Source organism: Physella acuta, unplaced genomic scaffold (genome assembly GCF_028476545.2).
Source record: "Physella acuta isolate Inbredline_101_S28 unplaced genomic scaffold, ASM2847654v3 ptg000225l, whole genome shotgun sequence".
NCBI lineage: Eukaryota > Metazoa > Mollusca > Gastropoda > Physidae > Physella > Physella acuta.
Window position 1 is genome coordinate 1757501 of NW_026731744.1, and position 136677 is coordinate 1894177.

Genomic DNA, 136677 nt, shown 5'->3' on the forward strand with positions numbered 1-136677 from the left:
TAGGTTTTTGTTTTCGTTTGCTTTTTTGTTTGTTTTTTTCTTTGTGTTTGTATTGGTGTTTGTGGTTGTGATTGGGTTTGTTGTTAGGTTTTTGTTTTCGTTTGTATTTGTAATTGTGTTAGCGTTATGTTTGCGTTTTGTTGTTTTGGTTTTGGTTGGTTGTGGTTTGGGTGGGCAATGCCGGGTTTATGATGATTACTAAACACACAGGTAATGGTCTTTAACAGGAAGGTTTTTCACAGAAGCCAGAGCAGGGCCTGGCAGGGACGGCTAGTATATATATATATGGTGCCTTTTTCTCGATTCGCCGCTCCCCCTAACCCGAAAACCTGTACACTCCTCTGAGTTAAAGAAATCTACTAGACAACAGGTTCTCAATGTACAGGTCAGGTCCGCCAGTGGAGGGGGGGTGGGGGGTCGCATGTTTTATGTGGGAGGGGGGGGGGGGTCGTCAACTTGTAGACTAAACCAACAAATGTATGTTTAGCTGTATGGGGGTAGCGGGTCATTGGCTTTGACTTTTTTTTTACTTTCTCGTATATACGAAGTATAGAGAAAGTATTGCAATCGTGCAAAAAAATCTCTTGAAATTTTAACACTTTTCACCGTATTACACCTCAGTCCTTCATCACATCCGAAGTACAGAGGACTTATTTTAATCGGGCAAAAATTATCAATCCAGATTTATCAAAATTAAGAGGTTTTATGCGTAATCCATTCTGAAAAACTGGGCTTTGCAATTATCCTGTCCGTATGTCTTTGTGTCTGTCTGTGTGTCTCTGTGTGTGTGTGTGTAATCACGATAACTTAAGTACCGTTACAGCCAGGTTGATGAAATTTCATATATAAGTATTTTATCAAAATCGTAGATCCGTATCAACTTTTGAGCGATTTCCGATAACCGGAAGTGGTACTTTTTCTACTTTGAATTTTTCAAAGCCTATAATTTGAGTACTATTTCAGATAGATACATGAAATTTCACATGTGAGTAAAAGATCTAATTTTCTACCTTCTGTTAAATTTTGAGTAATTTCCGTTCACCGGAAGTAGTAATTTACGCTACTTCCGATTTCTCAAAAAACTAATGTAAATTTTTAAAATACGAATAATATTGCGCACTATTATGCACTTTTTATTTGGCGTTCACTTGGTGTGCAATTCTTTTGTCTACGAGATTTTATTCTATTTTTAAAACTTTAAGTATTTAAAATGCATTAAAAATCATGTCTATAGCCCGAGTTCCCATCCCCTGTTGTTTTATATAAGAATATTCGAGAAAGTTTAGGGGAGATCACTCCCGGTTTATTTAAAAGGGGGGGGGGGGGCGCCACTGGAAAAAATTTGGGAACCTGTGTAGGCTACTGTGATTATTTAAATTAATGAAACGTTTTGCTTAGTTTTCTATTCTAAAAGTAAAGCAAGCGGCATGAACTAGCATCACATTTAACAAATTCCTCTCTGCTACAGAGGTCACTCTAGTGACAAAAGTGGCAGGCCGGGCTGCCTTGACACGCCTGATAGAATGGTATGAAGCAGACGACACACCTACCCTGTTGGTCAGCGGCTGCCTCCACCTTCATGGCCTCGATCAGATGCTTCCATTCGTTCGTGATGCGCGCGTTGCTGTGGGTGAAGAAGACGACATACACGGCCACAGCCGAGGTGCCCAGCAGAACCAGGTACAGCATCTTCTTCAAACATTTGCGCGCCATCTTTAAGTCAGGAAGGCGACGAGATCCTTCAACCAAAACTGGATCTGCTGACAACATATGCTACCTGCTCACGTGCGGACTTCACTTTGATGATCTGTAGATCATGTTGTCACGTTGATGCCTGTAGAATGTTGTCACGTTGATGCCTGTACAATGTTGTCACGTTGATGCCTGTAGAATGTTGTCACGTTGATGCCTGTAGAATGTTGTCACGTTGATGCCTGTAGAATGTTGTCACGTAGATGCCTGTAGAATGTTGTCACGTTGATGCCTGTAGAATTTTGTCACGTTGATGCCTGTAGAATGTTGTCACGTTGATGCCTGTAGAATGTTGTCACGTTGATGCCTGTAGAATGTTGTCACGTTGATGCCTGTAGAATGTTGTCACGTTGATGCCTGTAGAATGTTGTCACGTTGATGCCTGTAGAATGTTGTCACGTAGATGCCTGTAGAATGTTGTCACGTTGATGCCTGTAGAATGTTGTCACGTTGATGCCTGTAGAATGTTGTCACGTAGATGCCTGTAGAATGTTGTCACGTTGATGCCTGTAGTGGTGTGTAGACTAGAGTGTCTGGTTATCCTAGAGGTCCGCGTCTAGCTACCATGAACACGTCAAGTAACACATATGAAGCGAATCAAAATGTCGCACATGTTGCTGCTGGTCAATACATTTAACGATTTGATAATCCTATGGGATTAGCCCCCACCTAACCGCCTACATGGCTTAGATATAGCTTAAGAATTCAAAGATTAAAATAACTTTTGATTTCTAATTTGGTTCAGTTTGGAGGTCGTCGTCAATAAATGACGTCACACTTGTTGGCAATTTTTATCTCCCATATTAACCCTGTATATTGTCACAACCCCCCCCCCCCCACTATTGTAACACTTTAGTCTTCCGACGTTATTGTTGCAGCCTGTACACAATACAAACACAATCAGCCTGTACACAATACAAACACAATCAGCCTGTACACAATACAAACACAATCAGCCTGTACACAATACAAACACACACTAGAAAAGTTTCAGTTGTGACCTATTCCTGCCCTCATCAACGTCAGCTGATTCACGAGTCTCTTCACGTGAGATGAGTTGAAAGTTTTGATGTACTGTCACAGATGAGTTGAAAGTTTTGATGTACTGTCACAGATGAGTTGAAAGTTTTGATGTACTGTCACAGATGAGTTGAAAGTTTTGATGTACTGTCACAGATGAGTTGAAAGTTTTGATGTACTGTCAAGATCAGGCTACCAGTGTAAGAAACTAGTACACACTATGTAAAGCATGAACCAACCAGCATTCGACTAAACCTATCACATACGAGTGTAGAGAGTTAACCAAGCACCCAGTCTTTTAACTTTTAACACAACGTGACACCCCTCTCCATATGACCCCCCCCCCCCCCCCAAATAAAAAGAGAGTAGGTGAATTAAAGTGACAGAAAGAATTTAGCAGTGTAGAGGGTAGGTGAATTAAAGTGACAGAAAGAATTCAGCAGTGTAGAGGGTAGGTGAATTAAAGTGACAGAAAGAATTTAGCAGTGTTGAGAGTAAGTGAATTAAAGTGACAGAAAGAATTTAGCAGTGTAGAGGGTAAGTGAATTAAAGTGACAGAAAGAATTTAGCAGTGTAGAGGGTAGGTGAATTAAAGTGACAGAAAGAATTTAGCAGTGTAGAGAGTAAGTGAATTAAAGTGACAGAAAGAATTTAGCAGTGTAGAGGGTAAGTGAATTAAAGTGACAGAAAGAATTTAGCAGTGTAGAGGGTAGGTGAATTAAAGTGACAGAAAGAATTTAGCAGTGTAGAGGGTAGGTGAATTAAAGTGACAGAAAGAATTTAGCAGTGTAGAGGGTAGGTGAATTAAAGTGACAGAAAGAATTTAGCAGTGTAGAGGGTAGGTGAATTAAAGTGACAGAAAGAATTTAGCAGTGTAGAGGGTAGGTGAATTAAAGTGACAGAAAGAATTTAGCAGTGTAGAGGGTAGGTGAATTAAAGTGACAGAAAGAATTTAGAAGTGTATGTGAATTAAGTAAAGCTGCTTCTTTATCCTGCATCTCCAGTAAGCTCAACTTGGGTGATTGCCAAAGACTGTACACTTTATGAAACCAGTTTCTTTATACACATTCTATTTAATTTATACAATTTAAAAAAAAAAAAACTATACACGCATTTTTCTTTTTAAAAATAGGTAACTAAAACAGGTGGGGTAGTCATTTGGGAACAGCCTGGAACCATTTGATGGCATTCCAATGAATTCCATGTCACTTCAGTGGAATATACTGCTCGGACTCAACGTTTGAGGGGGGGGGGGGGTCGGACAATGTTAAAAGTATATATTTTTCTAAATAAATTTAATTTCGTTCGGGGAGGGAGGCAGTAACCTTTCCTCGGGGGGGGGGGGGGGGTGGGTGGCTCCCCCCCCCCCCTAGAAGAGATGCCTGGAAGAAACTCTGGAGGTGACCCACAGCCGAATATAATTTTTTTTTTTAAGCTTACAATGTTTTCGTGCATTTTTTGCCTTGATGTTTGTTTTATATTTTAAATTACATATATATATATAATATAAAGTTTAATTCTGTATATATGTTTCTTTGTAAAATGTTTGTCGTGGATTACAAAGGAATATAAGAAAAAACGAAAAAAAAATCGATACTTCTATGGATTCAAGTGTTAGGTTACTAAAGTGCTCATGGTCTAAATTTATGATTTCAAAAATTAATATTAAAAGTCTTTAAAAACAATTTTTATTTTATATACTCAGAACAATAATTTTCAATTATGAATATTACATAAAATTAAAAAAAAAGTGTATCAACGTTTATAAAATTTCTAAAATTGTGTCTGGAATGTATGTGCATTTTGTCCTTTAGCTCTCATTACGTCCCTTGATTTGGAAACCAATTACTTCCCTTTAAAAAAAAAACCCATTAAATTGGGGGGAGAAAGAATTTACTTTTTATTTGTTTTGGTGATAGGAAAAAAAAAATTAGCGGGGATTGATCAAGTGCAATGTTATTGGTATTTTAAATACTGCCTTTTATTTATTCCATGCACTGAACGTACTGTTTTCTTCTGATTATTTTTAATCAATAACAGTTAATAAGCCAGGTCCTTCATGTCCTAAATGTTTATCTAAGAATAATACTTGAAATGTCGCCCATCTAACAAACTGATTAGGCATTCATTGTCTTTACAGACAAGACTTAAAACGGCTTTTTTGTGTGCAATATTACAACTTTCTCCATACATGAACATCCACAACACAAACTGTAGCGTGAGCAGCAGACATCCAAGTTTGAATGACTTCCTGTTGCTCTCCTCTGACAGGACCTCGAAAGTGTCAAGTGAAGAGGATCGTTCTCTTTCTCCTCTAAACACCCGCTGTCGCCGGCAAATTTCTTTTGGAAAAACAAATCAAGTCCATTGCGCTAGAGGCCGCTAGATGTGCAAACGACTTTCTTCGTAGCAGTGGTTAAGTTTACTTGTTTTTGCTTTTAGAAGAAATGCTATAGTCAGCATTATCTCCATTGCGTAAGTTTTATAAAAGACTTTTGGAAAAGGTACTTGCGACCATCCCAAATACGACACTATTGATGTTGACGTACAAAGGCGCTTTGTTTTACTTTTCAAGTTCCTTTCCCAGCGCCCCCCCCCCCCCCCCCCCCCCCCAATGAGTACAGGATACAAATGCATTGTTTGTGAACTACCAAACCGTCCATTCACCATTTCTGCACACGGTGTCCACCTAAAAAATGTCAGGCAGAAATGTCCACTTTCTGTTACCTGGGCCATGTGAGAGAGCTACGAATAAGATCTCGTTTTAACATTTCGTCCAGCTAACTCTAGTTATCGGTTAAAAAGAAAATAGAGGAAGTACAACCCTAACCACTTCCGGTTACCGGAAATCAGTAAAATGTTGTCAGCTATCTACGAATGGGATCTAAGAATAATACTTGTAATGTCGCCCATCTAACAAACTGATTAGGCACTCATTGTCTTTACAGACAAGACTTAAAACGGCTTTTTTGTGTGCAATATTACAACTTTCTCCATACTCTGTATAAGAGAAAGTAAAAATGGAGAAAAAATGAAAGACATTTTAAAATATTCAGTTGTAATCTATTTACAAAAATGCTGAACACATCTCACATACTAAATACCAACAACTTTATAAAGCATTCACTGAATGTGTCTAAATCCAAACTAGTCTGGTTGCTCCTAATGTCCCACTGATAGGCAAACGCACAGTATGAAGTGGACCACTTGCAGTAGACCACACCATCCTCCCCTACAGACACCACACCATCCTCCCCTACAGACACCACACCACCCTCCCCTACAGACACCACACCATCTTACCCTACAGACAACACACCATCCTACCCTACAGACACCACACCATCTTACCCTACAGACAACACACCATCCTACCCTACAGACACCACACCATCCTACCCTACAGACACCATTAACAGACACCACACCACCCTCCCCTACAGACACCACACCACCCTCCCCTACAGACACCACACCATCTTACCCTACAGACAACACACCATCCTACCCTACAGACACCACACCATCCTACCCTACAGACACCACACCATCCTCCCCTACAGACACCACACCATCCTCCCCTACAGACACCACCATCCTCCCCTACAGACACCATTAACAGACACCACACCATCCTACCCTACAGACACCACACCATCCTCCCCTACAGACACCACACCATCCTCCCCTACAGACACCACACCATCCTCCCCTACAGACACCACACCATCCTCCCCTACAGACACCACACCATCCTCCCCTACAGACACCACCATCCTCCCCTACAGACACCACACCATCCTCCCCTACAGACACCACACCATCCTCCCCTACAGACACCACACCATCCTCCCCTACAGACACCACACCATCCTCCCCTACAGACACCACACCATCCTCCCCTACAGACACCACACCATCCTACCCTACAGACACCACACCATCTTACCCTACAGACACCACACCATCCTCCCCTACAGACACCACACCATCCTCCCCTACAGCACACCATCCTCCCCTACAGACACCACACCATCCTCCCCTACAGACACCACACCATCCTCCCCTACAGACACCACACCATCCTCCCCTACAGACACCACACCATCCTCCCCTACAGACACCACACCATCCTACCCTACAGACACCACCATCCTCCCCTACAGACACCACACCATCCTCCCCTACAGACACCACACCATCCTCCCCTACAGACACCACACCATCCTCCCCTACAGACACCACACCATCCTACCCTACAGACACCACCATCCTCCCCTACAGACACCACACCATCCTCCCCTACAGACACCACACCATCCTCCCCTACAGACACCACACCATCCTCCCCTACAGACACCACACCATCCTACCCTACAGACACCACCATCCTCCCCTACAGACACCACACCATCCTCCCCTACAGACACCATTAACAGACACCACACCATCCTCCCCTACAGACACCACACCATCCTCCCCTACAGACACCACCATCCTCCCCTACAGACACCACACCATCCTCCCCTACAGAAACCACACCATCCTCCCCTACAGACACCACACCATCCTACCCTACAGACACCACACCATCCTACCCTACAGACACCACACCATCCTCCCCTACAGACACCACACCATCCTACCCTACAGACACCACACCATCCTCCCCTACAGACACCATTAACAGACACCAACCATCCTTAGTATGGACAACACCAGATCATTTCTTGATTACATTTTTATACAGGGCAATCAGATTTAATGACCTAGCCCCCCCCCCCTCCCCTAGGTAGCTACACATGATCCCCCACACAGCACACTACACACACACCCACACAAAAATAAAAGGTTCTCACAGCAGTCAGATGACGCAGATTTTTTTCTGCTAACATACACAAAGTCATACACAGTCACACACAAAGTCATACACAAAGTCATACACAAAGTTATGACATAAACAAAGTCAAACACATGATATAGACAAGGTCATAACATACACAATTTCATGACACACACAAAGACATGACAAAAACTTATAACAATAAAACAAATTAATAGTATAAGCCAGGGGTCGGCAACCTTTCAAGCAGGAGAGCCAAAAGTTGCAATTTTCAAAATTTCCCAATTTCAATATTTTGGTATTTGATCAGGATTAGATATATACATTTGTTTTTTTTATTTGAAATAAATAGCTTTAAATATGAAAGAATATTTATACTTTAAAAAATATACTAATATTTCTCACAAAACATATTAAAGTATTTTAGTTAGCTCTACTATGATAAAATCAGTAAACAAATAATTTAACTATACGGCTATCCCAATCCACTTTAGACGCCAGTAACTTTTTTTCTTTCTTTACGGATATCACCAGCTCAGAAGGTGTCTGCCATTAGCCAGGCAGGCCTCAACACGGCTTGGGTGTCGGTCGCTTCTGTCTTTGGTTCTCACCGGGCTTATCTTCCTACCCACTGAACGCAGGGTAGACTCGTACCCCACCGGCTCAACTGTAGGAAGCTAATAACTTTAAAAATAACACGTCACTCATGTCAAATTAATGTATGCTGACTGATAGAGAAATGCATTCTGAAAAAAAAAATAATATTCCCCATTTAACGATATTCGAAAAAGTCGGCAGTGGCAAGAATGGAACCGGCTACAGCACGGCTTTGGGTCAGGTGCCCCAGCGGCTGTCAGCTGTCTGTATACTTTCTACCTCACCTTCTCTCATTGTTCTCTGATGAGTATTTTTATCCTGTTTAACGTTGTTTTTCTTTACATTTTAATGAGTTTTGAAAATAATATAAAATAATAATTAATATTTGTGCATGGAACTGGAGAGCCGCTTCTTGACATCAAAAGAGCCTCATGCGACGCAGGTTGCCAACCCCTGGTATAAACTTATGACATACACATAATCATGACATAAACTTATAATGGCCAGAAAAAGTACCAAATAAAGACCTCTGGCAGAACAAAACAACAGCCCAGAGATACGGACATCATACCCTGAGACGGGTAGCAGATAATATCACATAAACTTATGACATTTACACATTTGTTACATACACAAATTCATGACATAAACTTATGAAACACAAAGTAATGGCATACATTAATTAGGCAGTTATAGATGGGGGTGGGTTTAAAAAATCCTTATATAACATTTAAATACACATATAAAAAATATATATATGTATCCTATTAATCTAGTTATAATTATGTATGTTTTGTATTTATTTTATCAAGTTTGTAGCTTTAGTATTAGGACTAACAGCAGTCATATGTACTTTTATCCCACCCCCATTGTTTATAATAATACAAACTAATGCATGCGTTTATATATATATATATATATATATATATATATATATATATATATATATATATATATATATATAAATATATATATATATATATGAAAAATTACCCCAAAAAAGCCACTGATATATTGATGTATAAATGTTGTGGGTTCAAACCTATCCACCCCCCCCCCCCCCCTCACCACTGGTGGAGAAAATGTTGCCAGACTGTGTAATATCTATCAAGCTGAGAAAATCTCTGGTTAGATAAAGTGACCAATGGGTGGCTGGGTGGTGTCAGTGAGCCTCCCCACCCCCCCAATGGTCCACTCCCACTCAGCTTTTATTTCAAACTGAGCAGAAAAGTGGTGGGGTCCTCCAGGTAGGACTTCCATAGGTTGGAGAACCTGGCTATAGTGGCGCCATCTATCACACGATGGTCTGCGCTCCAGCTGACATTCAGCACGTGAACTTTCTTCAACTGGCCCTCTTCATCAAAACGTGGCAGCACCTGGCCAATGGATGACAGGCTGTATGACAGGTGTCAGGTGTGATGTAGGTGTGATGGTAGTTGTCAGGTGTGATGGTAGGTGTCAGGTGTGATGGTAGGTGTCAGGTGTGATGGTAGGTGTCAGGTGAGATGGTAGTTGTCAGATGTGATGGTAGGTGTCAGGTGTAATGGTAGGTGTCAGGTGTGATGGTAGGTGTCAGGTGTAATGGTAGGTGTCAGGTGTGATGGTAGGTGTGATGGTAGGTGTGATGATAGGTGTCAGGTGTGATGGTAGGTGTGATGGTAGTTGTCAGGTGAGATGGTAGTTGTCAGGTGAGATGGTAGGTGTGATGGTAGGTGTGATGGTAGGTGTGATGATAGGTGTCAGGTGAGATGGTAGGTGTGATGGTAGTTGTCAGGTGTGATGGTAGGTGTGATGGTAGGTGTGATGGTAGGTGTGATGATAGGTGTCAGGTGTGATGGTAGGTGTGATGGTAGGTGTGATGATAGGTGTCAGGTGAGATGGTAGGTGTGATGGTAGTTGTCAGGTGTGATGGTAGGTGTGATGGTAGGTGTGATGGTAGGTGTGATGATAGGTGTCAGGTGTGATGGTAGGTGTGATGGTAGGTGTGATGATAGGTGTCAGGTGTGATGGTAGGTGTGATGGTAGGTGTGATGATAGGTGTCAGGTGAGATGGTAGGTGTGATGGTAGTTGTCAGGTGTGATGGTAGTTGTCAGGTGTGATGGTAGGTGTGATGGTAGTTGTCAGGTGTGATGGTAGGTGTCAGGTGTGATGGTAGTTGTGATGGTAGTTGTCAGGTGTGATGGTAGGTGTCAGGTGTGATGGTAGTTGTGATGGTAGTTGTCAGGTGTGATGGTAGGTGTGATGGTAGTTGTCAGATGTGATGGTAGTTGTCAGGTGTGATGGTAGGTGTGATGGTAGTTGTCAGGTGTGATGGTAGGTGTGATGGTAGTTGTCAGGTGTGATGGTAGGTGTGATGGTAGTTGTCAGGTGTGATGGTAGGTGTGATGGTAGGTGTCAGGTGTGATGGTAGGTGTGATGGTAGTTGTCAGGTGAGATGGTAGGTGTGATGGTAGTTGTCAGGTGTGATGGTAGGTGTGATGGTAGGTGTCAGGTGTGATGGTAGGTGTGATGGTAGGTGTCAGGTGTGATGGTAGTTGTGATGGTAGTTGTCAGGTGTGATGGTAGGTGTGATGGTAGTTGTCAGATGTGATGGTAGTTGTCAGGTGTGATGGTAGGTGTGATGGTAGTTGTCAGGTGTGATGGTAGGTGTGATGGTAGGTGTCAGGTGTGATGGTAGTTGTCAGGTGTGATGGTAGTTGTGATGGTAGTTGTCAGGTGAGATGGTAGTTGTCAGGTGTGATGGTAGTTGTGATGGTAGGTGTCAGGTGTGATGGTAGGTGTGATGGTAGTTGTCAGGTGTGATGGTAGGTGTGATGGTAGTTGTCAGGTGTGATGGTAGGTGTGATGGTAGGTGTGATGGTAGTTGTCAGGTGTGATGGTAGTTGTGATGGTAGTTGTCAGATGTGATGGTAGGTGTGATGGTAGTTGTCAGGTGAGATGGTAGGTGTGATGGTAGTTGTCAGGTGTGATGGTAGTTGTCAGGTGAGATGGTAGGTGTGATGGTAGTTGTCAGGTGTGATGGTAGTTGTCAGGTGTGATGGTAGATGTCAGGTGTGATGGTAGTTGTGATGGTAGTTGTCAGGTGTGATGGTAGTTGTCAGGTGAGATGGTAGGTGTGATGGTAGGTGTCAGGTGTGATGGTAGGTGTCAGGTGTGATGGTAGGTGTCAGGTGTGATGGTAGTTGTCAGGTGAGATGGTAGGTGTGATGGTAGGTGTCAGGTGTGATGGTAGGTGTCAGGTGTGATGGTAGGTGTCAGGTGTGATGGTAGGTGTGAGATGTGATGGTAGGTGTGATGGTAGTTGTCAGATGTGATGGTAGTTGTCAGGTGAGATGGTAGGTGTGATGGTAGGTGTCAGGTGTGATGGTAGGTGTCAGGTTGTGATGGTAGGTGTCAGGTGTGATGGTAGGTGTGAGATGTGATGGTAGGTGTGATGGTAGTTGTCAGGTGAGATGGTAGGAATGATGGTAGGTGTCAGGTGTGATGGTAGTTGTCAGGTGAGATGGTAGGTGTCAGGTGTGATGGTAGGTGTCAGGTGTGATGGTAGGTGTCAGGTGTGATGGTAGGTGTGAGATGTGATGGTAGGTGTGATGGTAGTTGTCAGATGTGATGGTAGTTGTCAGGTGAGATGGTAGGTGTGATGGTAGGTGTCAGGTGTGATGGTAGGTGTCAGGTGTGATGGTAGGTGTGAGATGTGATGGTAGGTGTGATGGTAGTTGTCAGATGTGATGGTAGATGTGATGGTAGTTGTCAGGTGAGATGGTAGGTGTGATGGTAGTTGTCAGGTGTGATGGTAGTTGTCAGGTGTGATGGTAGGTGTGATGGTAGTTGTGATGGTAATTGTCAGATGTGATGGTAGGTGTGATGGTAGTTGTCAGGTGAGATGGTAGTTGTCAGGTGTGATGGTAGGTGTCAGGTGTGATGGTAGGTGTGATGGTAGTTGTGATGGTAATTGTCAGATGTGATGGTAGGTGTGATGGTAGGTGTGATGGTAGTTGTGATGGTAATTGTCAGATGTGATGGTAGGTGTGATGGTAGGTGTGATGGTAGTTGTGATGGTAATTGTCAGATGTGATGGTAGGTGTCAGGTGTGATGGTAGGTGTGATGGTAGTTGTCAGGTGTGATGGTAGTTGTCAGGTGTGATGGTAGGTGTGATGGTAGGTGTGATGGTAGTTGTGATGGTAATTGTCAGATGTGATGGTAGGTGTGATGGTAGGTGTGATGGTAGTTGTGATGGTAATTGTCAGATGTGATGGTAGGTGTGATGGTAGGTGTGATGGTAGTTGTGATGGTAATTGTCAGATGTGATGGTAGGTGTGATGGTAGTTGTCAGGTGTGATGGTAGTTGTCAGGTGTGATGATAGGTGTCAGGTGAGATGGTAGGTGTGATGGTAGTTGTCAGGTGTGATGGTAGTTGTCAGGTGTGATGGTAGGTGTGATGGTAGTTGTCAGGTGTGATGGTAGGTGTCAGGTGTGATGGTAGTTGTGATGGTAGTTGTCAGGTGTGATGGTAGGTGTGATGGTAGTTGTCAGGTGTGATGGTAGGTGTCAGGTGTGATGGTAGGTGTGATGGTAGTTGTCAGGTGTGATGGTAGTTGTGATGGTAGTTGTCAGGTGTGATGGTAGGTGTGATGGTAGTTGTCAGGTGAGATGGTAGTTGTCAGGTGAGATGGTAGGTGTGATGGTAGGTGTGATGGTAGGTGTGATGATAGGTGTCAGGTGAGATGGTAGGTGTGATGGTAGTTGTCAGGTGTGATGGTAGGTGTGATGGTAGGTGTGATGGTAGGTGTGATGATAGGTGTCAGGTGTGATGGTAGGTGTGATGGTAGGTGTGATGATAGGTGTCAGGTGTGATGGTAGGTGTGATGGTAGGTGTGATGATAGGTGTCAGGTGAGATGGTAGGTGTGATGGTAGTTGTCAGGTGTGATGGTAGTTGTCAGGTGTGATGGTAGGTGTGATGGTAGTTGTCAGGTGTGATGGTAGGTGTCAGGTGTGATGGTAGTTGTGATGGTAGTTGTCAGGTGTGATGGTAGGTGTGATGGTAGTTGTCAGGTGTGATGGTAGGTGTCAGGTGTGATGGTAGGTGTGATGGTAGTTGTCAGGTGTGATGGTAGTTGTGATGGTAGTTGTCAGGTGTGATGGTAGGTGTGATGGTAGTTGTCAGGTGTGATGGTAGGTGTGATGGTAGGTGTCAGGTGTGATGGTAGGTGTGATGGTAGTTGTCAGGTGAGATGGTAGGTGTGATGGTAGTTGTCAGGTGTGATGGTAGGTGTGATGGTAGGTGTCAGGTGTGATGGTAGGTGTGATGGTAGGTGTCAGGTGTGATGGTAGTTGTGATGGTAGTTGTCAGGTGTGATGGTAGGTGTGATGGTAGTTGTCAGATGTGATGGTAGTTGTCAGGTGTGATGGTAGGTGTGATGGTAGTTGTCAGGTGTGATGGTAGGTGTGATGGTAGGTGTCAGGTGTGATGGTAGTTGTCAGGTGTGATGGTAGTTGTGATGGTAGTTGTCAGGTGAGATGGTAGTTGTCAGGTGTGATGGTAGTTGTGATGGTAGGTGTCAGGTGTGATGGTAGGTGTGATGGTAGTTGTCAGGTGTGATGGTAGGTGTGATGGTAGTTGTCAGGTGTGATGGTAGGTGTGATGGTAGTTGTCAGGTGTGATGGTAGTTGTGATGGTAGTTGTCAGATGTGATGGTAGGTGTGATGGTAGTTGTCAGGTGAGATGGTAGGTGTGATGGTAGTTGTCAGGTGTGATGGTAGTTGTCAGGTGAGATGGTAGGTGTGATGGTAGTTGTCAGGTGTGATGGTAGTTGTCAGGTGTGATGGTAGGTGTCAGGTGTGATGGTAGGTGTGAGATGTGATGGTAGGTGTGATGGTAGTTGTCAGATGTGATGGTAGTTGTCAGGTGAGATGGTAGGTGTGATGGTAGGTGTCAGGTGTGATGGTAGGTGTCAGGTTGTGATGGTAGGTGTCAGGTGTGATGGTAGGTGTGAGATGTGATGGTAGGTGTGATGGTAGTTGTCAGGTGAGATGGTAGGAATGATGGTAGGTGTCAGGTGTGATGGTAGTTGTCAGGTGAGATGGTAGGTGTCAGGTGTGATGGTAGTTGTCAGGTGAGATGGTAGGTGTCAGGTGTGATGGTAGGTGTCAGGTGTGATGGTAGGTGTCAGGTGTGATGGTAGGTGTGAGATGTGATGGTAGGTGTGATGGTAGTTGTCAGATGTGATGGTAGTTGTCAGGTGAGATGGTAGGTGTGATGGTAGGTGTCAGGTGTGATGGTAGGTGTCAGGTGTGATGGTAGGTGTGAGATGTGATGGTAGGTGTGATGGTAGTTGTCAGATGTGATGGTAGATGTGATGGTAGTTGTCAGGTGAGATGGTAGGTGTGATGGTAGTTGTCAGGTGTGATGGTAGTTGTCAGGTGTGATGGTAGGTGTGATGGTAGTTGTGATGGTAATTGTCAGATGTGATGGTAGGTGTGATGGTAGTTGTCAGGTGAGATGGTAGTTGTCAGGTGTGATGGTAGGTGTCAGGTGTGATGGTAGGTGTGATGGTAGTTGTGATGGTAATTGTCAGATGTGATGGTAGGTGTGATGGTAGGTGTGATGGTAGTTGTGATGGTAATTGTCAGATGTGATGGTAGGTGTGATGGTAGGTGTGATGGTAGTTGTGATGGTAATTGTCAGATGTGATGGTAGGTGTCAGGTGTGATGGTAGGTGTGATGGTAGTTGTCAGGTGTGATGGTAGTTGTCAGGTGTGATGGTAGGTGTGATGGTAGGTGTGATGGTAGTTGTGATGGTAATTGTCAGATGTGATGGTAGGTGTGATGGTAGGTGTGATGGTAGTTGTGATGGTAATTGTCAGATGTGATGGTAGGTGTGATGGTAGGTGTGATGGTAGTTGTGATGGTAATTGTCAGATGTGATGGTAGGTGTGATGGTAGTTGTCAGGTGTGATGGTAGTTGTCAGGTGTGATGGTAGGTGTGATGGTAGTTGTCAGATGTGATGGTAGGTGTGATGGTAGGTGTGATGGTAGGTGTCAGGTGTGATGGTAGGTGTGATGGTAGTTGTCAGGTGTGATGGTAGGTGTGATGGTAGTTGTCAGGTGAGATGGTAGTTGTCAGGTGTGATGGTAGTTGTCAGGTGTGATGGTAGGTGTGATGGTAGTTGTCAGGTGTGATGGTAGGTGTGATGGTAGGTGCGATGGTAGGTGTGATGGTAGGTGTCAGGTGTGATGGTAGGTGTCAGGTGAGATGGTAGGTGTCAGGTGAGATGGTGGGAATGATGGTAGTTGTCAGGTGTGATGGTAGGTGTCAGGTGTGATGGTAGGTGTGAGATGTGATGGTAGGTGTGATGGTAGTTGTCAGATGTGATGGTAGTTGTCAGGTGTGATGGTAGTTGTGATGGTAGTTGTGATGGTAGTTGTCAGGTGTGATGGTAGGTGTGATGGTAGGTGTGATGGTAGTTGTCAGGTGTGATGGTAGGTGTGATGGTAGTTGTGATGGTAGTTGTCAGGTGTGATGGTAGGTGTCAGGTGTGATGGTAGGTGTGATGGTAGTTGTCAGGTGTGATGGTAGGTGTGATGGTAGGTGTCAGGTGTGATGGTAGGTGTGAGATGTGATGGTAGGTGTGATGGTAGTTGTCAGATGTGATGGTAGGTGTGATGGTAGGTGTCAGGTGTGATGGTAGGTGTCAGGTGTGATGGTAGGTGTGAGATGTGATGGTAGGTGTGATGGTAGTTGTCAGATGTGATGGTAGGTGTGATGGTAGTTGTCAGGTGTGATGGTAGTTGTCAGGTGTGATGGTAGTTGTGATGGTAGTTGTCAGGTGTGATGGTAGGTGTGATGGTAGGTGTGATGGTAGTTGTCAGGTGTGATGGTAGGTGTGATGGTAGTTGTGATGGTAGTTGTCAGGTGTGATGGTAGGTGTGAGATGTGATGGTAGGTGTGATGGTAGTTGTCAGGTGTGATGGTAGGTGTGATGGTAGGTGTCAGGTGTGATGGTAGGTGTGAGATGTGATGGTAGGTGTGATGGTAGTTGTCAGATGTGATGGTAGGTGTGATGGTAGGTGTCAGGTGTGATGGTAGGTGTCAGGTGTGATGGTAGGTGTGAGATGTGATGGTAGGTGTGATGATAGGTGTCAGGTGTGATGGTAGGTGTGATGGTAGGTGTGATGGTAGTTGTCAGGTGTGATGGTAGTTGTCAGGTGTGATGGTAGGTGTGATGGTAGTTGCCAGGTGTGATGGTAGGTGTCAGGTGTGATGGTAGGTGTCAGGTGTGATGGTAGTTGTCAGGTGAGATGGTAGTTGTCAGGTGTGATGGTAGTTGTCAGGTGAGATGGTAGGTGTCAGGTGTGATGGTAGGTGTCAGGTGTGATGGTAGGTGTGAGATGTGATGGTAGGTGTGATGGTAGGTGTCAGGTGTGATGGTAGTTGTCAGGTGAGATGGTAGGTGTCAGGTGTGATGGTAGTTGTCAGGTGAGATGGTAGGAATGATGGTAGGTGTCAGGTGTGATGGTAGTTGTCAGGTGAGATGGTAGGTGTCAGGTGTGATGGTAGTTGTCAGGTGAGATGGTAGGTGTCAGGTGTGATGGTAGGTGTCAGGTGTGATGGTAGGTGTCAGGTGTGATGGTAGGTGTGAGATGTGATGGTAGGTGTGATGGTAGTTGCCAGATGTGATGGTAGTTGTCAGGTGAGATGGTAGGTGTGATGGTAGTTGTCAGATGTGATGGTAGTTGTCAGGTGTGATGGTAGGTGTCAGGTGTGATGGTAGTTGTCAGGTGTGATGGTAGTTGTCAGGTGTGATGGTAGGTGTGATGGTAGGTGTCAGGTGGGATGGTAGGTGTGATGGTAGTTGTCAGGTGTGATGGTAGGTGTCAGGTGTGATGGTAGTTGTCAGGTGTGATGGTAGGTGTGATGGTAGGTGTCAGGTAGGATGGTAGGTGTGATGGTAGTTGTCAGGTGTGATGGTAGTTGTCAGGTGTGATGGTAGTTGTCAGGTGTGATGGTTGGTGTGATGGTAGTTGTGATGGTAATTGTCAGATGTGATGGTAGGTGTGATGGTAGTTGTCAGATGTGATGGTAGGTGTGATGGTAGGTGTGATGGTAGGTGCGATGGTAGGTGTGATGGTAGGTGTCAGGTGTGATGGTAGGTGTCAGGTGTGATGGTAGGTGTGATGGTAGTTGTCAGATGAGATGGTAGGAATGATGGTAGGTGTCAGGTGTGATGGTAGGTGTCAGGTGAGATGGTAGGTGTCAGGTGAGATGGTAGGTGTGATGGTAGGTGTGATGGTAGTTGTCAGGTGTGATGGTAGGTGTGATGGTAGGTGCGATGGTAGGTGTGATGGTAGGTGTCAGGTGTGATGGTAGGTGTCAGGTGTGATGGTAGGTGTGATGGTAGTTGTCAGGTGAGATGGTAGTTGTCAGGTGAGATGGTAGGTGTGATGGTAGGTGTCAGGTGTGATGGTAGGTGTCAGGTGAGATGGTAGGTGTCAGGTGTGATGGTAGGTGTCAGGTGTGATGGTAGGTGTCAGGTGAGATGGTAGGTGTCAGGTGAGATGGTAGGTGTGATGGTAGGTGTGATGGTAGTTGTCAGGTGTGATGGTAGGTGTGATGGTAGTTGTCAGGTGTGATGGTAGTTGTCAGGTGAGATGGTAGGAATGATGGTAGGTGTCAGGTGTGATGGTAGGTGTCAGGTGAGATGGTAGGAATGATGGTAGTTGTCAGGTGTGATGGTAGGTGTCAGGTGTGATGGTAGTTGTCAGATGTGATGGTAGGTGTCAGGTGAGATGGTAGGTGTCAGGTGTGATGGTAGGTGTCAGGTGAGATGGTAGGTGTCAGGTGTGATGGTAGGTGTGATGGTAGGTGTCAGGTGTGATGGTAGGAATGATGGTAGGTGTCAGGTGTGATGGTAGTTGTCAGTTGAGATGGTAGGTGTGATGGTAGGTGTCAGGTGAGATGGTAGGTGTCAGGTGTGATGGTAGGTGTCAGGTGTGATGGTAGGTGTCAGGTGTGATGGTAGTTGTCAGGTGAGATGGTAGGAATGATGGTAGGTGTCAGGTGTGATGGTAGGTGTCAGGTGAGATGGTAGGTGTCAGGTGTGATGGTAGGTGTCAGGTGTGATGGTAGGTGTCAGGTGTGATGGTAGTTGTGATGGTAGTTGTCAGGTGTGATGGTAGTTGTCAGGTGAGATGGTAGGTGTGATGGTAGGTGTCAGGTGTGATGGTAGGTGTCAGGTGTGATGGTAGTTGTCAGGTGAGATGGTAGGTGTGATGGTAGGTGTCAGGTGTGATGGTAGGTGTCAGGTGTGATGGTAGGTGTCAGGTGTGATGGTAGGTGTCAGGTGTGATGGTAGGTGTCAGGTGTGATGGTAGGTGTCAGGTGGGATGGTAGGTGTCAGGTGTGATGTTAAGTGTCAGGGATGTTACAACCCTTATGACACGAAGCATTAGGTATGAGAACTGACCTGAATTTTGCCAATGGCGCCAATAGCAACATTAGGTGGGAGAATCACAGGCCTGGCGTAGGTACCACCAATCTGTGGAAAACATTTACAAACCTAGGTTCAAAGTGCTAATGTAGAGCAGTGCTAATGTAGGCCAGTGCTAAAGTAGGCCAGTGCTAATGTAGGTCAGTGCTAAAGTAGGCCAGTGCTAAAGTAGGGCAGTGCTAAAGTAGGCCAGTGCTAATGTAGGGCAGTGCTAATGTAGGGCAGTGCTAATGTAGGCCAGTGCTAAAGTAGGGCAATGCTAAAGTAGGCCAGTGCTAATGTAGGGCAGTGCTAATGTAGGGCAGCGCTAATGTAGGGCAATGCTAAAGTAGGCCAGTGCTAATGTAGGGCAGTGCTAATGTAGGGCAGTGCTAAAGTAGGGCACTGCTAAAGTAGGCCAGTGCTAATGTAGGGCAGTGCTAATGTAGGGCAGTGCTAATGTAGGGCAGCGCTAATGTAGGCCAGCGCTAATGTAGGTCAGTGCTAAAGTAGGGCAGTGCTAAAGTAGGCTAGTGCTAATGTAGGAAAGTGCTAAAGTAGGCCAGTGCTAATGTAGGCCAGTGCTAATGTGGGCCAGTGCTAATGTAGGCCAGTGCTAATGTAGGCCAGTGCTAATGTAGGGCAATGCTAAAGTAGGGCAATGCTAAAGTAGGCCAGTGCTAATGTAGGCCAGTGCTAATGTAGGGCAGTGCTAATGTAGGGCAGTGCTAAAGTAGGCCAGTGCCAAAGTAGGCCAGTGCTAAAGTAGGCCAGTGCTAATGTAGGCCAGTGCTAATGTAGGGCAGTGCTAAAGTAGGCCAGTGCTAATGTAGGCCAGTGTTAAAGTAGGCCAGTGCTAATGTAGGCCAGTGCTAATGTAGGCCAGTGCTAATGTAGGCCAGTGCTAAATTAGGCCAGTGCTAAAGTAGGCCAGTGCTAATGTAGGCCAGTGCTAATGTAGGGCAGTGCTAAAGTAGGCCAGTGCTAAAGTAGGCCAGTGCTAATGTAGGCCAGTGCTAATGTAGGCCAGTGCTAATGTAGGCCAGTGCTAATGTAGGCCAGTGCTAATGTAGGCCAGTGCTAATGTAGGCCAGTGCTAAAGTAGGCCAGTGCTAATGTAGGCCAGTGCTAATGTAGGCCAGTGCTAATGTAGGGCAGTGCTAAAGTAGGCCAGTGCTAAAGTAGGCCAGTGCTAAAGTAGGCCAGTGCTAAGTAGGCCAGTGCTAATGTAGGGCAGTGCTAATGTAGGGCAGTGCTAAAGTAGGCCAGTGCTAAAGCAGGCCAGTGCTAATGTAGAGCAGTGCTAAAGTAGGCCAGCGCTAATGTAGGGCAATGCTAAAGTAGGCCAGTGCTAATGTAGGGCAGTGCTAATGTAGGGCAGTGTTAATGTAGGCCAGTGCTAATGTGGGCCAGTGCTAATGTAGGCCAGTGCTAATGTAGGCCAGTGCTAAAGTAGGGCAATGCTAAAGTAGGCCAGTGCTAATGTAGGCCAGTGCTAATGTAGGCCAGTGCTAATGTAGGGCAGTGCTAACGTAGGCCAGTGCTAATGTAGGCCAGTGCTAATGTAGGGCAGTGCTAAAGTAGGAAAGTGCTAATGTAGGCCAGTGCTAATGTAGGCCAGTGCTAATGTAGGCCAGTGCTACATCTCTATACTTACACTTCCAATGTTAGATAAACTGAATGTTGTTCCTGACAGCTCTGCTGTGCCAAGTTTACCAGCCAAGCCCAAGTTTTGCAGGCGGTTCAGTTCAACAGCTATGTCAAAGATGGAGAGAGCCTGAACGTTTTTAATGCTGGGTACAAGCAGGCCTTCAGGTGTATCCATGGCAACTCCAATGTTGTGGGAGCCCTGAGGATGGGAACACATCAGACATGACTGGGACACATCAGACATGACTGGGACACATCAGACATGACTGGGACACATCAGACATGACTGGGACACAGACATGACTGGGACACATCAGACATGACTGGGACACATCAGACATGACTGGGACACATCAGACATGACTGGGACACAGACATGACTGGGACACAGACATGACTGGGACACAGACATGACTGGGACACATCAGACATGACTGGGACACATCAAACATGACTGGGACACAGACATGACTGGGAACACATCAGACATGACTGGGACACAGACATGACTGGGACACAGACATGACTGGGACACATCAGACATGACTGGGACACATCAGACATGACTGGGACACAGACATGACTGGGAACACATCAGACATGACTGGGACACATCAGACATGACTGGGACACATCAGACATGACTGGGACACAGACATGACTGGGAACACATCAGACATGACTGGGACACAGACATGACTGGGACACATCAGACATGACTGGGACACAGACATGACTGGGACACAGACATGACTGGGACACATCAGACATGACTGGGACACATCAGACATGACTGGGACACATCAGACATGACTGGGACACATCAGACATGACTGGGACACATCAGACATGACTGGGACACATCAGACATGACTGGGACACATCAGACATGACTGGGACACATCAGACATGACTGGGACACAGACATGACTGGGACACAGACATGACTGGGACACAGACATGACTGGGACACATCAGACATGACTGGGACACATCAGACATGACTGGGACACATCAGACATGACTGGGACACATCAGACATGACTGGGACACAGACATGACTGGGACACAGACATGACTGGAACACAGACATGACTGGGACACATCAGACATGACTGGGACACAGACATGACTGGGACACATCAGACATGACTGGGACACATCAGACATGACTGGGACACAGACATGACTGGGACACATCAGACATGACTGGGACACATCAGACATGACTGGGACACATCAGACATGACTGGGACACATCAGACATGACTGGGACACATCAGACATGACTGGGACACATCAGACATGACTGGGACACATCAGACATGACTGGGACACATCAGACATGACTGGGACACATCAGACATGACTGGGACACATCAGACATGACTGGGAAACATCAGACATGACCGGGACACATCCTAAGCAGAGATATCAGTAGGCTTATCCTAAGCAGAGATATCAGTAGGCTTATCCTAATTTGAGATATCAGTAGGCTTATCCTAATTTGAGATATCATTAGGTTTATCCTAAGCAGATATCTCATTAGGTTTATCCTAAGCAGAGATCTCAGTAGGCTTATCTTAACCAAAGATATCAGTAGTCTAAGCAGAGTTATCAGGATCTGTAACAAATCAGGTATGTGACCAGACCATGAAACAAAAAGGAGCTAAATATGTTTTATCCGTGTTTTATTGCAGTCTCACACCATTATTGTACTAATGACTGTTTAATATAAAGAAAAAGCAATGTATGTCTGTTTGTCTTGTATGCATTACTACACCTTTCATTCCATCGCATGAAACTTTGGGGAGTTGATGAGAATACTCAACGGGAGGTTTCTGCAAAAAAAATTTGCTAACGCGCCGCCCCAGGAGGGAGCAATTTTTGTCTATATATGTTATTTAAAAAAGTAAAAGTTGAATGCGGTTTGACTCCGTTCATCCAAGTGCGATGAAACCCCAGGGAGTTGACCCGAAGTTCCCCTGTGAGCACTATGGCATCTACTTTCATTTTAAAAAAAGGCTATACACTAAAAACATGATGGGAAGCAATAATCATTGACTATATAGAATCAGGTGCGTCATTTGACGCCCTGGCATAGTGCCATTTGGCCCCCATTTGGGCTATACTGAGAGCGCCATAGTGCATACGTTTGTTTTAAAGAGTGCGATAGAATATGAATATGATGTAGTCGTAAAGTCGTTCATCAAATCGAATCAGGGCGCCCTCGTAGGGTGCAAATTGACGCCCCGGACTATCCTGTGAGCACTATGTGCCTACGTTAGTTTTAAGAAGCACCCTACAATATTGACATGGCGGCACAGGACATTTGATGATTGAACCAAGCCAGGGGTCGTACACCGTGCCCCTGTGGCTGTGTAACCTGGGGCTCCCGAGAGCACCCATCTATGTCCCTGACACCTGGGTGGTTGCCAAAATTGTGTTCTACCAGACTATTACGGTGAGTGATCAATGTACACTCAAGGCTTTCACACACCTGACCTGGGGCGTGCTGGGCGATAGTGTAGGTAAACCTGTGCAACAACAAATAGGATCCAAGATATATGGGGCAGGCATTGTTTACATTTAAATATCTCAATTTTAGAAAACAAGATCACATATCTAAGAATATGAGATTGGTAACGCATTGATGAAACGCTCTTAAAATATTTCAACAGACTATTCTATCCCCGCGGCAACACTAGTTTTAAATAAAAGAAGTTTATGTTACTCTAAAATAACAATGAAAATCTGCCTAATTGCAATTTAATGTTTACATTATAAACAACTTTTTAAAACATACAATTTTACAAAATACAAAAATGGAAATTAAATTTTATTCTAACTTTAAGCTAATTTAAACTGTAATGATCTAGTTGTACTCTTGTTTTAAATTATGCCTTATATTTTTTTAAAGATGGGTATGGTAAAATGTAAGTACAGTTTCTAGATCTAGATTAATTGTAATTTGTAAGTTTGAGTTCATGTGATGGGAACATGAAATTGATCAGAATAGCTGAAAGTCTTGTGGAATTATTACATGTAAAATGATAATTACACTAGAGAAATTGGAGTTCCACTAAAATTTGAAGTCATGCCCACAAACTAATAAACATTTCCAGTCACCCCCAAGCTAATCAAATGGTCTGACCTTGTAGAAACTAATCAAATGATCTGACCTTGTAGAAACTAATCAAATGATCTGACCTTGTAGAAACTAATCAAATGATCTGACCTTGTAGACACTAATCAAATGATCTGACCTTGTAGAAACTAATCAAATGATCTGACCTTGTAGAAACTAATCAAATGATCTGACCTTGTAGAAACTAATCAAATGATCTGACCTTGTAGAAACTAATCAAATGATCTGACCTTGTAGAAACTAATCAAATGATCTGACCTTGTAGAAACTAATCAAATGATCTGACCTTGTAGAATCTAATCAAATGATCTGACCTTGTAGAAACTAATCAAATGATCTGACCTTGTAGAAACTAATCAAATGATCTAACCTTGTAGAAACTAATCAAATGATCTGACCTTGTAGAAACTAATCAAATGGTCTGACCTTGTAGAAACTAATCAAATGATCTGACCTTGTAGAAACTAATCAAATGATCTGACCTTGTAGACACTAATCAAATGATCTGACCTTGTAGAAACTAATCAAATGATCTGACCTTGTAGAAACTAATCAAATGATCTGACCTTGTAGAAACTAATCAAATGATCTGACCTTGTAGAAACTAATCAAATGATCTGACCTTGTAGAAACTAATCAAATGATCTGACCTTGTAGAAACTAATCAAATGATCTGACCTTGTAGAATCTAATCAAATGATCTGACCTTGTAGAAACTAATCAAATGATCTGACCTTGTAGAAACTAATCAAATGATCTAACCTTGTAGAAACTAATCAAATGATCTGACCTTGTAGAAACTAATCAAATGGTCTGACCTTGTAGAAACTAATCAAATGATCTGACCTTGTAGAAACTAATCAAATGATCTGACCTTGTAGAAACTAATCAAATGATCTGACCTTGTAGAAACTAATCAAATGATCTGACCTTGTAGAAACTAATCAAATGATCTGACCTTGTAGAAACTAATCAAATGATCTGACCTTGTAGAAACTAATCAAATGATCTGACCTTGTAGAAACTAATCAAATGGTCTGACCTTGTAGAAACTAATCAAATGATCTGACCTTGTAGAAACTAATCAAATGATCTGACCTTGTAGAAGCTAATCAAATGATCTGACCTTGTAGAAGCTAATCAAATGGTCTGACCTTGTAGAAACTAATCAAATGGTCTGACCTTGTAGAAACTAATCAAATGGTCTGACCTTGTAGAAACTAATCAAATGATCTGACCTTGTAGAAACTAATCAAATGATCTAACCTTGTAGAAACTAATCAAATGATCTGACCTTGTAGAAACTAATCAAATGATCTGACCTTGTAGAAACTAATCAAATGGTCTGACCTTGTAGAAACTAATCAAATGATCTGACCTTGTAGAAACTAATCAAATGATCTGACCTTGTAGAAACTAATCAAATGGTCTGACCTTGTAGAAACTAATCAAATGGTCTGACCTTGTAGAAACTAATCAAATGGTCTGACCTTGTAGAAACTAATCAAATGGTCTGACCTTGTAGAAACTAATCAAATGGTCTGACCTTGTAGAAACTAATCAAATGGTCTGACCTTGTAGAAACTAATCAAATGGTCTGACCTTGTAGAAACTAATCAAATGATCTGACCTTGTAGAAACTAATCAAATGGTCTGACCTTGTAGAAACTAATCAAATGATCTGACCTTGTAGAAACTAATCAAATGGTCTGACCTTGTAGAAACTAATCAAATGGTCTGACCTTGTAGAGACTAATCAAATGGTCTGACCTTGTAGAAACTAATCAAATGGTCTGACCTTGTAGAAACTAATCAAATGATCTGACCTTGTAGAAACTAATCAAATGGTCTGACCTTGTAGAAACTAATCAAATGATCTGACCTTGTAGAAACTAATCAAATGGTCTGACCTTGTAGAAACTAATCAAATGATCTGACCTTGTAGAAACTAATCAAATGATCTGACCTTGTAGAAACTAATCAAATGATCTGACCTTGTAGAAACTAATCAAATGATCTGACCTTGTAGAAACTAATCAAATGATCTGACCTTGTAGAAACTAATCAAATGGTCTGACCTTGTAGAAACTAATCAAATGATCTGACCTTGTAGAAACTAATCAAATGATCTGACCTTGTAGAAACTAATCTAATGATCTGACCTTGCAGAAACTAATCAAATGATCTGACCTTGTAGAAACTAATCAAATGATCTGACCTTGTAGAAACTAATCAAATGGTCTGACCTTGTAGAAACTAATCAAATGATCTGACCTTGTAGAAACTAATCAAATGATCTGACCTTGTAGAAACTAATCAAATGATCTGACCTTGTAGAAACTAATCAAATGATCTGACCTTGTAGAAACTAACCAAATGATCTGACCTTGTAGAAACTAATCAAATGGTCTGACCTTGTAGAAACTAATCAAATGGTCTGACCTTGTAGAAACTAATCAAATGATCTGACCTTGTAGAAACTAATCAAATGATCTAACCTTGTAGAAACTAATCAAATGATCTGACCTTGTAGAAACTAATCAAATGATCTGACCTTGTAGAAACTAATCAAATGGTCTGACCTTGTAGAAACTAATCAAATGATCTGACCTTGTAGAAACTAATCAAATGATCTGACCTTGTAGAAACTAATCAAATGATCTGACCTTGTAGAAACTAATCAAATGATCTGACCTTGTAGAAACTAATCAAATGATCTGACCTTGTAGAAACTAATCAAATGATCTGACCTTGTAGACACTAATCAAATGATCTGACCTTGTAGAAACTAATCAAATGATCTGACCTTGTAGAAACTAATCAAATGATCTGACCTTGTAGAAACTAATCAAATGATCTGACCTTGTAGAAACTAATCAAATGATCTGACCTTGTAGAAACTAATCAAATGATCTGACCTTGTAGAAACTAATCAAATGGTCTGACCTTGTAGAAACTAATCAAATGATCTGACCTTGTAGAAACTAATCAAATGATCTGACCTTGTAGAAACTAATCTAATGATCTGACCTTGCAGAAACTAATCAAATGATCTGACCTTGTAGAAACTAATCAAATGATCTGACCTTGTAGAAACTAATCAAATGGTCTGACCTTGTAGAAACTAATCAAATGATCTGACCTTGTAGAAACTAATCAAATGATCTGACCTTGTAGAAACTAATCAAATGATCTGACCTTGTAGAAACTAATCAAATGATCTGACCTTGTAGACACTAATCAAATGATCTGACCTTGTAGAAACTAATCAAATGATCTGACCTTGTAGAAACTAATCAAATGGTCTGACCTTGTAGAAACTAATCAAATGGTCTGACCTTGTAGAAACTAATCAAATGGTCTGACCTTGTAGAAACTAATCAAATGATCTAACCTTGTAGAAACTAATCAAATGATCTGACCTTGTAGAAACTAATCAAATGATCTGACCTTGTAGAAACTAATCAAATGATCTGACCTTGTAGAAACTAATCAAATGGTCTGACCTTGTAGAAACTAATCAAATGATCTGACCTTGTAGAAACTAATCAAATGATCTGACCTTGTAGAAACTAATCAAATGATCTGACCTTGTAGACACTAATCAAATGATCTGACCTTGTAGAAACTAATCAAATGATCTGACCTTGTAGACACTAATCAAATGATCTGACCTTGTAGAAACTAATCAAATGATCTGACCTTGTAGAAACTAATCAAATGATCTGACCTTGTAGAAACTAATCAAATGATCTGACCTTGTAGAAACTAATCAAATGATCTGACCTTGTAGAAACTAATCAAATGATCTGACCTTGTAGAAACTAATCAAATGATCTGACCTTGTAGAAACTAATCAAATGATCTGACCTTGTAGAAACTAATCAAATGATCTGACCTTGTAGAAACTAATCAAATGATCTGACCTTGTAGAAACTAATCAAATGGTCTGACCTTGTAGAAACTAATCAAATGATCTGACCTTGTAGAAACTAATCAAATGATCTGACCTTGTAGAAACTAATCAAATGATCTGACCTTGTAGAAACTAATCAAATGATCTGACCTTGTAGAAACTAATCAAATGATCTGACCTTGTAGAAACTAATCAAATGATCTGACCTTGTAGAAACTAATCAAATGATCTGACCTTGTAGAAACTAATCAAATGATCTGACCTTGTAGAAACTAATCAAATGATCTGACCTTGTAGAAACTAATCAAATGATCTGACCTTGTAGAAACTAATCAAATGATCTGACCTTGTAGAAACTAATCAAATGATCTGACCTTGTAGAAACTAATCAAATGATCTGACCTTGTAGAAACTAATCAAATGATCTGACCTTGTAGAAACTAATCAAATGATCTGACCTTGTAGATGATGTTTTCACAGGCAGCATCCAGGGAGGAGTTGAGTACAGGGTACTGCAGCAGCGACAGCGACGCAGCCTGCCAGACACAGGACAACAACATTAGCCAGACACAGGACAACAACATTAGCCAGACACAGGACAACAACATTAGCCAGACACAGGACAACAACATTAGCCAGACACAGGACAACAACATTAGCCAGACACAGGACAACAACATTAGCCAGACACAGGACAACAACATTAGCCAGACACAGGACAACAACATTACCATCCACAGGACAACAACTTTAGCCAGACACAGGACAACAACATTAGCCAGACACAGGACAACAACATTAGCCAGACACAGGACAACAACATTAGCCAGACACAGGACAACAACATTAGCCAGACACAAGACAACAACATTAGCCAGACACAGGACAACAACATTAGCCAGACACAGGACAACAACATTAGCCAGACACAGGACAACAACATTAGCCAGACACAGGACAACAACATTAGCCAGACACAGGACAACAACATTAGCCAGACACAGGACAACAACATTAGCCAGACACAAGACAACAACATTAGCCAGAAACAGGACAACAACATTAGCCAGATACAGGACAACAACATTAGCCAGACACAGGACAACAACATTACCAGACACAGGACAACAACATTAGCCAGACACAGGACAACAACATTACCAGACACAGGACAACAACATTAGCCAGACACAAGACAACAACATTAGCCAGACACAGGACAACAACATTAGCCAGACACAAGACAACAACATTACCAGACATTATGGTGGGGTTTGTTTACCTTGATAAATATAGGCATGTATGTAAGGGATTGTTTACCTTGATAAATATGGGCATGTGTGTGAAGGTTTACCTTGATAAATATGGGCATGTGTGTGAAGGTTTGTTTACCTTGATAAATATGGGCATGTATGTGGAGGTTTACCTTGATAAATATGGGCATGTGTGTGAAGGTTTGTTTACCTTGATAAATATGGGCATGTATGTGAAGGTTTGTTTACCTTGATAAATATGGGCACATATGGTGGGCTTTGTTTACCTTGATAAATATGGGCATGTATGTGAAGGTTTGTTTACCTTGATAAATATGGGCATGTATGTGAAGGTTTGTTTACCTTGATAAATATGGGCATGTATGTGAAGGTTTGTTTACCTTGATAAATATGGGCATGTATGTGAAGGTTTACCTTGATAAATATGGGCATGTATGTGAAGGTTTGTTTACCTTGATAAATATGGGCATGTATGTGAAGGTTTGTTTACCTTGATAAATATGGGCATGTATGTGAAGGTTTGTTTACCTTGATAAATATGGGCATGTATGTAAGGATTTGTTTACCTTGATAAATATGGGCATGTATGTGAAGGTTTGTTTACCTTGATAAATATGGGCATGTGTGTGAAGGTTTGTTTACCTTGATAAATATGGGCATGTATGTGAAGGTTTGTTTACCTTGATAAATATGGGCATGTATGTGAAGGTTTGTTTACCTTGATAAATATGGGCATGTATGTGAGCTGAATGCCTCGCTGCTCTGCCATGGCTTTTAATCTTTTCCTGAGAGCAACCAACTGGCTGACATCAACGTCATCATAGTACCCAAACTGTGGGATCTTCAGGGCTTCACTCATTATCTTCACCATGGCCTTGGTCACACCTTTTAGAGGGACGGTCTTGTCCTGACCCACAACAGGGCCCGTGGCTGGGGGAGTCTTGACAGTCAGTGGTCCTGGGGCAGTTCTAGGCTTTGGTGGAGCTGGGCTGTCTGCTGTCTGGACTTGTGCTGGAGCCGCTGCTGGAGCAGGTGGAGCAGGTGGAGCAGGTGGAGGAGTGACACACAGAGTGGGAGCTACAGGAGCTGTAAAAAACAAAAATCTTCTCAATCCTAGTCCACTGATAGCGTTAGACCGACCATTTTTGCACTTATCCTGTATGGTTGATTCTGTACTTTATAAACAAAACAAAAAATAGCAAAATGTCATTTTGAACACTGCGGGACCTATTCAGCAGCCACGTCTAAACAAATGTGTCTGCACATAAAATAACGGACAAAAATTACAACAAGTATTTCAGCTAATCAAATTCAACAATAACAAATTATGTTTGTCCTTTATGCATTACTACACCTCTCATCACATCACCGTGAAACTTTGGGAAGTTTTTGAGAATATTCCTGGGGAGGTTTCTGCAAAAAAAAAAAAAAAATTCAAATTCGCAGGGGTGGCGCCCCAACAGGGTGCGATTTGTTTTTTTCTATATACGGTATATAAAAATAAAAGTCGATTTTGGTTTGGCATCGTTCATCCGATAGCCATGAGACTTTGGGGAGTTCATTATACCACTCCAGGGAAGGGTTTTTAAAAAAAATCATTTTTAATTTCGCAAGGGCGGCGCCACAGGAGGGTCCGATTTTTCTCTATATACGGTATATAAAAATAATAAAAGTGAATTGCAGTGACACCGTTCATTCGATAGGCATGAAACTTTGGGGAGTACATTATAAAACTCTAGGGAAGGGTTCTGTAAAAAAATAATTTTTAATTTCGCAAGGGCGGCGCCATGGGAGGGTGCAATTTTTCTCTATGTACAGTATATAAAAATAAAACTCGATTGCGATTTCACGGGGTTCATCCGATAGCCATGAAACTTTGGGGAGTTAATTATAACACGGGAGGGTGTGATTTTTCTCTATATACGGTTTATAAAAATATAAGTCTATTTCGGTTTCACACCGTTCATCCGTGTACCTTGAAACTTTGGGGAGATGATTAGATCACTCAATGGTAGAGTTCTGCAAAAAAAAAATATTGTTTAATATTGCAAGGGCGGCGCCCCAAGGGAGAGCGATATTTTTCTCTATACACGGTATATAAAAAATAAAACTCGGATGCGGTTCATCCGAGTGCCATGAAACTTTAAGGAGTAGATGAGAATACTCCGGAGAATATTTCTGCGAAAAAGCAAACTAAAGTTTCTTATGGGCGGCGCCATGTAGGGTACAATTTTCGTCAATACGCGGTTTGGCGCCCAAAGTTTTAGAGTGACAATGTTGGCACTTGGCATCCATTAATCGAGCGTCCTGCATAGCGAGTAAGGGGTACTACTATATTCAGCGGTAAAGCTACAACAGGCTTCTAAAAATAACTTTGTAACGCGAGGAAATTCTTCTGTACAGTTTCGTCACCTTGCGAAAAATGAAAAAATAACTTTTTGAATATGAGGAGCCTACTGTAGAGTTTCGTCACTTTGCGAATGATGCAATAAGCATCTATTATTAGACGATCCAGTCAGAAATTGAGATCGAGCATCTAATAATAGACCATTAGTAACGCTACCATATTGCATCAGTCACACTGATGTTTAAAACACGTCAAATAATTTTTACGTGTTAAAGAAAAAAAATCATGTATATTTGTGTCACTTCAGCGAATGACGAAATGTGCATCATTGTTTACAGGATGCTATTTGGTACTCTGGGTTATCCTATGAGCACGATGGCGCCTGTTAGTTTTAAGGAGCCAGGGGCCGTACGCTGCGCCTATGCGATAGTGTAATCGGGGGGGGGGGGGGGGGCGCTCCTGAGAGCGCCCCTCTACGTCTCTAACACAGAGGCGGTCACCGAAGTGTGTTCTACCATATTATTTTGGTGAGTGATTAATGTACACTCAAGGTTTTCATGAGGTAGTGTAGGTAAACCCGTGTCCCGATTTTTATGATCCAAGCGTAGGCATTGTTTACATTTAAATAACTTTTAGAAAATAAGGTCACGAGTCTAAGAATATAGGATTAGTAACGCATGGATGAATCCCTTCTTATATATTTCGTCGGACTATCTTCTATTCCCGCGGCAACGCACGGGGACGGGTACGCTAGTAGATTATAATAATGAATGTTTAGTGTTTGCAATCCTATTATTGTCTGCGGTATTTTCATTGAGTACAAGGTAGCAGAAGATAATGTTAGCAATAACGTCTTGTTGTATAAAAATAATTGCCTGTCCCCAAAACTTTGGTTAACAGATTGAAAATTAAATGTCCTGCCTAGGAGGAACTCTAGCAGACGACAGCAAACACTCAGCTAGCCATTCAACCAGCTGTGTATTAGAATGGGAGGAACTCTAGCAGACGTGAGCTGAATGCTTCTATCACATCACAACAACATTCTTTAAAACCTTACCTGCCATATCAGTCATAGCTCTAGCAGAGGTGTGCTCAATGCTTCTATCACATAACAACAATCCTTAAACCTTACCTGCCATATCAGTCATAGCGCCAAAGCCATTTAAATACATTTTTTTAAAAATAATTTTCTAGGATACCAATTTTTAAAATTAATTTTAATAATCAGAATTGGTATCAAATTTTTTTTAAGTCAATTTCACCAATAATGCTGTTTAAAATCTTAATTTCCCTCTCTGTGTGTACAGTCAACATTACGTACCTTGTTTTCCCTCCAGAAACCTGAGAACATCCTCCTTCAAAACTCTGCCATCTTTCCCTGTGCCTTTTACATCAGCTAGTTTTATCTGGTGAAATAACAGTCAGTTTAAATTCTCAAGTGGTAAGTTTAAATTCTCAAGTGGTTGGTTTAAATTCTAAAGTGGTAAGTTTAAATTCTCAAGTGATAAGTTTAAATTCTGAAGTGGTAAGTTTAAATTCTAAAGTGGTAAGTTTAAATTCTAAAGTGGTAAGTTTAAATTCTAAAGTGGTAAGTTTAAATTCTGAAGTGGTAAGTTTAAATTCTGAAGTGGTAAGTTTAAATTCTGAAGTGGTAAGTTTAAATTCTGAAGTGGTAAGTTTAAATTCTAAAGTGGTAAGTTTAAATTCTGAAGTGGTAAGTTAAACTTCTGAAGTGGTAAGTTTAAATTCTGAAGTGGTAAGTTTAAATTCTGAAGTGGTAAGTTTAAATTCTGAAGTGGTAAGTTTAAATTCTGAAGTGGTAAGTTAAACTTCTGAAGTGGTAAGTTTAAATTCTGAAGTGGTAAGTTTAAATTCTGAAGTGGTAAGTTCTAAGAAAGTCCTGCTTGTATAAGGGTGTGATCAATGTAGAGGTGTGATAAGGGTATGGCTGGTGTGGTCAGTGTATAGGTGTGGCTGGTGTGGTCAGTGTATAGGTGTGGCTGGTGTGGTCAGTGTATAGGTGTGGCTGGTGTGGTCAGTGTATAGGTGTGGCTGGTGTGGTCAGTGTATAGGTGTGGCTGGTGTGGTCAGTGTATAGGTGTGGCTGTGTGGTCAGTGTATAGGTGTGGTCAGTGTATAGGTGTGGCTGGTGTGGTCAGTGTATAGGTGTGGCTGGTGTGGTCAGTGTATAGGTGTGGCTGGTGTGGTCAGTGTATAGGTGTGGCTGGTGTGGTCAGTGTATAGGTGTGGTCAGTGTATAGGTGTGGTCAGTGTATAGGTGTGGCTGGTGTGGTCAGTGTATAGGTGTGGTCAGTGTATAGGTGTGGCTGGTGTGGTCAGTGTATAGGTGTGGCTGGTGTGGTCAGTGTATAGGTGTGGCTGGTGTGGTCAGTGTATAGGTGTGGCTGGTGTGGTCAGTGTGTAGGTGTGGTCAGGATATGGGTGTGGTCAGGATATGGGTGTGGTCAGGATATGGGTGAGGTCAGGATATGGGTGTGGTCAGGATATGGGTGTGGTCAGGATATGGGTGTGGTCAGGATATGGGTGTGGCTGGTGTGGTCAGGATATGGGTGTGGTCAGGATATGGGTGTGGTCAGGATATGGGTGTGGTCAGGATATGGGTGTGGCTGGTGTGGTCAGGATATGGGTGTGGTCAGGATATGGGTGTGGTCAGGATATGGGTGTGGTCAGGATATGGGTGTGGTCAGGATATGGGTGTGGCTGGTGTGGTCAGGATATGGGTGTGGTCAGTGTATAGGTGTGGCTGGTGTGGTCAGTGTATAGGTGTGGCTGGTGTGGTCAGTGTATAGGTGTGGCTGGTATGGTAAGTGTGTAGGTGTGGTCAGGATATGGGTGTGGTCAGGATATGGCTGTGGTCAGGATATGGGTGAGGTCAGGATATGGGTGTGGTCAGGATATGGGTGTGGCTGGTGTGGTCAGGATATGGGTGTGGTCAGGATATGGCTGTTGCTGGTGTGTTAATGTAGCAACTTGTTACACTGTTCTCCATAGCAAGCCTTCTGACTGCTGGTGTAGCCAGAGACTTGACGCCATCCAAAGCTTTTGAAGAATCTGATTCTGTTACATCCTCCTCTGGTTTTGTAAACTCTGAAAGGAAAACATCAGGGACATAGACCTGGGTTTGTCACAGAAAAATATCCCCTTTCACTAGAGTCTGGGCAACACTTCAAATAAATAAGGGATGTCTGATTCATTTGGTATCTGTCTAGACTTGCCAAAAAGCATCAAATAGGTGGAACCTAGAATATGGGAGTAGATGTGAGGTCCCAGGGGCAGTAGATGTGAGGTCCCAGGGGCAGTAGATGTGAGGTCCCAGGGGGGGGCAGTAGATGTGAGGTCCCAGGGGGGGGCAGTAGATGTGAGGTCCCAGGGGGGGCAGTAGATGTGAGGTCCCAGGGGCAGTAGATGTGAGGTCCCAGGGGGGGGCAGTAGATGTGAGGTCCCAGGGGGGGGCAGTAGATGTGAGGTCCCAGGGGGGGCAGTAGATGTGAGGTCCCAGGGGGGGGCAGTAGATGTGAGGTCCCAGGGGGGGCAGTAGATGTGAGGTCCCAGGGGGGGGGGGCAGTAGATGTGAGGTCCCAGGGGGGGGCAGTAGATGTGAGGTCCCAGGGGGGGCAGTAGATGTGAGGTCCCAGGGGGGGGGCAGTAGATGTGAGGTCCCAGGGGGGGGGGGGCAGTAGATGTGAGGTCCCAGGGGGGGGGCAGTAGATGTGAGGTCTCAGGGGGGCAGTAGATGTTAGGTCCCAGGGGCAGTAGATGTGAGGTCTCAGGGGGGCAGTAGATGTTAGGTCCCAGGGGCAGTAGATGTGAGGTACCAGGGGGGGCAGTAGATGTGAGGTCCCAGGGGGGGGGCAGTAGATGTGAGGTCTCAGGGGGGGCAGTAGATGTGAGGTCCCAGGGGCAGTAGATGTGAGGTCCCAGGGGCAGTAGATGTTAGGTCTCAGGGGGGCAGTAGATGTGAGGTCCCAGGGGGGCAGTAGATGTGAGGTCCCAGGGGGGGGCAGTAGATGTGAGGTCCCAGGGGGGGGCAGTAGATGTGAGGTCCCAGGGGCAGTAGATGTGAGGTCCCAGGGGGGGGCAGTAGATGTGAGGTCCCAGGGGGGGGCAGTAGATGTGAGGTCCCAGGGGGGGCAGTAGATGTGAGGCCCCAGGGTGGCAGTAAATGTGGGTGTCCAGGGTGGAAGTAAATGTGATGAAGTTTTTGGGCCAACAAACCTTGAGCCCCTTCAATCTCTATATCAACCAATGGCTGTCCAACTAGGGCTATAGCATCCACCTCGTGGTACAGTCTGCGTACAACACCATCATAGCGGCTTGTGATGGTCACAGAAGCCTTGTCACTTTTCACTTCACAGATGCTGTCAAACTGTTTCACAGTGTCCCCTGGCTTGACAAACCTTCAATCAAAGTTCAAATATCTTTCTACATACAAACATACAATCACAGCATGCATACGTTTCTACATACCAATATGCAATCACATTATACATCAGAAATAAATGACTGTTTATTTCAAGACTTTATGGAGAGGCACATATTACAACTAATTTCAATTTAAGGCTGCTGACTGTTTGATAATTAGCACACACAAACTCACCACTCTAAAACGACAACTTCTCGAATTCCCTCTCCTATATCAGACAGTTTATATGGTACAACAACAGCTCGTGCTGAAAATAATGGCAAAAATATCAGTCTTCAATCTTAATTGTAATATTGGAGAGGATTACCTTAAGCACCATTAAGCATTATGTGTCAGCAAGCTCATAACATTTCAGTAAGGGAGACAACAAAACATGCTCATAACATTTCAGTAAGGGAGACAACAAAACATGCTCACGGTATTTCAATAAGGGAGACAACAAAACATGCTCATAACATTTCAATAAGGGAGACAACAAAACATGCTCATAACATTTCAATAAGGGAGACAACAAAACAAGCTCATAACATTTCAATAAGGGAGACAACAAAACATGCTCATAGCATTTCAATAAGGGAGACAACAAAACATGCTCATAACATTTCAGTAAGGGAGACAACAAAACATGCTCATAACATTTCAGTAAGGGAGACAACAAAACATGCTCACGGTATTTCAATAAGGGAGACAACAAAACATGCTCATAACATTTCAATAAGGGAGACAACAAAACATGCTCATAACATTTCAATAAGGGAGACAACAAAACAAGCTCATAACATTTCAATAAGGGAGACAACAAAACATGCTCATAGCATTTCAATAAGGGAGACAACAAAACATGCTCATAACATTTCAGTAAGGGAGACAACAAAACATGCTCATAACATTTCAATAAGGGAGACAACAAAACATGCTCATAACATTTCAATAAGGGAGACAACAAAACATGCTCATAACATTTCAATAAGGGAGACAACAAAACAAGCTCATAACATTTCAATAAGGGAGACAACAAAACATGCTCATAGCATTTCAATAAGGGAGACAACAAAACATGCTCATAACATTTCAGTAAGGGAGACAACAAAACATGCTCATAACATTTCAATAAGGGAGACAACAAAACATGCTCATAACATTTCAATAAGGGAGACAACAAAACAAGCTCATAACATTTCAGTAAGGGAGACAACAAAACATGCTCATAACATTTCAATAAGGGAGACAACAAAACATGCTCATAACATTTCAATAAGGGAGACAACAAAACATGCTCATAACATTTCAATAAGGGAGACAACAAAACATGCTCATAACATTTCAATAAGGGAGACAACAAAACATGCTCATAACATTTCAATAAGGGAGACAACAAAACATGCTCATAACATTTCAATAAGGGAGACAACAAAACATGCTCATAACATTTCAATAAGGGAGACAACAAAACATGCTCATAACATTTCAATAAGGGAGACAACAAAACATGCTCATAACATTTCAATAAGGGAGACAACAAAACATGCTCATAACATTTCAATAAGGGAGACAACAAAACATGCTCATAACATTTCAATAAGGGAGACAACAAAACATGCTCATAACATTTCAATAAGGGAGACAACAAAACATGCTCATAACATTTCAATAAGGGAGACAACAAAACATGCTCATAACATTTCAATAAGGGAGACAACAAAACATGCTCATAACATTTCAATAAGGGAGACAACAAAACATGCTCATAACATTTCAATAAGGGAGACAACAAAACATGCTCATAACATTTCAATAAGGGAGACAACAAAACAAGCTCATAACATTTCAATAAGGGAGACAACAAAACAAGCTCATAACATTTCAGTAAGGGAGACAACAAAACATGCTCATAACATTTCAATAAGGGAGACAACAAAACATGCTCATAACATTTCAATAAGGGAGACAACAAAACATGCTCATAACATTTCAATAAGGGAGACAACAAAACAAGCTCATAACATTTCAATAAGGGAGACAACAAAACATGCTCATAACATTTCAATAAGGGAGACAACAAAACAAGCTCATAACATTTCAGTAAGGGAGACAACAAAACATGCTCATAACATTTCAATAAGGGAGACAACAAAACATGCTCATAACATTTCAATAAGGGAGACAACAAAACATGCTCATAACATTTCAATAAGGGAGACAACAAAACATGCTCATAACATTTCAATAAGGGAGACAACAAAACATGCTCATAACATTTCAATAAGGGAGACAACAAAACATGCTCATAACATTTCAATAAGGGAGACAACAAAACATGCTCATCACATTTCAATAAGGGAGACAACAAAACATGCTCATAACATTTCAATAAGGGAGACAACAAAACATGCTCATAACATTTCAATAAGGGAGACAACAAAACATGCTCATAACATTTCAATAAGGGAGACAACAAAACATGCTCATAACATTTCAATAAGGGAGACAACAAAACATGCTCATAACATTTCAATAAGGGAGACAACAAAACATGCTCATAACATTTCAATAAGGGAGACAACAAAACATGCTCATAACATTTCAATAAGGGAGACAACAAAACAAGCTCATAACATTTCAATAAGGGAGACAACAAAACAAGCTCATAACATTTCAATAAGGGAGACAACAAAACATGCTCATAACATTTCAGTAAGGGAGACAACAAAACATGCTCATAACATTTCAATAAGGGAGACAACAAAACAAGCTCATAACATTTCAATAAGGGAGACAACAAAACAAGCTCATAACATTTCAATAAGGGAGACAACAAAACATGCTCATAACATTTCAATAAGGGAGACAACAAAACATATTCATAGCATTTCAATAAGGGAGACAACAAAACATGATCATAACATTTCAGTAAGGGAGACAACAAAACATGCTCATAGCATTTCAAGAAGGGTATATATTCATTAGTCAATCAATACTTGACCTAGTTACATGAAAAGCTGTTGGATTATTGACCTGAACATGTTTGAGCATCTCTATGAAAAGCCCACTCACAGGTGTGACAAACTAAATGGCTCACACAGCAATGTTAATGTTTTCTCTGGCAGAGGTAGACAATAGTAGCAAGCTCAGTGCTCCCAGCTCTAATGGTGGTCTAGGATACACAGCATGTTGGCTCTACTATCATCAACTCAACTAAACATCATTTCATTATCATTACTTAAGCAGCCAAATAATCAATAAAATCATATCATAACCATGAAATCAACAAAAACGGATAAGCATGCAATCAATTAAAATCTGATACCTTTTGTTGTTTGAAAGTCCCTTTTAAAACTAAGAGACTGCAGTGATGAGAGTAGAGTTCCATGACGACAGTGATATTGGCAGCACACAAGCTGTTTGGGAAGGCCCGCAGAAAAACTTTGTCCTTGCTTCTGGGAAAATAATTCAATTTAATTATAATCTGATTTTAAAAATGAGATTTTAATTTGAATTAATTTACTGGTCTAAAAACCAAAAATCTTCAAACTCGGCTTTAAAGCTGGTGAAATAGGGATATTAGTAGTATAGTAATTAGTAATACATTCTAATACTAATGTTACATTTTTCAAAAACAATTAATAAATTATGTCTGCAATCAAGATATATAACGTCTTGCATTAAGAAAATGAAAGACATTTTTAATTCCAACACATCCAAGGCGTGGCAGAGTAAACAGAATAGTGTGTGAACTGACCCAGTAGCTCTGAGCTGGAATCTGAAGTCTTTTTTATTTTATTTTGTTTGGTGTTTTTGTTTAGAAATTTTTTTTAATCTAAATTTTAATTTTAAAAAAAATTATTCAAAATTTCCAAACATCCTTACTTGATCAACTTAATGTTCTGTTTATCTATTTATCTATTGAGGATACCAATGTCTAAAAATAGACTCTTGCAAAAATTGGTGTATTAGGTTGTTAGTAGTATTATTATAATCTCAACTATTTTTATGGTTAAAAATAGGGTTCGGTGAATGGTAGGACTAGGATTAGGGTTAGGGCACACTTTCAGTAGCTCTTGAAGGACAATTATTAACAACGTTTTTGTGTGTTTCGGTTCTGTTTTAAATAAAATAATAAAACTGGAGGTGATCGTGAAGCGGGGAATAAAATACGCTAAAATGAAGTTTTACCCTATATTTTATATTCATACTATTATTAACATTGAGCAAAAAACAGGAGGGTGATCACAGCGGTAGTTTTACCGCACGCAGTACTTTATTCTAGACTATGGACCTATTGACTTAATAATAAATTATAAAAATAACCATACTAACAAACATTTTAAATTAGGGCTATGAATTTTTATTTTGTAAAACTCCATTTTAGCGTATTTTATTCTCCGCTTCTTGTTTACCTCCAGTTGAGCGTATTTTATTATAATAACGGAGAAGGTTTCTGGGGTGGGGGAGGGTGGGGGTGGTGGGGAAGGGGATTTAATTTTACATGGATGCGATGTGGCACCCTGATCTTTCCCGTGAGCGCTATGGCAACTACGTTCGGTCTAAACAGTGTGATAGACAATGGATAAGATGGGGCGTTACAGTCGCTCATTAAATTGAATCAGGCGTGTCCGCCGGTGCCCTGGTAGGGGGCGATTTGGCTGCAAACACAAATTTTAGTTTCGGCCCCCAAAGGCTCACATGGGCTTTTGAGGACCCTGTAATTTGTTTTATTTTAATAATCAGAAAAATTAACCAAGTTTGGATTATTAACTGGGATGTTTCTTTTTGTCCGTAAAAAAATCCAAAAAGTTTTGTCACTTTGCAAATGATGCAACTAGCATTTATTTTTAGACAATCCAATCAGTAATTGAGATCGAGCATCTAATAATAGACCATTAGTAACGCTAACATATTGCGTCAGCCAAACTGATGCTTATAACACGTCAAATAATTTTTTTACATGTTAAAGAAAAAATCCTGTTCATTTGTGTCACTTTAGCGATTGACGCAATCTGCATAATTGTTAACAGGATACTATTTGGCACTCTGGGTTATACTAATAGCACGATGGCGCCTATGTTAGTTTTAAATAGCCAGGGGCCGTACGCAAGTGTAACTGGGGGCTCCAAAGAGCGCCCCTCTACGTCCTTGACACATGGGTGGTCACCAAAGTGTCTTCTACCTCAATATTTCGCTGAGTGATTAACGCACACTCAAGGTTTTCACGCGGTAGTGTAGGTAAACCCGTGTCCCGATAGTTATGATCCAAGCACAGGCATTGTTTACATTTAACTAACTCAGCTTTAGAAAACAAGGTCACACGTCTAAGAAGATAGGATTGGTAACACATTGATAAAAAACCGTCTTATATATTACGTCAGACTTACTTTTATCCCCGCGGCATCGCGCAGGGACGGGTACGCTATAATAAAATAGCCGATTCTAGTCGGAATAAGATACGCATGCGATACGCATGCGCAATGGAGAGAAACTACGACTTAGCGGCGATGTTTTCGATGGTACTGCGCATGCGTGTGTTTACAACCGCAGAACCCTAATACCAACCCTAATCCTATCCTTAACCCTATCCTTAACCCTATCCCTATTCCTATCCATAACCCTAGCCCTAATCCTATCCCTAACCCTATCCCTAATCCTACCCCTAACCCTCATTCTAGCCCTAACCCTAGCCATAGGTCACTGCGCATGCGCAGAACTATCTTTTGCCGAAAAATCTTATTCCGAGTAGACACTTCGTAATAAAATACACTCAACTGGAGATGAACATGAAGCGGGTAATAAAATACGCTAAAATGGAGGTTTACCTTTTTTTTTTAATTAGGCCTATGCCTAATTTAAGTTATTTTTAAAAATTTAAGACAAGAAAGTTATTAGTTAATTTAAAGTTACCAGTACCACTGTGATAATTTTTTGCAAGGTTTTTTGCAGTGCCACTCTTCTTCCGACGAGAGCCGCCATCCGATAGATCTAGGTTCCCTCTAGATCTAAATCTAGAGTATCACAGTAGGCCTATAGATTAAGAAGAGCTAGGGGAAAATCAGGTGGTTAGGATCTTGATTCAAGTTGTAGACTAGAACTTCATCCAGATTCAAGATCTAAGGAGTAGATCTAGTAAAACTACTAAAATAACATTGAAGAGTAGTAGTAGTTTTTAAGAAACTGATGTTCGTGGCACAAATTCTACACCTTTCTTGCAAAATTTCTCTGTGTAATGAAGCTTAAAATATATAGATGGTAAAAGGACCTAGAAAAAAATCTCCTTATTTTTATAACTATTATTTTGATTTTTCGAACAGCTTTAATGTTAAATATAAACAAGTGGATCTAAATCTACATCTAATTGTTTTGCGTTTCGCAAAAAGTCCCGGTGCTTTTAGCTTGTTTTTTTACTTCTGCTAATGTTTACAAATTGCACCAAAACATATTTCTTTGCCAATGATTATTAATTAATTTATTATGGATGATATATAAAATCAGTTCTAGATCTAGATCTAGATAAGTTCTTCATATAAAAAAAAATGAAGAATAAAACATTGTTAGGGCTAATGATCTAGATCTAGACTAAATCTAATTATTAATTAATAATGGAAAAATATGAAAAAATTAGAGTTGTTGGAAGAGGCGCATACGGGTAAGTAAAAAAAAGTTTAAAAAGTTAAAAGTTTAACTTTACTTTAAAGTTTAATTTTTAAACTACAACAGAGAAACTTGGTAAAAGAATTCTAGAATAGATTAAATGTTCATGCAGATTTCTATATAGTATATATACTATATACTATATAGATCTAGCACTCAAGGTTCATTGTCAAAATAATTCAAATTGTTCAAAATAGGCCTATAATAAAAATCTATCGTTTTGGGTACGTAAAATCGCCCGCGATTTGTAATGTGAAAAACAGGTGACTCCTTAAATTTTAATAATTATTTCACATTTTGAGGAGGATTTATGTTTTAAAAAATTCAAAAATGTTTCCTTGATTCATTTACGAAGTGACTACGCGTCTCGCTAAGCGTGGCCCCTAAAGAAAATACTACGCATCTCGCAGGTTCGATTTGTCATCTTGCAATTTAAAATGCTTATTTTTGAGGGCTCTATCACATCCTCTGTGGTTGAGTCAACAGTGTGCCAGCTGTAGTCTGAAGTTCATAGACCCGGAGTTCAGAGTTCGAACCCGGGGTTCACATTATTTTTTTTACATTTTTTTTCATGTTGAAAATATGACGTAGATTATGATTTTTTTTTTTAATAAAATTTCCAAACATCGTCACTGTCGTGCTTGCTTGCTTGCCTTACGTTTACTATCCCGTGAGTGGAAAATCCCACCACAGCCCACGGTTGGCGAGGTCACTGAGTTCAGCAGGCCTAAAGCATAAGTCATAGACGTTCACTCGAGATCGTCTGTCTTCACTTCTCTCTTCCTCCAACCCCCCTCCCCCCTCAAGCAAATTGAATTTTTTTAAAGGATAAATAATATAGACTTAGATCTACTACTATCACGCATGCTTGGCCTAAAGGTTAAAGGACAGTTTGCTTTAGCTAGGTTGCTGCTAGGTCTAGGACTATCATCTGACCCATTTGACCTCACAAACTTTCCTTGACACTACACTGTACTGTTTTTTTACAAGTACTAGACTCTTAGGTGTTGAAATAATATAGATATCTAAATACACTTAAACTCGATCTAGATCTATGTCAACATTAAATTGTTACCACGAAAAAAAAAATCGGGCAGTCCTGATATCTGTTTTTTTTTAGATCGCGTGCCACCTAGGGTAAAGATTAAGCGTAACGCGGAGCGAACTGCGCAAAGGCGGCCTTACGCGTAACGCGGAGCGAACCGCGCAAATGCGGCCATTCATTTATGTACCTGTTTTTAAACAATTGAATTAAAACTTTTCCGTAATAAATGAAGACTAGCGATGTTTCCAACAGATGCAACCATGCTCATTTACTATAGCAGCCATCTTGTCTAAGTTTTATTTTTATAAGCTTTTAGCGCCAGATTCAGGGGGAAGCCACTCTATTTTACAAATGGCTGCTGTTTATATAGCAAATCTTGCTCTCCGACACTGCTGTTTTAAGTTAATTTCTGGCCTATATCGATATATTTAGCCATTGATTTAGGTTTATTATTCATTTATCTATAATATTTGACACAAAAGTATGACAATATACTTTTATTAAAGCCTTGACAATGAGGTAACGTTTTCGTACATAAATAGCCGCGGGCGATTTTACGTACCCAAAACGATAGATTACCTTAAATACTTCCACTTAGTCGGCAAAAGATAGCTCTGCGCATGCGCAGTGACCTAGGGTTAGGGCTAGAATGAGGGTTTGGGGTAGGATTAGGGTTAGGGATAGGATTAGGGATAGGATTAGAGTTGGTGTTAGGGTTCTGCAGCTGTAAACACACGCATGCGCAGTACCATAGAAAACATCGCCGCGAAGGCAAGTCATAGTTTCTCTCCATTGCGCATGCGTATCTTATTCCGGCTAGCATCGGCCTAAATACTTTCAAAGATATTGTACCGCAAAGTTGAGCTAAGTTATTTGGGCTATCAATGAACAGATTTATAATGGACACCAGCGAGAAATGTCTCAAAGGTATTTGAGAGGTCCATAAATTAATTTAAAAATCTTGCACGGCGTTGTTACAATTAATATGGTTATAAAATCCTGTCTGTCTGTTTTTTTTCGGACTTTACTAAAGATTGGATGTATTTGATGTTTTTAATATTTTCGGTAACTAAATAAAAATAAAAAAAAAAAGCAAAAACAATTTGGTTTTCACGTGTAATGGCGACATACACAATGGCATCCTGCTATTGGATAGGCCGCCATAAATTTTATTGTACACATTGTAAGCTAAAAATAGAAAAACTAGGTCATGGTGTTTAAATTTGCATTGTTATTTAAAAACTTGATCTGCAAAGTTTTGTAAACAAAATCACTATAAAGTGGGGCTGTCAGAAATCGATCATGGAGTTCCTTTACAGCCAATCAATGTTTGTCTTACAAAAGTGAAACATCGGGTTATAACTTAGGCTTGATGAAAATAAATAGAAATGTAGCCTTAAACTCTACAAATTATTTTCAAGTTCTCTGGATCTGCAACTTGTATAGCATTGATTTTAAAAATATTAAATTTCTGAATTAATTTTAGGCTTAAGTTTTTAATAAAATTGTATCTTTTATTATTTTTATGGTCCTAAATCTAAAAAAGCACATTTTTATTCCATGTCAACAACATTACGGAAGGATTTTCGTCAACTCACTGGTGTCCATTGAAATCTCGACGTTTATTTTTATTTTTCTATGATAGATCTATATAATACTAATCACTATAATAGCGATGCTCACTAAATTGTAAATCTCATTATATTTCCATTTAAACATTACCAATGAAAAATATAGATCAATATCTAATATATTAAACACTTTATTTGATGGTACTACCTCATTTGGATCTTAATTTATTGATCAATTTTTTTTGCCACCTACGTCAGTTGAGGAAAAAAAATTCCGTGACAACCTCATATCAGTCTGAAGATGCAATCTGTACAGACTGTACAAGGTAGCCCATTTGATTTCGTTACTCCATTTCTATTATTTGGCCTACCCCCAAATTAATATTTACTTAACGGAGTAGGCCCTATAACATATTATGTTGATTTGATAGATTTTTCTTTTTAAAAATGTCATCGCATTAAAATTAATCACACGAGAGTGTGAAAAATGCATTAGAGACATCGTCAAGGACCACGCACGGCAGACAGCTTGCTCGCTCGCGCTGTTTAGTTAGCGAGCGCAGCCTCGCCCGCCACAGCACACACATGACCTATTCCATGTACTTATTTACTAATTAGTAATGTAAGCCTAGGCCAACACACATGACCTATTCCATGTACTTATTTACTAATTAGTAATGTAAGCCTAGGCCAACACACATGACCTATTCCATGTACTTATTTACTAATTAGTAATGTAAGCCTAGGCCAACACACATGACCTATTCCATGTACTTATTTACTAATTAGTAATGTAAGCCTAGGCCAAAGGCTAAAAACAAAGTGAAATTTACAAAAATTAATTAGGCTATGTGAAATTTAAAAGCACGATACATAATTAAATAAGTAAATATAGTAATTTAATTGATAGGTCCGCTAATGCTAATTCTAGTTTAGTACGCCAGCTCTCACTGATTTCCATAATTGTGGTATGGGGGCTTTTATTGTCTAAACAAATATCTATTATCCCATTGCCCAGTTGAAAGACTGATAATTAAGCTTAATTAGCCTAATTACGTCTAATTACGTGAAAAAAAATAGACAAATAAAAAGTACCCATTAAAATAAAAAAAAACAATAGCCTAGCAACAGAGCATACCAGCCTTTTTCTCAATGGCAATGAAGTCATGTCTAAAAGGAAATGTTTTTGGTGACTTTCTTATGGTTCAAATTTCACCATGATTCAATCAAAAACTTCCTTTTTTTTTCATAGCAAGTTTAATCTAATAATTGCTCACACACCAGACCCAATTTGGTTGAGTCTAGGTTAGTATTTAAAATTTTTACAAGGCTCAAAGTTGACCAATTTTTACGTTTGGTCTACATTATCGGGAGCAAATAAAAAAAAAATGTCCTGGCATAGACAATACTATCATCTAAAAATAACTTAGATTACACAGAAAACCCACCATTTTTCGCGAGATTAATATTTTTAAAGTTAATGTTAAGATAGTGACTTGAACAAAGCAAAAAAAATTCTCCAATCGTATGCCAGGTTAGGTAGCCATATTGTTGTTAGCAACGACCACTCATTTTAGGTTTGTGAGCATCGCTACTATATAATATAAATTTATAGATCTATATGTGAGTATGTGATTGAACCTGAGCTGTATACCTGAAATCTTGATGTTTATTTAAATTTATGACATGTATTGTAACAACTCCTAATAAAGCTGGCCATACATTTTTAAAAATCAAACAAAAATAAAAATTAATGCGCAGTCTGACGTCTGACTGAATCACTGTGCTGATCTACACAACGTTTTGGCACAGCAGAGTGTTTGGTCACATGGCACTGGGTGGTTGACAAGAATGGTAAATACTATAAACATTTCTAAAGCAACACATGACAGGAATTATAAAGCTTGAAAAAAAAAGTAGATATCTTTATGTATGGTTTTATACATATTTAATTCATTCGTCTTTGTTAAATATTCTTGAGACCAACATTAACAATGTGCTCATACAAACTGTTTCAAAATGCCACACATCAAAGTATTCAAAGACTCAGAGATTCGTGTTTTCTTTAAATGAAATGTTATCTTAATACTTCCAAATCCTGGGCAAGTCATTATCAAACAATACTTTTTCTCAGAACTGTCCATCTTTGTGTTCATCTAAGCGAGCGCAAGCATGTTATCATAAAACAAATTCCAGTGGAGCAGATGACAAAAGATGAGCGTCAAGCTGCGCTGAATGAAGTCAAAGTGCTCTCTATGTTACACCATCCAAATATCATACAGTACTATGAAAATTTTTTGGAGGATAAAGCCTTGATGATAGTTATGGAGTATGCTCAAGGTAAATAGTGTGATGATAGTTATGGAGTATACTCGAGGTACTTAGTGTGATGATAGTTATGGAGTATGCTCCAGGTACTTAGTGTGATGATAGTTATGGAGTATGCTCCAGGTACTTAGTGTGATGATAGTTATGGAGTATGCTCCAGGTACTTAGTGTGATGATAGTTTTGGAGTATGCTCAAGGTACTTAGTGTGATGATAGTTATGGAGTATGCTCAAGGTACTTAGTGTGATGATAGTTATGGAGTATGCTCAAGGTACTTAGTGTGATGATAGTTATGGAATATGCTCAAGGTACTTAGTGTGATGATAGTTATGGAGTATGCTCAAGGTACTTGGTGTGGGGAACAGGGCATTTCCCCCCTGTCAATTACCCCCCGGATATTTCCCCCCCGACATTACCCCCCAGAGTAATTACCCCCCCTGTCAATTAACCCCCTGTCAATTACCCCCCGCCCAGTAGGACATTACCCCCCCCCCCCCCCCGGACAGGGTTAGAGTTAGGTTTAGGGTTAGGTTTAGGGCAAGGGTTAGGGTTAGGGCTAAGGTTAGGGTTAGGGTTAGGGCTAGGGTTAGGGTTAGGGCTAGAATTAGGGTTAGAGCTAGTGTTAGGGTTAGGGTTGTGTCTAGCTTTGGTTTTGGTTTTGTGTGAAGTTTTAGGCTGAGGTGGATGCTTAGATTTTGGTCTTTTTCTTAAGGTTTGGATTAAAGTAGCATGTAGGTATAAAATTCTAGTTAGAGTTAGGATTCTAACTTGAGAGGGGGGGGGGGGGTAATTTCCCGGGGGGGGGGGGGGGTAATTAACAGGGGGTAATTGCTCCGGGGGGTAAATACGGGGGGGAAATATCCAGGGGGGTAATGTCCTGTAGCCCTTGGTGTGATGATAGTTATGGAGTATGCTCCAGGTACTTAGTGTGATGATAGTTTTGGAGTATGCTCAAGGTACTTAGTGTGATGATAGTTATGGAGTATGCTCAAGGTACTTAGTGTGATGATAGTTATGGAGTATGCTCAAGGTACTTAGTGTGATGATAGTTATGGAGTATGCTCCAGGTACTTAGTGTGATGATAGTTATGGAGTATGCTCCAGGTACTTAGTGTGATGATAGTTATGGAGTATGCTCAAGGTACTTAGTGTGATGATAGTTATGGAGTATGCTCAAGGTAAATAGTTTGATGATAGTTATGGTGTATGCTCAAGGTAAATAGTGTGATGATAGTTATGGAGTATGCTCAAGGTACTTGGTGTGATGATAGTTATGGAGTATGCTCCAGGTACTTAGTGTGATGATAGTTTTGGAGTATGCTCAAGTTTCTTAATCCTAGACTGCTGTTACACTTAAATCTTTGTGGAATAAGGATTTAACTTTTACTTAGAGCGGTTTCAAACTTTGTTAAACTTAAACATATTATGGTTTTAAACTTTATTGAATTTTAACTCAGAGCAGGTTTAAATTTGATTGAACTTTAACGTAGAGCAGTTTTTAATTTTTTTTATAATTTTAATTTTTTTTCCACCAATGCCAACTGTTCTTAGATTTTATTTGGGACTTTTTATTCAGGTGGAACCTTGTTTGATTATTTACAAAGCAGAAATGGCTGTTTGTTAGAAGAGGAGGTAAATTAAAAATTTTCTTTGTCATGTTAAGTTAACTGTACCTGTTAAATAAGTAAAATGTGTGAATATAAATGTGAGGGTGGTATGAAATCCACCTCAACTCTCTGATGCTAACCTCATTCCCATTGGCCATCAACTCTCTGGTGCTAACCTCATTCCCATTGCTTGCTCTATTGGCCATCAACTCTCTGATGCTAACCTCATTCCCATTGCTTGCTCCATTGGCCATCAACTCTCTGGTGCTAACCTCATTCCCATTGGCCATCAACTCTCTGGTGCTAACCTCATTCCCATTGCTTGCTCTATTGGCCATCAACTCTCTGGTGCTAACCTCATTCCCATTGCTTGCTCTATTGTAGTATTGGCCATCAACTCTCTGGTGCTAACCTCATTCCCATTGGCCATCAACTCTCTGGTGCTAACCTCATTCCCATTGGCCATCAACTCTCTGGTGCTAACCTCATTCCCATTGGCCATCAACTCTCTGATGCTAACCTCATTCCCATTGCTTGCTCTATTGGCCATCAACTCTCTGATGCTAACCTCATTCCCATTGGCCATCAACTCTCTGGTGCTAACCTCATTCCCATTGCTTGCTCTATTGGCCATCAACTCTCTGGTGCTAACCTCATTCCCATTGCTTGCTCTATTGTAGTATTGGCCATCAACTCTCTGGTGCTAACCTCATTCCCATTGGCCATCAACTCTCTGGTGCTAACCTCATTCCCATTGGCCATCAACTCTCTGGTGCTAACCTCATTCCCATTGCTTGCTCTATTGGCCATCAACTCTCTGGTGCTAACCTCATTCCCATTGGCCATCAACTCTCTGGTGCTAACCTCATTCCCATTGCTTGCTCCATTGGCCATCAACTCTCTGGTGCTAACCTCATTCCCATTGCTTGCTCTATTGGCCATCAACTCTCTGGTGCTAACCTCATTCCCATTGGCCATCAACTCTCTGGTGCTAACCTCATTCCCATTGGCCATCAACTCTCTGGTGCTAACCTCATTCCCATTGGCCATCAACTCTCTGGTGCTAACCTCATTCCCATTGGCCATCAACTCTCTGGTGCTAACCTCATTCCCATTGCTTGCTCTATTGGCCATCAACTCTCTGGTGCTAACCTCATTCCCATTGGCCATCAACTCTCTGGTGCTAACCTCATTCCCATTGGCCATCAACTCTCTGGTGCTAACCTCATTCCCATTGCTTGCTCCATTGGCCATCAACTCTCTGGTGCTAACCTCATTCCCATTGCTTGCTCTATTGTAGTATTGGCCATCAACTCTCTGGTGCTAACCTCATTCCCATTGGCCATCAACTCTCTGGTGCTAACCTCATTCCCATTGCTTGCTCCATTGGCCATCAACTCTCTGGTGCTAACCTCATTCCCATTGCTTGCTCTATTGGCCATCAACTCTCTGGTGCTAACCTCATTCCCATTGGCCATCAACTCTCTGGTGCTAACCTCATTCCCATTGGCCATCAACTCTCTGGTGCTAACCTCATTCCCATTGGCCATCAACTCTCTGGTGCTAACCTCATTCCCATTGGCCATCAACTCTCTGGTGCTAACCTCATTCCCATTGCTTGCTCCATTGGCCATCAACTCTCTGGTGCTAACCTCATTCCCATTGCTTGCTCTATTGTAGTATTGGCCATCAACTCTCTGGTGCTAACCTCATTCCCATTGGCCATCAACTCTCTGGTGCTAACCTCATTCCCATTGCTTGCTCCATTGGCCATCAACTCTCTGGTGCTAACCTCATTCCCATTGCTTGCTCTATTGGCCATCAACTCTCTGGTGCTAACCTCATTCCCATTGGCCATCAACTCTCTGGTGCTAACCTCATTCCCATTGGCCATCAACTCTCTGGTGCTAACCTCATTCCCATTGGCCATCAACTCTCTGGTGCTAACCTCATTCCCATTGGCCATCAACTCTCTGGTGCTAACCTCATTCCCATTGGCCATCAACTCTCTGGTGCTAACCTCATTCCCATTGGCCATCAACTCCCTGGTGCTAACCTCATTCCCATTGCTTGCTCTATTGTAGTATTGGCCATCAACTCTCTGGTGCTAACCTCATTCCCATTGGCCATCAACTCTCTGGTGCTAACCTCATTCCCATTGGCCATCAACTCTCTGGTGCTAACCTCATTCCCATTGGCCATCAACTCTCTGGTGCTAACCTCATTCCCATTGCTTGCTCTATTGTAGTATTGGCCATCAACTCTCTGGTGCTAACCTCATTCCCATTGGCCATCAACTCTCTGGTGCTAACCTCATTCCCATTGCTTGCTCCATTGGCCATCAACTCTCTGGTGCTAACCTCATTCCCATTGCTTGCTCTATTGGCCATCAACTCTCTGGTGCTAACCTCATTCCCATTGGCCATCAACTCTCTGGTGCTAACCTCATTCCCATTGGCCATCAACTCTCTGGTGCTAACCTCATTCCCATTGGCCATCAACTCTCTGGTGCTAACCTCATTCCCATTGGCCATCAACTCTCTGGTGCTAACCTCATTCCCATTGCTTGCTCCATTGGCCATCAACTCTCTGGTGCTAACCTCATTCCCATTGCTTGCTCTATTGTAGTATTGGCCATCAACTCTCTGGTGCTAACCTCATTCCCATTGGCCATCAACTCTCTGGTGCTAACCTCATTCCCATTGCTTGCTCCATTGGCCATCAACTCTCTGGTGCTAACCTCATTCCCATTGCTTGCTCTATTGGCCATCAACTCTCTGGTGCTAACCTCATTCCCATTGGCCATCAACTCTCTGGTGCTAACCTCATTCCCATTGGCCATCAACTCTCTGGTGCTAACCTCATTCCCATTGGCCATCAACTCTCTGGTGCTAACCTCATTCCCATTGGCCATCAACTCTCTGGTGCTAACCTCATTCCCATTGGCCATCAACTCTCTGGTGCTAACCTCATTCCCATTGGCCATCAACTCCCTGGTGCTAACCTCATTCCCATTGCTTGCTCTATTGTAGTATTGGCCATCAACTCTCTGGTGCTAACCTCATTCCCATTGGCCATCAACTCTCTGGTGCTAACCTCATTCCCATTGGCCATCAACTCTCTGGTGCTAACCTCATTCCCATTGGCCATCAACTCTCTGGTGCTAACCTCATTCCCATTGGCCATCAACTCTCTGGTGCTAACCTCATTCCCATTGCTTGCTCTATTGTAGTATTGGCCATCAACTCTCTGATGCTAACCTCATTCCCATTGCTTGCTCTATTGTCCAGGACATTCTAAGATTTCTGGCTCAAATGCTGCTGTCACTGCAACATGTTCACTCCAAGCAAATCCTTCACAGAGATTTAAAGACTCAAAACATTTTGCTAGACAAGAAGAAAGAAATTGTCAAGATAGGAGATTTTGGTATTTCAAAGGTTCTCAGCAGCAAAAGCAAGGCATATACTGTAAGTCATCTTTTGTGTCAGCACATTTTCTTCCGTCTCCTGTATTATGGTCAATCATCTTTGTGTCATGTCTATTGCTGTAGGTTATATTTCTCCATAACTAATCTTTAAAACAGTTTATAAGTGTATGTATCTTTTATTTTTCTCTTTGTGTAGGTAGTCGGGACACCCTGCTACATCTCTCCAGAACTATGTGAAGGCAAACCGTATCTTTGGTCAATTGTTAATGGATGCTAAAGCTTATTTTTGCTTTTGTCAATTTTAATTTTTTCAAAGTTATGAAATGATCAACATTGTATGCATTAATGTATGTAAAGTGTATGCACAATGATTGAGTCCTGACTTTAAAAAGATACAACCAGAAAAGTGATATCTGGGCCCTGGGATGTGTATTGTACGAGCTGGCCAGTCTGAAGAGAGCTTTTGAGGCAGCTGTAAGTAAACCAACAATGCTATCTATGTTGTATCATCTGGCCCGGCCTAATATTTGACAAGATCATGGCCATTTCAGATATTTGACAAATGTTTCCCAGAACTAACCAGCGTGTCCAAATGTTCCCCAGAATGAATAAACTTGTCCTAATGTTCCCCAGAATGAATAAACTTGTACAAATGTTCCCCAGAACTAACCAGCTTGTACAAATGTTCCCCAGAACTAACCAGCTTGTCCTAATGTTCCCCAGAACTTGCCAGCTTGTCCAAATGTTCCCCAGAATTAACCAGCTTGTCCTAATGTTTCCCAGAACTAACCAGCTTGTCCAAATGTTCCCCAGAATGAATAAACTTGTCCTAATGTTCCCCAGAATGAATAAACTTGTACAAATGTTCCCCAGAACTAACCAGCTTGTACAAATGTTCCCCAGAACTAACCAGCTTGTCCTAATGTTCCCCAGAACTAACCAGCTTGTCCAAATGTTCCCCAGAATGAATAAACTTGTCCTAATGTTCCCCAGAATGAATAAACTTGTACAAATGTTCCCCAGAACTAACCAGCTTGTACAAATGTTCCCCAGAACTAACCAGCTTGTCCTAATGTTCCCCAGAACTTGCCAGCTTGTCCAAATGTTCCCCAGAATTAACCAGCTTGTCCTAATGTTTCCCAGAACTAACCAGCTTGTCCAAATGTTCCCCAGAATGAATAAACTTGTCCTAATGTTCCCCAGAATGAATAAACTTGTACAAATGTTCCCCAGAACTAACCAGCTTGTACAAATGTTCCCCAGAACTAACCAGCTTGTCCTAATGTTCCCCAGAACTAACCAGCTTGTACAAATGTTCCCCAGAACTAACCAGCTTGTCCTAATGTTCCCCAGAACTAACCAGCTTGTCCTAATGTTCCCCAGAACTAACCAGCTTGTCCAAATGTTCCCCAGAACTAACCAGCTTGTCCTAATGTTCCCCAGAACTAACTAGCTTGTCCAAATGTTCCCCAGAACTAACCAGCTTGTCCTAATGTTCCCCAGAACTAACCAGCTTGTCCAAATGTTCCCCAGAACTTACCAGCTTGTCCAAATGTTCCCCAGAATGAATAAACTTGTCCAAATGTTCCCCAGAACTAACCAGCTTGTCCAAATGTTCCCCAGAACTTGCCAGCCCTGATACTGAAGATCATGCGAGGAACTTTCTCGCCAATCTCGTCCCACTACAGCCCCCAGCTGCGGGGCCTGATCCTCAGCATGCTGCACCTGGACCCAGCCAAGAGGCCCACAATCAATCAGATCATGGCCCAACCAATTATCATCAACACCATCATGAACCTCCACACAGATACTGGCAAAGTGCCTTGTGTCAGGTTAGCTCCAGTTTTAGCTGACATTTTTCTCCTTTCTTCTCTTCACATTTATTATGCCCCTTTTGAGAAATGCTAATCACTTTATTATGCCCGTCTGAGAAATGCTAATCACTTTATTATGCCCCTTATGAGAAATGCTAATCACTTTATTATGCCCGTCTGAGAAATGCTAATCACTTTATTATGCCCCATGTGAGAAATGCTAATCACTTTATTATGCCCCATGTGAGAAATGCTAGTCACTTTATTATGCCCCTTATGAGAAATGCAAATCATTTTATACACTTTATGCCCGTTTGAGAAATGCTAATGACTTTATTATGCCCCATAAGAGAAATGCTAATGCCTTTATTATGCCCCATAAGAGAAATACTAATGACTTTATTATGCCCCATAATAGAAATGCTAATGACTTTATTATGCCCCATAAGAGAAATGCTAATGACTTTATTATGCCCCATAAGAGAAATGCTAATGACTTTATTATGCCCCATAAGAGAAATGCTAATGACTTTATTATGCCCCATAATAGAAATGCTAATGACTTTATTATGCCCCATAATAGAAATGCTAATGACTTTATTATGCCCCATAATAGAAATACTAATGACTTTATTATGCCCCATAAGAGAAATACTAAAGACTTTATTATGCCCCATAATAGAAATGCTAATGCCTTTATTATGCCCCATAAGAGAAATACTAATGACTTTATTATGCCCCATAAGAGAAATACTAATGACTTTATTATGCCCCATAAGAGAAATACTAATGACTTTATTATGCCCCATAAGAGAAATGCTAATGACTTTATTATGCCCCATAATAGAAATGCTAATGACTTTATTATGCCCCATAAGAGAAATACTAATGACTGTATACACAAGATTTGTTCTGCCCCACAGAATAAATCGTCCTCTGTCAAGCATACAAGGAACTGGTCGGGGACGACAAACTTCTCGGGGTAATGTGACTTCCAGAGGTAATTTTTTTTTTTAGTTAACTGTCAACTTTAATGTGACTTCCAGAGGTAATTTTTTTTAGTTAACTGTCAACTTTATGAGTTGAGTGATAATAGCAACATCTGTTGATGTGAGTTGAGTGATGATAGCAACATCTGGTGATGTGAGTTGAGTGATGATAGCAACATCTGGTGATGTGACTTGAGTGATGATAGCAACATCTGGTGATGTGAGTTGAGTGATGATAGCAACATCTGGTGATGTGAGTTGAGTGATGATAGCAACATCTGGTGATGTGACTTGAGTGATGATAGCAACATCTGTTGATGTGAGTTGAGTGATGATAGCAACATCTGGTGATGTGAGTTGAGTGATGATAGCAACATCTGGTGATGTGAGTTGAGTGATGATAGCAACATCTGGTGATGTGACTTGAGTGATGATAGCAACATCTGGTGATGTGACTTGAGTGATGATAGCAACATCTGGTGATGTGACTTGAGTGATGATAGCAACATCTGGTGATGTGTCTTGAGTGATGATAGCAACATCTTGTGACATGACTTGAGTGATGATAGCAACATCTGGTGATGTGACTTGAGTGATGATAGCAACATCTGTTGATGTGAGTTGAGTGATGATAGCAACATCTGGTGATGTGACTTGAGTGATGATAGCAACATCTGGTGATGTGACTTGAGTGATGATAGCAACATCTGGTGATGTGACTTGAGTGATGATAGCAACATCTGGTGATGTGACTTGAGTGGTGATAGCAACATCTGGTGACGTGACGTGAGTGATGATAGCAACATCTGGTGATGTGACTTGAGTGATGATAGCAACATCTGTTGATGTGAGTTGAGTGATGATAGCAACATCTGGTGATGTGACTTGAGTGATGATAGCAACATCTGGTGATGTGACTTGAGTGATGATAGCAACATCTGGTGACGTGACTTGAGTGGTGATAGCAACATCTGGTGACGTGACGTGAGTGATGATAGCAACATCTGGTGACGTGACTTGAGTGATGATAGCAACATCTGGTGATGTGAGTTGAGTGATGATAGCAACATCTGTTGATGTGATAAAATGTTGTCTGGTGATCCCCAGATGGCACAAGGCCCCAGCCCCTGAGCTGTGTGTACTGCTGGGGTGGGGGCATCAACCTGCCCATCAAACTGCCCCTCCCCAACACAGAGACGCAGGTGGAACAGGTCTCCACAGGGAGGACACAGCGGGCAGCCCTCACCAAGAATGGGAGGCTTTTTGTCTGGGAGGTACAGTCAGTGTATTGGGGAGAGGGGGTTACTCAGTTTTATTTGTGGGTAGGAGGTACAGTCAGTTTATTTGTGTGTGGGAGGTGCAGTCAGATTATTTGTGTGTGGGAGGTGCAGTCAGTTTATTTGTGTGTGGGAGGTGCAGTCAGTTTATTTGTTTGTGGGAGGTGCAGTCAGTTTGTGTGTGGGAGGTGCAATAAGTTTATATGTGTGTGGGAGGTGCAGTCAGTTTTTAATGCGTGTGGGAGGTGCAATAAGTTTATTTGTGTGTGGGAGGTGCAGTCAGTTTGTGTGTGGGAGGTGCAGTCAGTTTGTGTGTGGGAGGTGCAATAAGTTTATATGTGTGTGGGAGGTGCAGTCAGTTTGTGTGTGGGAGGTGCAATAAGTTTATATGTGTGTGGGAGGTGCAGTCAGTTTGTGTGTGGGAGGTGCAGTCAGTTTGTGTGTGTGGGGTGCAGTCAGTTTGTGTGGGAGGTGCAGTCGGTTTGTGTGTGTGGGAGGTGCAGTCAGTTTATTTGTGTGTGGGTGAGAGGTGCAGTCAGTTTGTGTGAGAGGTGCAGTCAGTTTATTTGTGTGTGGGAGGTGCAGTCAGTTTATGTGTGGGAGGTGCAGTCAGTTTATTTGTGTGTGGGAGGTGCAGTAAGTTTGTGTGTGGGAGGTGCAGTCAGTTTATTTGTGTGTGGGAGGTGCAGTAAGTTTGTGTGTGGGAGGTGCAGTCAGTTTATTTGTGTGTGGGAGGTGCAGTAAGTTTGTGTGTGGGAGGTGCAGTCGGTTTATTTGATGAAATGTTTGGTAGCCTCAGGCTGTTGGGACGGACACACTGTTGCCTGGTTCAACAGACAGCCCAAGTTTTGTGCCACGTTTTCTAGAAGGTCAAACTGCTGTCACTATACAACAAGTGGCCTGTGGGGATTTGTTTACTGCCTGCCTTACAGGTACACCTTTTGTTTACTGCCTGCCTTACAGGTACACCTTTTGTTTACCGCCTGCGTTACAGGTACAACTTTTGTTTACTGCCTGCCTTTACACCTTTTGTTTACTGCCTGCCTTACAGGTACACCTTTTGTTTACCGCCTGCCCTATAGTGATCTCCCTTTAAAAACCTTTTTTTTTTTCTGATTGTTACAGATCGTGGAATTTTAATGACTTTTGGAAGTGGTGCTAATGGATGCCTGGGTCATGGCAACTGTAATGATGTCACACAGGTCACATTTTCCCCCTTTTTGATTGAACTCTATTTGATCTTGATTTACTTTCAATACTTTTATCCTTTCTATGTTTGTGTGATGTTAGGCCTACCCTTTTGTTCTCACTATGTGAACTGCTTCCTTCCTTGCAGGCCAAAATTGTGGAATCTCTGCTGGGTTACGAGGTGATCCAGGTCTCCTGTGGGGCCTCGCATGTGCTGGCTGTCACAAATGAACATGAAGTCTTTGCTTGGGGAAGGGGAGACAATGGTAGGTCATGGGTGACCTGTATCATCAAACTGGGGAAGGGGAGACAATGGTAGGTCATGGGTGACCTGTATCATCAAACTGTGGGGAAGGGGAGACAATGGTAGGTCATGGGTGACCTGTATCATCAAACTGTGGGGAAGGGGAGACAATGGTAGGTCATGGGTGACCTGTATCATCAAACTGTGGGGAAGGGGAGACAATGGTAGGTCATGGGTGACCTGTATCATCAAACTGTGGGGAAGGAGAGACAATGGTAGGTCATGGGTGACCTGTATCATCAAACTGTAACTAAAGCTTATTGCAAAAACCTTCCCCAGATTTAAGCTTTATAATTTGCTCAATTATTAAAGTCACAAACTATACTAATTAAATAAAGAATTGTATAATTAACGCAAAGAAAATAATTGGACATGTTTTCTAGCAGTAATTATTGTTTAGGGCTAATTTAGTGATGCCATTATGTGGTTCAAGTAAATAGCCTCAGTAACATTTCTGTTCGTGTTCAATTTAAAAATTCCACAATTACAATAGTTTCTGATTGCTTATTCTAATAGCTTAAATATCTAACTTAGTATAGAATCTATTTAACTATCGGTTTCTTTAATACAAATTGAAAATCACGATAATGTTGAAGTTTAAGCAAAAAGAAGCTTAAAATTTGTACAAAACTTGACGTAGAATAAAATAATAAAACCACTAGAAACTTTTAACTTTTAGGGAAAATCTTGCTCAATTTTGTACTATATTTAATTAGCATAAATAGGGTAGAAGCGCTTTTTGAATGATAATATTGTGATAGAAAGATGGTAGGGTAAAGGCAGTAATGGCAGTCACATCACATTAGTAGTGTATGTCGCATTAGGTTGCATTCGTAGCAAATGAGTCCTACTGTATATGTATGAACCAAATGTCTACATTGAAGTTTGTACAGAAACAAATTTAGCATGGAGTTACCTGCAAAGAAAAAACTCGTCTTGACTGACCTTCTCTTGTAATTGCTTAGGTCGCCTAGGGCTTGGTAATTACGAGTGTACCATGTCACCCCAACTGGTGTCTGTCCCCAGTCAAAGCCATCCTTGCTCTGTGCATTGTGGCATGGATTGCTCAGTCATCTTGACACTGGAGAATTCTCTTCTCTCTACTGGCAGTAACAGGTAGGCTCCTGCACTTTGGTGTGTCGTCGTCCCCCCCGTCCCCCCCCCCCCCCCTCACACTTTTGTTTGGTTAAAACATCACTTAATATATCAGTATAGGCTCAATGTCTCTGCAATGAGTAGAATTTCTTAGAATGGATGAAACAGTTTTTGGTCACATGTTGTTATGTCACCAATCATTGAGATCCACGAGTTATCTCCAGTGAGAAGAAATGACAAAAATATAGATAATAAAAAATGTTCAGGAAGAGATTTTTATGAAAGTGTATTACTTAGGCTGAACCCATCCCTGTATTCCTTAGATTTTTCCTTTGATACAACAAACTAGCCTTGTCATAGCCCCCAACTTTTAGATTCAACAAACTTGCTATAACCTCCAACTTTTACATACAACTAGCCTTGTTATAAGCTCCAACTTTTTTAGATACAATAAACTTGCTCTAACCTCCAACTTTTAGATACAATAAACTTGCTCTAACCCCCAACTTTTAGATACAACAAACTTGCTCTAACCCCCAACTTTTAGATACAATAAACTTGCTCTAACCCCCAACTTTTAGATACAACAAACTTGCTCTAACCCCCAACTTTTAGATACAATAAACTTGCTCTAACCCCCAACTTTTAGATACAACAAACTTGCTCTAACCCCCAACTTTTAGATACAACAAACTTGCTCTAACCCCCAACTTTTAGATACAATAAACTTGCCTTGCTCTAACCCCCAACTTTTAGATACAACAAACTAGCCTTGGACAGGATAAGCTTGGATGGAGCAGTAGAAAATTTGGTAGAGGAGACAACAAGCTTCACACCTGTGTCATCAGCTCCCATTACAAACCTTCCCATCAAATTAGTGGCACTGGGCACCTCACATTCAGCTGTTGTTACAGGTACAGTAACATTTTCTTGGGTCTTACAGCTGTTAACCCAATGTTTCAGCATACAACTGTTTGCCCCATGTTTCAGCATACAACTGTTTGCCCCATGTTTCAGCCGATGGCTTTAATACAACTGTTTGCCCCATGTTTCAGCATACAACTGTTTGCCCCATGTTTCAGCATACAACTGTTTGCCCCATGTTTCAGCATACAACTGTTTGCCCCATGTTTCAGCATACAACTGTTTGCCCCATGTTTCAGCATACAACTGTTTGCCCTATGTTTCAGCATACAACTGTTTTCCCCATGTTTCAGCATACAACTGTTTGCCCCATGTTTCAGCCGATGGCTTTAATACAACTGTTTGCCCCATGTTTCAGCATACAACTGTTTGCCCCATGTTTCAGCATACAACTGTTTGCCCCATGTTTCAGCATACAACTGTTTGCCCCATGTTTCAGCTGATGGCGACTGCTACACATTTGGTTCCAACCAGTTTGGACAACTTGGAGTTGAGACAGAACCTGCTCACAGAAGACCTCAGCTGGTGGCCTCACTTCCACACAAGGCCATCATGATTGCCTGCGGTGACATCTTTACTGTGGCTGTAGCTGATGGTCAGTTGGGTCCTTACCTGTGGTACATACAACTGAAAGTTGGGTCCTTACCTGGGGTACATATGACTGTCCAGTTGGGTCCTTACCTGTGGTACATATGACTGTCCAGTTGGGTCCTTACCTGTGGTACATTCGACTGTCCAGTTGGGTCCTTACCTGTGGTACATATGACTGTTGTTTGGGTCCTTACCTGTGGTACATATGACTGTCAGTTGGGTCCTTACCTGTGGTACATATGACTGTCCAGTTGGGTCCTTACCTGTGGTACATATGACTGTCAGTTGGGCCCTTACCTGTGGTACATATGACTGTCAGTTGGGCCCTTACCTGTGGTACATACGACTGTCCAGTTGGGTCCTTACCTGTGGTACATATGACTGTCAGTTGGGTCCTTACCTGTGGTACATATGACTGTCAGTTGGGTCCTTACCTGTGGTACATATGACTGTCCAGTTGGGTCCTTACCTGTGGTACATATGACTGTCCAGTTGGGTCCTTACCTGTGGTACATATGACTGTCAGTTGGGCCCTTACCTGTGGTACATATGACTGTCAGTTGGGCCCTTACCTGTGGTACATATGACTGTCAGTTGGGCCCTTACCTGTGGTACATATGACTGTCAGTTGGGCCCTTACCTGTGGTACATATGACTGAAAGTTGGGCCCTTACCTGTGGTACATATGACTGAAAGTTGGGCCCTTACCTGTGGTACATATGACTGTCAGTTGGGCCCTTACCTGTGGTACATATGACTGTCAGTTGGGTCCTTACCTGTGGTACATATGACTGTCAGTTGGGCCCTTACCTGTGGTACATATGACTGAAAGTTGGGCCCTTACCTGTGGTACATATGACTGAAAGTTGGGCCCTTACCTGTGGTACATATGACTGTCAGTTGGGCCCTTACCTGTGGTACATATGACTGTCAGTTGGGTCCTTACCTGTGGTACATATGACTTTCAGTTGGGTCCTTACCTGGGGTACATATGACTGTCCAGTTGGGTCCTTACCTGTGGTACATATGACTGTCAGTTGGGCCCTTACCTGTGGTACATATGACTGTCAGTTGGGCCCTTACCTGGGGTACATATGACTGTCAGTTGGGTCCTTACCTGTGGTACATATGACTTTCAGTTGGGTCCTTACCTGGGGTACATATGACTGTCAGTTGGGCCCTTACCTGGGGTACATATGACTGTCAGTTGGGTCCTTACCTGGGGTACATATGACTGTCAGTTGGGCCCTTACCTGTGGTACATATGACTGTCAGTTGGGCCCTTACCTGTGGTACATATGACTGTCAGTTGGGCCCTTACCTGTGGTACATATGACTGTCAGTTGGGCCCTTACCTGTGGTACATATGACTGTCAGTTGGGCCCTTACCTGTGGTACACATGACTGTCAGTTGGGTCCTTACCTGGGGTACATATGACTGTCAGTTGGGCCCTTACCTGTGGTACACATGACTGTCAGTTGGGTCCTTACCTGGGGTACATATGACTGTCAGTTGATTCCTTACCTGTGGTACACATGACTGTCAGTTGGGTCCTTACCTGGGGTACATATGACTGTCAGTTGGGCCCTTACCTGGGGTACATATGACTTTCAGTTGGGTCCTTACCTGGGGTACATATGACTCTTCCATTACAAAATAATATTAAGGTAAGCTTGTGTGTAGTGGACATTTAAAGAGCCTTGCTATACTGCAAGATGTGTGATGGACGCCTGCTGTTTCCACCAGACCATCAGGTGTACACTTGGGGCAAATGCTCCCGTGGCCGTCTAGGAAGAATGGATGAGGAGAGCCACCTACCAAAGCCTGTGCTGTTCCCACAAGATGAAGACCCCTTTGTTGTTGTCTCAGTCTCCAGCAGCCATGGTGGAACTGTCATTGCCACCAAACGTAAGGATAACTCTAACTTTGAGTAGCCATAATTGACAGTTTAGATAGCAAGTGCCTTTTCTTTTATTATCTCATTTTATCATTTGATTTCAATTTTTAAAAAATACACAGAAAAGGAACTTCGTTTTTTTATAGTTCAGCTGTTACAATTGCACATGGGTTTCTTTTATCAGGTGTTGACAAGTTTTTTCTTTTCAATTTTGTCATCAAATCAGCTGTAAAAATTTGTATTAAAACTAATTTAAGACTGAAAAAAATCAGAATTACTTTGAGAATGTTTCACTAAACAAATTAATTGCAATTGTAAATTTTTTTAATCAAATATAAATATGTCAGGGTCAACATGTTTTAAAGTATCACATCTGCTATTTCTAATATTATAAAAATATTATTTTATATGCGGTATTTCCCTATATTGTGTGCTAGCTTATTGAACAGGATGTTTTTGTTTATGTCTTCATTACCACATAAAAAACCAAATTTTTTTTCCCTTTTTTTTTAATTACCAAACAGTCAAATATGTCAGCTCTTTAATATTCAGACAAAAAACAAATAATCCAGTTTTTTATAACCACTTTTATTTTAATTATGCTGTCAATTTTTTAAATATTTAAGATTATTCAAGGTTTGGTCAATTTTTTGGCACATTTTCAAACTAGCGCATGATGCCTAATTGGAGTTTTAAATTGAGCAACCAAACTGGTGACTGCAAGCCTACCATAACTACCAAACCAATGAAGAATCCCATTAGAAATGTAAACAAGGCTGCATTATCAGGCCAGGAGAGAGAGTCTGATTTTGACCGCTCAAAAAACAAAAAATCATTTTTAAAATCTTTGTATTATGTCTTGACATTAGTAACCTTCCTCAACAATATAAAATTTTCAAGTGCAGAGAGCTTGCATTCTCAACATGAATATACATCATATAAGTGGCCAGCCCTAAAACCTGGTCATCTAGTTACTTCACCAAATAGATTTTAACCTGACGTTTTTGTATTTCCAGCTAAACAAAGATCATCAAGCCCTGTCTGATGTTAGTTCTCCACCAGAGGCATTAATATCATATGTGAACACTCAACCAGAGGCATTAATATTTTATGATGTGAGCACTCAACAGACAGCCGCCTACATAAGGCATCCACATCATTATGTTAGCTGTCTACCTAAGGCTATCACATCATGATGTTAATACCTGTCTACAGAAAATGATTATATATCACATTAGCAACAAGAGTGCACCTGTTAGTTCTGTTGACTAGTGTTACTATAAAGCTTTATATAACACATTTTTAAGATTGTCAACTACCACAGGTGAAAGATGGATGTCATGTAAAGACGTGCAATAATGTCTGTGTATCATATTCACTCACTTCATCTGTGCTATTGCTGTTTAGTTGGTTGGTCACTAATTCATCATGGAAAATGTTGCCTGTATACCTTAGAAATAATGATGGTGTGGATTATATTCCAGCTTCAACTTTTATTAATATGACCACACACACACACAGAAGAGCACCGTGTAAACAAAGTTATTTTTCTTAAATAAATGCTGGTTTTTGGCACCAAGTCTTTGTACCCATGAAAGTTAAAATAAATGGGTCCATTTGTAAATAGAACAAACAAGGAAGTTGTTTTAGATAGGATTGTTTGAAGAGGGAAGTTGTTTAATTGTTTGGTAGAACATCCGATTGAGAGGATCAAAATCATCATAGGATAAGAAAAGCTGCCCTTAGCATGCTTACATGATATGGCTTGTTTATGGAGGTATCAATTTTTTTGCTTAACAAAAGAGAGCTTTGGTGATGTGGGAAATTTAGTGAGCTGCATAGGAGCATCATTCTGTAATAGAATGTAGCTTGTTGCTAACAGTCTATCATGCTAAATTCTCAATACAACGTCATAAAAAACATTTTAAAGAACCCCAGCCTTGAATACATTTAACTTAAATCACGTGACTCAATACCTGAGGATTATTTAGTTGGTATAGAGCTGCCAGCTACTGTTGTCCGATGAAGAATCCTGAGACCAACTTTAGAAACTGGGTACTGTGTTTCTGGTGTGGCTTCATGTGCCACGGCCCTGTTGTCTGATATGATAAAATCTCCTTCACGCCACTGGAAAGTTTTAATCAGGGAGTCAAGGATAGCATACAGTCTTGACAAAGTTTTAATCAGTGAGTAAAGGATAGCATACAGTCTTGACAAAGTTTTAATCAGTGAGTCATGGATAGCATACAGTCTTGACAAAGTTTTAATCAGTGAGTCAAGGATAGCATACAGTCTTGACAAAGTTTTAATCAGCGAGTCAAGGATAGCATACAGTCTTGACAAAGTTTTAATCAGGGAGTCAAGGATAGCATACAGTCTTGACAAAGTTTTAATCAGGGAGTCAAGGATAGCATACAGTCTTGACAAAGTTTTAATCAGGGAGTCAAGGATAGCATACAGTCTTGACAAAGTTTTAATCAGGGAGTCAAGGATAGCATACAGTCTTGACAAAGTTTTAATCAGCGAGTCAAGGATAGCATACAGTCTTGACAAAGTTTTAATCAGGGAGTCAAGGATAGCATACAGTCTTGACAAAGTTTTAATCAGAGAGCCAAGGATAGCATACAGTCTTGACAGTTTTAATCAGGGAGTCAAGGATAGCATACAGTCTTGACAAAGTTTTAATCAGTGAGTAAAGGATAGCATACAGTCTTGACAAAGTTTTAATCAGGGAGTCAAGGATAGCATACAGTCTTGACAAAGTTTTAATCAGGGAGTCAAGGATAGCATACAGTCTTGACAAAGTTTTAATCAGAGAGCCAAGGATAGCATACAGTCTTGACAGTTTTAATCAGGGAGTCAAGGATAGCATACAGTCTTGACAAAGTTTTAATCAGTGAGTAAAGGATAGCATACAGTCTTGACAAAGTTTTAATCAGGGAGTCAAGGATAGCATACAGTCTTGACAAAGTTTTAATCAGGGAGTCAAGGATAGCATACAGTCTTGACAAAGTTTTAATCAGGGAGTCAAGGATAGCATAAATCTTGACAAAGTTTTAATCAGCGAGTCAAGGATAGCATACAGTCTTGACAAGGTTTTAATCAGGGAGTCAAGGATAGCATACAGTCTTGACAAGGTTTTAATCAGGGAGTCAAGGATAGCATACAGTCTTGACAAAGTTTTAATCAGGGAGTCAAGGATAGCATACAGTCTTGACAAAGTTTTAATCAGGGAGTCAAGGATAGCATACAGTCTTGACAAAGTTTTAATCAGGGAGTCAAGGATAGCATAAATCTTGACAAAGTTTTAATCAGAGAGTCAAGGATAGCATACAGTCTTGACAGTTTTAATCAGGGAGTCAAGGATAGCATACAGTCTTGACAAAGTTTTAATCAGGGAGTCAAGGATAGCATACAGTCTTGACAGTTTTAATCAGGGAGTCAAGGATAGCATACAGTCTTGACAAAGTTTTAATCAGGGAGTCAAGGATAGCATACAGTCTTGACAGTTTTAATCAGGGAGTCAAGGATAGCATACAGTCTTGACAAAGTTTTAATCAGGGAGTCCTCAAGCTAACAACAACTGCTGCGCCCCCATTAGCCTATATAACAGTACAGACTAGTTCCAGCCATAAGCCTATATAACAGTACAGACTAGTTCCAGCCATAAGCCTATATAACAGTACAGACTAGTTCCAACCATAAGCCTGTATAACAGTACAGACTAGTTCCAACCATAAGCCTGTATAACAGTACAGACTAGTTCCAACCATAAGCCTATATAACAGTACAGACTAGTTCCAACCATAAGCCTATATAACAGTACAGACTAGTTCCAACCATAAGCCTATATAACAGTACAGACTAGTTCCAACCATAAGCCTGTATAACAGTACAGACTAGTTCCAACCATAAGCCTATATAACAGTACAGACTAGTTCCAACCATAAGCCTATATAACAGTACAGACTAGTTCCAACCATAAGCCTATATAACAGTACAGACTAGTTCCAACCATAAGCCTATATAACAGTACAGACTAGTTCCAACCATAAGCCTATATAACAGTACAGACTAGTTCCAACCATAAGCCTATATAACAGTACAGACTAGTTCCAACCATAAGCCTATATAACAGTACAGACTAGTTCCAACCATAAGCCTATATAACAGTACAGACTAGTTCCAACCAGAGGCGTTGTGAGGGGAAGGGGGGTGCGGTCCGCATCGGGTGACACCATTCAGGGGGATGATGACACCATGGCAAAAATAATATTTATATAGAAAAACATGATCATTCCAGTTAAATGATTAATTAGAGATTAGAGCTAAAAAGTCTTAATTAAGAGCAAAATTGACAAATCTTGACGTTAACCTGCTAACTATATAGAAAACTATACTACATCTAGCTGTATTTATAACTGACTTTAGATGAATATCATTAGTATTATATGTGCACACTTTAAAGCTATCACTTGGAAGGGGGGGGGGGGGGTGTGGGGTGACACAAATAAACGTTGCAAAATTTGCCTGAGGAAAAAGGTTTTCTTGAGAACTGTAATAACTGAAACGTCATTCCATGTCTGGGGAGTGACACCAAATTTATTAATTTACTAATACAATAATTTTTCCACTTGCATTAATAACTGTTAGAGTTAGGCCCCTAATTGCTTTTTTCTAGGTGGATGCAGTGATGCCTTTTGACAAAAAGTTGGGGAGGGGGGTGACACAAAATACACCATCCACCGAAGTGGATTGGGATAAAACCACATTGGAAACTTACAAATCTACTTATCCTTTGATGAAGCAAATTATTATACTACAGCCTTCGTGTCTGTGTAAATGTGTGGAGGAGTGGCTGACACTAGTAGAACATTTGATTAGTTATCTATGATGTGTAATATGTTTAATGGGTTAGTTTTCTATTCCTAAAAAGTTGTGATATGTGGCTAAAATCAATGTATAAATTCATGGATTTTTGTCTTTGTCATAAATATTTATCGATATGTAATGAGTTAAATAAAAACATTTTGTTTTTCAATTACTACCTAAAAGTTCATGTTTCAAAAGAACACAGCTTTTGAAATGTATTGATCCATTGTAAATAAATTAAGTTAAAAAAACTTGAGAGATGAAAATAAATAATGGAAACCATAAACAATATAAACGAGCAACAGATAAATATAACAGGTTGGCTTGCCACATTGACACATGTCGACCAAAATCCACAAAAATTGTGGACGTCATAAATGAATGACCCCATATACAAAGTATATATATATATATATATGAATATAGATGTACATATATATATACACATATATCTATATAGATTTTTTTCGGGGGGACGACACCCAACCTAGCGACGCCATGGGTTCCAACCATAAGCCTATATATCTGTAAAGACTAGCTCCAACCATTAGACCTTTAAAAAATTGTTTACCCACATTTCTTCTACTTCTACAATAAGAAAACCAGATGAACAAATGGAAAATAGCCAAATCAGAAAAATAACCAAATCAGAAAATAAGATATACTGAATAGAAAAGAGAAAACGCCCTACTGAAAACTGAAAGAACTGGAATGCTAGATATGTTTGGAGAAGTCACATCATGTTTTTCTCACATTATCTGACTCAAACTTACCTCGTGTTCATAAATTAGTTTCCCATCTTTCTTAACAATTTCTTCATGAATTTCACCCAAAATTTGTCTGGTTTCTGCCTGATTTGTCATTCTCTGCTGGCTGGTTTTGTAGTCCCAGATGAAAGCACCAATCATCCCCAGATGGAAACAGAGAACCTGCAAATAAAAAGTTTCTAAAACAATGAAAACAAAAGTAAAGCACTTCATTTTAAATGTAATTAATAAGTAGAATTATAATTGATTTTTTCTTGTATTAATTAAAGGGTCTTTAAGTGGGTCGACAGCATAGCTATTACAAAATTATAGCTAAACCCAGTGATGTATGCAGGTTTTCGGGATAGCTGCTTCAATAAACCGGGAGTGATCTCCCCTAAACTTTCTTGAATATTCTTATATAAAATAACAGGGGATGGGAACTCGGGCTATAGACATGATTTTTAATCCATTTTAAATACTTAAAGTTTTAAAAATAGAATAAAATCTCGTAGACAGATTAATTGCACACCAAGTGAACGCCAAATAAAAAAGCGTATAATAGTGCGCAATATTATTAGTACTTTAAAAATTTACATTAGTTTTTTGAGAAATCGGAAGTAGCGTAAATTACTACTTCCAGTCAACGGAAATTACTCAAAATTTAACAGAAGGTAGAGAATTAGATCTTTTACTTACATGTGAAATTTCATTTATCTATCTGAAATAGTACTCAAGTTATAGGCTTTTGAAAAATTCAAAGTAGGAAAAGTACCACTTACGGTTATCGGAAATCGCTCAAAAGTTGATACGGATCTACGATTTTGATAAAATACTTATATATGACATTTCATCAACCTAGCTGTAACGGTACTCAAGTTATCGTGTTTACACACGGACAGACAGACAGACAGACACACAAACATACGGACAAGATTGCAAAATTATGTTTTTCCGTATCAGTGAGGTGTAAAACGTCGAGATTTGTAAAAATCTTGATTTTTTTTTTTTTTTTGCACGATTACAAGACTTTCTCTATACTTCGTATATACGAGAAAGTAAAAAAAGGTGCCAGTTTCTTTATATATATATTATATGTATGTATGTATATAATATATATATATATAAATCTGCATATATATATATATATATATATATATATCTGCATGAGTTTGATAAAAAATATGTGGCTGTCCTGACAACTTCAAAACAAATTGCATTTTTTATATCAACCTGGCTATCCATATTGTTAATTTGATAGCTCTACATATGTTGCCAAACATAAAAGGCATAGAAAAATAGATGAGACAACATGAAAGAAGGATGGGGCAAACACTGTCAGGGGGGGGGGGGGTGAACATAGGGGACAGTAGAATGGAGGAAGATGATCAATGGACGCTTGGTACACAAGAACAGTTCAAGACCCAGGACAGACAGGTAGATGGAAGACTGCATCAAACTGCCAGTAGTCCTTCCCAGCTTGGGCCAAATGTTTGTCTTACATTAGGAGATGGGAGCAGGGTCAGACATTAGATGGAGCAGGGTCAGACATTAGGAGATGGGAGCAGGGTCAGACATTAGGAGATGTCAGACATTAGGAGATGGGAGCAGGGTCAGACATTAGGAGATGTCAGACATTAGGAGATGGGAGCAGGGTCAGACATTAGGAGATGTCAGACATTAGGAGATGGGAGCAGGGTCAGACATTAGGAGATGGGAGCAGGGTCAGACATTAGGAGATGTCAGACATTAGGAGATGGGAGCAGGGTCAGACATTAGGAGATGGGAGCAGGGTCAGACATTAGGAGATGTCAGACATTAGGAGATGGGAGCAGGGTCAGACATTAGGAGATGTCAGACATTAGGAGATGGGAGCAGGGTCAGACATTAGGAGATGGGAGCAGGGTCAGACATTAGGAGATGGGAGCAGGGTCAGACATTAGGAGATGTCAGACATTAGGAGATGGGAGCAGGGTCAGACATTAGGAGATGGGAGCAGGGTCAGACATTAGGAGATGGGAGCAGGGTCAGACATTAGGAGATGTCAGACATTAGGAGATGGAGCAGGGTCAGACATTAGGAGATGGGAGCAGGGTCAGACATTAGGAGATGGGAGCAGGGTCAGACATTAGGAGATGGGAGCAGGGTCAGACATTAGGAGATGTCAGACATTAGGAGATGGGAGCAGGGTCAGACATTAGGAGATGGGAGCAGGGTCAGACATTAGGAGATGGGAGCAGGGTCAGACATTAGGAGATGGGAGCAGGGTCAGACATTAGGAGATGGGAGCAGGGTCAGACATTAGGAGATGGGAGTAGGGTCAGACATTAGGAGATGGGAGCAGGGTCAGACATTAGGAGATGTCAGACATTAGGAGATGGGAGCAGGGTCAGACATTAGGAGATGGGAGCAGGGTCAGACATTAGGAGATGGGAGCAGGGTCAGACATTAGGAGATGGGAGCAGGGTCAGACATTAGGAGATGGGAGCAGGGTCAGACATTAGGAGATGGGAGCAGGGTCAGACATTAGGAGATGGGAGCAGGGTCAGACATTAGGAGATGGGAGCAGGGTCAGACATTAGGAGATGGGAGCAGGGTCAGACATTAGGAGATGGGAGCAGGGTCAGACATTAGGAGATGGGAGCAGGGTCAGACATTAGGAGATGGGAGCAGGGTCAGACATTAGGAGATGGGAGCAGGGTCAGACATTAGGAGATGGGAGCAGGGTCAGACATTAGGAGATGGGAGCAGGGTTGGACATTAGTAATAAAACAGATAGTGTTAGTTACCTCACTAGTTAAAGACAGTTACAATTACTATGGACATTTCGACCCAAGGTCTTCGTAACCATACTGTTGTGTGCTGACAAAGACCTTCGGTCAAAACGTCAATAGTATTTATAACTGTCTTTAACTTGTGAGGTAACTAACACTATCTGTTTATTACTAATTGAATTAACCTCACTGCAGCTACCATTTGTATTTATCTTTTCGGGTCAGACATTAGGCTGGACAATGGCTCCCCATCTCCGTCCCCGTCCCCCCTGGACACACCATTGGGTAAACCTTACATGCCCTACAACATGTCAGTGGGATAATGGACACCAATACTAGCAGTTATAAAATCAACTTTGACTTACTGACTGCCCTGTCTGAGGGTGGGCATAGGTCAAAGGGTGAATGACATCATGGTCATTTCCCACCATCCATAACCTTTCCCACGAGGTTCTGCGCTCTTGGGACAGCGAATGAAGCAGTTCCGCAAAACCGACAAATGCTGAGAATTGACAGGGTAGAGATGAAATAACCAACAATCAAGAATTTCTTTAAATGTCATTCATCAACTGTCATAGTCCAGCTAGGGGCAAAATAAATACCCAAAATCCTAGCTAGCAATTGGCTAAGCCAACATTAGCTAGGGCTTCAAATAACAGATAAGTGCAAGCCAGTAACTAAATTTTTTTAAAATGGAGAGAGTTACCTGTAGAGCCTACTTTAGGTACAGCAACCATATGGTACAAAGCGTAGTCAAATGGTTTCTCCATGAAAGAGCCATCAATATGCCAGCCTGAGCGACCAACATTGCGGCAGCCCTCACGCTCATCATTAGACACTCTAAAGACATCCGGGTCAGGGGACCTTGGGTGTTTATAAAAAGTTGACTCTAAATCCCCAAGCCATCTGCTGATTCTAACATGGTCCTTCCCAGAGATCTTCCCTTGGTTTTTAAAAATCAGAAGGCAATGTTTGGTCAGCAGATGTTTGATGTCAGCAATGGTCTGACAAGAACTGACAGATATTAGATCAATGCCTCGGATCTCAACGCCAAGCTTTACTGGAGTAATATGTAAAGCCATTATTTTTGTATTATTCAGCTTGCCAAAATATTTGTTGCCTGTGCCAGATTACCACCAACATCCAAAGACTTTGTTGTTATCCTTCTTGCACCTGCAGATTAATAAAATAACAACAAAGAAAACTGTGCCGAGTTCACTAACATATTACTAGAGTAAACATTTCTTACACCTTTACAGCAGATATCATGAAATTAGAAAAAAAATGTAGTTTTAGATTTTATTTATTTCTAACTTAATTACCTCCCCTGCTCCTTAATTCTGTGGCTCGGTCATTATGTACATCTGTAAGTTTGTGTTCAAATCTTGTAATATAAGACTGCTTGTAATGGAGAGATCTCTTTTAAAATTTCCTGATAAGATCATTTCTGATGAAAACGTTTCATTTTCAATAATATATGAAATTACACGTTACATTAGTTACACTAAATTGAAAGTTACTATTTGAAAACAAAAGGGAGATAACTAGGTCAAGTGAGCTGGTGTTCTTATGGAATATCTACCAATCCTTAAGACGAGACAGGTTACTAAAAGCACGTAACAGTTGATTTATTTATTTTTTATAAGGGAATATTATCCTCATTTAGTATTTATTTAGGCTTATAGTATAAAGCAAACTTTATCAAGCGATGACAGTGTCAACTTAAAAAAGATTGATAAGAAAGAAAGAATAAATTGTTATGTTTGTCATTTGTATGGTGGTAATCAGAGGTGATGGGGTTGGATGGCGAAGTAAAATAAATTGCACTGACCTTAGATGACTGCAGGTAATGGGGTTGGAATAGTTGGATGAAGTAAAATAAATAAAATGTATATATTTTATTACAACACTAAAAAGCAAGAAGTGACTCATCCCAATGCAATATATTTATTATGTATGATGAAAAGGGGATCTACAACACATTGTATTTATTGTTTTTTGTAATATTATATGGATGATGGAAGATATATATGTCGGTTACTGTTAGGTTCAGTGTTTCTTCCAGACTTTTTTCTCCAGGGGGGGGGGGGGGGGGCACTTGAAATTTTCGGGGGGCGGTAGAATTTCTTCGGGGGGGGGGGGGGGGGGTGGGTATATATTTTCTATATAAATTAGGCCTATATAAATTTCACTTTGTTCGGGGGGGGGGGGGGCGGTAAAAAATTTTGCCCCCCCCCCCCCCCCCCCCCCCCCCCCCCGAAGAGATGCCTGGAAGAAACTCTAGTTAGGTTGTTACTTGCTTGTTAATACTAGGATTGTAATCTTGACTAGATCTAGCTTTTGGTTAGCAATTAATTAGGATTATGATAATAGATTATAGTTTATAGTAGGAGTAGGACTATGGATGATTGGGTTAACAGCGTTAGGGATAGGGTTAGCGATAGCATTGGATTGACTTTAGTGTCACTTTAGCAAGCTATGTAAGTATGTAGGCTATATAAATTGTGTTGTAGATATATTTTAATTTTAGTTAACTATTTACTAATTTAGGAAAAGAACACCCCTTTCTATTTTTTAAGAAGATTATATTTGTGATTTATACTTAACTATTATATTAGTATTAGGCCTAACTATTAACTAATTTTATTTATAAGTTAAGATCTAGATCTAGATTCTAGTAGCTACCTTACTTGCTAACTAGATTCTAGATCTAGTAATACTAGATCTAGATCTAGATCTACAAGATTCTAACCCTAACCCTAGGACACTCGGTATAAAAATTCGCCCAATAGTCAATAGTATAGTAATAGATCTAGATCTATATTTATTATTTTTATACTAGAGTCTATAATATTTAATAGCCATAGGGCCTCTATCTAGCTAGATCTACACATTCTGGATCTAGATTCTAGATCTTAAAGTATAGGTATAGATCTATATTATCTTTACCCAACTAGATCTAGAGTATTAGATCTAGACTCTATACATTATAATTTAGATCTAGAGATCTAGATCTAGATTTTATTTGTTCTAAAAATGTTTTTTTTTTTTTTTTGGTTTTTTTTTTTGGGGTTTTTTTTTGCGATTGGCAAGTGTTTGTTCTTGGAAACGACGACGCGGGTATACTAATACCGCGTTTACACTTATGACATGTATACTATACATTTCCAGAACACAAAGCCCGCCAAAAGTTCTTTTTTTATCTGGAACAATTTTCTCCACAGAACATGTTACTTTAGCATTCACACTTACAGAACATGTTATAGAACATTTTATAAAACAAGCATGACCTTTGACACAGAGCGTCTGCTATATAGGCCGAGATAATTAAAATAAAGAGTAATCAAAGTAAAAAAAAAAAAACTTAGATAGTGAGCACACAGCTTTATTTTAAAAAGGAAAATGGTGTAGCCACGGTGCTTGCGATTCAACAATGAATTATCTAAAAATTAGAGAGCATGCAAGATTTTATAAATTTTATTGGAGTGCCAGCAAATGGAGCTAGGGGTTGTCCATAACTGAGGGGGGGGGGTCCGTAATTTTGTGACGGTGTGTGACGAGAGGGGGGGGGGGTTGTTCAGATGGTGCGACATCCAACTTTTGCATTATAAAAAAGCAATTTTAGAAAACGAATTTTAGAGGTTATTTCGCGTTTTAGTTTTAGAACACTTTTAAAATAGGAATTGATTAAAATACTCTATTTTGACAGAGTTCAGACAAGATTTTGGAAAAATATCAATGTTTTAAGAAAAATTCAAACGCAATTTTGAAGGGGGGGGGGGTTGTAGACTGAGGTGTGACGTCATTTTAGGGGGGTCTGGCTTTTTGTGACGATGTGTGACGGAGGGGAGGGGGGAGGTAAAAATCGTCTTAAAAAGCGTGACGTCATTTATGGATGGCCCCTAATACAGACTTTTATTTTTATTATCGGATGCCCAATGAGTCTACATTGGGTCGGGTTCCCAGAAAAATGCGCAATCGGAAAACAGCGCAACGAAAAACTTTACAAACTATGCTAATACAGTTTAATTTTGTCCTATTTTTACAGTAAAAGTTACCGGCCAGGGCGCAAGAGTTCCTAGATGAACTTCAACGACCATGTGTTTGTGACTAAGGCAAGCCACCTAGATGGGGCATCTGGCTGTGATCAGACATGGAAGGGGTGGGCGCCCTTGACACCAGTGTTTCTTTCAAGCATAAAAAATTCTGAAAGAAACACTGCTTGACACAACGACCCAAATAATGGTTCATGGATCATTGATTTATTATTTATATTACAAATAAAATAGTAAGACAAGATAGAGAAAGTATGTGAAATGTGTGGACAGAACAATAGAAAAGCTAATCATGGAGAGGAAATGGCGATGGACACGCTTGGAAGGATACTCGCACTATAGCCAGACATGCCTTGCAGTGGAACCTCCTGGGCAAGCGACGCAGGGGTCAGTCTGGGAAGACATGGCGACGTAATGTGTTGGAGGCGGCCGAAAGGTCAGGAAGGAATAGCTGAAAATAGTTGCAGGAGACCGTTGGGGGAGTGGACAGATTTGACAGATTCTGTTCCACGATTTTTTTTATTGTAGGAGAAAGAAGCGAATTCGGCCTCCACCACGAGTTTATATATATATATATATATATATATATATATATATATATATATATATATATATATATATGGCGACATTTTTGGGCCCCCTATTGGTTTGGTCCCCACCAACACCCACATTACGGTATTACTGTATAAGGGTTCCGCCCAGTGTTTCTTCTAGACCACGGGTTCCCAACCTGGGGGTCGCGACCCCCTTGGGGGTCGCGAAGGTCTTTCTGGGGGGTCGCCAACTGGTAAACTAAACCTTAGTAATTTGAAACAAAACATAAATATTTAGAAGAATTTTTGAAATTCGGCTTCATTAACATCACTGGAAATGTAATAGAGAAGAAACAAAGCGCACTGTACAAAGTTGTTCTCAGTCACGAATCTATGAAATCTTCAAAACTAAAATGCCATTTGAGACGAGTCATTCGGAACACACCAAAAAATATATGGAGTTCTTTCGTCGGTAAGAAGCTAGTTGCAAACGCCAGAGACTTGATCGAACAGGAAGTTTTCACCAGCATTAGTGCAAGCATCAAATAAAGTCGCGATAGAAAATGCCAAGCAAAAAAAAACAATAGGAGAAAATCTCATCAAGCGCTGCATGTACGTAAATGTTAAATAACACACTTTTATCGAAATTAAGCTTTCACCATTGTTTGCTTTTCAAGTTGATAAATCAACAGACGTGAGTTTGTGTTGGCAGTTGCTGGTCTGTGTCTATATTAATGCGGATGATAGCAAAGAAGAGTTGCTCTTTTGTGAAGATAGCATGGAGAAAATAAATACCTTTTTTGAAACTGGATGATTAAAATGGGTTAGAACGGCTGTGGGGGTTTGAACGGATGGTGCGCCATCTATGTTTAGCTCAAAATCGGGCTTTCAGAAAACAGAAAAGATTTAGCTCCCTAACCACTGCCCTAACCAATCGACTTCAAGAGTCCATTGCTAGTATAAGTCGTAAATTATATAAAATCTGGAGCCTTCAAAGAACTGAGCAAAAACATTTATATAGATCACGAGGTTCTGCTCCTCTACACTACAGTACGCTGGCTGTCAAACGAAATGTTGTAAATTGTGTTTTTGAATTGAAATCTGAAATCGAATTGTTCTTGGGTGTGCAAAGGAAACAAGACTTTTTGGTATACTTAAAACGACATAGAGTGGTTGGAGAGAGTATCATACCTAGCAGATGTATTCGAACATCAAGATAAGCTTAACCTGAAGCTTCAGGAAAAATGAACGAATATTATAACTTTCCATGATAATCTCGGGGCATTTTTATCAAAGCTGCGAAATCGGTAAAGAAAATAAATCTTGGAAATATTGTAAATTTGAGAAACTCTGCGGTGTGGTAGATGAATCTGATTGTGAGATAATTGAAATTTTGAAAGACGCGATTTCTGGGCATCTTGAATCTCTTGAAAACGAACTGCATCGCTATTTCTCTGAGCTGAAAAAAAGAAGAATCTGCATTTACGCATTACCCATTCTCTTCTTCCCTTGATGTTGCCAGCATTCCCGATGAATTACAAGATAAATTATTTGATTTGCAGAATGATTCCGAGTAAGATGAAAAATGCAGACACAATTTTGGTGTAGTATTCACCATTCATACCCAAACGTAAAATTGATTGACTTTTCGAGAATATATTTTCAACACTATTCTTCGATTAAAAACAAAATTAAGATAATTATAATGACATAGGTTGGCGTTAACAAAAAAAAATTAAATTAAAAACTTAACCACGAAGGTTTAGTGAATAGTATGCAATTTTACTCATGCTATTAAAATAGTTATCAAGAGTAGTTCATATTGAAAGTCTATTAGAAAATCTTATTTTAGTGCTTATTAATTTCCATACTAATTTTGGCTTTTTAATTCTATGGGGGTCGCGGGTCACTTACTTTTTATAAAAGGGGGTCGCCACTCGAAAAAGGTTGGGAACCACTGTTCTAGACTTTTTTCTCCAGGCGGGCACTTCAAACTTTCGGGGGGGGGGGGGGGATGGACACTGTTAAAAGTATATATTTTCTATATAAATTCCAGTTCGTTTTTCATGAACATTATTTTAAAATATGATTTATTTTTATTCATTTGTTACAGTTTTAATTTTTTTGACTGCCTAGGTTTATTAAATATGTTCGATACTTGTCCCAACTTGTCTAGCGGCGAGCCAGACTGCACTATTTACGTTTTGTAAATACATTTTTCTGTGTGTATGCAATTTGAAAAAAATGCCAAATAATTTAATTATTTTGAAACATTTTTGTTTATTATTTATTAATACATTATGACTATAAGAAAATAAGAAAATAAATTATGGGAAAATGACAAGTTATGAAAGGAGTTTGTCGATTTAAAATAGGTGGTGCCCGCCACCCTACCGATATTTTAGAATGTGCTCTAGAGTAAAAAAAAAGGTTGGGAACCCCCTGGTTTAGGGTATGGGGTCGCTAGGTCGGGTGTCACCAGGTGCGGCAAATCATGGTGTCACCCTCCACCAAATAAAAAAAGTAAAGGATAAATATATATAGTTGCAATTGGTGTCTCCCCCCCCCCTCACCTCCAATTATGCCAAAGGGCGTGAATTTTATTGAACATCTTATTTTGATACACCTATTAATTCAAGTGGAAAAAACCAACGTTTTCATAGTAAATTATTATGTATGGTGTCACCCCCACCTCGGTCGTTGATTGGCGGATCAGTTATTGACAATTTTGAACTTAAATTTGTGTGTGTGTAAATTTTACAGTTGGTGTCACCCCCTCCCACTTGTCGAGATCGTCAATTTGTAATAAAAAGACTTTTAAACTCTAATTAATCATTACTTGAACTAGCAAACAGCATTAAAAAAATATTTTGCTTTTTTTTGTGTCACCCCCCCGCCCCCTCTAAATGGTGTCACCCAGAGCCGGCGTTAGGAATACGCGGGGCCTAGGGCCAACCATCCGCGCGGGGCCTGCTTTTTTCCATTATATATATATATATATATATATATATATATATATATATATATATATATATATATATATATATATATATATATATATATATATATGTGTGTGTGTGTGTGTGTGTGTGTGTATAGTCCTATATAATATGCATACACACATAATAACACATAAATGTTTTGGAGGCTATAAGACTTTAATAACAGATGTTTACCTCTCCCACGTTTTAACCCAATGTTCTTAGTGGGTTTTTTCATGCTAAGATATTTAATAACTTTTGACAGATATGTCATTCATACCAAATCACTTAAGAAAATTCAATCACGTGCCAAATAATTAGGAAAATAAAGTTGTTTAAATTGTTTGTTGATGACTAATTATTAATATAAAAGCATGGGCGTAGCGAGGGGGGGGGGTGCGGACCGCACCGGTAGACACCATTTAGGGGGGGGGGGGGGGTGTGACACAAAGGCAAAAAGAATAGCAAAACATATACAAAAAATGATAGATAATTAGAGTGTTAAATAGTCTTTTAAGAGCAAATTTGATAAATTCCGACAAGGGTGGAGAGGGGGGGGGGGGGCTGGTGGTGACACCATGACGTAAACCTGCTAATGATAGCGAAAACATGCTACATCAACACTTTTAACTTTCTTCAAAAAAAATAATAATAAATCACTCTGTCTAATGCCCCTTGATATAGATCCTAAGGGCCTCCCCCCCCCCCCCCTCATCGCCATCTTCCCACCCTTCTGCACGCAACTGAATGTTAATTTTGTTATACCAAGACAAGTAGGCCTGCATTTAAAACATCTACAACAAGAAAGTCAGGACTAGAGTTCATCGGGTCACTAACTGTCTACTACAGGCATCCCTCTGCTCACTAAAAGGACGTCTTCATGGGTCCGCATACAATAGGGTATCTTTTTACCTGTCTCCCAAATTTACATCCCATGTCAGGTCGGGAGCTGATTTGCATCCAACAATCTCCAGTCAGCTCAGGTCAAATGCCAGGCGACCGTACCCTACACAAATGGAAGGTGTGACCCCGTTTTTGTATCGAATTACGTCCTTTCCCAGTTCAGGTGGGTGATAACTCACTAACATCAACCGGGGCCTCAGTTATAACAATCAACAACTTCGGCATTCGACCATTTAGTTTTTCCCAATTGAATTCAGCAACAATTTTTTTAAGTTTACAAACTAATTCAGATAACAATGACAGTGTTGACGCGCGGGGCCCCTTCAGGCGCGGGGCCTAGGGCGGCCGCCCCGTTTGCCACCCCCTAACGCCGGCTCTGGTGTCACCGCACTCGTCTGCTGTAGGTTATTGTACCTTCATTTTATAAAACTAAAAGAGTTGACCAATCTAAGCCAGCAATTATTTTAGTTTTATCAAATGCTGGCAATCCATTGGGCGTTGTTGCGATCTTGTCCTACACACTAAAGTATAAGTAAATTTATATGAATGTTTAATCAACACGTTACCAATCGGTATTTTTAAACGTGTGATCTTGATTTCTAGAAGTGAGTTTATTTTAAATGTAAACGTCAACAATATATTTCTTAGATTTTTAGGTTTTTGGAGCGCGGGTTTGTCTACGACGTCCCAGACGCTCAAGGGCGTGCTGCACGAGAGCCTTGAGTGTACGCGTATCTCCCTCCGTAATCATAGTTAAGTAAATAATATCCCCGGGCAACCGGTCAGGGGCGTCGCGAGACGTTCTTGGAGCCACCGTTTACCAGGTGCGACCCCAGGTTCGGTTTAGGGTGCTCTTTAAAACGAATTTATGCGCCATAGTGTTCACGGGGGAGCCCGGGAAGCAACGGGCCAAACGAACGTGGACCGCCGGAGGATGTGCCAAGTGCAGTTTCACCGTTGAATCAACTAATACCCCTGCAATAAAGGCCGCCGTGCCTACATACTACATAGATCCCTAAATCTAAAAATAAACATATTCTGTTTCTTTAGTGTTTTCTGTCAGTATTGAATGTTTTACGGTTATTAGTGCGACGGCAAACTACAAAACAAACACATCTTCTGATGATTTATCTTAGCAGTGGCAGAAGTAGAGTCAGACTCTCTACTCTATAAAGTTATAAAGTATTCCTGATTAAAATGGTGAGTAGATTCTAAATGTAGATTCTAGATCTAGATCTAGTAACTAACATCATCATCATCACTCCTTTATGGCCCCTGGGGGGCAAAGGGCTGCAACCACACATCTCCAGCGGACTCGGTTTTGGGCTGCTCCTCTAATCTGTGCCCATGAGAGCCCAGCTGTTTTTGCCTCTTCCTCAACCGTTCTCTTCCATGTTTTCTTTGGCCGGCCCACCCTCCTTTTCCCCTGGGGATTCCAGTCCAATGCATGTTTTGCGATGTTTTCTTTTTCTTTTCTTAACGTGTGTCCGATCCATCCCCATTTTCGGGCCTTAATAATAATATCTTTCTCTATTGGCTGTTGCTTTAAAATTTGCCACAGGTCTTTGTTTGATAGTTTGTCTGGCCATCTTATTTTGAGTATATGTCGTAGGCATTTGTTTACGAACGCCTGTAGCCTATCAGTATTTGTCTTCGTAACCCTCCAGGTCTCCAAGCCATAGAGTAGCACTGCCTTAACATTCGTGTTGAAAATTCCAATTTTGCTCCGGAGTGACAGGGCCGTGGACCTCCACATCGGGCGCAGTGAGTTGAAGGCACATCTAGCCTTGTTGATACGGCATTTTATGTCCTCGTCTGCTCCCCCGTCATTATTGATCACGCTTCCCAGATATGTGAATGTGTTTGTTTCTCGTAAATCTTCTCCATTGAGCTGTATCGGCAGGATATAAACAAACACGGAAGCCGTGAACCAAATGAAATACCGACAAGCATGATATGCGCATTTACAAAAGCATAATAATTACTGTAAAATATTACTATTTTATTAGATTAGGCCTAGGATAGACTATAGTATTGGTTACTATTTACTATAGACATAGAGTATAGACTAGAATATAGATAGGGTAATCTAATAGGCCTATATCATTTGAAACAGATATGTGCTGGAGAGGAAACTAATGAATTTATGTTTGAAATAGGTAGCTATGTCATATTTGAGAAAAAATTAAAATATTACATAGAATTGCTATTGTTTTGTTCAGAAAAGCTGTCAACAAATATTACATAGAATTGCTATTGTTTTGTTCAGGCTGAAAGAAAAGCCGTCAACAAATATTACATAGAATTGCTATTGTTTTGTTCAGGAAAGCTGTCAACAAATATTACATAGAATTGCTATTGTTTTGTTCAGGCTGAAAGAAAAGCCGTCAACAAATATTACATAGAATTGCTATTGTTTTGTTCAGGCTGAAAGAAAAGCCGTCAACAAATATTACCCACCTGACTGGGACCCAAGGAAAGGCTCAGCCAACAAACGTGTGGGGCAACATCCCCTGAGAGATCGCGCTCGCAAGTTAAGTCAGGGAATCCTTGTCATCAGGTACTAGCATGTGTCATCAGGTACTAGCATCATGTGTCATCAGGTACTAGCATGTGTCATCAGGTACTAGCATCATGTGTCATCAGGTACTAGCATCATGTGTCATCAGGTACTAGCATGTGTCATCAGGTACTAGCATGTGTCATCAGGTACTAGCATCATGTGTCATCAGGTACTAGCATATGTCATCAGGTACTAGCATGTGTCATCAGGTACTAGCATGTGTCATCAGGTACTAGCATCATGTGTCATCAGGTACTAGCATCATGTGTCATCAGGTACTAGCATGTGTCATCAGGTACTAGCATCATGTGTCATCAGGTACTAGCATCATGTGTCATCAGGTACTAGCATCATGTGTCATCAAGTACTAGCTTCATGTGTCATCAGGTACTAGCATCATGTGTCATCAGGTACTAGCATGTGTCATCAGGTACTAGCATCATGTGTCATCAGGTACTAGCATGTGTCATCAGGTACTAGCATCATGTGTCATCAGGTACTAGCATGTGTCATCAGGTACTAGCATGTGTCATCAGGTACTAGCATCATGTGTCATCAAGTACTAGCTTCATGTGTCATCAGGTACTAGCATCATGTGTCATCAGTAACTAGCATGTGTCATCAGGTACTAGCATGTGTCATCAGGTACTAGCATATGTCATCAGGTACTAGCATGTGTCATCAGGTACTAGCATGTGTCATCAGGTACTAGCATGTGTCATCAGGTACTAGCATCATGTGTCATCAAGTACTAGCTTCATGTGTCATCAGGTACTAGCATCATGTGTCATCAGTAACTAGCATGTGTCATCAGTAACTAGCATGTGTCATCAGGTACTAGCATGTGTCATCAGGTACTAGCATATGTCATCAGGTACTAGCATCATGTGTCATCAGGTACTAGCATCATGTGTCATCAGGTACTAGCATGTGTCATCAGGTACTAGCATGTGTCATCAGGTACTAGCATCATGTGTCATCAGGTACTAGCATGTGTCATCAGGTACTAGCATCATGTGTCATCAGGTACTAGCATGTGTCATCAGGTACTAGCATCATGTGTCATCAGGTACTAGCATGTGTCATCAGGTACTAGCATCATGTGTCATCAGGTACTAGCATCATGTGTCATCAGGTACTAGCATGTGTCATCAGGTACTAGCATGTGTCATCAGGTACTAGCATGTGTCATCAGGTACTAGCATCATGTGTCATCAGGTACTAGCATCATGTGTCATCAGGTACTAGCATGTGTCATCAGGTACTAGCATGTGTCATCAGGTACTAGCATGTGTCATCAGGTACTAGCATGTGTCATCAGGTACTAGCATCATGTGTCATCAGGTACTAGCATCATGTGTCATCAGGTACTAGCATCATGTGTCATCAGGTACTAGCATGTGTCATCAGGTACTAGCATGTGTCATCAGGTACTAGCATGTGTCATCAGGTACTAGCATGTGTCATCAGGTACTAGCATCATGTGTCATCAGGTACTAGCATGTGTCATCAGGTACTAGCATGTGTCATCAGGTACTAGCATCATGTGTCATCAGGTACTAGCATGTGTCATCAGGTACTAGCATGTGTCATCAGGTACTAGCATGTGTCATCAGGTACTAGCATCATGTGTCATCAGGTACTAGCATGTGTCATCAGGTACTAGCTTCATGTGTCATCAGGTACTAGCATGTGTCATCAGGTACTAGCATGTGTCATCAGGTACTAGCATGTGTCATCAGGTACTAGCATGTGTCATCAGGTACTAGCATGTGTCATCAGGTACTAGCTTCATGTGTCATCAGGTACTAGCATGTGTCATCAGGTACTAGCATGTGTCATCAGGTACTAGCATGTGTCATCAGGTACTAGCTTCATGTGTCATCAGGCACTAGCATGTGTCATCAGGTACTAGCATCATGTGTCATTAGGTACTAGCATCATGTGTCATCAGGTACTAGCATGTGTCATCAGGTACTAGCATCATGTGTCATCAGGTACTAGCATGTGTCATCAGGTACTAGCATCATGTGTCATCAGGTACTAGCATGTGTCATCAGGTACTAGCATCATATGTCATTAGGTACTAGCATCATGTGTCATCAGGTACTAGCATGTGTCATCAGGTACTAGCATCATGTGTCATCAGGTACTAGCATCATGTGTCATCAGGTACTAGCATGTGTCATCAGGTACTAGCATCATGTGTCATCAGGTACTAGCATCATGTGTCATCAGGTACTAGCATCATGTGTCATCAGGTACTAACATGTGTCATCAGGTACTAGCATCATGTGTCATCAGGTACTAGCATGTGTCATCAGGTACTAGCATCATGTGTCATCAGGTACTAGCATCATGTGTCATCAGGTACTAGCATGTGTCATCAGGTACTAGCATGTGTCATCAGGTACTAGCATCATGTGTCATCAGGTACTAGCATATGTCATCAGGTACTAGCATGTGTCATCAGGTACTAGCATGTGTCATCAGGTACTAGCATCATGTGTCATCAGGTACTAGCATCATGTGTCATCAGGTACTAGCATGTGTCATCAGGTACTAGCATCATGTGTCATCAGGTACTAGCATCATGTGTCATCAGGTACTAGCATCATGTGTCATAAAGTACTAGCTTCATGTGTCATCAGGTACTAGCATCATGTGTTATCAGTAACTAGCATGTGTCATCAGGTACTAGCATGTGTCATCAGGTACTAGCATGTGTCATCAGGTACTAGCATCATGTGTCATCAGGTACTAGCATCATGTGTCATCAGGTACTAGCATGTGTCATCAGGTACTAGCATCATGTGTCATCAGGTACTAGCATGTGTCATCAGGTACTAGCATGTGTCATCAGGTACTAGCATGTGTCATCAGGTACTAGCATCATGTGTCATCAGGTACTAGCATCATGTGTCATCAGATACTAGCATGTGTCATCAGGTACTAGCATGTGTCATCAGGTACTAGCATGTGTCATCAGGTACTAGCATGTGTCATCAGGTACTAGCATCATGTGTCATCAGGTACTAGCATGTGTCATCAGGTACTAGCATGTGTCATCAGGTACTAGCATCATGTGTCATCAGGTACTAGCATGTGTCATCAGGTACTAGCATGTGTCATCAGGTACTAGCATGTGTCATCAGGTACTAGCATCATGTGTCATCAGGTACTAGCATGTGTCATCAGGTACTAGCTTCATGTGTCATCAGGTACTAGCATGTGTCATCAGGTACTAGCATGTGTCATCAGGTACTAGCATGTGTCATCAGGTACTAGCATGTGTCATCAGGTACTAGCATGTGTCATCAGGTACTAGCTTCATGTGTCATCAGGTACTAGCATGTGTCATCAGGTACTAGCATGTGTCATCAGGTACTAGCATGTGTCATCAGGTACTAGCTTCATGTGTCATCAGGTACTAGCATGTGTCATCAGGTACTAGCATCATGTGTCATTAGGTACTAGCATCATGTGTCATCAGGTACTAGCATGTGTCATCAGGTACTAGCATCATGTGTCATCAGGTACTAGCATGTGTCATCAGGTACTAGCATCATGTGTCATCAGGTACTAGCATGTGTCATCAGGTACTAGCATCATATGTCATTAGGTACTAGCATCATGTGTCATCAGGTACTAGCATGTGTCATCAGGTACTAGCATCATGTGTCATCAGGTACTAGCATCATGTGTCATCAGGTACTAGCATGTGTCATCAGGTACTAGCATCATGTGTCATCAGGTACTAGCATCATGTGTCATCAGGTACTAGCATCATGTGTCATCAGGTACTAGCATGTGTCATCAGGTACTAGCATCATGTGTCATCAGGTACTAGCATGTGTCATCAGGTACTAGCATCATGTGTCATCAGGTACTAGCATCATGTGTCATCAGGTACTAGCATGTGTCATCAGGTACTAGCATGTGTCATCAGGTACTAGCATCATGTGTCATCAGGTACTAGCATATGTCATCAGGTACTAGCATGTGTCATCAGGTACTAGCATGTGTCATCAGGTACTAGCATCATGTGTCATCAGGTACTAGCATCATGTGTCATCAGGTACTAGCATGTGTCATCAGGTACTAGCATCATGTGTCATCAGGTACTAGCATCATGTGTCATCAGGTACTAGCATCATGTGTCATAAAGTACTAGCTTCATGTGTCATCAGGTACTAGCATCATGTGTTATCAGTAACTAGCATGTGTCATCAGGTACTAGCATGTGTCATCAGGTACTAGCATGTGTCATCAGGTACTAGCATCATGTGTCATCAGGTACTAGCATCATGTGTCATCAGGTACTAGCATGTGTCATCAGGTACTAGCATCATGTGTCATCAGGTACTAGCATGTGTCATCAGGTACTAGCATCATGTGTCATCAGGTACTAGCATGTGTCATCAGGTACTAGCATCATGTGTCATCAGGTACTAGCATCATGTGTCATCAGGTACTAGCATCATGTGTCATCAGGTACTAGCATGTGTCATCAGGTACTAGCATCATGTGTCATCAGGTACTAGCATGTGTCATCAGGTACTAGCATCATGTGTCATCAGGTACTAGCATCATGTGTCATCAGGTACTAGCATGTGTCATCAGATACTAGCATCATGTGTCATCAGGTACTAGCATGTGTCATCAGGTACTAGCATCATGTGTCATCAGGTACTAGCATCATGTGTCATCAGGTACTAGCATGTGTCATCAGGTACTAGCATGTGTCATCAGGTACTAGCATCATGTGTCATCAGGTACTAGCATGTGTCATCAGGTACTAGCATCATGTGTCATCAGGTACTAGCATCATGTGTCATCAGGTACTAGCTTCATGTGTCATCAGGTACTAGCATCATGTGTCATCAGGTACTAGCATCATGTGTCATCAGGTACTAGCATCATGTGTCATCAGGTACTAGCATCATGTGTCATCAGGTACTAGCATCATGTGTCATCAGGTACTAGCATCATGTGTCATCAGGTACTAGCATGTGTCATCAGGTACTAGCATCATGTGTCATCAGGTACTAGCATCATGTGTCATCAGGTACTAGCATCATGTGTCATCAGGTACTAGCATGTGTCATCAGGTACTAGCATGTGTCATCAGGTACTAGCATCATGTGTCATCAGGCACTAGCATCATGTGTCATCAGGTACTAGCATCATGTGTCATCAGGTACTAGCATGTGTCATCAGGTACTAGCATCATGTGTCATCAGGTACTAGCATGTGTCATCAGGTACTAGCATCATGTGTCATCAGATACTAGCATGTGTCATCAGGTACTAGCATGTGTCATCAGGTACTAGCATCATGTGTCATCAGGTACTAGCTTCATGTGTCATCAGGTACTAGCATCATGTGTCATCAGGTACTAGCATGTGTCATCAGGTACTAGCATCATGTGTCATCAGGTACTAGCATGTGTCATCAGGTACTAGCATGTGTCATCAGGTACTAGCATCATGTGTCATCAGGTACTAGCATGTGTCATCAGGTACTAGCATGTGTCATCAGGTACTAGCATCATGTGTCATCAGGTACTAGCATGTGTCATCAGGTACTAGCATGTGTCATCAGGTACTAGCATGTGTCATCAGGTACTAGCATCATGTGTCATCAGGTACTAGCATGTGTCATCAGGTACTAGCTTCATGTGTCATCAGGTACTAGCATGTGTCATCAGGTACTAGCATGTGTCATCAGGTACTAGCATCATGTGTCATCAGGTACTAGCTTCATGTGTCATCAGGTACTAGCATCATGTGTCATCAGGTACTAGCATGTGTCATCAGGTACTAGCATCATGTGTCATCAGGTACTAGCATGTGTCATCAGGTACTAGCATGTGTCATCAGGTACTAGCATCATGTGTCATCAGGTACTAGCATGTGTCATCAGGTACTAGCATGTGTCATCAGGTACTAGCATCATGTGTCATCAGGTACTAGCATGTGTCATCAGGTACTAGCATGTGTCATCAGGTACTAGCATGTGTCATCAGGTACTAGCATCATGTGTCATCAGGTACTAGCATGTGTCATCAGGTACTAGCTTCATGTGTCATCAGGTACTAGCATGTGTCATCAGGTACTAGCATGTGTCATCAGGTACTAGCATCATGTGTCATCAGGTACTAGCATGTGTCATCAGGTACTAGCATGTGTCATCAGGTACTAGCTTCATGTGTCATCAGGTACTAGCATGTGTCATCAGGTACTAGCATGTGTCATCAGGTACTAGCATGTGTCATCAGGTACTAGCTTCATGTGTCATCAGGTACTAGCATGTGTCATCAGGTACTAGCTTCATGTGTCATCAGGTACTAGCATGTGTCATCAGGTACTAGCATGTGTCATCAGGTACTAGCATCATGTGTCATCAGGTACTAGCATGTGTCATCAGGTACTAGCTTCATGTGTCATCAGGTACTAGCATGTGTCATCAGGTACTAGCATGTGTCATCAGGTACTAGCATGTGTCATCAGGTACTAGCTTCATGTGTCATCAGGTACTAGCTTCATGTGTCATCAGGTACTAGAATTTTTTTTTTCAAAAGTTCAGTTCAATCCATTATAGTTTGTTAAAAGTTAAGTTGAATCCAATATAGTTTGTTGCAAGTTGAATCCAATATAGTTTGTTGTAAGTTGAATCCAATATAGTTTGTTGTAAGTTGAATCCAATATAGTTTGTTGCAAGTTGAATCCAATATAGTTTGTTGCAAGTTGAATCCAATATAGTTTGTTGCAAGGTTTGTTCCTGTTTCAGGTTTGAGCTGCCGTACAACATCTGGTGTGGAGGGTGTGGAAGCCATGTTGGCATGGGTGTGCGTTACAACGCAGAAAAGTCCAAGGTGGGGAACTACTACAGCACCCCCATCTACAAGTTCCGTATGAAATGCCATCTGTGTGACAACTATTTCGAGATTCAAACAGATCCTAAAGTAAGTTGGGTTAGGGTTAGATCCTAAAGTAAGTTGGGTTAGATCCTAAAGTAAGTTGGGTTAGATCCTAAAGTAAGTTGGGTTAGATCCTAAAGTAAGTTGGGTTAGATCCTAAAGTAAGTTGGGTTAGATCCTAAAGTAAGTTGGGTTAGATCCTAAAGTAAGTTGGGTTAGATCCTAAAGGAAGTTGGGTTAGATCCTAAAGTAAGTTGGGTTAGATCCTAAAGTAAGTTGGGTTAGATCCTAAAGCAAGTTGGGTTAGATCCTAAAGTAAGTTGGGTTAGATCCTAAAGTAAGTTGGGTTAGATCCTAAAGTAAGTTGGGTTAGATCCTAAAGTAAGTTGGGTCAGATCCTAAAGTAAGTTGGGTTAGATCCTAAAGCAAGTTGGGTTAGATCCTAAAGTAAGTTGGGTTAGATCCTAAAGTAAGTTGGGTCAGATCCTAAAGTAAGTTGGGTTAGATCCTAAAGTAAGTTGGGTTAGATCCTAAAGTAAGTTGGGTTAGATCCTAAAGTAAGTTGGGTTAGATCCTAAAGTAAGTTGGGTTAGATCCTAAAGTAAGTTGGGTTAGATCCTAAAGTAAGTTGGGTTAGATCCTAAAGTAAGTTGGGTTAGCTCCTAAAGTAAGTTGGGTTAGATCCTAAAGGAAGTTGGGTTAGATCCTTAAGTAAGTTGGGTTAGATCCTAAAGTAAGTTGGGTTAGATCCTAAAGTAAGTTGGGTTAGATCCTAAAGTAAGTTGGGTTAGATCCTAAAGTAAGTTGGGTTAGATCCTAAAGTAAGTTGGGTTAGATCCTAAAGTAAGTTGGGTTAGATCCTAAAGTAAGTTGGGTTAGATCCTAAAGTAAGTTGGGTTAGATCCTAAAGTAAGTTGGGTTAGATCCTAAAGCAAGTTGGGTTAGATCCTAAAGTAAGTTGGGTTAGATCCTAAAGTAAGTTGGGTTAGATCCTAAAGTAAGTTGGGTTAGATCCTAAAGCAAGTTGGGTTAGATCCTAAAGTAAGTTGGGTTAGATCCTAAAGTAAGTTGGGTTAGATCCTAAAGGAAGTTGGGTTAGATCCTAAAGTAAGTTGGGTTAGATCCTAAAGGAAGTTGGGTTAGATCCTAAAGTAAGTTGGGTTAGATCCTAAAGTAAGTTGGGTTAGATCCTAAAGCAAGTTGGGTTAGATCCTAAAGCAAGTTGGGTTAGATCCTAAAGTAAGTTGGGTTAGATCCTAAAGTAAGTTGGGTTAGATCCTAAAGTAAGTTGGGTTAGATCCTAAAGTAAGTTGGGTTAGATCCTAAAGTAAGTTGGGTTAGATCCTAAAGTAAGTTGGGTTAGATCCTAAAGTAAGTTGGGTTAGCTCCTAAAGTAAGTTGGGTTAGGGTAAGCTAATAACCAGATCTTTAAACAGCATGATTGTTGTTTCCCCATGCCAGAACCATGACTATGTCATACTGTGTGGAGCCAGAAGGAAAGAGCAGAGGTGGGACCCAGTGGCAAATGAACAAGTAGTGCCAGAAGGTAGGTCAACAACTGCTGCTAAGGTTTTAATCTTCATTATTGTTCAAGATGACTGAAAAAATTAAAAGCTACATTTATTTACCTTTAATTTGATACAAACAAACGCGTTTGTTTATAAATGGATACGATGATATGACCCATTTTCAGTGATACGGTGGGTTAGTTTTTTAAGGAGTGTTGCTGTGACGCCATTGACCGTTCACTGCCGTTCAGCAGAAATGTGTCGTCTGCTAGATTTCTCCCTTTTCAAATACACGGCGGGCAAAATTAGCGGGCTTAGTTAGCTGTTGTCTCGATCAAGTTTTTTATAGGTTTTGTTTTTACCCTGCTTGATTATTAAAACATTAATGACATTAGTTTAATAGAAGGCAAGTTATAATTTTTCTACAGTTTAGAATATATTTTCAGTATGTTTAGAACAATATTAAAGCTATTCATGCTTTGCTTACTTTTATTATGTTCTGCTCGATATTCTCAGTGAGTAGAAAAAAAAATGTACAAATGGCAAGTTTGTGTCAAACACTAATCATCCATTGTTAAAATTAGATTGGTAGCCGTAAATAATACGCAAAAATAATGATTTTAAATATATATTTCTGAAATGACCACGAAACATTGTTTAAAAAAACGGAATCATGGTATTGAGGTTTTCGGCAGCCATCATTACCATAACGACAGTAAAAAAAGTAGGTCATGAGACAGGCTATACTAGAGATTAATCCAAGATAGATGACAAAAAAAAAAACCCCTTTGATCTCTATTAATCCAAGATAGATAACCCAAAAATACAACCTTTGATTTCTATTAATCCAAGATAGATAACCAAAAAATAAAACAACCTTTGATTTCTATTAATCCAAGATAGATAACCCAAAAATACAACCTTTGATTTCTATTAATCCAAGATAGATAACCCAAAAATAAAGAAACTTTGATTTCTATTAATCCAAGATAAGACAACCCAAAAATAAAACAACCTTTGATTTCTATTAATCCAAGATAAGACAATCCAAAAATACAACCTTTGATTTCTATTAATCCAAGATAAGACAACCCAAAAATAAAACAACCTTTGATTTCTATTAATCCAAGATAAGACAATCCAAAAATACAACCTTTGATTTCTATTAATCCAAGATAAGACAATCCAAAAATACAACCTTTGATTTCTATTAATCCAAGATAAGACAATCCAAAAATACAACCTTTGATTTCTATTAATCCAGCATAGATAACCCAAAAATACAACCTTTGATTTCTATTAATCCAGCATAGATAACCCAAAAATACAACCTTTGATTTCTATTAATCCAAGATAAGACAACCCAAAAAAAACCTTTGATTTCTATTAATCCAAGATAAGACAACCCAAAAAAAACTTGCTACTGACCCCATGTTTAAGCTGGAGCATGGCTCTGATGACAAGAAGAAGGGCAGTTCAAAGGTCATGGGTCTGGCACAGATTGAAGAGAGCAGGCTCTCAATGAAGGAAGACTACATTTTAAACAGGATGGCTAGGGATCAGTTTAGGGTAAGTGAACAGGGATCAGTAGTGGGAACAGGGATCAGTTTAGGGTAAGGGAACAGGGATCAGTTTAGGGAACAGGGATCAGTTTAGGGTAAGGGAACAGGGATCAGTTTAGGGTGTGAGGGAACAGGGATCAGTTTAGGGAACAGGGATCAGCTTAGGGTTGGGGAACAGGGATCAGTTTAAGGTAAGGGAACAGGGATCAGTTTAGGGTGAGGGAACAGGGATCAGTTTAGGGTGAGGGAACAGGGATCAGTTTAGGGAACAGGGATCAGTTTAGGGTTGGGGAACAGGGATCAGTTTAGGGTAAGGGAACAGGGATCAGTTTAGGGTACAGGGATCAGTTTAGGGAACAGGGATCAGTTTAGGGAACAGGGATCAGTTTAGGGTGAGGGAACAGGGATCAGTTTAGGATGAGGGAACAGGGATCAGTTTAGGGTGAGGGAACAGGGATCAGTTTAGGGTGAGGGAACAGGGATCAGTTTAGGGTGAGGGAACAGGGATCAGTTTAGGTTTAAACTTTGAAGGCAAATTTAAATGTTTTTTATATTTTAAGGAAGAAAAAAAAGAGCTAAAGAAAGCTGCAGATGCTGATGAAGCCATTCTTGCTAGAAATGCCTTGGACATTGAGCTGGTAGAGGAAGCTGAAGAGGACAAGAAACTGGCCACTTTGTTGAAATATTCAGTTACATCTTGTAAGTGGTCAGTTGGTGGTGCTGGGTTGGTGGTCAGTTGGTGGTGCAGGGTTTGTTTTCAGTTGGTGGTGCTGGGTTTGTTTTCAGTTGGTGGTGCAGGGTTGGTGGTCAGTTTGTGATGCATGGTTGGTGGTCAGTTTGTGGTGCATGGTTGGTGGTCAGTTTGTGGTGCAGGGTTCATGGTCACTTGGTGATGCAGGGTTGGTGGTCAGTTGGTGGTGCAGAGTTTGTTTTCAGTTGGTGGTGCAGGGTTGGTGGTCACTTGTTGGTGCAGGGTTTGTGGTCAGTTTGTGATGCAGGGTTGGTGGTCAGTTGGTGGTGCAGAGTTTGTTTTCAGTTGGTGGTGCTGGGTTGGTGGTCAGTTGGTGATGCATGGTTGGTGGTCAGTTGGTGGTGCAGGGTGTGTGTAGGTTCTACATAAATTGTTAATTTTGAAAAAAAGAAATTACATGTTGACATTGTGTGTGACCTTTGACATTTGAGTCCATGATTTTCTGGGGATTTAACCATGTGACCTTGAATTTTTTCCCCAGCGTATGAAGAGAAAGAGAAAGAGAAGAGGAAGAGCATTGAACAGCGGCCTTTATTTGTCAGCTTGTCCAGCCCAGCAGCTCAAGGTCAAGGTGACAAACATTTGCAGCTCAAGAAAAAACTGGAACAGGGGCTCAAAGCAAACCTCAGGGACCCTTTCTCCTGCAGCACGTCAGTTGGCAGGACAAGACATCTGGCAGCCTGCGCGTCAGTTGTCAGGAGGAGACAGGCACCTGCCACCAGCCTGCCTGTGTCACGTCAGACCACTCAACACCTGTCTAGCACCTGTCCAGACAGCAGTCTCACTGTGATGAATGCTAACCTGTCATGTACTGAAGCTAAACCAGACTGTGCAGGTGAGTCAGGGCCAGTAGTGACCAGCACTAGCTCAGTGGCACTGACAACCTGTTCAGTGACAACCTGTTCAGTGGCAACCTGTTCAGTGACAACCTGTTCAGTGACAACCTGTTCAGTCCCAGCAACATTGGCTAGCACTGAAGACAGATCTCCACAACCTGCACTCAATACTGGCCTCGCAGCTTTAGCCTCCAGCTATTCTGATTCAGATAGTAACTCATGACATGGTGGGCCACATGATATGGCATCTGAGTGCCTCATTACATGACATCAATAAGTCATATTGCATGACATCAGTGTGCCACATGGCATGTCAGTGTGTCACATGGCATGTCAGTGTAGGCCACATGGCATCAGTGTGCCACATGGCATGTCTGTGTGTGCCACATGACATTGTGTGAGTGTGCCACATGACATCAGTGCTACATGACATGTCAGTGTATGCCACAATGCAAGCAGCTATGGGAGACCTAAAGTCTCTGTGTGCTAAATAAATAAAGACAAACAGAATCTGTCAAAAACAGTTTTAATTTTGTGTGTAAATATGCAGAACTAAATTGATGAAAAAGTGTAAACAATAAAAAATAAGCAAATATTTTTTTAGTAGTCTAGCCACTTAAGTCTGGGGGGGGGGGGGGGGGGGGAAGAACTATCTTTAAATATTAAATATCTATGTTTACATGAGATAGATATCTGTGTTTACATGAGATAGATATCTGTGTTTACATGAGATAGATATCTGTGTTTACATGAGATAGATATCTGTGTTTACATGAGATAGATATCTGTGTTTACATGAGATAGATATCTGTGTTTACATGAGATAGATATCTGTGTTTACATGAGATAGATATCTGTGTTTACATGAGATAGATATCTGTGTTTACATGAGATAGATATCTGTGTTTACATGAGATAGATATCTGTGTTTACATGAGATAGATATCTGTGTTTACATGAGATAGATATCTGTGTTTACATGAGATAGATATCTGTGTTTACATGAGATAGATATCTGTGTTTACATGAGATAGATATCTGTGTTTACATGAGATAGATATCTGTGTTTACATGAGATAGATATCTGTGTTTACATGAGATAGATATCTGTGTTTACATGAGATAGATATCTGTGTTTACATGAGATAGATATCTGTGTTTACATGAGATAGATATCTGTGTTTACATGAGATAGATATCTGTGTTTACATGAGATAGATATCTGTGTTTACATGAGATAGATATCTGTGTTTACATGAGATAGATATCTGTGTTTACATGAGATATCAACGCTGAGCTCATAAAACAAAACTTGTACCATCTCAGTATCACATTAACCCCTTTACCGTGTGTCACGAGTTAACTCGTCATATAAAATCTTGGGCTTTACCGTGTGTCACGAGTTAACTCGTCATATAAAATCTTGGGCTTAACCGTACATCACGAGTTAACTCGTCTTTAGATAAAAAAGTCGTCTGTGTGCCGTGCGTCCCGAGTTAACTCGTCTTGATACGAAAATAGCGTTGGAAATCAATAACAATGTAGAGGGAGGCTAATCTAACAGCCAATTCAACAGCGGATGATAAAAATAGGTCATCACGTGATGTGAAAACGAAAGTGGAAAGGAGACATGTACGATAGGTATAAGAATAAATGTAGGAAGCAAATACTTATTATTTATTATGATTATAATTTATGCAGAGTGTAGTTTGTGTAGTTTTATGCATACATACGGGTATGTGTAGGTATGCACACTGGAGAAAAATTATTTTGTTGGTACTGCGCTGTTTTATTTTGTCAGGACAACATAACAAATCAAATAATGAAAAAAAACAATTACACAGTTTCCAAAAAAAGAAGAAAATTTTTTTTTCCACGGTAAAGGGGTTAGTGCCTCAGTTGTAAGTCAAAAATGTCCTGAATCTGGTGTGACCTTGACACTTATTATAATGCTGCAGCTTATTAAAATGCTGAGCAAATGGATGGCCACTTTTGGAAAGCTGAGACCATCTCACCAATATATAAATGTTCAGACAAATCTCACCTGTATAAAGTTTAGACAGACACCTCAGCTATATAAAGTTTAGACAGACACCTCAGCTATATAAAGTTTAGACAGACACCTCAGCTATATAAAGTTTAGACAGACACCTCAGCTATATAAAGTTTAGACAGACACCTCAGCTATATAAAGTTTACTGACACCTCAGCTATATAAAGTTTAGACAGACACCTCAGCTATATAAAGTTTAGACAGACACCTCAGCTATATAAAGTTTAGAGACACCTCAACTATATAAAGTTTAGACAGACACCTCAGCTATATAAAGTTTAGACAGACACCTCAGCTATATAAAGTTTAGACAGACACCTCAGCTATATAAAGTTTAGAGACACCTCAGCTATATAAAGTTTAGAGACACCTCAGCTATATAAAGTTTAGAGACACCTCAGCTATATAAAGTTTAGACAGACACCTCAGCTATATAAAGTTTAGACAGACACCTCAGCTATATAAAGTTTAGACAGACACCTCAGCTATATAAAGTTTAGACAGACACCTCAGCTATATAAAGTTTAGACAGACACCTCAGCTATATAAAGTTTAGAGACACCTCAGCTATATAAAGTTTAGACAGACACCTCAGCTATATAAAGTTTAGACAGACACCTCAGCTATATAAAGTTTAGACAGACACCTCAGCTATATAAAGTTTAGAGACACCTCAGCTATATAAAGTTTAGAGACACCTCAGCTATATAAAGTTTAGACAGACACCTCAGCTATATAAAGTTTAGACAGACACCTCAGCTATATAAAGTTTAGACAGACACCTCAGCTATATAAAGTTTAGACAGACACCTCAGCTATATAAAGTTTAGACAGACACCTCAGCTATATAAAGTTTAGAGACACCTCAGCTGTATAAAGTTTAGACAGACACCTCAGCTATATAAAGTTTAGAGACACCTCAGCTATATAAAGTTTAGACAGACACCTCAGCTATATAAAGTTTAGAGACACCTCAGCTATATAAAGTTTAGAGACACCTCAGCTATATAAAGTTTAGAGACACCTCAGCTATATAAAGTTTAGACAGACACCTCAGCTATATAAAGTTTAGACAGACACCTCAGCTATATAAAGTTTAGACAGACACCTCAGCTATATAAAGTTTAGACAGACACCTCAGCTATATAAAGTTTAGACAGACACCTCAGCTATATAAAGTTTAGACAGACACCTCAGCTATATAAAGTTTAGAGACACCTCAACTATATAAAGTTTAGACAGACACCTCAGCTATATAAAGTTTAGACAGACACCTCAGCTATATAAAGTTTAGACAGACACCTCAGCTATATAAAGTTTAGAGACACCTCAGCTATATAAAGTTTAGAGACACCTCAGCTATATAAAGTTTAGACAGACACCTCAGCTATATAAAGTTTAGACAGACACCTCAGCTATATAAAGTTTAGACAGACACCTCAGCTATATAAAGTTTAGACAGACACCTCAGCTATATAAAGTTTAGACAGACACCTCAGCTATATAAAGTTTAGAGACACCTCACCTGTATAAAGTTTAGACAGACACCTCAGCTATATAAAGTTTAGACAGACACCTCAGCTATATAAAGTTTAGACAGACACCTCAGCTATATAAAGTTTAGAGACACCTCAGCTATATAAAGTTTAGACAGACACCTCAGCTATATAAAGTTTAGACAGACACTTCAGCTATATAAAGTTTAGAGACACCTCAGCTATATAAAGTTTAGAGACACCTCAGCTATATAAAGTTTAGACAGACACCTCAGCTATATAAAGTTTAGACAGACACCTCAGCTATATAAAGTTTAGAGACACCTCAGCTATATAAAGTTTAGACAGACACCTCAGCTATATAAAGTTTAGACAGACACCTCAGCTATATAAAGTTTAGACAGACACCTCAGCTATATAAAGTTTAGACAGACACCTCAGCTATATAAAGTTTAGACAGACACCTCAGCTATATAAAGTTTAGACAGACACCTCAGCTATATAAAGTTTAGACAGACACCTCAGCTATATAAAGTTTAGACAGACACCTCAGCTATATAAAGTTTAGACAGACACCTCAGCTATATAAAGTTTAGACAGACACCTCAGCTATATAAAGTTTAGAGACACCTCAGCTATATAAAGTTTAGACAGACACCTCAGCTATATAAAGTTTAGACAGACACCTCAGCTATATAAAGTTTAGACAGACACCTCAGCTATATAAAGTTTAGACAGACACCTCAGCTATATAAAGTTTAGAGACACCTCACCTGTATAAAGTTTAGAGACACCTCAGCTATATAAAGTTTAGAGACACCTCAGCTATATAAAGTTTAGACAGACACCTCAGCTATATAAAGTTTAGACAGACACCTCAGCTATATAAAGTTTAGACAGACACCTCAGCTATATAAAGTTTAGACAGACACCTCAGCTATATAAAGTTTAGACAGACACCTCAGCTATATAAAGTTTAGACAGACACCTCAGCTATATAAAGTTTAGACACACCTCAGCTATATAAAGTTTAGACAGACACCTCAGCTATATAAAGTTTAGACAGACACCTCAGCTATATAAAGTTTAGACAGACACCTCAGCTATATAAAGTTTAGACAGACACCTCAGCTATATAAAGTTTAGACAGACACCTCAGCTATATAAAGTTTAGACACACCTCAGCTATATAAAGTTTAGACAGACACCTCAGCTATATAAAGTTTAGACAGACACCTCAGCTATATAACTTGAGTCAAAAGCCACTTAAGAAAAACATGTTCTGATGGTTGTTTATGTTGTGTAAAATTAAGAAAAACGTTCATGTTATAATTGTTTATGTTGTAATTGTTTATGTTGTGATTGTTTATGTTGTATAAAATTAAAATATTCTAAACGTGGATAAACAAGATATAAAAAAATAAATGACGGATATTTGATCCTGTGGGTTGGATCAAAAACTTCTGGGTACCATCCGCATAACTGGGTTGGTGTGGCCGGGTGATAGAGTGCTCATTACTAACCCAAAGCCATTGTCAGAACTGGGTTGGTGTGGCCGGGTGATAGAGTGCTCATTACTAACCCAAAGCCATTGTCAGAACTGGGACCCATGTCTTCTGGATGTCCCTACCTCTCTAGGTAGATATATATATATATATATATATGTATATACAGGTGGGAGGGCTAAGACTATCTCCCTCCCAAGATCTACACATTATAAAATAATAAGAAGATAACCAAGTATACAAAATATGCTTGTTACAAAATAATAAGATAACCAAGTATACAAAATATGCTTGTTACAAAATAATGAGATAACCAAGTATACAAAATATGCTTGTTACAAAATAATGAGATAACCAAGTATACAAAATATGCTTGTTACAAAATAATGAGAAGGTTGTCCAGAAAGCTGTCAGCTATTTAAGACTGAGTCATGTTAGTTACTGTATACAAATGATAATCATGTTAGTTACTGTATACAAATGATAATCATGTTAGTTACTGTATACAAATGATAACCATGTTAGTTACTGTATACAAATTAAAAAAATTAAAAAATTGTTTTTTCAAATAATTTAGTCCCAGTTTTGTATATTATGGATGCCACAAATTTTTAGATTTTCCGTTGAGATAATTGAGAAGTCATCCACAGGTGACACATTTCAACCAGCGTCTTAGAATAGTAAGGTTTAGACACATTTCAACCAGCGTCTTAAAATGTAAGGTTTAGACACATTTCAACCAGCGTCTTAAAATGTAAGGTTTAGACACATTTCAACCAGCGTCTTAAAATGTAAGGTTTAGACACATTTCAACCAGCGTCTTAAAATGTAAGGTTTAGACACATTTCAACCAGCGTCTTAAAATGTCAGGTTTATGGCAAGTAAATCACCAAAAGTTCAGCAGTCCTCTAACTGTCTAGGATTACAAGTGTACTACTTGAGCTAACTGTCTAGGATTACAAGTGTACTACTTGAGCTCACTGTTGAAGAGGACCCAAACATTTTCTCATTGTTGTCTTTTATAAACTGTGTTGTGTTGTCTTTTATAAACTGTGTTGTGTTTGTCTGTTATAAACTGTGTTGTGTTTGTCTTTTATAAACTGTTGTCTTTTATAAACTGTGTTGTGTTTGTCTTTTATAAACTGTGTTGTGTTTGTCTGTTATAAACTGTGTTGTGTTTGTTGATGAAGTGCTGATTGACTCATCAAGTCAAGAATTGATTGGCACATCTCGTTAGTCAAGAATTGATTGGCACATCTCGTTAGTCAAGAATTGATTGGCACATCTCGTTAGTCGAGCATTGACACATCTCATTAGTCAAGAATTGATTGGCACATCTCATTAGTCAAGAATTGATTGGCACATCTCATTAGTAGGCAGGAGAATATTTTTTGGACCAACTCTAAGGTAGTCGACATATTTCCTTCATCCAACTTGTAGACCAACCCAAGGGATTTAGTCAGTCGACATATTTCCTTCATCCAACTTGTAGACCAACCCAAGGGATTTAGTCAGTCGACATATTTCCTTCATCCAACTTGTAGACCAACCCAAGGGATTTAGTCAGTCGACATATTTCCTTCATCCAACTTGTAGACCAACCCAAGGGATTTAGTCAGTCGACATATTTCCTTCATCCAACTTGTAGACCAACCCAAGGGATTTAGTCAGTCGACATATTTCCTTCATCCAACTTGTAGACCAACCCAAGGGATTTAGTCAGTCGACATATTTCCTTCATCCAACTTGTAGACCAACCCAAGGGATTTAGTCAGTCGACATATTTCCTTCATCCAACTTGTAGACCAACCCAAGGGATTTAGTCAGTCGACATATTTCCTTCATCCAACTTGTAGACCAACTAAAGGGATTTAGTCAGTCGACATATTTGCTTCATCCAACTTGTAGACCAACCCAAGGGATTTAGTCAGTCGACATATTTCCTTCATCCAACTTGTAGACCAACCCAAGGGATTTAGTCAGTTGACATATTTCCTTCATCCAACTTGTAGACCAACCCAAGGGATTTAGTCAGTCGACATAATTCCTTCTTCATCCAACTTGTAGACCAACTAAGGGATTTAGTCAGTCGACATATTTCCTTCTTCATCCAACTTGTAGACCAACTAAGGGATTTAGTCAGTCGACATATTTCCTTCTTCATCCAACTTGTAGACCAACTAAGGGATTTAGTCAGTCGACATATTTCCTTCTTCATACAACTTGTAGACCAACTGTAAGAATAGAAAAGTTTTATTTCACCACTTGCAGAAATTCTATCAATTGTTTTACAAGAACACTGGATTTTATAAATGTCGTAATTTTATAACTTTTCTACCAGTACAGTAAAAAACTTGTGCACATAGAGTCTAACTAGTACTGGCAGGTTGCCACATTGCTGCTAGTTTTATCAAAAGTTTGTAGCAAGACAAAATACAACAGCCGTATGACTTACACTTTTGAACTTAATTTTTAACCCATTGATAAATTGTTCCGTGGATTTGCCTTGAGGAATGAGAGTCTCTAGCGGCCGCCCGGCCCGTTCTCTGGAGTACATTTCTTCCATGCCTCTGGGGATGTAGTCCACGTTGACATGGACCTACAAATGTTGGATAATATTTCAGCTGCTAATAACTTGAAAATTTACTCTGCCAAAAACACAAACTCTCCTTGGCCTCATTGAAAAAGAAATAATTTTTTGCCAAAATGAAACATTTAATTACCCCAAACACAATAGAAAAATCCTCTAAAGTATACTATGTAATTTCAACTAAGATTTGAGTCAAAAGTTTTCAATGGTCACCAACAGGCAATGGTAAGTTGCACTTACAAGTTTGGAAGTAGGGATGTCATACATCAATTCATCATCTCTGCGAGCATCGCACAAACGGACAAACACAGACGCTGCATCAACCAGTTTAACCTGGACAAATATTTGAACAGCACTTAGCTTTAACAAAACGGCAAATCTAAATTGGTAAAATAATAAGCTAGAGAAGATATACGGATTTGCTGCGAATATAATAAGCTAGAGAAGATTTACGGATTTGCTGCGGATGTTTCTTTCCATCCATTCTTTGCAGGGCTCTCTAGCAAGCTGCTTGAGCATCTGCTGATTGGGAGCGCCCAGGAACAAGGGCAGCTGGAAGGTTTCTGTGTAGCAATATTTGTCTTTAAACACTTGGACAGCAGTCCAGGCCTGGGGACACAATGAGAGCTTTATTGAAACTTTAAATGGTTGATGTAGCTTTATTGAAACCTTAAATGGTTGATGTAGCTTTATTGAAACCTTAAATGGTTGATGTAGCTTTATTGAAACCTTAAATGGTTGATGTAGCTTTATTGAAACCTTAAATGGTTGATGTAGCTTTATTGAAACCTTAAATGGTTGATGTAGCTTTATTGAAACTTTAAATGGTTGATCTAGCTTTATTGAAACCTTAAATGGTTGATGTTTTTTTTTTATATTGGAAGTGAGATCATTCATTCAATAAGAAAAAAATAGAATGGTGAGTAAACGATGGAGAAGGTCAAGGTGAGCAAATGATGGAGAAGGTCAAGGTGAGCAAATGATGGAGAAGGTCAAGGTGACCAAATGATGGAGAAGGTCAAACTTTATAAAACTTATTTTGTTTCATTAGCCCATATTTAACTCTTGAAGATTGCAAAGACGCTCCTAGCAGTTGATAAAAGTTTATCTATTTATTCTGTTGGTTTGCCAAATCTAAGTTTTTAATTGTATATTTAGATTAAGATATCATTTGAGTGGCCATTTTTAATTGTGTTTACTTCTTGTATTTTCTTATTTGTTTGATTTTGTATACTATAGAAATATTATTAGCAAAACCACTACCAAAATCACATTTCTTTAACTATTCAGTGTCAGCATCAAACAAAGTAATTTCAGCCTATTATATAATAAGCCAAAATAAAAGTATTTATTGTAATCAATTCCATGATTTTGGATGTGCTTTTAGTTTCTCAGAATAAAAACTTATAAAAAATAATTTCTATCATTAATTTTCCAAACAGAAGCAATTTTTTTCCCCGAGCAAATATTTTTTTTTTGTCATACATTCTTTCTTCTATAAATAAATAAATAATTAATAATAGTTTGTATGCAGCACATTCAATTAGGATCAATTTACATTAGTAATTTGTGGGTTTGAAATCAACAGGTCTAAAGATATGATCGTGAAATGTGAGGATAATTTCATCAGCTCACTTGTTCCAACAGGCCGTACTTGTAGTTGTCCCTGGAGACGTTGACAAAGACCTCCTGCAGGTGGATGACTGCAACCAGGAATTTGTGATAGGAGCGTCGTGGAAATGGCTGGAAGAGATTCATTTTTGTCTCATAGTTAGTGCTGGTAGGGTGAGTGAGTAAATCAACAGGAAAGACGACCCATAATATCAGTTAAAATCTACCTGACCCCACCAGTTAAAACCTACCTGACCCCACCAGTTAAAACCTACCTGACCCCACCAATTAAAACCTACCTGACCCCACCAATTAAAACCTACCTGACCCCACCAGTTAAAACCTACCTGACCCCACCAGTTAAAACCTACCTGACCCCACCAGTTAAAACCTACCTGACCCCACCAGTTAAAACCTACCTGACCCCACCAGTTAAAACCTACCTGACCCCACCAGTTAAAACCTACCTGACCCCACCAATTAAAACCTACCTGACCCCACCAATTAAAACCTACCTGACCCCACCAATTAAAACCTACCTGACCCCACCAGTTAAAACCTACCTGACCCCACCAATTAAAACCTACCTGACCCCACCAGTTAAAACCTACCTGACCCCACCAGTTAAAACCTACCTGACCCCACCAGTTAAAACCTACCTGACCCCACCAGTTAAAACCTACCTGACCCCACCAGTTAAAACCTACCTGACCCCCCAGTTAAAACCTACCTTAAAACCATCTTTCCATGCTGGAGATGAGTGTGTACTGCGAGGGTCAAGGTCATCCACAAAGGTCAACTTATCATAAGTTGCATGAGGAGTTCCCTACAATAACATAAGTTGCATGAGGAGTTCCCTACAATAAAATTTTGTTTTAGACGGCCAATAGTCCTGTCAAGACATGAACTTAAAACACAAATGTCAGTTGTCTAGTCAGGGAATGAAAACAACGTACCATATAGAAAGTTATCTAGTCAGGGAATGAAAACAACGTACCATATAGAATGTTATCTAGTCAGGGAATGAAAAGAACGTACCATATAGAAAGCTCCGGGAGGGTTGAGGCAGACATGAGCCAGTGTAAAGTTGGCCCAGGGCAGGTTGACGGCACTATCCAGGGCCAGCTGAAACAAACAAGGTAGGTCATGCGTGACTAGGCAGATCTCACCATAATATGTTGTACCATAATAAATTGGTCATTGTTGTACCATAATAAAATGGTCACTGTTGTACCATAATAAAATGGTCACTGTTGTACCATAATAAAGTGGTCATTGTTGTACCATAATAAAATGGTCACTGTTGTACCATAATAAAATGGTCACTGTTGTACCATAATAAAGTGGTCAATGTTGTACCTTAATGCCATGTCTGGGGCTGTACTGGCAGATGAAGTTCAAGTCTTGATCTAGTGGTTTGGCGTCCATTGTTTTGGTCAACTGGTTCTGTTTGAGAAGAGATTTAACTGACGTTATGAATGAGACAGCATGTCAGTTTTCTTTTTGAATAAGGTTCTATAAATACCCAAGTCACATGATAGTCATAAAAACTTTTTAACATCCACATTTTGCAGTTGGTTGGGTCAAAGTTCCATAAAAATATTGCCCACAGAAATTTACCCTACTGTATTGTTCCATATAAATTTAATGTATTGTTCCACATAAATTTAATTTAATGTATTGTTCCACTATAATTTACCCTATTATATTGTTCCACAGAAATTTACTTTAATGAATTGTTCCACAGAAATTTACCCTATTATATTGTTCCACAGAAATTTACTTTAATGAATTGTTCCACATAAATGTACCCTATTATATTGTTCCACAGAAATTTACTTTAATGAATTGTTCCACAGAAATTTACCCTATTATATTGTTCCACAGAAATTTACTTTAATGAATTGTTCCACATAAATTTACCCTATTATATTGTTCCACAGAAATTTACCCTATTATATTGTTCCACAGAAATTTACCCTATTATATTGTTCCACAGAAATTTACTTTAATGAATTGTTCCACATAAATTTACCCTATTATATTGTTCCACAGAAATTTACCCTATTATATTGTTCCACAGAAATTTACTTTAATGAATTGTTCCACATAAATGTACCCTATTATATTGTTCCACAGAAATTTACTTTAATGAATTGTTCCACATAAATTTACCCTATTATATTGTTCCACAAAAATTTACCCTAATATACTGTTCCATGTTTTTGTCTGAACTCAGAAAGCTTTCTTTAGCCTGAGTTGTGGCAGCCACAGCGTCTCTGATGGTGGTGTGAGTTCTCTTGAGCATGGCGTGGAACAGCTTGCTCTCCCCCCTGGTGGGCAGGCACTGCCCAGACAGATAGACGCGGTCAGAGTACTTGGGGCGGGGGTACCACAAGCCCAGGCGAGCCCAGTCTGTCTGAGGCACTTTGCTTGACTATTAGAAGACATATTTTCAAAACATTTAAAATAGAAACATTGATAAAGGAAAAAACATAAAAAATGGAGATATTTAAAAAGGAAATATTTAAAAAGGTAATATTAAAAAAAAAATGTAAACATCTAAAAATGAAACACAAAAGGAAATTGAATGTTTTCAGAGAAAGTTAAGACCTAGTTACCTCCAAAGGTCGACCTTTTGGGCCTTTTGGTACTCTAGCCAATCTTACGAGCAGGCTGGCACATGGTACGGGCCGTATGTTGGTGTCTCTCAGACATCTCTCTGTAAAAGGATCAACTCCATTTGGTCCTTGGCTAAATAAACGAAGTTGATGCCCACCTTCATTGAGTGATATCTGAAGAATGCAAACTTGACTGCTGACATTTACACCAAATTTGGTCACTGATATTTTTATAAAAATGTGGTGGTGACATTTCAGCGTAGATAAACAAAGCTTGAGGCTATTGGCTGACCTGGAGTCCGGCTTTATCAATGCTGGGCTGCCTGTCTGTGCCTGACTCTAGGAAAACATTGAGAGCTGCGTATCCCACAACTGTCAGCTGTCTGTAGAAGTTGTCAATGGTGTACACCTGGGGGAGGGGGTGGGGGAGGATTAGCACTCAGCACAAATCTAGGCTCACTTCTCAGGGAAATGACAGGACAAACATGAAAAGACAGGCCAAACATGAAAAGACAGACCAAACATGAAATAACAGACCAAACATGAAAAGACAGGCCAAACATGAAATGACAGGCCAAACATGAAAAGACAGACCAAGCATGAAAAGACAGGCCAAACATGAAAAGACAGACCAAACATGAAAAGACAGGCCAAACATAAAAAGACAGGCTATTTCTAACAGAGATAAGTGAATGTAACCTCCTACCTTGAAGAGTATTGTTGCAGATGGTGGGATCTGGGCCTCTCTGAACTCTGACCTGTACTCATAAACAGGGTTGTAAATCTCACTGTCAATCTTGACGCTAGTGGACATATCTTTACCATAAACTTGGTATTTCCTGTCTAATATACGGGCCGCCACCTGCCATGGAAATAACACACAATGTCACTTTTTGACACATTCATGTCACTTTTTGACACATTCATGTCACTTTTTGACAGGTTCATGTCACTTTTTGACACATTCATGTCACTTTTTGACACATTCATGTCACTTTTTGACACATTCATGTCACTTTTTGACACATTCATGTCACTTTTTGACACATCATGTCACTTTTTGACACATTCATGTCACTTTTTGACACATTCATGTCACTTTTTGACACATTCATGTCACTTTTTGACACATTCATGTCACTTTTTGACACATTCATGTCACTTTTTGACACATTCATTTTCAAACTTATGTCAAATACCACTGGCTAGCGGTTTGACTTAGAGTGTCTAATACAGAAGGTCACTTACCCTAGAATAGGTGACAGAGTCTGGCAGAAAGCGACAGCCGTCAATGTAGACATCAAATCCATCTCCAGAGTGGAAGGGTTCTGTGAGTGCCACTCTCCTCTCACATGGGAGCCAAGCGTACTGAGGGATTCATTAGCAGAGTGATTCATTAGCAGAGTGATTCATTAGCAGAGTGATTCATTAGCAGAGTGATTCATTAGCAGACTAATTCATTGGCAGAGTGATTCATTAGCAGACTAATTCATTAGCAGAGGGATTCATTAGCAGAGGGATTCATTAGCAGAGTGATTCATTAGCAGACTGATTCATTAGCAGACTAGTTCATTAGCAGACTAATTCAGAGAATGATTCATTATCAGAATATATAGCATTTTACCATGTACCCTACCTATCACTAGATGCCAACGTCAGGGAGTACGTGCCCTAACTGACCTCAGGGAGTACATGCCTATCATTAGATGCCAACTGACATCAGGGAGTACGTGCCCCAACTGACATCAGGGAGTACATGCCTATCATTAGATGCCAACTGACATCAGGGAGTACGTGCCTATCATTAGATGCCAACTGACATCAGGGAGTACATGCCTATCACTAGATGCCAACTGACCTCAGGGAGTACATGCCCCAACTGACATCAGGGAGTACATGTCTATCACTAGATGCCAACTGACCTCAGGGAGTACATGTCTATCACTAGATGTCAACTGACCTCAGGGAGTACATGCCTATCACTAGATGCCAACTGACCTCAGGGAGTACATGCCTATCTCTAGATGCCAACTGACATCAGGGAGTACATGCCTATCACTAGATGCCAACTGACCTCAGGGAGTACATGCCTATCACTAGATGCCAACTGACCTCAGGGAGTACATGTCTATCACTAGATGCCAACTGACATCAGGGAGTACATGCCTATCACTAGATGCCAACTGACCTCAGGGAGTACATGCCTATCACTAGATGCCAACTGACCTCAGGGAGTACATGCCCCAACTGACATCAGGGAGTACATGCCTATCTCTAGATGCCAACTGACATCAGGGAGTACATGCCCCAACTGACATCAGGGAGTACATGCCTATCTCTAGATGCCAACTGACATCAGGGAGTACATGCCTATCTCTAGATGCCAACTGACCTCAGGGAGTACATGCCCCAACTGACATCAGGGAGTACATGCCTATCTCTAGATGCCAACTGACATCAGGGAGTACATGCCTATCTCTAGATGCCAACTGACATCAGGGAGTACATGCCTATCACTAGATGCCAACTGACATCAGGGAGTACATGCCTATCACTAGATGCCAACTGACATCAGGGAGTACATGCCTATCTCTAGATGCCAACTGACCTCAGGGAGTACATGCCTATCACTAGATGCCAACTGACCTCAGGGAGTACGTCATCCCCATCATCTGACAGTTCACTTGGGGTGAGTGACCCTGGTCGTGGCTGACCTTGAAAGACGTGGAATCTGACGGTGGCTTTGCCGTAGCGCCTGGCGTCCCTGTGGTACTGCAGGTCATCATAAGGTATGTTTGTTGGCTCTGGGACTGGTGGCTCATAAAGCTTGAGTGTGTGTGTGCCTGTGTTGATTCTCATCAGAGTCGCTTGAAATTCTCGTCTCTCCCTTGAAGTTAAGTCTGAACATACATTCATATTTTTTATGGTTTTGAAAAGAGAATTATCATAACACTAACCCCAGGCAAACCTACTTTATAATTTATAAAAATGGAAGACTATTTGAGCACTTTGTATTGATGTGTGGGCTATTGACAAATACTAGTTTTTTGAACTGATGCCTGTGTGTTTATTTACAACTTTTTCTTGCTAATCTCTCATCATTTAGTAATGCAGTTTGAGATAGACTCAAATATTTATGTAGAAAAAAAAAAACATGGTGTTTAATATGAAGATTGAAACACAAAATTATTTACAGACATTTCAAGCAATGAATCAGTTTGTGCTTTTACTAAAGCAAAAATATCCGTTCAAGAAAGCCAAGTTTAATGGGAGCTTAATGCATAAAAAAATCATTAAGAATTTAAAAATTTTTTTTGTTGGAACAAAAAAACAAAAAAACAACAAAGATAGAGAGTTGAGAGAGAGAGTAAGCGAGGGTAAATTTAAAAACTGTAAATAACCGGGTTTTCAACTGAAATATTGAAGCAATAAATCAGCTTGGGCATATTAATATTCTGTATTGTTGAATAATTATGTATATATTTTGGTTGTTTCTTTTGTAGTAGTAAGCCAATGTGTAATTGATGTGTTCAAGTTAACACTAACCCAACCCATCCCCTAACCCAACCCATCCCCTGCATGCATTCAGGAAACTCGACCCCCCCCCCTTCCACCCTTTACCCATGGATTTTATAAATTTTGTTTTGGAGTGAGGAAGCAATAGAGGGTGGGATGGCAGTGGGGGTCAAGTAGAGTAGAGGGTGGGATGGTAGTGGGGGTCAAGTAGAGGGTGGGATGGCAGTGGGGGTCAAGTAGAGGGTGGGATGGCAGTGGGGGTCAAGTACAGTAGAGGGTGGGATGGTAGTGGCGGTCAAGTAGAGGGTGGGATGGCAGTGGGGGTCAAGTACAGTAGAGGGTGGGATGGCAGTGGGGGTCAAGTACAGTAGAGGGTGGGATGGTAGTGGGGGTCAAGTAGAGGGTGGGATGGCAGTGGGGGTCAAGTAGAGGGTGGGATGGCAGTGGGGGTCAAGTAGAGGGTGGGATGGCAGTGGGGGTCAAGTAGAGGGTGGGATGGCAGTGGGGGTCAAGTACAGTAGAGGGTGGGATGGCAGTGGGGGTCAAGTAGAGGGTGGGATGGCAGTGGGGGTCAAGTAGAGGGTGGGATGGCAGTGGGGGTCAAGTAGAGGGTGGGATGGCAGTGGGGGTCAAGTAGAGGGTGGGATGGCAGTGGGGGTCAAGTAGAGGGTGGGATGGCAGTGGGGGTCAAGTAGAGTAGAGGGTGGGATGGCAGTGGGGGTCAAGTAGAGGGTGGGATGGCAGTGGGGGTCAAGTAGAGGGTGGGATGGCAGTGGGGGTCAAGTAGAGGGTGGGATGGCAGTGGGGGTCAAGTACAGTAGAGGGTGGGATGGCAGTGGGGGTCAAGTACAGTAGAGGGTGGGATGGTAGTGGGGGTCAAGTAGAGGGTGGGATGGCAGTGGGGGTCAAGTACAGTAGAGGGTGGGATGGCAGTGGGGGTCAAGTAGAGGGTGGGATGGCAGTGGGGGTCAAGTAGAGGGTGGGATGGCAGTGGGGGTCAAGTACAGTAGAGGGTGGGATGGCAGTGGGGGTCAAGTACAGTAGAGGGTGGGATGGTAGTGGGGGTCAAGTAGAGGGTGGGATGGCAGTGGGGGTCAAGTACAGTAGAGGGTGGGATGGTAGTGGGGGTCAAGTAGAGGGTGGGATGGCAGTGGGGGTCAAGTACAGTAGAGGGTGGGATGGCAGTGGGGGTCAAGTACAGTAGAGGGTGGGATGGCAGTGGGGTCAAGTAGAGGGTGGGATGGCAGTGGGGGTCAAGTAGAGGGTGGGATGGCAGTGGGGGTCAAGTGCAGTAGAGGGTGGGATGGCAGTGGGGGTCAAGTACAGTAGGGGGTGGGATGGCAGTGGGGGTCAAGTGCTGCTGACAGTTTTCCAAAGGGAACACTAAAATTCAGAGTACACCAGACAACCTCGTGGTCTGACACAGACCAAAATAAGAGTTACTGGGGTCAATTAGTGCATAACCACATTTACTTCATTTGGTGTATCTTTGTGTATGACATTATCAAACATTTAGGGTACTAATTATAAAATAATCTTAGGGCAGTAGGGAACTAATTATTAAATAATCACTGGGCATTAGGGAACTAATTATAAAATAATCTTAGGGCAGTAGGGAACTAATTATAAAATAATCTTAGGGCATTAGGGAACTAATTATAAAATAATCTTAGGGCAGTAGGGAACTAATTATAAAATAATCTTAGGGCATTAGGGAACTAATTATAAAATAATCTTAGGGCAGTAGGGAACTAATTATAAAATAATCTTAGGGCAGTAGGGAACTAATTATAAAATAATCTTAGGGCATTAGGGAACTAATTATAAAATAATCTTAGGGCAGTAGGGAACTAATTATAAAATAATCTTAGGGCAGTAGGGAACTAATTATAAAATAATCTTAGGGCAGTAGGGAACTAATTATAAAATAATCTTAGGGCATTAGGGAACTAATTATAAAATAATCACTGGGCATTAGGGAACTAATTATAAAATAATCTTAGTGCAGTAGGGAACTAATTATAAAATAATCTTAGGGCAGTAGGGAACTAATTATAAAATAATCTTAGGGCAGTAGGGAACTAATTATAAAATAATCTTAGGGCAGTAGGGAACTAATTATAAAATAATCTTAGGGCAGTAGGGAACTAATTATAAAATAATCTTAGGGCAGTAGGGAACTAATTATAAAATAATCTTAGGGCAGTAGGGAACTAATTATAAAATAATCTTAGTGCATTAAGGAACTTATTATACCATAATCTTAGGGCATTAGGGAACTAATTATAAAATAATCTTAGGGCAGTGGGGAACTAATTATAAAATAATTGTGGGGATAAGGAAATAAAGAGCAGAAGTTTGTTTGTGTTTTGTGGGGAGAGGGGGGGTATGTAAGGGTTAATATATAATCAACAAGATTAGTGCCCCACAAAGTGAGCAACCCACCTCCTTGCATGGACATCACAAGAGGCAGTGCTGCCCATGCAACAAGAGTTTCTTCTCCGTACTGCGGCCCAGTGGTGTTGTCTGTGCCGTCATTCGGTTTGTTCAACTGTTTCTTCAAGTAGAACCTGACCACAAGCAGCATGTCCCCAGACATCTTCACGTCTTGAAACGATGCTTCTTGCTGCCCAAACACGTGGTAGTTGTACTTAAAGTTGGAGCGCACGGCGGTGGTACTGCACATGACTGGGCTGACTGCTGACTGGACAATCTGAAACCAACAAAATGTCAGTCATAAGCAGAGTCACACAAGCAGAGTCACACAAGCAGAGTCACACAAGCAGAGTCACACAAGCCAAGAAAGCTCTGTACCTTCCCATTAGAATGATAATAAGCTGTAAGTCGCACTTTGCCTTCACCAAGCTCTGCGTGCTTCACCCGGTCGACTTGGAAGCCTAATGTCTGGTCCAAAGTCGTATTCGAGTTCTGGATCTGGGGCACTTTCAAATTCCTAAAGATGAAAAATTTTCATTTGAGGTGAATAAATATTAACACCAAAAATAAGTCTAGTATTTATAATCACAGCTTTATCAGAAATATTGCCACCAAAAATATGTCTTAGTTTTTGTAAGCACAGCCAAATTATTTCTAAAAAAAAATTAAGAAAGTTTTCCAACCCACTGTGTTCCTGATATTTGATTAGCTGTTTATTCAACACAAACTTTTCTATTTAAATTTACTCAATTGGTTCATGTTTTTAATGTACATGCCATTGAATGACGTTTTTTTTAAGTCAAATAAATTGACATGTACCCTGGCAGTACTAATTTTTTTTTTTTTACTGAAGACTCTTAACCATTGGACAAGTGGTCACCAGATCTGGTTATTAGGCTTATAATTTTAAATGTTGTAAGCTGCGTTGAATAGACATGCAGTTTTCTGTACTAAATGATAAATATAAGTTAATTCTATTGCACTTATTGTTTCTGTTACTAGATTATATTATCTCCAAAGTTTACATTTGAACTGTTGCTAGCATTATATTTATTTTCAAACTTAGTTTATGCAGCAGTAGATTAAACATTCTATTTTATTTAAATCTATTCCTAGTAGAGATGTAGCATAGGACTGTCTGATGGTGGTGGAATACATTATTATTAGATAGGTAGAGTTCAGATAGATATTTGTATAGATAGGTAGAGTTCAGATAGATATTTGTATAGATAGGTAGAGTTCAGATAGATATTTGTATAGATAGGTAGAGTTCAGATAGATATTTGTATAGATAGGTAGAGTTCAGATAGATATTTGTATAGATAGGTAGAGTTCAGATAGATTTGTATAGATAGGTAGAGTTCAGATAGATATTTGTATAGATAGGTAGCGTTCAGATAGATATTTGTATAGATAGGTAGAGTTCAGATAGATTTGTATAGATAGGTAGAGTTCAGATAGATTTGTATAGATAGGTAGAGTTCAGATAGATATTTGTATAGATAGGTAGAGTTCAGATAGATATTTGTATAGATAGGTAGAGTTCAGATAGATATTTGTATAGATAGGTAGAGTTCAGATAGATATTTGTATAGACAGGTAGAGTTCAGATAGATATTTGTATAGATAGGTAGAGTTCAGATAGATTTGTATAGATAGGTAGAGTTCAGATAGATATTTGTATAGATAGGTAGCGTTCAGATAGATATTTGTATAGATAGGTAGAGTTCAGATAGATATTTGTATAGATATGTAGAGTTCAGATAGATATTTGTATAGATAGGTAGAGTTCAGATAGATTTGTATAGATAGGTAGAGTTCAGATAGATATTTGTATAGATAGGTAGAGTTCAGATAGATATTTGTATAGATAGGTAGAGTTCAGATAGATTTGTATAGATAGGTAGAGTTCAGATAGATATTTGTATAGATAGGTAGCGTTGAGATAGATATTTGTATAGATAGGTAGAGTTCAGATAGATATTTGTATAGATAGGTAGAGTTCAGATAGATATTTGTATAGATAGGTAGAGTTCAGATAGATTTGTATAGATAGGTAGAGTTCAGATAGATATTTGTATAGATAGGTTGCGTTCAGATAGATATTTGTATAGATAGGTAGAGTTCAGATAGATATTTGTATAGATAGGTAGAGTTCAGATAGATATTTGTATAGATAGGTAGAGTTCAGATAGATATTTGTATAGATAGGTAGAGTTCAGATAGATATTTGTATAGATAGGTAGAGTTCAGATAGATATTTGTATAGATAGGTAGAGTTCAGATAGATATTTGTATAGATAGGTAGAGTTCAGATAGATATTTGTATAGATAGGTAGAGTTCAGATAGATATTTGTATAGATAGGTAGAGTTCAGATAGATTTGTATAAATAGGTAGAGTTCAGATTGATATTTGTATAGATAGGTAGAGTTCAGATAGATATTTGTATAGATAGGTAGAGTTCAGATAGATATTTGTATAGATAGGTAGAGTTCAGATAGATATTTGTATAGATGGGTAGCGTTCAGATAGATATTTGTATAGATAGGTAGAGTTCAGATAGATATTTGTATAGATATGTAGAGTTCAGATAGATATTTGTATAGATAGGTAGAGTTCAGATAGATTTGTATAGATAGGTAGAGTTCAGATAGATATTTGTATAGATAGGTAGAGTTCAGATAGATATTTGTATAGATAGGTAGAGTTCAGATAGATTTGTATAGATAGGTAGAGTTCAGATAGATATTTGTATAGATAGGTAGCGTTCAGATAGATATTTGTATAGATAGGTAGAGTTCAGATAGATATTTGTATAGATAGGTAGAGTTCAGATAGATATTTGTATAGATAGGTAGAGTTCAGATAGATATTTGTATAGATAGGTAGAGTTCAGATAGATTTGTATAGATAGGTAGAGTTCAGATAGATATTTGTATAGATAGGTTGCGTTCAGATAGATATTTGTATAGATAGGTAGAGTTCAGATAGATATTTGTATAGATAGGTAGAGTTCAGATAGATATTTGTATAGATAGGTAGAGTTCAGATAGATATTTGTATAGATAGGTAGAGTTCAGATAGATATTTGTATAGATAGGTAGAGTTCAGATAGATATTTGTATAGATAGGTAGAGTTCAGATAGATATTTGTATAGATAGGTAGAGTTCAGATAGATATTTGTATAGATAGGTAGAGTTCAGATAGATATTTGTATAGATAGGTAGAGTTCAGATAGATTTGTATAGATAGGTAGAGTTCAGATAGATATTTGTATAGATAGGTAGAGTTCAGATAGATATTTGTATAGATAGGTAGAGTTCAGATAGATTTGTATAGATAGGTAGAGTTCAGATAGATTTGTATAGATAGGTAGAGTTCAGATAGATATTTGTATAGATAGGTAGAGTTCAGATAGATATTTGTATAGATAGGTAGAGTTCAGATAGATATTTGTATAGATAGGTAGAGTTCAGATAGATATTTGTATAGATAGGTAGAGTTCAGATAGATATTTGTATAGATAGGTAGAGTTCAGATAGATTTGTATAGATAGGTAGAGTTCAGATAGATATTTGTATAGATAGGTAGCGTTCAGATAGATATTTGTATAGATAGGTAGAGTTCAGATAGATATTTGTATAGATATGTAGAGTTCAGATAGATATTTGTATAGATAGGTAGAGTTCAGATAGATTTGTATAGATAGGTAGAGTTCAGATAGATATTTGTATAGATAGGTAGAGTTCAGATAGATTTGTATAGATAGGTAGAGTTCAGATAGATATTTGTATAGATAGGTAGCGTTCAGATAGATATTTGTATAGATAGGTAGAGTTCAGATAGATATTTGTATAGATAGGTAGAGTTCAGATAGATATTTGTATAGATAGGTAGAGTTCAGATAGATTTGTATAGATAGGTAGAGTTCAGATAGATATTTGTATAGATAGGTTGCGTTCAGATAGATATTTGTATAGATAGGTAGAGTTCAGATAGATATTTGTATAGATAGGTAGAGTTCAGATAGATATTTGTATAGATAGGTAGAGTTCAGATAGATATTTGTATAGATAGGTAGAGTTCAGATAGATATTTGTATAGATAGGTAGAGTTCAGATAGATATTTGTATAGATAGGTAGAGTTCAGATAGATATTTGTATAGATAGGTAGAGTTCAGATAGATATTTGTATAGATAGGTAGAGTTCAGATAGATATTTGTATAGATAGGTAGAGTTCAGATAGATTTGTATAAATAGGTAGAGTTCAGATTGATATTTGTATAGATAGGTAGAGTTCAGATAGATATTTGTATAGATAGGTAGAGTTCAGATAGATATTTGTATAGATAGGTAGAGTTCAGATAGATATTTGTATAGATAGGTAGAGTTCAGATAGATATTTGTATAGATAGGTAGAGTTCAGATAGATTTGTATAGATAGGTAGAGTTCAGATAGATATTTGTATAGATAGGTAGAGTTCAGATAAATTTGTATAGATAGGTAGAGTTCAGATAGATATTTGTATAGATAGGTAGCGTTCAGATAGATATTTGTATAGATAGGTAGAGTTCAGATAGATATTTGTATAGATAGGTAGAGTTCAGATAGATATTTGTATAGATAGGTAGAGTTCAGATAGATTTGTATAGATAGGTAGAGTTCAGATAGATATTTGTATAGATAGGTTGCGTTCAGATAGATATTTGTATAGATAGGTAGAGTTCAGATAGATATTTGTATAGATAGGTAGAGTTCAGATAGATATTTGTATAGATAGGTAGAGTTCAGATAGATATTTGTATAGATAGGTAGAGTTCAGATAGATATTTGTATAGATAGGTAGAGTTCAGATAGATATTTGTATAGATAGGTAGAGTTCAGATAGATATTTGTATAGATAGGTAGAGTTCAGATAGATATTTGTATAGATAGGTAGAGTTCAGATAGATATTTGTATAGATAGGTAGAGTTCAGATAGATTTGTATAAATAGGTAGAGTTCAGATTGATATTTGTATAGATAGGTAGAGTTCAGATAGATATTTGTATAGATAGGTAGAGTTCAGATAGATATTTGTATAGATAGGTAGAGTTCAGATAGATATTTGTATAGATAGGTAGAGTTCAGATAGATATTTGTATAGATAGGTAGAGTTCAGATAGATTTGTATAGATAGGTAGAGTTCAGATAGATATTTGTATAGATAGGTAGCGTTCAGATAGATATTTGTATAGATAGGTAGAGTTCAGATAGATATTTGTATAGATATGTAGAGTTCAGATAGATATTTGTATAGATAGGTAGAGTTCAGATAGATTTGTATAGATAGGTAGAGTTCAGATAGATATTTGTATAGATAGGTAGAGTTCAGATAGATATTTGTATAGATAGGTAGAGTTCAGATAGATTTGTATAGATAGGTAGAGTTCAGATAGATATTTGTATAGATAGGTAGAGTTCAGATAGATTTGTATAGATAGGTAGAGTTGAGATAGATATTTGTATAGATAGGTAGAGTTCAGATAGATTTGTATAGATAGGTAGAGTTCAGATAGATATTTGTATAGATAGGTAGAGTTCAGATAGATTTGTATAGATAGGTAGAGTTCAGATAGATATTTGTATAGATAGGTAGAGTTCAGATAGATATTTGTATAGATAGGTAGAGTTCAGATAGATTTGTATAGATAGGTAGAGTTCAGATAGATTTGTATAGATAGGTAGAGTTCAGATAGATATTTGTATAGATAGGTAGCGTTCAGATAGATATTTGTATAGATAGGTAGAGTTCAGATAGATATTTGTATAGATAGGTAGAGTTCAGATAGATTTGTATAGATAGGTAGAGTTCAGATAGATATTTGTATAGATAGGTTGCGTTCAGATAGATATTTGTATAGATAGGTAGAGTTCAGATAGATATTTGTATAGATAGGTAGAGTTCAGATAGATATTTGTATAGATAGGTAGAGTTCAGATAGATATTTGTATAGATAGGTAGAGTTCAGATAGATATTTGTATAGATAGGTAGAGTTCAGATAGATATTTGTATAGATAGGTAGAGTTCAGATAGATATTTGTATAGATAGGTAGAGTTCAGATAGATATTTGTATAGATAGGTAGAGTTCAGATAGATTTGTATAGATAGGTAGCGTTCAGATAGATATTTGTATAGATAGGTAGAGTTCAGATAGATATTTGTATAGATAGGTAGAGTTCAGATAGATATTTGTATAGATAGGTAGAGTTCAGATAGATTTGTATAGATAGGTAGAGTTCAGATAGATATTTGTATAGATAGGTTGCGTTCAGATAGATATTTGTATAGATAGGTAGAGTTCAGATAGATATTTGTATAGATAGGTAGAGTTCAGATAGATATTTGTATAGATAGGTAGAGTTCAGATAGATATTTGTATAGATAGGTAGAGTTCAGATAGATATTTGTATAGATAGGTAGAGTTCAGATAGATATTTGTATAGATAGGTAGAGTTCAGATAGATATTTGTATAGATAGGTAGAGTTCAGATAGATATTTGTATAGATAGGTAGAGTTCAGATAGATATTTGTATAGATAGGTAGAGTTCAGATAGATTTGTATAAATAGGTAGAGTTCAGATTGATATTTGTATAGATAGGTAGAGTTCAGATAGATATTTGTATAGATAGGTAGAGTTCAGATAGATATTTGTATAGATAGGTAGAGTTCAGATAGATATTTGTATAGATGGGTAGCGTTCAGATAGATATTTGTATAGATAGGTAGAGTTCAGATAGATATTTGTATAGATATGTAGAGTTCAGATAGATATTTGTATAGATAGGTAGAGTTCAGATAGATTTGTATAGATAGGTAGAGTTCAGATAGATATTTGTATAGATAGGTAGAGTTCAGATAGATATTTGTATAGATAGGTAGAGTTCAGATAGATATTTGTATAGATAGGTAGAGTTCAGATAGATATTTGTATAGATAGGTAGAGTTCAGATAGATATTTGTATAGATAGGTAGAGTTCAGATAGATTTGTATAAATAGGTAGAGTTCAGATTGATATTTGTATAGATAGGTAGAGTTCAGATAGATATTTGTATAGATAGGTAGAGTTCAGATAGATATTTGTATAGATAGGTAGAGTTCAGATAGATATTTGTATAGATGGGTAGCGTTCAGATAGATATTTGTATAGATAGGTAGAGTTCAGATAGATATTTGTATAGATATGTAGAGTTCAGATAGATATTTGTATAGATAGGTAGAGTTCAGATAGATTTGTATAGATAGGTAGAGTTCAGATAGATATTTGTATAGATAGGTAGAGTTCAGATAGATATTTGTATAGATAGGTAGAGTTCAGATAGATTTGTATAGATAGGTAGAGTTCAGATAGATATTTGTATAGATAGGTAGCGTTCAGATAGATATTTGTATAGATAGGTAGAGTTCAGATAGATATTTGTATAGATAGGTAGAGTTCAGATAGATATTTGTATAGATAGGTAGAGTTCAGATAGATATTTGTATAGATAGGTAGAGTTCAGATAGATTTGTATAGATAGGTAGAGTTCAGATAGATATTTGTATAGATAGGTTGCGTTCAGATAGATATTTGTATAGATAGGTAGAGTTCAGATAGATATTTGTATAGATAGGTAGAGTTCAGATAGATATTTGTATAGATAGGTAGAGTTCAGATAGATATTTGTATAGATAGGTAGAGTTCAGATAGATATTTGTATAGATAGGTAGAGTTCAGATAGATATTTGTATAGATAGGTAGAGTTCAGATAGATATTTGTATAGATAGGTAGAGTTCAGATAGATATTTGTATAGATAGGTAGAGTTCAGATAGATATTTGTATAGATAGGTTGCGTTCAGATAGATATTTGTATAGATAGGTAGAGTTCAGATAGATATTTGTATAGATAGGTAGAGTTCAGATAGATATTTGTATAGATAGGTAGAGTTCAGATAGATATTTGTATAGATAGGTAGAGTTCAGATAGATATTTGTATAGATAGGTAGAGTTCAGATAGATATTTGTATAGATAGGTAGAGTTCAGATAGATATTTGTATAGATAGGTAGAGTTCAGATAGATATTTGTATAGATAGGTAGAGTTCAGATAGATATTTGTATAGATAGGTAGAGTTCAGATAGATTTGTATAAATAGGTAGAGTTCAGATTGATATTTGTATAGATAGGTAGAGTTCAGATAGATATTTGTATAGATAGGTAGAGTTCAGATAGATATTTGTATAGATAGGTAGAGTTCAGATAGATATTTGTATAGATGGGTAGCGTTCAGATAGATATTTGTATAGATAGGTAGAGTTCAGATAGATATTTGTATAGATATGTAGAGTTCAGATAGATATTTGTATAGATAGGTAGAGTTCAGATAGATTTGTATAGATAGGTAGAGTTCAGATAGATATTTGTATAGATAGGTAGAGTTCAGATAGATATTTGTATAGATAGGTAGAGTTCAGATAGATTTGTATAGATAGGTAGAGTTCAGATAGATATTTGTATAGATAGGTAGCGTTCAGATAGATATTTGTATAGATAGGTAGAGTTCAGATAGATATTTGTATAGATAGGTAGAGTTCAGATAGATATTTGTATAGATAGGTAGAGTTCAGATAGATATTTGTATAGATAGGTAGAGTTCAGATAGATTTGTATAGATAGGTAGAGTTCAGATAGATATTTGTATAGATAGGTTGCGTTCAGATAGATATTTGTATAGATAGGTAGAGTTCAGATAGATATTTGTATAGATAGGTAGAGTTCAGATAGATATTTGTATAGATAGGTAGAGTTCAGATAGATATTTGTATAGATAGGTAGAGTTCAGATAGATATTTGTATAGATAGGTAGAGTTCAGATAGATATTTGTATAGATAGGTAGAGTTCAGATAGATATTTGTATAGATAGGTAGAGTTCAGATAGATATTTGTATAGATAGGTAGAGTTCAGATAGATATTTGTATAGATAGGTAGAGTTCAGATAGATTTGTATAAATAGGTAGAGTTCAGATTGATATTTGTATAGATAGGTAGAGTTCAGATAGATATTTGTATAGATAGGTAGAGTTCAGATAGATATTTGTATAGATAGGTAGAGTTCAGATAGATATTTGTATAGATAGGTAGAGTTCAGATAGATATTTGTATAGATAGGTAGAGTTCAGATAGATATTTGTATAGATAGGTAGAGTTCAGATAGATATTTGTATAGATAGGTAGAGTTCAGATAGATTTGTATAGATAGGTAGAGTTCAGATAGATATTTGTATAGATAGGTAGAGTTCAGATAGATATTTGTATAGATAGGTAGAGTTCAGATAGATTTGTATAGATAGGTAGAGTTCAGATAGATTTGTATAGATAGGTAGAGTTCAGATAGATATTTGTATAGATAGGTAGAGTTCAGATAGATATTTGTATAGATAGGTAGAGTTCAGATAGATATTTGTATAGATAGGTAGAGTTCAGATAGATATTTGTATAGATAGGTAGAGTTCAGATAGATATTTGTATAGATAGGTAGAGTTCAGATAGATTTGTATAGATAGGTAGAGTTCAGATAGATATTTGTATAGATAGGTAGCGTTCAGATAGATATTTGTATAGATAGGTAGAGTTCAGATAGATATTTGTATAGATATGTAGAGTTCAGATAGATATTTGTATAGATAGGTAGAGTTCAGATAGATTTGTATAGATAGGTAGAGTTCAGATAGATATTTGTATAGATAGGTAGAGTTCAGATAGATATTTGTATAGATAGGTAGAGTTCAGATAGATTTGTATAGATAGGTAGAGTTCAGATAGATATTTGTATAGATAGGTAGCGTTCAGATAGATATTTGTATAGATAGGTAGAGTTCAGATAGATATTTGTATAGATAGGTAGAGTTCAGATAGATATTTGTATAGATAGGTTGCGTTCAGATAGATATTTGTATAGATAGGTAGAGTTCAGATAGATATTTGTATAGATAGGTAGAGTTCAGATAGATATTTGTATAGATAGGTAGAGTTCAGATAGATATTTGTATAGATAGGTAGAGTTCAGATAGATATTTGTATAGATAGGTAGAGTTCAGATAGATATTTGTATAGATAGGTAGAGTTCAGATAGATATTTGTATAGATAGGTAGAGTTCAGATAGATATTTGTATAGATAGGTAGAGTTCAGATAGATATTTGTATAGATAGGTAGAGTTCAGATAGATTTGTATAGATAGGTAGAGTTCAGATAGATATTTGTATAGATAGGTAGAGTTCAGATAGATATTTGTATAGATAGGTAGAGTTCAGATAGATTTGTATAGATAGGTAGAGTTCAGATAGATTTGTATAGATAGGTAGAGTTCAGATAGATATTTGTATAGATAGGTAGAGTTCAGATAGATATTTGTATAGATAGGTAGAGTTCAGATAGATATTTGTATAGATAGGTAGAGTTCAGATAGATATTTGTATAGATAGGTAGAGTTCAGATAGATATTTGTATAGATAGGTAGAGTTCAGATAGATTTGTATAGATAGGTAGAGTTCAGATAGATATTTGTATAGATAGGTAGCGTTCAGATAGATATTTGTATAGATAGGTAGAGTTCAGATAGATATTTGTATAGATATGTAGAGTTCAGATAGATATTTGTATAGATAGGTAGAGTTCAGATAGATTTGTATAGATAGGTAGAGTTCAGATAGATATTTGTATAGATAGGTAGAGTTCAGATAGATATTTGTATAGATAGGTAGAGTTCAGATAGATTTGTATAGATAGGTAGAGTTCAGATAGATATTTGTATAGATAGGTAGCGTTCAGATAGATATTTGTATAGATAGGTAGAGTTCAGATAGATATTTTTATAGATAGGTAGAGTTCAGATAGATATTTGTATAGATAGGTAGAGTTCAGATAGATTTGTATAGATAGGTAGAGTTCAGATAGATATTTGTATAGATAGGTTGCGTTCAGATAGATATTTGTATAGATAGGTAGAGTTCAGATAGATATTTGTATAGATAGGTAGAGTTCAGATAGATATTTGTATAGATAGGTAGAGTTCAGATAGATATTTGTATAGATAGGTAGAGTTCAGATAGATATTTGTATAGATAGGTAGAGTTCAGATAGATATTTGTATAGATAGGTAGAGTTCAGATAGATATTTGTATAGATAGGTAGAGTTCAGATAGATATTTGTATAGATAGGTAGAGTTCAGATAGATATTTGTATAGATAGGTAGAGTTCAGATAGATTTGTATAAATAGGTAGAGTTCAGATTGATATTTGTATAGATAGGTAGAGTTCAGATAGATATTTGTATAGATAGGTAGAGTTCAGATAGATATTTGTATAGATAGGTAGAGTTCAGATAGATATTTGTATAGATGGGTAGCGTTCAGATAGATATTTGTATAGATAGGTAGAGTTCAGATAGATATTTGTATAGATATGTAGAGTTCAGATAGATATTTGTATAGATAGGTAGAGTTCAGATAGATTTGTATAGATAGGTAGAGTTCAGATAGATATTTGTATAGATAGGTAGAGTTCAGATAGATATTTGTATAGATAGGTAGAGTTCAGATAGATTTGTATAGATAGGTAGAGTTCAGATAGATATTTGTATAGATAGGTAGCGTTTAGATAGATATTTGTATAGATAGGTAGAGTTCAGATAGATATTTGTATAGATAGGTAGAGTTCAGATAGATATTTGTATAGATAGGTAGAGTTCAGATAGATATTTGTATAGATAGGTAGAGTTCAGATAGATTTGTATAGATAGGTAGAGTTCAGATAGATATTTGTATAGATAGGTTGCGTTCAGATAGATATTTGTATAGATAGGTAGAGTTCAGATAGATATTTGTATAGATAGGTAGAGTTCAGATAGATATTTGTATAGATAGGTAGAGTTCAGATAGATATTTGTATAGATAGGTAGAGTTCAGATAGATATTTGTATAGATAGGTAGAGTTCAGATAGATATTTGTATAGATAGGTAGAGTTCAGATAGATATTTGTATAGATAGGTAGAGTTCAGATAGATATTTGTATAGATAGGTTGCGTTCAGATAGATATTTGTATAGATAGGTAGAGTTCAGATAGATATTTGTATAGATAGGTAGAGTTCAGATAGATATTTGTATAGATAGGTAGAGTTCAGATAGATATTTGTATAGATAGGTAGAGTTCAGATAGATATTTGTATAGATAGGTAGAGTTCAGATAGATATTTGTATAGATAGGTAGAGTTCAGATAGATATTTGTATAGATAGGTAGAGTTCAGATAGATATTTGTATAGATAGGTAGAGTTCAGATAGATATTTGTATAGATAGGTAGAGTTCAGATAGATTTGTATAAATAGGTAGAGTTCAGATTGATATTTGTATAGATAGGTAGAGTTCAGATAGATATTTGTATAGATAGGTAGAGTTCAGATAGATATTTGTATAGATAGGTAGAGTTCAGATAGATATTTGTATAGATGGGTAGCGTTCAGATAGATATTTGTATAGATAGGTAGAGTTCAGATAGATATTTGTATAGATATGTAGAGTTCAGATAGATATTTGTATAGATAGGTAGAGTTCAGATAGATTTGTATAGATAGGTAGAGTTCAGATAGATATTTGTATAGATAGGTAGAGTTCAGATAGATATTTGTATAGATAGGTAGAGTTCAGATAGATTTGTATAGATAGGTAGAGTTCAGATAGATATTTGTATAGATAGGTAGCGTTCAGATAGATATTTGTATAGATAGGTAGAGTTCAGATAGATATTTGTATAGATAGGTAGAGTTCAGATAGATATTTGTATAGATAGGTAGAGTTCAGATAGATATTTGTATAGATAGGTAGAGTTCAGATAGATTTGTATAGATAGGTAGAGTTCAGATAGATATTTGTATAGATAGGTTGCGTTCAGATAGATATTTGTATAGATAGGTAGAGTTCAGATAGATATTTGTATAGATAGGTAGAGTTCAGATAGATATTTGTATAGATAGGTAGAGTTCAGATAGATATTTGTATAGATAGGTAGAGTTCAGATAGATATTTGTATAGATAGGTAGAGTTCAGATAGATATTTGTATAGATAGGTAGAGTTCAGATAGATATTTGTATAGATAGGTAGAGTTCAGATAGATATTTGTATAGATAGGTAGAGTTCAGATAGATATTTGTATAGATAGGTAGAGTTCAGATAGATTTGTATAAATAGGTAGAGTTCAGATTGATATTTGTATAGATAGGTAGAGTTCAGATAGATATTTGTATAGATAGGTAGAGTTCAGATAGATATTTGTATAGATAGGTAGAGTTCAGATAGATATTTGTATAGATAGGTAGAGTTCAGATAGATATTTGTATAGATAGGTAGAGTTCAGATAGATATTTGTATAGATAGGTAGAGTTCAGATAGATATTTGTATAGATAGGTAGAGTTCAGATAGATTTGTATAGATAGGTAGAGTTCAGATAGATATTTGTATAGATAGGTAGAGTTCAGATAGATATTTGTATAGATAGGTAGAGTTCAGATAGATTTGTATAGATAGGTAGAGTTCAGATAGATTTGTATAGATAGGTAGAGTTCAGATAGATATTTGTATAGATAGGTAGAGTTCAGATAGATATTTGTATAGATAGGTAGAGTTCAGATAGATATTTGTATAGATAGGTAGAGTTCAGATAGATATTTGTATAGATAGGTAGAGTTCAGATAGATATTTGTATAGATAGGTAGAGTTCAGATAGATTTGTATAGATAGGTAGAGTTCAGATAGATATTTGTATAGATAGGTAGCGTTCAGATAGATATTTGTATAGATAGGTAGAGTTCAGATAGATATTTGTATAGATATGTAGAGTTCAGATAGATATTTGTATAGATAGGTAGAGTTCAGATAGATTTGTATAGATAGGTAGAGTTCAGATAGATATTTGTATAGATAGGTAGAGTTCAGATAGATATTTGTATAGATAGGTAGAGTTCAGATAGATTTGTATAGATAGGTAGAGTTCAGATAGATATTTGTATAGATAGGTAGCGTTCAGATAGATATTTGTATAGATAGGTAGAGTTCAGATAGATATTTGTATAGATAGGTAGAGTTCAGATAGATATTTGTATAGATAGGTAGAGTTCAGATAGATATTTGTATAGATAGGTAGAGTTCAGATAGATTTGTATAGATAGGTAGAGTTCAGATAGATATTTGTATAGATAGGTTGCGTTCAGATAGATATTTGTATAGATAGGTAGAGTTCAGATAGATATTTGTATAGATAGGTAGAGTTCAGATAGATATTTGTATAGATAGGTAGAGTTCAGATAGATATTTGTATAGATAGGTAGAGTTCAGATAGATATTTGTATAGATAGGTAGAGTTCAGATAGATATTTGTATAGATAGGTAGAGTTCAGATAGATATTTGTATAGATAGGTAGAGTTCAGATAGATATTTGTATAGATAGGTAGAGTTCAGATAGATATTTGTATAGATAGGTAGAGTTCAGATAGATTTGTATAAATAGGTAGAGTTCAGATTGATATTTGTATAGATAGGTAGAGTTCAGATAGATATTTGTATAGATAGGTAGAGTTCAGATAGATATTTGTATAGATAGGTAGAGTTCAGATAGATATTTGTATAGATAGGTAGAGTTCAGATAGATATTTGTATAGATAGGTAGAGTTCAGATAGATATTTGTATAGATAGGTAGAGTTCAGATAGATATTTGTATAGATAGGTAGAGTTCAGATAGATTTGTATAGATAGGTAGAGTTCAGATAGATATTTGTATAGATAGGTAGAGTTCAGATAGATATTTGTATAGATAGGTAGAGTTCAGATAGATTTGTATAGATAGGTAGAGTTCAGATAGATTTGTATAGATAGGTAGAGTTCAGATAGATATTTGTATAGATAGGTAGAGTTCAGATAGATATTTGTATAGATAGGTAGAGTTCAGATAGATATTTGTATAGATAGGTAGAGTTCAGATAGATATTTGTATAGATAGGTAGAGTTCAGATAGATATTTGTATAGATAGGTAGAGTTCAGATAGATTTGTATAGATAGGTAGAGTTCAGATAGATATTTGTATAGATAGGTAGCGTTCAGATAGATATTTGTATAGATAGGTAGAGTTCAGATAGATATTTGTATAGATATGTAGAGTTCAGATAGATATTTGTATAGATAGGTAGAGTTCAGATAGATTTGTATAGATAGGTAGAGTTCAGATAGATATTTGTATAGATAGGTAGAGTTCAGATAGATATTTGTATAGATAGGTAGAGTTCAGATAGATTTGTATAGATAGGTAGAGTTCAGATAGATATTTGTATAGATAGGTAGCGTTCAGATAGATATTTGTATAGATAGGTAGAGTTCAGATAGATATTTGTATAGATAGGTAGAGTTCAGATAGATTTGTATAGATAGGTAGAGTTCAGATAGATATTTGTATAGATAGGTTGCGTTCAGATAGATATTTGTATAGATAGGTAGAGTTCAGATAGATATTTGTATAGATAGGTAGAGTTCAGATAGATATTTGTATAGATAGGTAGAGTTCAGATAGATATTTGTATAGATAGGTAGAGTTCAGATAGATATTTGTATAGATAGGTAGAGTTCAGATAGATATTTGTATAGATAGGTAGAGTTCAGATAGATATTTGTATAGATAGGTAGAGTTCAGATAGATATTTGTATAGATAGGTTGCGTTCAGATAGATATTTGTATAGATAGGTAGAGTTCAGATAGATATTTGTATAGATAGGTAGAGTTCAGATAGATATTTGTATAGATAGGTAGAGTTCAGATAGATATTTGTATAGATAGGTAGAGTTCAGATAGATATTTGTATAGATAGGTAGAGTTCAGATAGATATTTGTATAGATAGGTAGAGTTCAGATAGATATTTGTATAGATAGGTAGAGTTCAGATAGATATTTGTATAGATAGGTAGAGTTCAGATAGATTTGTATAGATAGGTAGAGTTCAGATAGATATTTGTATAGATAGGTTGCGTTCAGATAGATATTTGTATAGATAGGTAGAGTTCAGATAGATATTTGTATAGATAGGTAGAGTTCAGATAGATATTTGTATAGATAGGTAGAGTTCAGATAGATATTTGTATAGATAGGTAGAGTTCAGATAGATATTTGTATAGATAGGTAGAGTTCAGATAGATATTTGTATAGATAGGTAGAGTTCAGATAGATATTTGTATAGATAGGTAGAGTTCAGATAGATATTTGTATAGATAGGTAGAGTTCAGATAGATATTTGTATAGATAGGTAGAGTTCAGATAGATTTGTATAAATAGGTAGAGTTCAGATTGATATTTGTATAGATAGGTAGAGTTCAGATAGATATTTGTATAGATAGGTAGAGTTCAGATAGATATTTGTATAGATAGGTAGAGTTCAGATAGATATTTGTATAGATAGGTAGAGTTCAGATAGATATTTGTATAGATAGGTAGAGTTCAGATAGATATTTGTATAGATAGGTAGAGTTCAGATAGATATTTGTATAGATAGGTAGAGTTCAGATAGATTTGTATAGATAGGTAGAGTTCAGATAGATATTTGTATAGATAGGTAGAGTTCAGATAGATATTTGTATAGATAGGTAGAGTTCAGATAGATTTGTATAGATAGGTAGAGTTCAGATAGATTTGTATAGATAGGTAGAGTTCAGATAGATATTTGTATAGATAGGTAGAGTTCAGATAGATATTTGTATAGATAGGTAGAGTTCAGATAGATATTTGTATAGATAGGTAGCGTTCAGATAGATATTTGTATAGATAGGTAGAGTTCAGATAGATATTTGTATAGATATGTAGAGTTCAGATAGATATTTGTATAGATAGGTAGAGTTCAGATAGATATTTGTATAGATAGGTAGAGTTCAGATAGATATTTGTATAGATAGGTAGAGTTCAGATAGATTTGTATAGATAGGTAGAGTTCAGATAGATATTTGTATAGATAGGTAGCGTTCAGATAGATATTTGTATAGATAGGTAGAGTTCAGATAGATATTTGTATAGATAGGTAGAGTTCAGATAGATATTTGTATAGATAGGTAGAGTTCAGATAGATTTGTATAGATAGGTAGAGTTCAGATAGATATTTGTATAGATAGGTTGCGTTCAGATAGATATTTGTATAGATAGGTAGAGTTCAGATAGATATTTGTATAGATAGGTAGAGTTCAGATAGATATTTGTATAGATAGGTAGAGTTCAGATAGATATTTGTATAGATAGGTAGAGTTCAGATAGATATTTGTATAGATAGGTAGAGTTCAGATAGATATTTGTATAGATAGGTAGAGTTCAGATAGATATTTGTATAGATAGGTAGAGTTCAGATAGATATTTGTATAGATAGGTAGAGTTCAGATAGATATTTGTATAGATAGGTAGAGTTCAGATAGATTTGTATAAATAGGTAGAGTTCAGATTGATATTTGTATAGATAGGTAGAGTTCAGATAGATATTTGTATAGATAGGTAGAGTTCAGATAGATATTTGTATAGATAGGTAGAGTTCAGATAGATATTTGTATAGATGGGTAGCGTTCAGATAGATATTTGTATAGATAGGTAGAGTTCAGATAGATATTTGTATAGATATGTAGAGTTCAGATAGATATTTGTATAGATAGGTAGAGTTCAGATAGATTTGTATAGATAGGTAGAGTTCAGATAGATATTTGTATAGATAGGTAGAGTTCAGATAGATATTTGTATAGATAGGTAGAGTTCAGATAGATTTGTATAGATAGGTAGAGTTCAGATAGATATTTGTATAGATAGGTAGCGTTCAGATAGATATTTGTATAGATAGGTAGAGTTCAGATAGATATTTGTATAGATAGGTAGAGTTCAGATAGATATTTGTATAGATAGGTAGAGTTCAGATAGATATTTGTATAGATAGGTAGAGTTCAGATAGATTTGTATAGATAGGTAGAGTTCAGATAGATATTTGTATAGATAGGTTGCGTTCAGATAGATATTTGTATAGATAGGTAGAGTTCAGATAGATATTTGTATAGATAGGTAGAGTTCAGATAGATATTTGTATAGATAGGTAGAGTTCAGATAGATATTTGTATAGATAGGTAGAGTTCAGATAGATATTTGTATAGATAGGTAGAGTTCAGATAGATATTTGTATAGATAGGTAGAGTTCAGATAGATATTTGTATAGATAGGTAGAGTTCAGATAGATATTTGTATAGATAGGTTGCGTTCAGATAGATATTTGTATAGATAGGTAGAGTTCAGATAGATATTTGTATAGATAGGTAGAGTTCAGATAGATATTTGTATAGATAGGTAGAGTTCAGATAGATATTTGTATAGATAGGTAGAGTTCAGATAGATATTTGTATAGATAGGTAGAGTTCAGATAGATATTTGTATAGATAGGTAGAGTTCAGATAGATATTTGTATAGATAGGTAGAGTTCAGATAGATATTTGTATAGATAGGTAGAGTTCAGATAGATATTTGTATAGATAGGTAGAGTTCAGATAGATTTGTATAAATAGGTAGAGTTCAGATTGATATTTGTATAGATAGGTAGAGTTCAGATAGATATTTGTATAGATAGGTAGAGTTCAGATAGATATTTGTATAGATAGGTAGAGTTCAGATAGATATTTGTATAGATGGGTAGCGTTCAGATAGATATTTGTATAGATAGGTAGAGTTCAGATAGATATTTGTATAGATATGTAGAGTTCAGATAGATATTTGTATAGATAGGTAGAGTTCAGATAGATTTGTATAGATAGGTAGAGTTCAGATAGATATTTGTATAGATAGGTAGAGTTCAGATAGATATTTGTATAGATAGGTAGAGTTCAGATAGATTTGTATAGATAGGTAGAGTTCAGATAGATATTTGTATAGATAGGTAGCGTTCAGATAGATATTTGTATAGATAGGTAGAGTTCAGATAGATATTTGTATAGATAGGTAGAGTTCAGATAGATATTTGTATAGATAGGTAGAGTTCAGATAGATATTTGTATAGATAGGTAGAGTTCAGATAGATTTGTATAGATAGGTAGAGTTCAGATAGATATTTGTATAGATAGGTAGAGTTCAGATAGATATTTGTATAGATAGGTAGAGTTCAGATAGATATTTGTATAGATAGGTAGAGTTCAGATAGATATTTGTATAGATAGGTAGAGTTCAGATAGATTTGTATAGATAGGTAGAGTTCAGATAGATATTTGTATAGATAGGTTGCGTTCAGATAGATATTTGTATAGATAGGTAGAGTTCAGATAGATATTTGTATAGATAGGTAGAGTTCAGATAGATATTTGTATAGATAGGTAGAGTTCAGATAGATATTTGTATAGATAGGTAGAGTTCAGATAGATATTTGTATAGATAGGTAGAGTTCAGATAGATATTTGTATAGATAGGTAGAGTTCAGATAGATATTTGTATAGATAGGTAGAGTTCAGATAGATATTTGTATAGATAGGTAGAGTTCAGATAGATATTTGTATAGATAGGTAGAGTTCAGATAGATTTGTATAAATAGGTAGAGTTCAGATTGATATTTGTATAGATAGGTAGAGTTCAGATAGATATTTGTATAGATAGGTAGAGTTCAGATAGATATTTGTATAGATAGGTAGAGTTCAGATAGATATTTGTATAGATAGGTAGAGTTCAGATAGATATTTGTATAGATAGGTAGAGTTCAGATAGATATTTGTATAGATAGGTAGAGTTCAGATAGATATTTGTATAGATAGGTAGAGTTCAGATAGATTTGTATAGATAGGTAGAGTTCAGATAGATATTTGTATAGATAGGTAGAGTTCAGATAGATATTTGTATAGATAGGTAGAGTTCAGATAGATTTGTATAGATAGGTAGAGTTCAGATAGATTTGTATAGATAGGTAGAGTTCAGATAGATATTTGTATAGATAGGTAGAGTTCAGATAGATATTTGTATAGATAGGTAGAGTTCAGATAGATATTTGTATAGATAGGTAGAGTTCAGATAGATATTTGTATAGATAGGTAGAGTTCAGATAGATATTTGTATAGATAGGTAGAGTTCAGATAGATATTTGTATAGATAGGTTGCGTTCAGATAGATATTTGTATAGATAGGTAGAGTTCAGATAGATATTTGTATAGATAGGTAGAGTTCAGATAGATATTTGTATAGATAGGTAGAGTTCAGATAGATATTTGTATAGATAGGTAGAGTTCAGATAGATATTTGTATAGATAGGTAGAGTTCAGATAGATATTTGTATAGATAGGTAGAGTTCAGATAGATATTTGTATAGATAGGTAGAGTTCAGATAGATATTTGTATAGATAGGTAGAGTTCAGATAGATATTTGTATAGATAGGTAGAGTTCAGATAGATTTGTATAAATAGGTAGAGTTCAGATTGATATTTGTATAGATAGGTAGAGTTCAGATAGATATTTGTATAGATAGGTAGAGTTCAGATAGATATTTGTATAGATAGGTAGAGTTCAGATAGATATTTGTATAGATGGGTAGCGTTCAGATAGATATTTGTATAGATAGGTAGAGTTCAGATAGATATTTGTATAGATATGTAGAGTTCAGATAGATATTTGTATAGATAGGTAGAGTTCAGATAGATTTGTATAGATAGGTAGAGTTCAGATAGATATTTGTATAGATAGGTAGAGTTCAGATAGATATTTGTATAGATAGGTAGAGTTCAGATAGATTTGTATAGATAGGTAGAGTTCAGATAGATATTTGTATAGATAGGTAGCGTTCAGATAGATATTTGTATAGATAGGTAGAGTTCAGATAGATATTTGTATAGATAGGTAGAGTTCAGATAGATATTTGTATAGATAGGTAGAGTTCAGATAGATATTTGTATAGATAGGTAGAGTTCAGATAGATTTGTATAGATAGGTAGAGTTCAGATAGATATTTGTATAGATAGGTTGCGTTCAGATAGATATTTGTATAGATAGGTAGAGTTCAGATAGATATTTGTATAGATAGGTAGAGTTCAGATAGATATTTGTATAGATAGGTAGAGTTCAGATAGATATTTGTATAGATAGGTAGAGTTCAGATAGATATTTGTATAGATAGGTAGAGTTCAGATAGATATTTGTATAGATAGGTAGAGTTCAGATAGATATTTGTATAGATAGGTAGAGTTCAGATAGATATTTGTATAGATAGGTAGAGTTCAGATAGATATTTGTATAGATAGGTAGAGTTCAGATAGATTTGTATAAATAGGTAGAGTTCAGATTGATATTTGTATAGATAGGTAGAGTTCAGATAGATATTTGTATAGATAGGTAGAGTTCAGATAGATATTTGTATAGATAGGTAGAGTTCAGATAGATATTTGTATAGATAGGTAGAGTTCAGATAGATATTTGTATAGATAGGTAGAGTTCAGATAGATATTTGTATAGATAGGTAGAGTTCAGATAGATATTTGTATAGATAGGTAGAGTTCAGATAGATTTGTATAGATAGGTAGAGTTCAGATAGATATTTGTATAGATAGGTAGAGTTCAGATAGATATTTGTATAGATAGGTAGAGTTCAGATAGATTTGTATAGATAGGTAGAGTTCAGATAGATTTGTATAGATAGGTAGAGTTCAGATAGATATTTGTATAGATAGGTAGAGTTCAGATAGATATTTGTATAGATAGGTAGAGTTCAGATAGATATTTGTATAGATAGGTAGAGTTCAGATAGATATTTGTATAGATAGGTAGAGTTCAGATAGATATTTGTATAGATAGGTAGAGTTCAGATAGATTTGTATAGATAGGTAGAGTTCAGATAGATATTTGTATAGATAGGTAGCGTTCAGATAGATATTTGTATAGATAGGTAGAGTTCAGATAGATATTTGTATAGATATGTAGAGTTCAGATAGATATTTGTATAGATAGGTAGAGTTCAGATAGATTTGTATAGATAGGTAGAGTTCAGATAGATATTTGTATAGATAGGTAGAGTTCAGATAGATATTTGTATAGATAGGTAGAGTTCAGATAGATTTGTATAGATAGGTAGAGTTCAGATAGATATTTGTATAGATAGGTAGCGTTCAGATAGATATTTGTATAGATAGGTAGAGTTCAGATAGATATTTGTATAGATAGGTAGAGTTCAGATAGATATTTGTATAGATAGGTAGAGTTCAGATAGATATTTGTATAGATAGGTAGAGTTCAGATAGATTTGTATAGATAGGTAGAGTTCAGATAGATATTTGTATAGATAGGTTGCGTTCAGATAGATATTTGTATAGATAGGTAGAGTTCAGATAGATATTTGTATAGATAGGTAGAGTTCAGATAGATATTTGTATAGATAGGTAGAGTTCAGATAGATATTTGTATAGATAGGTAGAGTTCAGATAGATATTTGTATAGATAGGTAGAGTTCAGATAGATATTTGTATAGATAGGTAGAGTTCAGATAGATATTTGTATAGATAGGTAGAGTTCAGATAGATATTTGTATAGATAGGTAGAGTTCAGATAGATATTTGTATAGATAGGTAGAGTTCAGATAGATTTGTATAAATAGGTAGAGTTCAGATTGATATTTGTATAGATAGGTAGAGTTCAGATAGATATTTGTATAGATAGGTAGAGTTCAGATAGATATTTGTATAGATAGGTAGAGTTCAGATAGATATTTGTATAGATAGGTAGAGTTCAGATAGATATTTGTATAGATAGGTAGAGTTCAGATAGATATTTGTATAGATAGGTAGAGTTCAGATAGATATTTGTATAGATAGGTAGAGTTCAGATAGATTTGTATAGATAGGTAGAGTTCAGATAGATATTTGTATAGATAGGTAGAGTTCAGATAGATATTTGTATAGATAGGTAGAGTTCAGATAGATTTGTATAGATAGGTAGAGTTCAGATAGATTTGTATAGATAGGTAGAGTTCAGATAGATATTTGTATAGATAGGTAGAGTTCAGATAGATATTTGTATAGATAGGTAGAGTTCAGATAGATATTTGTATAGATAGGTAGAGTTCAGATAGATATTTGTATAGATAGGTAGAGTTCAGATAGATATTTGTATAGATAGGTAGAGTTCAGATAGATTTGTATAGATAGGTAGAGTTCAGATAGATATTTGTATAGATAGGTAGCGTTCAGATAGATATTTGTATAGATAGGTAGAGTTCAGATAGATATTTGTATAGATATGTAGAGTTCAGATAGATATTTGTATAGATAGGTAGAGTTCAGATAGATTTGTATAGATAGGTAGAGTTCAGATAGATATTTGTATAGATAGGTAGAGTTCAGATAGATATTTGTATAGATAGGTAGAGTTCAGATAGATTTGTATAGATAGGTAGAGTTCAGATAGATATTTGTATAGATAGGTAGCGTTCAGATAGATATTTGTATAGATAGGTAGAGTTCAGATAGATATTTGTATAGATAGGTAGAGTTCAGATAGATTTGTATAGATAGGTAGAGTTCAGATAGATATTTGTATAGATAGGTTGCGTTCAGATAGATATTTGTATAGATAGGTAGAGTTCAGATAGATATTTGTATAGATAGGTAGAGTTCAGATAGATATTTGTATAGATAGGTAGAGTTCAGATAGATATTTGTATAGATAGGTAGAGTTCAGATAGATATTTGTATAGATAGGTAGAGTTCAGATAGATATTTGTATAGATAGGTAGAGTTCAGATAGATATTTGTATAGATAGGTAGAGTTCAGATAGATATTTGTATAGATAGGTTGCGTTCAGATAGATATTTGTATAGATAGGTAGAGTTCAGATAGATATTTGTATAGATAGGTAGAGTTCAGATAGATATTTGTATAGATAGGTAGAGTTCAGATAGATATTTGTATAGATAGGTAGAGTTCAGATAGATATTTGTATAGATAGGTAGAGTTCAGATAGATATTTGTATAGATAGGTAGAGTTCAGATAGATATTTGTATAGATAGGTAGAGTTCAGATAGATATTTGTATAGATAGGTAGAGTTCAGATAGATTTGTATAGATAGGTAGAGTTCAGATAGATATTTGTATAGATAGGTTGCGTTCAGATAGATATTTGTATAGATAGGTAGAGTTCAGATAGATATTTGTATAGATAGGTAGAGTTCAGATAGATATTTGTATAGATAGGTAGAGTTCAGATAGATATTTGTATAGATAGGTAGAGTTCAGATAGATATTTGTATAGATAGGTAGAGTTCAGATAGATATTTGTATAGATAGGTAGAGTTCAGATAGATATTTGTATAGATAGGTAGAGTTCAGATAGATATTTGTATAGATAGGTAGAGTTCAGATAGATATTTGTATAGATAGGTAGAGTTCAGATAGATTTGTATAAATAGGTAGAGTTCAGATTGATATTTGTATAGATAGGTAGAGTTCAGATAGATATTTGTATAGATAGGTAGAGTTCAGATAGATATTTGTATAGATAGGTAGAGTTCAGATAGATATTTGTATAGATAGGTAGAGTTCAGATAGATATTTGTATAGATAGGTAGAGTTCAGATAGATATTTGTATAGATAGGTAGAGTTCAGATAGATATTTGTATAGATAGGTAGAGTTCAGATAGATTTGTATAGATAGGTAGAGTTCAGATAGATATTTGTATAGATAGGTAGAGTTCAGATAGATATTTGTATAGATAGGTAGAGTTCAGATAGATTTGTATAGATAGGTAGAGTTCAGATAGATTTGTATAGATAGGTAGAGTTCAGATAGATATTTGTATAGATAGGTAGAGTTCAGATAGATATTTGTATAGATAGGTAGAGTTCAGATAGATATTTGTATAGATAGGTAGCGTTCAGATAGATATTTGTATAGATAGGTAGAGTTCAGATAGATATTTGTATAGATATGTAGAGTTCAGATAGATATTTGTATAGATAGGTAGAGTTCAGATAGATTTGTATAGATAGGTAGAGTTCAGATAGATATTTGTATAGATAGGTAGAGTTCAGATAGATATTTGTATAGATAGGTAGAGTTCAGATAGATTTGTATAGATAGGTAGAGTTCAGATAGATATTTGTATAGATAGGTAGCGTTCAGATAGATATTTGTATAGATAGGTAGAGTTCAGATAGATATTTGTATAGATAGGTAGAGTTCAGATAGATATTTGTATAGATAGGTAGAGTTCAGATAGATTTGTATAGATAGGTAGAGTTCAGATAGATATTTGTATAGATAGGTTGCGTTCAGATAGATATTTGTATAGATAGGTAGAGTTCAGATAGATATTTGTATAGATAGGTAGAGTTCAGATAGATATTTGTATAGATAGGTAGAGTTCAGATAGATATTTGTATAGATAGGTAGAGTTCAGATAGATATTTGTATAGATAGGTAGAGTTCAGATAGATATTTGTATAGATAGGTAGAGTTCAGATAGATATTTGTATAGATAGGTAGAGTTCAGATAGATATTTGTATAGATAGGTAGAGTTCAGATAGATATTTGTATAGATAGGTAGAGTTCAGATAGATTTGTATAAATAGGTAG

General features: G+C 38.6%; 6 protein-coding genes across 13 annotated transcripts in view; 2 read left to right on the forward strand and 4 right to left on the reverse strand.

Moving 5' to 3' along the window:
• LOC131937934 (uncharacterized protein DDB_G0290685) overlaps positions 1-2450 on the reverse strand; it is a 12957-nt gene extending 10507 nt beyond the window's left edge. Inside the window, exon 1 of the mRNA XM_059295714.1 lies at positions 1551-2450. Coding sequence (XP_059151697.1) covers positions 1551-1770 — 220 coding nt within the window. The 5' untranslated portion in view covers positions 1771-2450. The remainder of the gene's footprint in view (positions 1-1550) is intronic.
• A 6838-nt stretch (positions 2451-9288) lies between these two features.
• On the reverse strand, positions 9289-41613 carry LOC131937891 (lipoamide acyltransferase component of branched-chain alpha-keto acid dehydrogenase complex, mitochondrial). 4 transcript variants are annotated; one of them, XM_059295595.1, is made up of 11 exons: positions 41363-41613; positions 38769-38895; positions 35636-35708; positions 35254-35435; positions 34016-34125; positions 32339-32423; positions 29389-29756; positions 27855-27932; positions 20340-20531; positions 18680-18751; positions 9289-9588 (listed from the first exon to the last, which is right to left on the reverse strand). In XM_059295595.1, exons 1-11 carry the CDS (start codon positions 41423-41425, stop codon positions 9421-9423), a joined length of 1518 nt encoding a protein of 505 aa, XP_059151578.1. In that variant the 5' UTR covers positions 41426-41613; the 3' UTR covers positions 9289-9420. The 4 variants fall into 4 exon arrangements, with proteins under 4 accessions (XP_059151578.1, XP_059151577.1, XP_059151576.1 ...); XM_059295594.1 differs by having other exon boundaries at positions 38769-38898; XM_059295593.1 differs by having other exon boundaries at positions 41357-41613.
• Positions 41614-41853: 240 nt separating this feature from the next.
• Positions 41854-63313, forward strand: LOC131937890 (serine/threonine-protein kinase Nek8). 2 transcript variants are annotated; one of them, XM_059295590.1, is made up of 17 exons: positions 41854-42098; positions 46854-47059; positions 48624-48679; positions 51945-52121; positions 52278-52327; positions 52474-52555; positions 53705-53913; positions 54819-54895; positions 55992-56158; positions 56955-57093; positions 57287-57363; positions 57498-57615; positions 58619-58769; positions 59505-59662; positions 60112-60267; positions 62011-62172; positions 63178-63313. In XM_059295590.1, exons 1-17 carry the CDS (start codon positions 42052-42054, stop codon positions 63204-63206), a joined length of 2061 nt encoding a protein of 686 aa, XP_059151573.1. In that variant the 5' UTR covers positions 41854-42051; the 3' UTR covers positions 63207-63313. The 2 variants fall into 2 exon arrangements, with proteins under 2 accessions (XP_059151573.1, XP_059151574.1); XM_059295591.1 differs by lacking the exons at positions 41854-42098; positions 46854-47059 and adding an exon at positions 48280-48299.
• An 831-nt stretch (positions 63314-64144) lies between these two features.
• LOC131937893 (alkylsulfatase) lies at positions 64145-73634 on the reverse strand. 4 transcript variants are annotated; one of them, XM_059295596.1, is made up of 6 exons: positions 73503-73634; positions 71876-72000; positions 71260-71726; positions 70919-71055; positions 67807-67962; positions 64145-64288 (listed from the first exon to the last, which is right to left on the reverse strand). In XM_059295596.1, exons 3-6 carry the CDS (start codon positions 71633-71635, stop codon positions 64145-64147), a joined length of 813 nt encoding a protein of 270 aa, XP_059151579.1. In that variant the 5' UTR covers positions 71636-71726; positions 71876-72000; positions 73503-73634. The 4 variants fall into 4 exon arrangements, with proteins under 4 accessions (XP_059151579.1, XP_059151582.1, XP_059151581.1 ...); XM_059295599.1 differs by having other exon boundaries at positions 71876-71985; positions 73503-73625; XM_059295598.1 differs by lacking the exon at positions 73503-73634 and adding an exon at positions 73244-73443.
• Positions 73635-80123: 6489 nt separating this feature from the next.
• Positions 80124-93790, forward strand: LOC131937936 (coiled-coil domain-containing protein 130 homolog). The gene is made up of 7 exons (XM_059295717.1): positions 80124-80225; positions 81452-81585; positions 88381-88555; positions 89972-90056; positions 91415-91587; positions 92141-92279; positions 92813-93790. The coding sequence occupies exons 1-7, from the start codon at positions 80223-80225 to the stop codon at positions 93388-93390; spliced, it is 1287 nt and encodes a 428-aa protein (XP_059151700.1). The 5' UTR covers positions 80124-80222; the 3' UTR covers positions 93391-93790.
• Positions 93791-97504: 3714 nt separating this feature from the next.
• On the reverse strand, positions 97505-111512 carry LOC131937975 (uncharacterized; the record flags this gene model as incomplete). The annotated part of the gene is made up of 17 exons (XM_059295767.1): positions 97505-97536; positions 97925-100455; positions 100677-100820; positions 101052-101144; positions 101265-101420; positions 102447-102554; positions 103153-103248; positions 103461-103547; positions 103782-103868; positions 104626-104859; positions 105044-105217; positions 105336-105452; positions 105750-105905; positions 106292-106411; positions 107690-107943; positions 111005-111272; positions 111374-111512. Coding segments are annotated over 16 exons (2278 nt in total), but the record flags the coding sequence as incomplete, so codon positions are not given.
• Positions 111513-136677: the final 25165 nt, after the last annotated feature.

What these genes read in the sequence shown, in the direction of transcription:
- LOC131937891 (XM_059295592.1), bottom strand. Translation starts at nt 41,425, where the DNA reads ATGGCGGCTCTCGTCGGAAGAAGAGTGGCACTGCAAAAAACCTTGCAA. An exon ending in AAATTATCACAGTGGTACTG is followed by an intron (nt 38,899 to 41,356) that starts GTAACTTTAAAT and finishes TTATTTTCCCAG; the next exon opens with AAGCAAGGACAAAGTTTTTC. An exon ending in GCGCCATTGGCAAAATTCAG is followed by an intron (nt 9,589 to 18,679) that starts GTCAGTTCTCAT and finishes TCCATTGGCCAG; the next exon opens with GTGCTGCCACGTTTTGATGA.
- LOC131937890 (XM_059295590.1), top strand. Translation starts at nt 42,052, where the DNA reads ATGGAAAAATATGAAAAAATTAGAGTTGTTGGAAGAGGCGCATACGG. An exon ending in CTCTCTACTGGCAGTAACAG is followed by an intron (nt 58,770 to 59,504) that starts GTAGGCTCCTGC and finishes CCCAACTTTTAG; the next exon opens with ATACAACAAACTAGCCTTGG. An exon ending in ACATTCAGCTGTTGTTACAG is followed by an intron (nt 59,663 to 60,111) that starts GTACAGTAACAT and finishes CCCATGTTTCAG; the next exon opens with CTGATGGCGACTGCTACACA.
- LOC131937893 (XM_059295596.1), bottom strand. Translation starts at nt 71,635, where the DNA reads ATGGCTTTACATATTACTCCAGTAAAGCTTGGCGTTGAGATCCGAGGC. An exon ending in ACCTAAAGTAGGCTCTACAG is followed by an intron (nt 71,056 to 71,259) that starts GTAACTCTCTCC and finishes GTCAATTCTCAG; the next exon opens with CATTTGTCGGTTTTGCGGAA. An exon ending in ACCCTCAGACAGGGCAGTCA is followed by an intron (nt 67,963 to 70,918) that starts GTAAGTCAAAGT and finishes TTTTATTTGCAG; the next exon opens with GTTCTCTGTTTCCATCTGGG.
- LOC131937936 (XM_059295717.1), top strand. An exon ending in TGGCTAGGGATCAGTTTAGG is followed by an intron (nt 91,588 to 92,140) that starts GTAAGTGAACAG and finishes TTATATTTTAAG; the next exon opens with GAAGAAAAAAAAGAGCTAAA. An exon ending in GAAATATTCAGTTACATCTT is followed by an intron (nt 92,280 to 92,812) that starts GTAAGTGGTCAG and finishes TTTTTTCCCCAG; the next exon opens with CGTATGAAGAGAAAGAGAAA.